The sequence below is a fragment of the Mastigoproctus giganteus genome, chromosome 4, assembly GCF_048544385.1.
Source record: "Mastigoproctus giganteus isolate SK-2022 chromosome 4, ASM4854438v1, whole genome shotgun sequence".
Classification (NCBI taxonomy): domain Eukaryota; kingdom Metazoa; phylum Arthropoda; class Arachnida; order Uropygi; family Thelyphonidae; genus Mastigoproctus; species Mastigoproctus giganteus.
This window is the reverse complement of record NC_143578.1, coordinates 190,095,453-190,198,706: the sequence shown is the minus strand read 5'-3', so window position 1 is coordinate 190,198,706 and position 103,254 is coordinate 190,095,453. Positions and strand designations below refer to the sequence as shown.

The 103,254-nt window shown below is 36.5% G+C and overlaps 2 protein-coding genes across 6 annotated transcripts; both read right to left on the bottom strand.

Moving 5' to 3' along the window:
* Positions 1-5,973: 5,973 nt before the first annotated feature.
* On the bottom strand, positions 5,974-60,210 carry LOC150087278 (uncharacterized). Of its 2 annotated transcripts, XM_090371107.1 has the most exons (4): positions 59,899-60,210; positions 57,644-57,823; positions 22,185-22,380; positions 5,974-8,185 (listed from the first exon to the last, which is right to left on the bottom strand). In XM_090371107.1, exons 1-4 carry the CDS (start codon positions 59,968-59,970, stop codon positions 6,795-6,797), a joined length of 1,839 nt encoding a protein of 612 aa, XP_090227233.1. In that variant the 5' UTR covers positions 59,971-60,210; the 3' UTR covers positions 5,974-6,794. The 2 variants fall into 2 exon arrangements, with proteins under 2 accessions (XP_090227233.1, XP_090227234.1); XM_090371108.1 differs by lacking the exon at positions 59,899-60,210 and having other exon boundaries at positions 22,185-22,345; positions 57,644-57,742.
* A 20,644-nt stretch (positions 60,211-80,854) lies between these two features.
* On the bottom strand, positions 80,855-83,649 carry Sec3 (exocyst complex component Sec3). Of its 4 annotated transcripts, none has more exons than XM_090371938.1 (2): positions 82,118-83,649; positions 80,855-82,045 (listed from the first exon to the last, which is right to left on the bottom strand). In XM_090371938.1, exons 1-2 carry the CDS (start codon positions 83,507-83,509, stop codon positions 80,855-80,857), a joined length of 2,583 nt encoding a protein of 860 aa, XP_090228064.1. In that variant the 5' UTR covers positions 83,510-83,649. The 4 variants fall into 4 exon arrangements, with proteins under 4 accessions (XP_090228064.1, XP_090228063.1, XP_090228065.1 ...); XM_090371937.1 differs by having other exon boundaries at positions 80,855-82,072; positions 82,130-83,649; XM_090371939.1 differs by having other exon boundaries at positions 80,855-82,062; positions 82,162-83,649.
* Between the last annotated feature and the right edge of the window lie 19,605 nt (positions 83,650-103,254).

Below are 103,254 nucleotides of genomic sequence, written 5' to 3'. Positions count from 1 at the left end.
AGGTCGGTTAAAATATTCACTGCTGGTTGATGCATATAAGCATCAGAGTTTTTCATTGAACTGGATGATATCAGTACATTGACCACATACAAAGCTACATGACCTTGGGTTCAGTAGCCTAATATCATGATCAATGATGCAAAACAATATTTGGAGTGGTGTTATTCCTGATGTTTGTGGACCCTAATAGTGGAGGAAGTGCTATGGAATGACAAATTTCTCTCTTCACATCAATGTTTTATTCCAACATACATGTCTGGGTGTGGAAATTGCCACATTCAGACGTGTATGTTGGAGAGCACTTTCTGCCAGTGTATTGTGTTGTGAAGTTTGGTTTAGGTGATCTGGGGCTGTTTCCATTGGTGAGATGTCTGCACTATGGCAGTGCTATTGAAACAGGCCTGTCAGCATCAGCACAAAATGTTATACAGGATGGGTCAATGCAGGACTGCTTTGCAGACAGTGAAGTTGAAAAACTGGACTGGCCAGTTTAGAGCCTGGACTTCAATCCCACTGAACATCTGTGGGGAAACTAGCATTCTGAATTAATAATTGCAACAGTTGTTTACGAGTGGATTCAAAACAGCTTTTTACTAAACCAGTTTCTGCAGCTGCTTTGCAGGGGGAGGACAGGCAAATTCTGCCTGGTGCATATCAGAAATTGGTAGAAGGTATGCCTAGAAGGCTGTTCTACAGGCCAAATTTAGACTTCTGTGTATTAGGTATTTTGAATTAAAAGCCCTCTTTGCAACTATCTAAGTGAGTACTTTTGTAATATAGTGTAGTACAGCATACACTGTAAATAAAATATTGCAAAAATAATTGCAACAGTTGTTTTTATTAACACCAATACTGTTTTGTGCAGTAATTTTCTATGAATATTTTCTTTGCACCACTGGACCTCTCTGTGAACATAACGGCAGTAAATCAGCAACATAAGAAATCACAATATCAAAAACACAGATGCCATCCTCTAAGGCAGGAACGTTACAAAATTAAATGAATAAACGTGCAGCCTTCTCTGAAAGATTTATTAGTTTTTTTGTGCGACTAAGGTATCAGGCATCTGCCGACCCTTCCTTAAATTTACACAAGTTCTCCAATACTACACAATTAGTTTTTTAAAAAAAAAGAGCTTTTGGTGAAAGAAAATTTTCTTATATGCAGTGTTCAATTATCCCTCTCCTTGATTTTAATGCATATCTTCTCTAATTTTATCACTGGGAAAGAAAAAAAATTCAAATTCCCATTATTAGGTAGTCAAACCTTTCAAAACCTTAAATATCTTAATGTAGTCCTTACTCACAAAACTGAAGAGTCCCTCTCTCTGTCCTCTATGTCAATAATTGACCTTGTTGATTTTTATGTACAGTCAGTCCTTGTATAACGTGTTTATACTACACGAATTCGATCATACATGATTTATAAATAGGGGAACAATATCGTGTATAACACGAACCGAATTTGCTTATGCACGATTCACCTTTTTGTTTACAAGAAATGGCAGTCGAACGTGGAATCACCCCGACTTAATGCAACACGATAGCAATGAAGAGAAGATTCTGAAAAAGTATTTTGTTTTTTATATCAGTGAAGGGAAAACATTTCACCATAATAACATAAAAACCCACACAATTCCAGCTATTGGTATTATCGCAAATGCAATTAGATTGAGTTTACTACCAGTTTATAACAGAACCGCAACTGGAAATTGTTTTTATTGTTTTATGGTAGTGATCTCCAGAAATGTGCTTTAGTAAAATGTGAGCTAGTAAGGTGTTAATATGTCTCTGCCTTTATGGTGTTGTTTATTCAGTTGCACTGCTTTGTTTATGTGTATCAAGCATGCCTCCTCATTTTGTAATTGTGCTTTATTTCCTAAAAATGAGTAAAATACTTAAAAAGGTATGAAAAGGAAGTGTCCTGGTCAAGACACTACAGATTTAGAGAGAAAAAGAAAAGTAATATCAATAGACAGAGGCGGACTGGGTCAAAAATTCTTACCTGGGAAAATTTGTAGCGGCCTCATACTAGCGTTTATGGCCAAAATCACACTTCTGGCCTCCAGCCCACTGGGTTTTCTCCAGTAAGGCTTATGGCCAGTCCACCTCTGTTAGAGAAAAAATATGAAATTGTGTAACACTTTGAGCAAAATGAAAGAACATGTGATATTGCATGTGCTAGAGGCCTAAATGAGGCAACTCCCAGAATTAGAAAGAATGCAGAGAAAATAAAAACAACTTTCATAGCAGGAACGACTCGAAGTGTAATAAAATCCATTAGATAAAGACACAGAATTGGAAGAGATGGAACGGCTGCCATCTGTTTGGATAGAAAATCAAACAAAGAACAAGTTTGCTTACGATAGAAGCAAAAGCATTAGCAATATTTTATTACGTAATAGTCGTAATAAAATGCTTACGTATTTTATTACAATTATTTATTGTGTTTGGTAATGATTTGGTTACAAATGTGTGTTCAACCTTGGGTGGTTGGCACCTAACGCTATTTTTCCCACTGGGCCTGTTATTTATATTGCACGATTGTGCATTGCACAATATGAGGGCTGACTGTACTTTTTTTTTTTTTTAGATCTGTGTCCTGAAGTAAGGTCACCAAACATGTATACAGAACTCAATAAGCAGTGTTTTATGTAGTGTAACAGTGACCTTTTATCCCTACTAGCAAAATTCCTGCATATGCTCTATGCTCTACTGACAGCCTGTCTGCACTGTTGAGAAAAGTTCATATTGGATTATGCAAATACTGCCAAGTCTTTTTCATTATCAACTACCTTAACTTAAGTTTGTTGACTTCAAAGTATTAAGACAACACAGGTTTGCTGTTACTTGAGGTATAACTTTACATTAACTGGTATTGCACTTTAACTGCCATTTTTCAGACCAACTTAAATAATTTATCTGGGTCTTCATGAAGCCTTTGTATACTATTGCTAATCACCCTTCCAACCTTTGTATCATCAGTGAACTCTAATATCAAAAACAGTAAGGCACCCAGTCAGCGACATAGCTAGAACTTCATGTTTCTTGGGCAGATTTTTTTGGGCCCTACCATTAGTGAATGTGTCTGGAGGGTTCACGGGGGAAAAGTTACACAGATTATGAGTGGGTTAAAAAACAATGAAATATGGGATCAACTTACTTAAGAAAAATCCAGTATTTAAATTGATAAATAACAAATATAGCCCTTGTATTGTTTCAAGCAACATGTTTGAAACAATACAAGAATCAAATTATTTCTGCTTTTACTAATCAGAATACTCCCACCACACACATGCTAGTAGTTTCTCAAAGTACGCAATGATAACAAAAGCAGCAGGCAGTATTTTGCTTCTCTTCTATTCAAGTGTATTCCATCCTTACAAAAGCAGTCCCTTCTGGCAAATTACAATTGTACTGTGTCTACTTTCAGAGAAACCATTAAGTCACTTTAACAGAAACCAAGCATACAAGAAATTTCTGAAACCTTTCAAGAAAAAGTTCCTCATTTGTTCACACCTGCAAAAGTTTGCCCTATTCGGGTTTCTTCAGAGAGCAGTAGTTATAATTGTTCTCCCCCCCCATTAGTTCTGTCATAATATCTTGCGATCATGGCTGCACACACAAACAGTAATATAAGAAAACATTTGCAAAAACTGTTTACTCAATTGTTATTCCAGAGTACATTACTGGAGTGTGAGAAAATAACATGAATCTTCCCAATGGAATGGAACAAAAACTTTTTAGCAGTTGCTACTGCCATTATGAATATGATTTCAGAGTACTTATAGTATTGTTTCTCAGTAAAAAAATAAAATAAAATACTGAGAAACAGTTGCACCCAATGTTATAAAGAACTGAGGGTTTTAAGTTTTAATTAAAAAAATAATTACTGCTGATTCATATGGCAATTATATAAATAAGTTACCATATGGGTGATAATTCATTTTCATTGTGTGTTTACTGTAAGTGACCATAAATAACTAATTAAATAACTAATTGCAGCAAAGTTATATGCTTCTAAAAGGTTAAAAAAAAAAAAATTGAATATCATGCATGTATTTTTAGGTTATATGTAGCATTGCTGACTAGGAGAGAAATAATATCAATGAGAAATATTCATACAGGACTAAACATCTAAATTAACCTACATACTTTTGCATTATGTCAGGAAAATTCGTTTTTTTTTTTTTTCTTTACAACTGTCTCTAATGAACATAGGTGTTTCATAACATGTGCAAGGCAATTTCAGCTTCTAAAAACAAAATTCATTGGACATAGTCCAGCAAATTTCAAATCAATGATTCTTTGCTGCACAGCTACTAATGTAATATTGTCAAGGCCAATATCATGTATAGTAAACTGAGTATTCGTTTCCTGTCTTCCTCTGTCTATCTGAGATAAGCCAGCTACAATCCTTATTACAGAAACAAAATTTGTTTGATATGATTCGAAACCAAAACTGCTCCAAAGGAGAAAAGTCACTAACCCAGTATACTGTCACAGAAGACAACATTTGAACTATTTAACAAAAACAAGATAAATTTAAAGTTACTTTACTAAGAAAAGCAATGCTTCTTTGGGCTGAATCCATTGGTGTTTGTGCATATGATACAACTTTCAAAAAGTACCTAGCCGAGATGAAATTAATGTCATCTCGCAATTGAAATGAATATGTTATGCAACTATTATATCTTTATGCTTGAATTCATAATAAAGCTCTATGTATTCACAAAATAGAAACAAATAGTATGGATGTATCACATTGATTTATTTTCACAAATGCTCAAAAATAATACAATGTTTTTATTCTTATAAAATACTTTTCTGGTATCAAATATTTAGACTCCTTAGCACATAAAGTAATAAATATATGTAATAGGTAATGCCAAAAACTGTAAATGCACAGTTTTCTTAAATTTTCTATAACAACAAAACTTTAAATAAACGACTAGAGGCAACATCACTATAACTGCTAAGTACGTTAAAGAGGAACATTAGTGGAATATAAACAAAAGCAGTAGTATCATGTTGGTTTCATAAAGTTTGCTTTTTACACAATACAACAAAATAACGTAAAATACAAATAATTTGAAGCAGAGTACCATTACATGAATTCCATAAATGCAATATATTTATCAAAAGAACAAAACTTTTTTTGTTGCACTTTATTTTTATAACAAGTTTTCTTTAAAAAAAAGTTTTCTTATAAAGTACTAAGTAATTATAATTCTTTGGTTTAAATTACACATGTAAATTCTAAATATTTACCTGTATATTCCAAGTTTAAAATTGTAATAAGTCCTTGCAATTAACCACTCAAACAGCCATGCCCCACTTATTTAAAAATCATTCATCACATCACATGTTTAATATCACTGAGGTTTAATCTCCTTGATCTTTCTGCATTTTTCAGTTTATGGTTATTGCATTTTCAATTTAAAAATGTATTTGGGGTGGAGCACATTTTTAAGAACCTTATAAAAACAGTGCATTAAAAAATTACAAGCCTGAATCTCAAAAAAAAAAAAAAAAAAAAAGTGGATTATTTTTCAGTCAAGTAAAAGAGTTTTAAATAAAACAAAATGGCACTTTGTGCACCATTTTGTGACAAGGAATAACTGTTGTCCATGAATTTTATTAATAATTAAAAAAAATGCTTGATGGCTGGGCAGTCTGGATAGTTAAATACATACACTGGCCAAAATAAATACGAACCCTTGTAATAAGATTGTCACAGACAGAAGAAATGTAAATAAATTCAAGGCAAAGTGGGACACGTGGATAGGATGTATTGCCTCATTTGGGTACAAAGACAGGCTGTTTGACAGCTAAACCTGAAGCCAGAATGGGGGGGAAAAAATCTATCAGACTTTGAAAAAGGTCTTATTGTGGGTGAACATTTTAACAGGCGCCATGATTCAAGAAACGAAACAAACATAACTGGTTTCTCAAGCACATCCATCTCAAAGGTGTAAATGTGACAGAAAAATAACTTTAACAGCAAAGCCATCATATTCTAAAGAAGACTGTATAGAAAAATAGGATATCCAGTGTGCAGCAAGTAACATCTGAATTCAACTAAGCCCAGAACTACCCTATTTCAACCCATATTATGCACGGGGAATTGAAGAAACTGGGTATTTGTAGTCACTTGCCCATTAGGAGCCACTTGTTTCAGAGAAAACAGAAGAATTCACTTGCAGAGGGCAGAGAACATTATGATTGGACAGTGCAACAATGGAAGAAAGTCATGTGGTCAGACAAATCACTATACACTGTTTTGCACTGATAATAGGTAGAGAGTATGGCGAGAACCTCATGAAGCAATGGACCCTGCTTGCCTTGTTAAGACAACCCAAGTGTCTGGAGGTGGTATGGGAAATATTTTGTTGGCACAGACTGGGTACATTGATACTGGTGAAAGGTCAAATGTCATCCAGGAGATACCTGAATTTTGTATTAGATCGACTGCACCCTACAATGTTACACTTTTATCCCCAAGTGATGATCATGATCTCAATTCTATTGAGAATGTGGGATATTCTGGAGAGAGAGAGAGTGCTATTTGGCAACGATGTCCTCTTCCTTCAACTCTATCACAGCTATGCGATATTTTGCTGGAAGAATGGTTACAATTAGACCAAAACGCATAAAACACCTTATTGAACCTATGCCACACCCACACTTGCTGTTATTCGAGGCAAAGGTGGCCTGTTCGATACTGAATAAAGGTTTGTATTTTTTTTTGGCCAGGGTGTATATTATAATTAAAACATATCAAAATAAAAGTGCTTAATTCTTGGTCAATTTTTTAAACACTTGAGCATATTCTACATCATTATGCAAAAAATGATGCGGATTATTTTCACTTACAGTGCCTTCTTTACATGGTATAAAGATACCAGCAGCTACATTCACATTCATATAATCATTTGGCTTAAACTTTTCTTCTGTACTCCCTTCCATGGTAGACAGACTTTCTGTTTTTTTCAAATCCACAGAAGCACATTTTGCAACATTTGTATATGCTGGTTCAGAAACAGTTGTTGGTGGACATACTGTTTTGGAAACTTTGGTTGGCAACAATTTGCCATAAACATTTTGTGAATCTAAAGCTGGGCTAACAAAGTTTGATGCCTGGTATCTTAAATGATCACATCTATGTGATTCAGTAGGTGGCTGCTGAATACCTGTGTTTCCTGTTATGGGATGCTGTGGTAAAACAGACGCAGAAATCTCTTCAACATGAAGGCAAACATCACTTACTTTATCGGTTAGAAGGCAAACTGAGGCAATGTCTTGGATACTTGCAGTTTCTTCTAAAACTGCATAAAGGGGTTCACCTTTTGAAGCATTTTTTGGAATTTCTTCACCAATATCTCTGCCGAGAGTTTTCCAAGCTTCAATACGCTCTTCTGGCTCATCATACAGAACTTCGCTGCAGTCTTGAGGTTTGGAAGCTACTTTTTCAAGTTCACCAGGATCTTCGTAAAGATGATCCCCTATAAAAATATTGCTATATTTTGCCATGTGCAAAACATTTACTACTGATTCTTGAGGTACAGGGATCTTTTCATCTTGCTTTAATTTGGTTTTTCTTGGTGGCTTACTAACAGGAGGATTCTGTTTCCCTGCAACTTTCTCCTCCTCAGGTAGTTTTATATTTCTTCTATTTAAAGATTTTGCACATGCTGATTCTTCACAATTTTTATCCCCACTAAATGGAGGCTCTGACAATGTTTTTTTATCTTCCCTCAAAGAATCTTGCTTCATCAGTGGATCTTCAGATGAGAGAACTGACTGCCTTCCAAAAAAGGTGGAAGATGTTTTATCAATTCCTGGACTAGGACTTCCAGGAACTGCATCATTTTGGGAAGCTTTTAGAGAATTAACATTTGCATCAACTGTCTGAAATATTGTACTCCCATCTTTAGTTGAAAAAGTAAAGAGACCTTCACCAGAGGGACATTTCCTCCCAGCTTCAAATGAGAAACTATCTTTACTGCATCCATAGCGACGTATGTGTCGGTAGGGCCAAGTAAAAACTACTTTCCCAGTACGATTCTGAGACCATTCTTCAGCAAGAGAAATACTAATGGCAGTTATTACTAGATGATATTCTCCACTAAGAGCACAACGAATGGTAGCTTCTGTCTCCATTGCTTTCACAGGATAGACCTCAGCTAACATAAGAAAGACACATATTAATAAAAAAAGCATTGATTATAAAAAAAATTTTTTTCTGTTTTTATAAATTCCACTTAAATACTGAGAATAAAATATTTTTCAGGTTTTATGACAGCCAGCAATGATTGTCTGATAGAGATGATTATTATGGAGGAAGTTAAACATAAGAAGGGCAGATGGGATCTATCCAGTTATATTAAAGGTGGTGGCAAAGGAAGTAAGAAACCCCTTAGCCATAATTATGAGAGCATCCTTGGACTCAGGGTAAGTCCCCAAGGACCAGAGATGCACAAATGTATCCCCAATTCACAAAGGGGGACCTAAGGGTGACACGAGTAATTACAGATCTGTTCCGGGGAAAATAATAGAGTCAGTGGTTAAAGATGCACTGCAGGATCATCTAGACTAGACTGCAGTAATAATTCAGACAAAGCATGGGTTTGTTAAGGAAAAGTCTTGTCTGACAAATTTGATTGGAACTATGATGTGGTTACAAAGGAATAGGATGCAACAAATAATTTTGATATCATATCGGTGCTTCCCAAGAATAATCACCATCGCTAGTATTTCATCTTGTCCAAGACAGAAAGAAGTACAACATGGTGATCGCCAACCTCCAATAGGAGATGGCATCAAAAGAAGATATCATATACTTGGATTTTAGGAAAGCTTTTGACACTGTTGTGCATGGAAGACTACTGTACAAATTGTAGCAGTATGGTGTTAAGGGTAAGTTGCTACAATGGATAAAAGGGTGGTTGAGTGGGAGAAGGCAGAGTGGTAATCAATGGGCACTGCTCTTTGTGGACTAATGTTATTAATGGAGTTTCTCCCCCCCATGGTTCGGTGTTGGGCCCACTGTTGTTTTGTATATTTGTCAATGATATTGATGAAGGTATATCATGCTTAATGTCAAAGTTTGCAGATTATACAAAAGTTGGCAGGATTGTTAATGACAGTAATGGCAGTGTGCCAATGTAACAGGATCTAGAAAATTTGAGTAGATGGGCTGAGAAATGGCAACTGATGTTTAACATTGACAAATGCAAAGTACCACATATGGATAGAAGTAATCACACAGAAACAAACCAACTGAGTGGTACTACACTTAGGGTGGTAGAAAATGAAAAAGATCTGGGAGTAATTGTGCAGACAGGCTGTTAGAGCAGGTCATGGGGTATTGTCAATGATATACAGGAATTTTGCAAGTAGGGAAAAGGAAGTGATTATCCCTTTGCATAAGGCAATGGTCAGGCCACGCCTTGAATACTGCATACAGGTCTGGAGGCCTCATTTTAGATGATGTTGAGTTGCTTGAGTGTGTACAGAGAAGGGCAACAAGATTGGTGAGGAGAATGAAGAGGTTGTCTTACCAAGAAAGGCTTAAGTTCTGAAAATTGCAGTGGCTGGAGATTAGACACCTGTGAGGTGATCTGACTGAGGTGTATAAGGCCTTGAATGGTTTGAGCACACTAAATTGTGATGGGATTCTTCCGCTTGCTCAGATTAAGAACCCGAGGGGGCCATAAATTCAAATTGAGGAAAGACAGTTGTAGAATAGATGTGTGGAAGTTTGCCTTTAGCCAGCAGGTGGTTAATTGTTGGAACAAACTTCCATCTGTTGTTGTGGAAGTTGATAACTTAAATAAATTCAAGGACGAACTGGACAAACTTTTAGAGGGAATGGATATGTGAAATTGTTTTTTTTTTTTTTTTTTTCATACACTTGCTTTCTGGCAACACATGCCTCCATTACTACCACTACTACTACATTAGGTAGTAGTGTTAATAGAAGTACTAGGGACAAGAATATTCTGGAATTTGTCACTTGATTCTGATGATATTAGGGCCAACAGTACAGAAATCCTTTCTGGGGTATGATCATGGAATGCTAAAGTGGTTGATAACGAGTAAGGTGGCACTTGTTAAAATAAAAGGCAGGGATTTTAATTTCAGGTCTATAACAGATTAAGGTGCTACATGGCCTCTATCAACAGGGAAGACTGGGTAGGAAGAATGCAGGTATATATGTACAGAGTTTTAAGAAAATATAACACAAGGAGAATGCTGAGTTAGATGAATAAGGAACTGCCGAGTTTAACAGAGGAAAGAAAGATAGAACTGGTCAGCCATTAACTATGATTTAAAGGAAATTAAAAATGATTATTAAAGCGAATCACATCAATTTACACTTAATATTTTGGCAGCGTTTTGAGGCTCAACTGAACACTGTCTTCAGACCTACAGAGGAAGTTAAAACATGAAAGAAATCAAATTAGCAATTATAGGGATAGAACAGAATTGCATTATGAAGTTACATTAATGAATTTTAATACAATATTGGCATTAAGTTAAGATTAATTACTTTAAATTAAATTCTTTCTGAAATTACAAAGAATATTTTATGAGAAATTGTCCACGGGTAATATTGAGAAGATTTCAATTTAAATTTGGAAAACACGAGGGCCACCTGGCATTATAGAAAGGTGCACAATAAACATACAGAAAATTATGTTAATTTAACTCTGAAGTGGGGGATATGGAACTAAAATCTAAAGGAGGATTATTGAATAAGTAAGATTTTGGAAAGGCTTACCTGAATTCTGAAGTGTGTGTGCGTGCAGACTGCTAGATTGGGATAACTGAACTGGTGGGGCGTGACTGTTTTTATAGTACAAGAGAGGATGTAATCAATCAAAAAAAAAAATTTAGAATCAAACAGATTGTAAACTTTGCAAAGGTGAAGTGCTTTTTAATTTCAATTATTTTTATTGTACAGCATTATTACAATGAGATAATTTCAGAAAGAAAATTTATAATAAATAAATGCTGTATAAACTTGGGATCAGGCAACAAAGATTTTGGCAAATGAGCTTATCAACAGTTGTACCATACAACCAGAAGTGACCCCAGATCTATCAGCACCCTGTGCAAAATTTTTTGGTGCACCCTCTCAGACTTGAAATTTACAGCAAATCAGTGAATTTTCGGGGCATTTTGGCACCCTGTTCGAGGGAACCACTCGATCGTGCCTTAAGCCAGCCCTACATAAAACATGATACTGTACTGCACGATACATGTTGTATGAAATATAAAATAAAGTACAATTGTATGCATTAAATAAATAATGCATCAATTATATTACAAAAAAGATATACAAAAAGGAAAGGGGGGGGAAAAGCCATATCCATTCATATCATTATGTGTATGGAAAAACTGCTCCTAACTTTGATTTATATACCATTTGAAGGGTGCAGTGCAAATTGGGAGATTATTGTAATAGGCTAAAAGACAAAAGTTTGTTCATTTCTCATATTCAGCAATCATGAATTATGGTATCACCCCATTATCTAATATGGTAATGCAATATGATTTTGTCACATGTTTACTGTTCCACTGCATATACTGTATAAGCATATATGCTACTGCTTTAGTCCTTTCCCGGCATCTCCGTAGCCAGGTGGGAAGGAGCAGCAGTGCGTAGCACACGCTTCTTGATTAGACCGGGGTTCGAGCCCGTCACCAACAAATATGGAGGATGCAGAAAGGTCAGGGAATGACCACCACATATTCCTGGAGCAATATGGCCTTAGTTGCTAATGCTCCTAAAAACTAAAATAACTAACTAGTCCTTTCCCTTATGGCTGTGATAATGGAATAGTGTGCAAAATTTGTTGGTGTAAATTTTTTTTTTTTTTTTTTAACTCTTTCAATTAATGAGTTTTCTGAATGTGGGCTCGTGGTAATGAATTTTCTCACTGTGGAATCCATAAATGAATATATATATTTTTTTATCCTTAAGTATGGATATTAGGGATATCCATACTTAAGGATATTACTTCAAGATCTGAATTCCACAGAATTAAAGCATTTTTAGACCAAAAGTGAACAACAGTAGCTGAGAGATGTGATCTCTTGTTTTGATTTTCGAAGCAGCTATTTCTCTGAAACTATCTACTATTGTTGGAAACACATAAGAGATGGCAGCACATAACAGAAGATTAAGGCTTTTTTTTATGTTAACTGACACTATTTGAAAATGCAAATACCTACGTTAGGTAACTCCCCCCACAGAGCCCACACCCTGAAAACATAAATTCATGTGCACACTATGAAAAAGGGTTAGTTTTCTGAAACACAGTATTTTCAGCATATGGAACAAGCTTTTCATGGATTTAGTCATTTTGGAAAAAATTTGTCATGTCGTACAGAATGACCACTTGTCTTCAATATACACTGAGTGGCCAGTTTATAAGGTAACCAACCTAATAAGAAAGCAGCACATCTCCATTGCCATTCTACATTCTGACTCATGCACACTTGACTATGCATGAGCCAGAATGTGGTATTCCAAAACTTTTTTTCATACATGCAATATGAAAATTAGCCCACAATACTTTTACATATGAGGTGTGGCAATAAAGTTCCCAGATTGGCACAGTCATATTCGATGAGTTTGAAAATAAATGGAACTGGTATGTTGTAGTTCAAAATTCCTCTAACAGATGGTGGTACAGAGATTGTCCAGTAAACTGACAGGTTTCAAGTAACAACCAGTTTCATTAATAGCTTTAACATGCTGTGTAACAATTTTTTAATGGAGCAACAAACAAATGTCAAATTTTACTTTAAACTGGGAAAATCTGTAACAGAAATGTATGAAATGTTAATCTCATCACCATAAATGGTTAAAAACTATGGTGATGAAATGTTAAGTCATACCAGTGTATCTAAATTAGTTCAAACTTGATTCAAGAAGTGGGTGTCCGTCAACTTCTCAAAATGAAGATAGAGTGCAAAGAGGTTTGGGATATTGTGAAAAGAGATTGTCATTTGACAATCTCTTTTCACAGGTCTGTGCAAAATTTGTGCTGCACAGTCTCATGTATGAGGAGAAGCAACGAAGAGATGTGAAGACTCCATTGTCTTGATAAATCTGCAAATTGCAGACTTATCAAGACAATCCTAATTTCCTCAATTGTATTATCACTGGAGATGAGCAATGGGTGTTTCAGTACGACCTAGGGACAAAGTGTCAGAGCATGCATTGGACTTCAAAATCATAACCAACAAGTTTCATTTACAGAAAGTCCAGGATCAAGGTGATGCTGATAATCTTTTTTGACAAACAGGGTGCGACTCTCAAGGATTTGTACCTGAAGGGGTGAGAGTCAATGGTGCTTCTAAGACAATCAAAGTGTATTTCTTGAGTGAGGCCACAATTTTGAGAGAAAGGAAAGACATAACCGCCAAACTGAACATCATCTCTTTGGATGCCTTTGCTGACTCTTTTCAGGAACTTTAGAATGGTGTAAAGAGTGCATTCAATATCAGGTGGTGATTATTTTGAATAAAACCATTTCTGAGTTCCTTCACTTTGTGTTCTTTTTATTTCACCAGTCCAGGAACTTTAATGCCACACTTCGTACATAACATATAAACAGCCCCCAATCTGTCTAGTCAGTGTGTGGATTTAAAATCAATATCCCGACCACACAGAATAGAACTGGTGGTCCCAGAGTGGGTCAAGAAAAGTGGGCTGACAAATTTGTACTGTATTCCCTATATTATTTGAGATTAATTAGTTTAACAAGTATTTCAACCATTATATCTGTATTTATTTTATTCCTGTATTTAATACAGGAATAATGTACATGATTTATGTATTACATAAAACACTATATTACATAATGCATTAAGTGAGTTCATCTAATTATATTCATGTTCTAATTCAAAAGGGCTTAATACAACAATGCAAAAAAAGTACACACATGAAAGAGAAAAAAATAAAACTGAGGTTTGTGAGAAAATTATGGGAATTAACAAGAAAAATTTGGTAATGGGTTTTTTTTTTTTTTTTTTTTTCAATTCCTGATTCTACAGTTCATATGATTATTTCAGTTTCCTACTCATTTCTTAAGACCATATTCTCTCTTCTGCTGGGCCAAACTTTAAAGGACTATGGCTTTCAAAACAAGCTCAAGAGTAGTTAGTTCCATATATGATGTCTTAATTTTTTTTTTTATTGTGTCAAGAATTACATTTCATTATAGCTAACTACAAACTGATGACAATATCAGAGATTCTGATTTTATTGTAAATTCATTTTACATATTGCATCTTTATTTTTAATAAATTTAGTACTTTCAGAGTTTTATTTTAAAACTTTATTAATCATTAATTTTTGCTGCGAAAACTACTATTACCTAAGGAGTTTTCTGCAAAAAAATTATTATCACTAAAGAGTTTTACCATTAAAACTATTATAATTAACTCTGTAAAGTCCAGCACATTTAAAAAAAAAAAAATTCATGCTAAACATGCTGCTAGAACAGCTCATGAGGCTCTATCATTGGCAAACAAACTTTGCAGGCAGGAACAAAGAGGTGTTCACCTCATATGCAGCAATGGTTAGACTACATATAGGGTTTAAAACCTCATTTTAGGAAGGCCATAGATTAGTTGGAAAGTGTGCAGCAAAGGGCAACAAGATTAGTTGGGGGTACAAGAGGATATATTCTTACCAAGAAAGACTGGGGTTCTGTAAATTGCAGTCTTTAGAAATTAGGAATCTGCAAAGTACCCTAATCGAAGTGTAAAAGAAACTAAATGCTGATGAGTAATCAGCTCTTGGAATGAACTTCCACCTTATTAATGAATTATTGGACAAATTACACTAGTTTACAAATTTAAGTTTGTTCACTGGGGTTTGAATTTCAATAGATCCTACTGCCGAAATATGTTGCTGCGATTTTAAATATGACTTAGATTTTTTTCTATCACATCCAGATACATCACAATTTAAGAAATAAAAAAGTATTCCTTTTTTTACGAAAGTATATAACTTTATTGTATTTAGTAATGACAAATTGATATGATTATTTCATATATCAAAAAATACATAAATACTAACAAGTATTAATCAAAATTCTGAAACTTTCATTATACCTTCGTCTCTTTGTTTGAAAAGAATGTTTAATCGTTTTACTTTTATGTACAGTGGTGTTTTACTTTTATGTACAACAACTGAGAGCAAAGTGGAGGAGAAATTGTTAAAATTAAACATAAAAAAAGGCACCTGGGGTGCACGGGATCTATCCAGTTATATTAACGGAGGCAGCAAAGGAAGTAAGCAAACCCTTAGCCGTAATTATGAGAGCTTCCTTGGACTCATGGAAGGTCCACAGGGACTGGAGGTGTGAAAATATATCACCAATTCACAAAGGGGGTTCACAAAACGTGGTTCACTATAGAACTGTTAGTTTAACTTGTGTTCCAGGGAAAATAATGTAATCACTGGTTAAAGAAGCATTGCAGGATCATTTAGACAAGACTACAGTAATAGTTAAAACACAGCATTGGTTTGTTAAAGGAAGGCCTTGTCTGACCAATATGATTGGATACTGATGTGGTCACAAAGGAACTGAATGCCAAAAATAATTTTGATATCACATACTTGGATTTCTTGATGAGAATCAACCGAAAGAGCAAGCTTGCTTTAGGACAGGATTCTCAAATATGGATCACCTTCACGTAATATCACAGCTAATGGAGAAAGCAAATGAATATAAAACACCATTATGCCTGGCATTTGACTCTATACAGCATAAGGCAATGTGTTTCAGGCACTGGAAAGACAAAGTGTGATCAGTGTTGCCAACTCTTAATAATATTTCCCGCTAGCCGCATACTCAAAATCCGCTATTTTTAGCACTTGACCCGCCAAATTTTTTAAATTTTCTTTGTTTGTACTTTGTAGTGAATAAAAACAAACAAATAGTATATATAAATAGTTATTTATATAACTATAACTGTTTGTAATATAAAAATATATAATATATAACTGTTTGTAATATAAAATCAATATTTAAAAATCTAAATTAATTTCGAAATTCAATACCTCCTCATCATATGCTTCTTGTGTACCTATTTTGCGAAGCACTTCTTCAGGTAAAACATAATTTTTACAACACTTTTCAACTCTTTTGAGCCGTATCGTACTGATAAGATTGCATTAACCGTGCCAACACTCATTCTGTTGCGTGTTTTGTTTTTTACTAGATTTAAGTTGCTGAATATTCTTTCCACATCTGCATTGGATAATGGCAAAATTAAAATTCCCAATGCAAATTCGATAATTTCTTTAAATGGATTTTTATCGCTTGCATCTCGATATTTCGAAACTTCTGACCAAAACTTCATTGTATTGTTGATGTTTTCCCATTTAACGAGAGTAATGTTTATATACTGTTGCCTGTTGTTGTTGTGATAAGTTTATTCATTATTAATTCATTTATTTTTCTTTCAAATTGGTAACCTAAATATGGCTTAGGGTATAAATAATTATTAATGTCCTCTTCTATCCTTTCAATATGTGTATTTGGTAAAAACATTTTATTGGCAATCATCGAAAATAGCATGTTTAAATCATGTAGTAATAATGTAGGATCGGCAGTATTTGATTCAAAAGATTTGTTTACTCTTTGTACTTCAGATAAGATAGGTTTTAAAATAAAAGATATGCTAAATTACTTTCATCTTTGAACATTGAATAAAGAAGTTCTGCAGTATAACATTTGTCAGGCAAACGAGTTATTTCAAAATGGGCTTTTAATTCAATATACTGTTCTAAAATTCTTGTTATAGGAACTTCAATGGATAACCACCTTGTTTGACACGAATGAACTATCTTTTTCGGATCTGCACCATCGTTTATGGCACTGTACACTGTATAAATATTTGAATTGATTTTGTCGGCTGGTGGATTTACTAAAGGCACGATTTTGCATTGCACGAGGGTTTCTAGGAATACAACTATCGTGCAATACAAGGACTGACTATACTAAGATATTATTACACTGTAGTTATTAGAAATAATTATTACTTATTACTCTTATTACTTATTGCTCTGTGGTTATTAGAAACGTTGAAAGAGATGTCGGTAATTCGGATCGCATTTCTTGGAAGCCAAACAAATACGACGAAGAAAAATTATCCAATGCCATTCCTTCGCTGTTTCAAAAAAAGGCGTCATTAGAATTTTTTCCACATTTTTAGATTTGATTCAACAATTTAAAGCTATGACCCAATGATCAGGTCGTTTGACCGCGAGCGTAACTACGTCAAATTGTTGGGGTTCTCCTCAGGGAAATCCAGAATAATATAAAACGGATTCTTCGCTTTATAAAAAAACAAACTATGAAATATGATATCCCTACTATTTCAATTATGAATTATTTTTATTGTTAATTAAATAATTAATTGAACAATTAATTTAATATTTCTTAATATAAATGTTACATTGCCAAAATACATAAAATGCTAAACATTTATACTCTTCCCGCTAAAAAATCCGCTATCCGCTATTTCATACTTTTATCCGCTAAACCTGAAGCAATTCCGCTAAAACTAGCGGGAAAACCGCTAAAATGGCAACACTGAGTGTGATACCCCATATATTATGATTTTGAAGAAAATATATGAGAATGCTACCTCCTTTATTAGACTAGACAAAGACAGTAGTAAATTTAAAATTGAGAAAGGAGTTCGACAAGGAGACAATTTCTCCGAAGTTGTTTACTGCTGCCCTTGAAGAAGCTTTCAGAAGATTAGACTGGTCGCAGAAAGGAGTCAATGTAAATGGAGAGTACCTAAACCACTTAGGATTTGCGGATGACATTGTGGTCATAAGCCACAATGTCATCCGCAAAGACCCCAAAGAATTAGAGGAAAATCTTAATCAGTTATGCATCTTTAGTCCAATCTGTTTTGGACTAAAGATGAATATGGCTAAAACAAAAGTAATGATGAACAAGTATGCCACAGAAAGGGATATAATGATTGAAGGAGCAGTAATTGAAAAGGTAGAGTCATATACTTATCTGGAACAAGTCATTAGCTGTAATAATGATAAATGGCTGGAAGTCAGGAGAAGAATAAATTTTGGATAGATAGCATTCAGGAAATATAGTCACATACTGAGGAGCAATATCCCAATTTGTCTGAAACGTAAAATAATCAACCAATGTATTCTCCCCACCATGGCTTATGGAAGTGAAACTTGGGCACTCACCAAAAGAATGGAAGAGAAGCTGAGAACTACACAGCGAAGAATGGAACAAATTATATTGGGAATCAGACTGTTAGATAAGAAGAGAAACACATGGATTAGGCAGCAAACTCAAGTGAAGGACATTCTTATCAAAACTAAAGAACTAAAATGGTCTTGGGCAGGACAGATAGCTCGAAGACATGATGACAGATGGACAAAGAAAATAACAGAATGGTACCCAAGAGGAGCTAGAAGAAAACCTGGAAGACAACAACGGAGATGGATAGATGAAATTCACAAGTTTGTGGGTAGTAAATGGATGGCCTCTGCACAAAACAGAAGGAACTGGAAAGTTGCTGGAGAGGCCTTCATCCTGCAGTGGATTGAAAATGGCTGATGATAATGATAGATGAAAACCATGAAACTCTTGCCCGAGACCAGCTAAATTAACCAAGTATGGGGGGGAAAAAAAGAAAAAAAAAGCCTATAAAAATATTTAGATGGGACTCCGAATCTTTACCCATTTTTACCATGCAGAAGAATGACTGTTTTGATCATATGCTAGCTTATGAGGTATGATATTTAGAATGTACAATATATGAAATTAATGTGATGTTATTCCTCCAAAATTTTAATTAACTTTGTTCTATCTTTTTGTATGTCCACATATTTTGCATGGTAGGGTACAAATATTTCTATGGAAAACTGAGCACAAAATTTGGTTCACTGCATACATGGTATTCCTTTACAGTTCTCAATACAAGCATGCTTTCTCCTTTTCTGTGTAACCAAATGAATCTGCCCATTTGCCTTATCCATTTGTCTTTTGTATGTTCAACACTGTGGATATTCATCACAGAGCTAAGTAAATATTGTTAACTACATGACATCACTCGTGTTTAATGCAAAAAAAAAAAAATCAAAGCTGTCCCTACACTGAAGTAACCTGAAAATATAATCCTAGTTGATACAACTTAAAAAATACAGTAAAAAAATTAATTAAAATTTTCTCTTTATACTCCAGGACAACTACATGGTCAGAGGAGTTCACAAATAGACAGAATACAAGAAATAGCACTGCATTTTACTAGTAATCAGGCAGGCTCGAATCACAGCCACTCAAAGCACGTGTGCTTATGTACCCTTGTGCTTAACTACTTGGCTATGGCAGCCTTGAAATCCATTATAATGATTCTGCTTATAGCACTCTCCCACTTTCAATGCTCTTTTCTTCTGGCCATGGGGTGAGAAGAAAAAGAGTGCCCCATGAGATGATGTGCATTTAATGACTAATTCTAGGAATTGTTTCTAGTGCAATTTGTTACTTCATAGAAATTGTTTCTAGTGCACATATTGATTTATTTCATATTTAACTTGAAGCTCTGAAGTAGAAAGGCTGTCTTTAAAACTCAGTGCACAGTCATTTATCACTGTACTTACAAGCAGCAAATCAGTATGTTTTGTGGCTATAATAGCATAGCTTAATTTAATTTATTATGGTACTCACCTTTTTATAATCTGCATTGATGTTAGAATAAAATGGATGATAATTTTAAATTTAAATTAGTGTGAATAAGTTAGGATTTAAAAACAGGATTAAAATATGTGCAAGGAAGTAGAAGTGCACGTCCTCGTTGTCAATGTTGAAATTGGAACAACTGAAGATATATGGTTGAAAACAGAAGGCCAATAGCCATAACAAGTGGCTTTCGTTTTACATGTCTTCAGTTGGCAATGGTAGAATGAGAGTGAACGCATGTATTTAAGAAGACTAAGTTCCCGTGATGCTCCTGGATACACGTGGGAATCTCAGGTGCATGAGATTCCAGACCGGTGCTATGTTATAGGGGGTAGTTTGGAATTTAATACTTGGAGAGTGGAATGGCGGCAAAACTATTCTATAACTAGGGCTTTGTATTGGAAAATTTTAAAACTGGATTTTAATTTGATAATAGGAATGGCTGAATCTACTAAGGGCTGGACTGTCCCGTCCTAAAGCTATTGTAGCGGTAGTACGCACGTGTGTTTGATGTTTTGGTAGAACCGTATTTTGTGGTGGTGCTACCAATGTAGCAAGCATTACAGTTATGTTGACGTTTTATTAAGTAGACAATATTATTCATGTCACTAATGTGGTAATTTTGTGTGTCTTTATATGAGTTGAATAACGAACCTAGTTTATTATAAGATGAGAATGTAAGGGTAATATCGGTACCTTTGAATAAATGGCGGAATTGATTGGCAAAATTACTATGGTAAGGGAGGATAATACGTGAATTATTATTGGAAATGTGTTTGGGTGGGTTGCTAATATTATTTTGGACTGTGATAATAGTTTGTTTGATTAATTGAATAGGATATTTCCTAGATATGAATTTACTTGTAAGATATTGAAGTTCATTATTAAGGTCGTGATGTGTGGAACTGTATTCCGTCATTTATTCAAAGGTACCGATATCACCCTTACATTCTCATCTTATAATAAACTAGGTTCATTATTCAACTCATATAAAGACACACAAAATTACCACATAAGTGACATGAATAATATTGCCTATTTAATAAAATGTCAACATAACTGTAATGCTTGCTACATTCGTAGCACCACCACATGCTAATATTATTTTGGACTGTGATAATAGTTTGTTTGATTAATTGAATAGGATATTTCCTAGATATGAATTTACTTGTAAGATATTGAAGTTCATTATTAAGGTCGTGATGTGTGGAACTGTATTCCGTCATTTATTCAAAGGTACCGATATCACCCTTACATTCTCATCTTATAATAAACTAGGTTCATTATTCAACTCATATAAAGACACAAAATTACCACATTAGTGACATGAATAATATTGCCTATTTAATAAAATGTCAACATAACTGTAATGCTTGCTACATTCGTAGCACCACCACAAAATACGGTTCTATCAAACATCAAACATGTGTGTACTACCACTACAATAGCTTTAGGACGGGACAGTCCAATACCGAATTAGCAACACATGTTCAATCCCACAACCACACCTCCTTAGTAGGTTCAGCCATTCCTATTATCAAATTAAAATCCAGTTTTAAAATTTTCCAATACAAAGCCCTAGTTATAGAATAGTTTTGCCGCCATTCCACTCTCCAAGTATTAAATTCCAAACTACCCTATAACATAGCACTGGTCTGGAATCTCATGCACCTGAGATTCCCACGTGTATCCAGGAGCATCACGGGAACTTGGTCTTCTTAAATACATGCGTTCACTCTCATTCTACCATTGCCAACTGAAGACATGTAAAACGAAAGCCATTTGTTATGGCTATTGGCCTTCTGTTTTCAACCATATAACTTCAACTGTTCCAATTTCAACATTGACAACCAAGGACGAAGATGTGCACTTCTACTTCCTTGCACATATTTTAATCCTGTTTTTAAATCCTAACTTACTCACGCTAACTTAAATTTAAAATTATCATCCATTTTATTCTAACATCAATGCAGATTATAAAAAGATGAGTACCATAATAAATCAAATTAAGCTACGCTATTATATTGTGTCAGTTATAAATGGTACTTTAAGAGATCTACAATTTTCGAATTGTCAATGAACTCCATTAATGACAGCATTATTATTATATTAATACTACATTTATCATGTTTATAATACTCAAAATGTTTAGTTCAATTTAATAAAATCTGAAAAATTTTCACTCTTTTTAACATAATTAAATAAAAGTGACAAAAAAAAAAGCAAGTTAATACATCAAATTTTACATTAATTTTACAAATATTGATAAAATATGAAAAATAGCCCCCCCCCCCAAAAGAGGAGTCCTGTTATAGTGCTTTTGAGGGGTCCTAGTTATCTCTGGGACTAGTTCCCCTCAAAGCACTACAACGAGAGTTTATTTACAACACATTATCAGAGAATAACAAATAATAATAATACTTACGAACGTCTATTGAGCTATAGAGTAAATTTTCCTCATTAATTTCTTGTTTTTCTATACCTGTATCTTGAAAACCTAATGAAAGGCCAGAGAGAGGTCTGGAGCCACCAAAAGCAACAGTTTGGAAGGCACTCAACCATTCAGTCATCTCATGAAAGCTATCACTTGAGAAAAGATAGGTATGGGTTTTTGTACGCACCTGAAAACACTAGTACTGTATGAGTTAATCAGCTGTTATCAATATAAGCCTGTTTATTTAGGAATTAGACAGTGTAGTGTAAAAGAAATTGAAAATACACTTTCATCCTAAGCTCTCACTTTTTTTTATATATATAACGAGTATTATTCACTGACTAGTAACTATGTTATTTTTTAAGTAAGTTATATATCTTTTTTGTGCAATACTATAATAAAAATGATATCTGCTTAATGCATAACACTGTAATACAAGTTTCATTTCTCCTTTGTTATTCAAGCAAGTTCTCTCTTTATTTCTTTTATAAGATAAATGGTTACTTCACAAATTATAAGTTTTGTTAAGTAACCATTCGTCATTTGATACCTATGTTTCTTCTTCTTTTTATTGCACATCGAGCCACCCTATTCGCCTACGATTTTTTCGAAAGTAATTTTTACCACCGTCTTTCTATATTAAAAATTTAAGAAATCTCTGTTCTGTTGAATAAGGTCAAAATGGCCCTCAGAATGCAATATTTCATATATGATTTCATATGACTTCCAGGTCAGGATATTACTGCATTAGAATTTCTTTCAGTGTTATGTTCTCCATGTCAAAACACTGTAGCAAACAACTTGCAGCAAAACTTTTAAGTTGCAGTTTCATTATGCAAGCACACAATTATTTCAGATTCATTCATCATAGCCCCTTGTTTATGTATGAATAACATTACTGCAGATGTCTACATATTGCAATAACTTTTTTTTACAATAACAATAATAACAACAATTGTTATTGTTGTTATTGTAAAAATGTTTGCACGTGGGTGCAAACATTTTACCTTTTTATTTACAAAGTTAATACAGAACAGAATTTAATTGCATAAAGGCAAATTTCCTCAATAATAAATAGTGATGCTATTTACACATGTACTGAACTCGAATTCATAAAATAAAGGAGAGTTGCAGGGATTACTTGTTATGGGGATGCTTTTTTGAGACTACAGCAAACATGTGCAGAACTTTGGATATATAATATTAACTTTATATGGCTAGTGAATTATCAAACCACAACTATTACTACAAATTTTAATTTAAGAATTAAAATGGAGAACTTAATTTTATTTCTGTACAGGCACTCCCCAGCTTACATAATACTTGACTTAAGGAAATTCGATTTTACGTAAATTTTTGCTGGCCAGTGCAAACTTAAAAAAATCATGGAAATGTATTTTGCATCCCGTAAGAATAAATGGAGATATTGTGAAAACATCATAAAGTTAACCCAATAACACATCGCTTTTTTTTTCGTAATTCGTTCCAAGACCTGAGAAGTTGAAATTTTTGCTATATAACTAAGCTATTTATCTCTCTAAAATGTCATTTCTATAATGGAAATGCGTTACACCTTCATCGTTATCATATATTCCATTATAAGAATCAATTTTGAACACCTTTGTGATATTTTTCTAAAACCCATTTCTGAAGATCACTACCATAAAACAAAAACAATTTGCACTTTCCGGTTTATTGGGCTTTTCTATTAGTGCAATCTATTATAAACGGATAGTAAACTATCTTATTGCATTTGCGATAAAACTGATAACTGGAATTCTGTGAGTTTTTACGTTATGATATTATGGTGAAATGAGTTCCCCTGCACTGAAATCTTCAACCATATAAAAACATAAATAAATTTTCAGAATCTTCTCTTCATGCCTATTTACTTATTACAATGGTGAAGGAAAAGGGACCAAAAGAAAGTACAAGTGCTGGCAGTGATAGGAAATGAAACAAAATTGATTCAGAAACAAAGATGAAAATGATTAAGAAGTATGAAGCAGGACCAAGTTTGTTATCTATTCACGGGAATTAGGTCTCGCTGCTTCAACAGTGAATACTAATTTAAAGGACAGTGCACGTATAAAAGAACATGTTAAAGGATCAAGGCATTTAGCATTAGCATGGGCACATGATGCAAGAAAGCAAGCTTATATAGCATCAGCCAAAAAAAAAAAAAAAAACCCCTTATTTCACCCATCCCCTCCCTCCAAATGTTTGTCAAGTTCTGCCTTGAATCTATTTAAGCTATCAGCTTCTACAACAACAGATGGAAGTTTGTTCCAGCAATCAACCACCCACTGGCTAAAGGCAAACTTCCGCACATCTATCCTACAACCACCTTTCCTCAATTTGAATTTATGCCCTCTCAGGTGATTATTCTGAGCAAGACGAAAAATCCCATCAGCATTGAGCATGCTCAAACCATTCAAGGCTTTATACACCTCAATCAGATCACCTCGCAGGTGCCTAGTCTCCAGACACTGTAATTTGCAAAACTTAAGCCTTTCTTCGTAAGAGCAACCCTTTGTTCTGTTCACTAATCTTGTTGCCCTTCTCTGTACTCGCTCCAACATTTCTACATCCTTCTTACAATGAGGCCTCCAGACCTGAATACAGTACTCAAGGTGTGGCCTGACCATTGCCTTATACAAGGGAATAATCACCTCCTTATCCCTGCTAGAAAAATTCCTGTATATCATTGACAAGACACACCATCAACAACTCACATATGGTCTGCATTGCTCAGAAAACTTCATATCTGTCTGCACAATTACCCCCAGGTCCTTTTCATTCTCTGCCACTGTCAGTGTGGTACCACAGAGTTGATATGTTACTCTAGGATTACTGCTTCCCATATGTAGTACTTTATATTTGTCAATGTTAAACTTCATTTGACACCTCGAGCCCATCTCCTCAACTTTACTAGATCCTGTTGTAGCAGCATACTGTCATTAGTGTCATTAACAACCCTGCCAACCTTCGGATTGTCTCAAACTTGCCTATTATTAAACACCTGATATACGATCATCAATATCATTTATAAATACAGGAAACAACAATGGACCCAACATTGAACCACGAGAGATTCCACTAATAATATTAGTCCACGAAGAGCAGTGTCCATTGATTACCAATCTCTATCTCTTCCCACTCAACCATCCCTTTATCCTTAGCAGCAATTTGCCTCCAGTGCTGCACTGCTCCAATCTGTGCAGAGTCTTCCATGTGCAACAGTATCAAAAGCCTTTCTAAGATCCAAATATATGATATAAAAGTTATTCCCTACATCCAGTTGCTTTGGGACCACATCATAGTATCCAATCAAATTGGACAGACAAGACTTCCCTTAACAAACCCATGCTGTGTCCGAAGTATAACTGAAGTCTTGTCTAGATGATCCTGCAGTGCTTCTTTAACCAGTGCCTCCATTAATTTCCCTGGAACAGAAGTTAAACTAACAGATCTATAATTACTTGTGTCGCCCTTTGATCCTCCTTTGTGAATTGGGGTCACATTTACACTTCTCCAGTCCATGGGTACCTCGCCTGAGTCCAGTGAAACTCTCATAATTATGGTTAAGGGTTTGCTTACTTTCTTTGCCGCCTCCTTTAATATAACTGGAAAGATTCCATCTGCCCCAGGTGCCATTTAAGATCAACACTAATCACAAAATAGCATTCAGGTGCTATATTGAAGCCAGAAAAGCTATTAATAATATGGATGGAAAATGAGATTCAGAAGGGAGTGTCCCCGAGTCTAACGGGCATTCAAGTAAAAGCAACAAATATTTATGAAGATATTAAGGATAAGTAGATGAACCCCAAGTCAAGTTTGTGGAAAGCAACGGGCAGTTTAATAGGTTCAAGCATAGCGCTGGTTTCCACAGTATTAAAGTATGCAGTGAAGTTGCCAGTGCTGATTCTGCAGCAGCAGAGAAATTTTGTGATGTGTTGGGGAAAACCCCCTTCTAAATTTCCACAACCCTCAACCTCTGCAGCGGCGTACTTATTAGCTGGAGACATTGAGTCTGGCAACGATGCTCGAAAGGTAAAACTTGCTGATGTTATGCCTGTCTCCTCCCCTTTTTTGTAATTTTATAATTTTGAAATTTTTGTAATTGTACACTTTTGTAATTTTTCCTATTATTATTATTATTATGGTGCAAGGTAGCCTAAGGCTTTTGCTACACTGGCCAAAAAGTAAAAAAATAAATAAATTTCTGAGTTACCCTGTGAGAGAGAGAGAGAACAAAAGTCAGAAGTAGAAGGAAATCACCAAGGAAGAGAAGAATGATGATATCCAGCTCAGGACCCTGGGTGTGCCAAGCCCATACTCACCAGATGTGAGCCCCTGAGGTTATGCACGAGATAAAAAAAAATTTGAATAAATAATTCTATTTACATGTTTGTCGAACATTTCTTTTTTGCTTCAATCGAATTCAGTACATGTAGTTGCTGCATAAGCATTTAGGGAAATTCTGACTTACGTAAAATTCGACTTACGTACAGTTCTGCGGAACGCAACATAGTGGCTGTACTATCAATTTTGTAAGAATGCTTGGCACCACTGATTGTGACACTGTAAGCTTACTGCTTCAGAGAAAATGACAACTTTGTTGCCCAATTCAACTGCTATGAGTTTTTGTATCCTCAAAGTATGAACTTATACTTCAAATTTTTAACTACACTCGACATTTTACCCACCAAAGACCACTATGCATCAATTCTTTTTCCTCCAGCAATGCTTGATGTTATTTCCCTGATATTACAGAGGGAAAATATTAGAACGAACATGCTTGAAATGCACTTGACAAGTGTTCAACTTTCTTTTTTATTTCTGGAAAAAGTTTGTTTTTATAACAAAACTTGAAGTATAACAAGGGTTAAAAGATACATACCATGGTTTACAGATCTAAAAAAATTAATAGATCACAAAATATATATATATTTAAGAGAAAACAAAATACAACTTGGGAGGAATACAAAGTGGTAAGAAATATTGTTAATAAAAAAAACAAAAAAACCTCACAATCTGTAAAAATTATTTTTAGATCTTCATTAAAGATCTAGAAAATATTTCCTATGGGATGCTGGCAATTCATAAGGAATCAAAGTAAAGAAGCACAATATGTCTAGCTATTTAAGGTTAAAAATAAAGAATTAGAATGATATTTCATAAAATTGTATGAAGAGCAAAACAAAGAACAAGAAATATTAAATATTCAAAACACAAGAATTCCAAGATTTCTTGATTGACTTGGAAGAAGAATTCTAAGTCAATCAAGAAATTATGAAAATATTGACTGCTTAATTAAGATGGAATGATAATTATCAAAAAACTTAGAAAAATAATAAACAAGCAGAAATGCCAACAGCCTGGAAAATAAGTATTTTAGCTGTTTAAAAATGGAGTAAAAGAGAGCTGGAAAATTATAGAGAATAAACTTGTTAAATACCCGTTTAAAATCTTAAACTGAATAAATATAAAACTTTCGGAAGACTAACAAGCATCCAGAAAAGGAAAACAAAGTACTGATGATGATGATGGTTAAAAGAAAATACATTAGAATTCAACGGCAAATCTGCAAAAGCACACTGCATGTGCTTTTGTAGATTTAGAGGAAGTATTTGAGAAGTTACCTATTAACAATATTTTGAAAATAACACAGATTTTCAGATTGTCTATCTGAAAAAAATTATTCAATTAGTACAAAAAATATATGAAAATAATAAATACATGGTAGTGTATTTATTATTATTAGTATGTAAGGGTCAGGCTCCTCGTAGCCCCTCTCCTGTTTGTAAATGAGAATTCATTTAAGTTGAGATTGCAATGCAGAGAAAACTGCTGTATTATGGTAAAATTAAGTGAATTCCTATCAACTTTGTGTAAATTGAGCGTACATAAATCTTAAGGTACAATTAGGATAAGTCCTTCCTCATTAAGGGTGTGCCATTACGGGAAGCCATGTATAGGCTAAAGACACATTATGTCCTTATTAAGCCATAAATTATCACCTAGTTAGAGTATAACATTCTTGTCTAAAGAAAAGCTGACTCTGATCTATTGACATCAACCTCCTTTCTATTCCTTCCCTTTCCCTCTCATGCATCACCATCTACCATTATAAAAACAGACAAGCTTTAACTATGAATCACAAACATCAATATGAATTAGGGAGGGGTGAGAGTCAGTGGCATATGATCAAGGTGATATTCATAGTTTGCATATACTTTGAGACCCTGCTGTACTGTTAAAGGTAAATAATTACAGAATATTCAAAATGAAACAAGACATAAGAGGATTTATTATATCCAACTGTTTCACAGGTTAATGAAAGAAATGGAAAAAACCACCTACATAATAACAGGGTGAAAGTCAGAATATTAAATTAATATGCTAAGCAGATGATGTAATATTATTACCTGAATCACAAGATAATTTACATATAATTTACTGAACAAACTTATACTTTTAAGATATTATTACCAAACACAAATGTATGACAGTTGCAAACTACCTTATTTATCAGATGTAAAATGGGATTAAGGAAGAAATGATTGAACAAATAAGAAGTTTAAAATACCTGGAAATATAATTAAACTGTGAAGAAAGGCTATAAAGGAAAGTAATAGGAAAAGTAATACAAGCCAGGCAAAAAAAAATTAGAAAAAAGAAAATTAGAAGTGGTACAAAAGCCAATATGTTCGGGGAAAATAATAGTCAGGGGTTAAAGATGTGATACAGGACCAGCAAGACAGGAGTGCAGTTGTACTTCAGTCATGGTGTGGGTTCGTTAAGGAGAGATTTTGTCTGATTAATTTGACTGGATACTACGACGTAGTGACACAATAGATGCAAAAAATAATTTTGATATCATATACTTGGAATTCAGGAAAGATTTTGATACTGTTGCACATAAACTCAGGCCCACTGCAGCGCCAAGTGAGCCACTTGCCACAGGCACTACACCGTTAATCAAATGTTTTATATTTAATATTCAATATCAAATTTCTACTTTCTCTCTACCCATTTTACAACTCAAAATTTTGAAAATACCTCTAAATTTAGGAATTATTAATAAATTATTCTGTCAAGTGCTTTCTTTTAAACCCTGGTCTAGTCCTGTCGTTTCAGGACTCTTTTTTTAAGCCTTTTTTGAAAATTGCTACCCTGAAATTAACTAATTATTTCTATAATTTCTACTCTATCTACAAAACTGAAACTCTCGATATACATAAATAGAAGTGTCTTCTTTGATTTTCCAACTTTAAATTTCATAAAAAAACTTAATTAATGCAAAAATAACAAAAATGCATGATCAAGTATACATTTTGCTAATTATTCCTGAGAAAAACAAGGTGTTGATCTTGATTATAGAATGCATCACTGCATCCATTTAAATTTCCCGTGTGTGCATACCACCACTGGCTACGGCAAATTAACTTACATGGAGCAGTGAGTGATGTAGAAGGTGCCATCACTCACTGTCACCAAGGTGATACAGGGAGAAAAAATTTAAAAAAATTAAAAATTGTACGCAACTGTTTCTTAGCATAAGTAACATAACCACATAACTGAAAGAATTGCAACAAATTGTTTTTGAAAAGCAAAAAGATCGTACTTCCTTTCTTAATGTGTTCTGCATTTACTAACACAAAATCAAGGAAATTCATCTGTTGGAAGCCACACTCGAAACAGAAAAAACTGGTGTAAAACTGATAACACTACAATGCACATTTTATAACTTTTAACAATTTAACAATTACAATATAGCTTTATTGTAATTGTTTTAGGGAACAATATTAGTAAACGGCATGTTTTCTGGATATATTTTATCTTCTAATGAAATTTTCAGAAAATATTTCTATTGATAGCTGCGTTATAAACTGATTTGTTATAAAATATTTCATTATTGTGTGCATAGTGGAGAATATTTTCTGCTTCTAACATGTACTTGTCAATAATCCCTCTGGAAATATTGGCAAGTGAGCTGCATTATAAATTTCAAACATCATTATATAGCTTATCCTTGAATGCAAATGACTACAGTTACTTTCGACAAACTAGATGTTTTCGCCTTGCACAGATGTCTTGTTGTGGAAAGTTCCTTGCGGTAAAATCAATCAGTAGTAGTCCTTTATTGTAGCTGAAGTAATTTGTTATGGTGTGGGTATGGAAATGGTTTTTGCTCCTAATTGATGTAAGCACCTTCCAATTTGGAAAAATTATTTTTCCACAATCTAACTTCTAAGTTAGATTGTGTTCAGTAGATCATCTAACACAATCCAACTTAGAAGACAATAAGAGTTGATAATTGCTGGAAGATGCCATCTGGACAGCATTCAAACAAACAAAGTTTCCTGTTTATACTCTTGGGATGACCACACTGTCATAAGGATTCACAAGATAGAGAGAGAATACAAGAAACAGCACTGCATTTAACAGTTATGGGCTTGATTGAAATAACCTTCCCACAGTAAAACAAAAGAAGAGATAGGGAGTAAATCTATTTTTCAATAGAGATTATCTTTTTATTGTGGCACAGAACAGGAAATGCAGATTTCGAACAGCATAAGACACTGGATGACATATTTTTTCAGCTTGTGTGCTAAAAAAGAATTTCTCCCTTTGTGATAATATCAAATGCACAGAAAGGAAATGTTTAAATATTTTGTAACATATTTATATACAGGGTGGGTGGGAAGTCACTCCCTATTTTAAAAATGTTATATTTCCTAAAATATACAAAATGGCACTGCACATTTTTTTCCGATTTGTAGCTTATTGTTTGCCATTAGTTCCCTGAAAGTTAGAACTCAATGGAAACCACAGCATTTTCCACCCATTTTTTTTAAATGGGCAGGTACATTTTTTGCGGCCTTCCTTAAGAATTGGACAAGAACACCGGAGATGACCTGACGGATCTTGTTTTCAAGTTCATCAATATTCTTAGGTTTACTCTTTTACACTTCTTCCTTGGCCCATCCCCAAAAAAATAATCACATGAGATTAGGTCTGGACTTCGTGCAGGCCATTCTGTGGGTCCCCGACAGCCTATCTAGCATCCTGGAAAATGCTCATTGAGCCACTCCCTAACAGTCGAGGCAAAATACGGAGAGCACCGTCTTGCATAAACATCAAGTCTTGAGCATTTCCTCACGCAGAAATTGTAGGCCACACAAAATTTTGCAACATTTCTAAGTATCGTTCACCAATATAGGGAGTGACTTCCCGCCCAACCCAATGGAGTATTACGCCCACTCTGTACATGTAACATATTTATATAACATGCAAATAATAATATTTTGTGATCTGTTAAATCTGCTAGTCGTAGAATTCTTTGTATTGTTACAAAATATTGCAATTTTTGTAACAATACACATTTCAAAAAATAATCCATTATTCATGGTGGATGATTTTTTTCCTTCTTTGGCACACCAGTTTTCGAAGTTTATAACGCAGCTATCAATAGAAATATTTTCTTGAAGTTTCGTTAGAAGACCAAATATACATCCAGAAAACATGCAATACTGATATTGTTCCCTAAAAACAATTACAATAAAGCACACTTTTTTTTTTTTCTTTTCTTTTTTTTTTTTTTTATCAAATGCACATTCTAGTGTTATCAGTTTTACCCCCCCCCCCCCATTTCCAGTGTGGCTTTCAACAGATGAATTTCCTTGATTTTGTGTTAGTAGATGTAATACACATTGTAGAAAGAAAGTACGGTCTTTTTCCTTTTTCAAAAACAATTATTGCAATATTCTTTCATTATTGTTTTTTATGCCAAAAAGCAGTTGTGTGCATTTTTTTTTTTTTTTTTTTTGCCTTCTCAATAAAGCTTTACAAAGAACTGAAATGCAATGCCGAAGCGATCACAGCCCATCATAAACATAACTCCCTTTTGTAAATAGAGGAAGAGCACATGTGCTGGAAAAACAACCCAATGGAGTATTACGTTTCACGAGCACTAGGCTAGTTCAGGCGGGGGAAGCAAAAATAACTGAAAAAGGGTTAAAACAAAATGTACACTTGATTGTACATTTTTGTTGTTTTTTTTATGAGAACCCCAAACACGAGAGGTATTATAACCTATAGTACTTAGTACCGTGCTTGGGTTGGAGGCTGAGAAGACGAAAGAAGATATTTGTTGATATTGGACTTGAACTTCTGTAGATTGTAATTTTCAGGAAATACGTATGAAGGAAGGTTGTTCCAGAAAACGGCAGTTGAATGAATAAATGAGGAAGATGAAAAGTTGGTTCTGTGGGTTTGAAGTTGGACAGTAAATGGATGTTGGCTGGTGGCGGCACGTGTTCGGACTGTTTTGAAAGAGAGAGCGGGAATTATAGAAGCCAATTCAGAAGAACAGTGCCCATGGAAGTATCTGTAGAAGAGGCATGCAGCAGAAACAGTGCGTCTATGAGAAAGCGAGTGGAGAGACTCTGTTAGAGATGAATCATTAATTAACCTAACTGCCCTCTTCTGAATGGAATCAAGAAGCCTGAGAGAGGTTTTGGGGGCACCACCCCAGATGTGGGAACAATATTCCATGGCAGGGCGGATTTGCGATTTATACAGAGTGAGCAGCTGTTTGGGAGAAAAGTAACGCCGAGAGCGAAAGAGAAAACCAAGTTTTTTAGATGCAGAGGAAGCAATATTTGTAATGTGCTTGTGCAAAGAGAGATTAGAAGTCAGGGTAATCCCCAAAAGAGATATATCATTTTGCCTAGAAATCGGAGTGTCACTAAAGATAAGCATAGGAGCAGAAGAATCCTTTTTGCGAGATATAAGACAAGATTGAGTTTTAGAAGGGTGGAAATCAACTAAGTTGTCTTTGCCCCACTGGAGAATTACCTGAAGATCGGCATTTAAGGAATTGGCAGCAGATTTTCGAGAACTTGAAGCTGATTGAGCTGGACAAGGTTTCTCAAAATGGAAAGTTGAATGCAATGTGCTATCATCGGCAAAACTATGGATAGGATTTCCAGTCAATGGAAGAAGGTCATTGATATACAAGAGGAAAAGAGTGGGGGAAAGAACTGAACCTTGGGGGACACCGGCATTAGTGGAGAAGTTAGAAGACAGAGAGCCATCTACCATCACCCTCAGTGAGCGATCAGAGAGAAAACTGGATAACCAATTACTAAAAACAGTTGGCAAACCATAAGATGGAAGCTTGTTTAGAAGACCTTTATGCCAAACACGATTAAAAGCCTTTGAGATGTCAAGAGCAATTACTTGTGTTTCACCGAACCTTTCCATTGAATTAGTCCATAAATGGGTAACATAAGCCAGAATATCACCAGTGGATCGACACTGACGGAATCCATACTGGCGATCGTTGATCAGACGGAAGGTTTCTAGGTAGTTTAAGAGTTGGCGGTTAATTGATTTCTCCATTACTTTAGAAAGAGTAGAAGTAATTGCAATGGGACGATAATTGGATGGGAGGGATTTGTCACCCTTTTTAGGAACTGGCTGGATATGAGCAAATTTCCAAGCAGAAGGAAAAACACCTTTGGAATAAGAAAGTGAAAAAAGGCGGCAAAGAATAGGAGTAAGTTCAGGAGCACAGGTTTTGAGAACAAGTGGAGAAATACCATCAGGACCTGGAGCTTTCTTAGCATCAAGATTCATCAAAATCCTTCTGATATCCTTTTGACGGAAGACCACAGGAGGCATTGAATGGAGCGTGTTAGGAATGGTGGGAGGTGTCTTACCAAGATCATTAATACACGAGCTCAAAGAAAAATGGGATGCTAGCAGGTCAGCTTTATCCTTGGCTGAAGTGACAACAGAACCATCTGGTTTGGACAGAGGTGGGAGCAGAGATGGGCAAATGTTGCGGCCAATAGCTTTGGCAAGAGACCAGAATGCTCGGCTACCATTAGGGCAAGAAGCAAGTTTTCTACTCTTAGCCTGTTCAAACTCTAGTTTGGACTGATTAATAACTGCTTTACAATTGTTGCGAGCTTTGGTGTAGGCAGAAAATGAAACTGAAGAATTAGAAACAAGCCAATTACGATATGCAACGTTCTTCTGTTGGACAGCCTTAGCACATTTATTGGAAAACCAAGGTTTAGATAAAGGACGAGATTTTAAAGTGGAGTGTGGGATAAAGGATTCCATTCCTGCAAGAATAATTTCACTGACACGATCTGAGCAAACGTTGACATCAGAAGTTTTGAAACAGTAATCAGACCAAGGAAAAGAAGAAAAGAAGTCTCGCAGGTCATCCCATTTTGCATTCTTGTAATGCCAAACAATACGAGGTTGGGAATAGCCATGAGATAAAGGTTCCATTGGAGAAGAGACAATCACCAAGTTGTGATCTGAAGTGCCTAAAGGACCTCTCACTTCAACCTTGTACTTAGAAGGGTTGTTTGTGAGAAAAAGATCAAGCGTATTGGCTGTATGATTAGGATTGTCCGGTATTCTTGTAGGTAAATGAACAATCTGTGCTAGGTCATTAGTAATTGCAAAAGCCTCAGCATCTCGACCTGCTGGGTCGGTGTGACTAGAAAACGGAAGCCAGCTGGAGTTGTGAACGTTAAAATCACCGAGGAAAATTACCTCACTGTTAGGAAAGTTGGACTGGAGAAAGTCAAGTTGCAAAGAGAGGAAGTCAAAGAGCTCCAAGTGATTAGTGGAGTTGGGAGAACGGTAGAGACAACAGATGAATTTTACACATGTTTTCATCAACAGATGAATTTTACACATGTTTGAGTGATAATAGAGATTTCTGAAATTTGAAGGGGGAAAATCATACAAAACAGTTCTCGCTCCAGCTATAGCAAGTTTCAGCTCTGTGGATAGAGTAAAAATTATAAAATTTATAATTTTTACACAAATTTATCCGCACCCCCCCAGATGCTTTTCTGGGGGGGGGTGCGGATAAATTTGTGAGAGCTTTTTTAAGTTATAGTAATTTTATACAGGTTAACCCCACAATACCGATATGCTAGATGCGTTGCTGCATATTATTATTATTATTAGCAATATGGCGCAAGGAAGCCTGAGGCTTATGCTGCACCAGCCAAAAAAATTAAAATTTTTTTTGAATGACCACAAGAGAGAGAAGTAGAAGGGAATCACCAAGAAAGAGAAGAATGATGATATCCAGCTCAGGACCCTGAGCGTGCCAAGCCCATACTCACCAGATGTGAGCTCTTTGTATATATATATATATGCATGTCAAGATATGATATAAATTAGGCAACGTTTGAAAGTTTTGCCTCAGGTGCCACAAACACTAATGCCGATCCAGAGACTGTTGTACAAATTGGAGCAATGTGGCATTAAGGGCAAGTTACAAATATATATTTGGATAAAGGATAAAGGGATGGTTGAATGGGAGAAGATAGAGTGGTTATCAATGGACAATGATATTCATGGAGTAATGTTATCAGTGGAGCTCCACAGGGTTTGGTACTGGAGCCATTGTTTTTCTTTATTTATTAATGATATTAATGAAGGTAGAGCAGGCTTAATATCTAAGTTTTCAAATGATACAAAGGATGGCAGGCTAGTTAATGACAGTAATAAAGGTATGCTGTGGTAACAAGATTTAGAAAAATTAGGCAGCTGGGCTGAGAATGGAAACTGAAGTAAGTTTAACATTAACATATGCTATTGTTGTTGTTTGGTTTTTTAGGAGCATTAGCAACTAAGGCCATACTGCTCCGGTATATGCGGTGGTCATTCCCTGACCTTTCCGCATCCTCCATATTTGGTGGTGACGGGCTCGAACCCCAGTCTAATCAAGAAGCGTGTGCTACGCACTGTTGCTCCTTCCCACCTGGCTACGGAGGCGCAAATTAACATATGCAAAGTACTACATGTGAGTAGCATTAACCCCAGAGTAACATACCACTGTGTGCTACTACACTTAGGGTGGTGGAAAATAAAAAAGACCTGGGGTTAATTGTGCAATCAAATATGAAGTTCTCTGAGCAGTGCAGACAGGCTGCCAGGACAGCTTGTGGGGTTTTGTCAATGACACAGGAATTTTGCTAGCAGGGATACGGAGGTGATTATCCCATTGTATAAGGTAGTGCATACGGGTCTGGATGCCTCATTTTGGGAAGGATGTAGGGCTGCTAGAATGAGTATAGAGAAGGGAAACGAGATTGATAAGAGGAACAAAGGGGTGCTCTTAACCAAGAAAGGTTTCAGTTCTACAAATTGTAGCATCTAGAGACGGCACCTGCAAGGTGATCTGATTGAGGTGTTTAATGCTTCGAATAGCTTGAGCAAACTCAATGCTGATGGGATTCTTCCTCTTGCTCAACTTGCACAAGGGGACAAAGTTTGCCTTCAGCCAGTTGATTGCTCGAATAAGCTTCCATCCATTGTTGTGGAAATGGATAGTTTAAATAAATTCAGGGTGGATTAGACAAAATATTGGAAGGAATGGATAGGTGAAAAGTAAATTTTTTTTTTTTTTTTTTTGGCTGATGCTGTATAAGCTTACTTTCTTGCATTGTTTGCTACTACTAATATTAAGCCTTGGGATGTTTCAAGCATGTGGAGGAACAAAGAGGAGAAACTAATGAAGCTAGACATGATGAAAACGTGAAATGAATATCTTAAAACTAGAACTGCCACAAAAGTCAATTTGACATATCTGCCTACCTTAAACTGTTGCAGTCTTGCAGCTCTTTTAACTACAGAAGTGTGAGTCCATGGCATTTCCTAACTTTCCATTAACTTACAGCATGCACAATTGAAAAAAAATTTTGCAGAAAAATTTTTCTTTGAAATTTTAGTTCTACACCTAAAACTGCCAAAGCAGTCAATTTGACTGTTCATAAAATTTTGATAAAATTAGCTAATTTTTATACAGTTAATTAAGTTTTTGCATTTATTTACCTTGTGACAAACATTTGTGATTCGAATCATCTTATGGTTTTTGCAAGTAACTTGCACAAACCATATGGTGGTGGGTATGGCTGCATGTCTATGCATGCCAATTCAGGTCTGCGTGTGTGTGGGAGTCATTACTATATATTTTTGTGCCATTGTGCCATTTTAATTTAGTCTGGGTGAAACTTTAAATGTGGAAATGTATTTCAACTATTTTTGCAGTACTAGTTTGATTGGATTACTACTGGTGACATTGTGGTCTTACCCAAGAGCAAATTCAAAAATTAAAATGTTTAGAGGAATTAGAAAAGCTATCTGAAAATGAGTCTGGATAGAAGAGTTAAGGTAAACATAAAGAAGAAGAAAGTGACAAATGAATTGCCAAATTCATTTGTCAATGACAAATTGCAGAATACTGAACTACAGAAATTACAGACAAATTACAGAAATGACAAATTGCAGAATACTTATCACTGCATTTGCTTAGTATAGTATTGTGTAGTCAAGTATAGCCAAGAAATTAGGTGCCAACTCAGCTTTCTGATGGGCATCTATGAGAGTTTGAAGAGTAGTAGTTGCCCTGGAAGAAATTAAAATGGGGATGCCCACCAAACTCTCAGCTGCCCAAATCAATGCCAGAGCTCACTCTTGTGCATCAGGCAATACAATGGCAACTTTCGCGGCAGAATGTGCTGGTCCCACAGGAGCTAGTTATTGTTGGTGACTCTACTGCCAAGGAGACCCGAAATATACTGTGCAAAAAGGATAGGTGGAACAGGACCAGGGTATGTCTGCCAGGGGCAAAAGTTGATGATGCTGTAAAGCAGATATCATCATTTAAGGGCACAAAGGGTGATTTTGTTGAGCACTAGTGACATTAACAGTAGGAGATCTGCAGACTTACTTAACAAATACAGGTCAATGTTGAAAAAATGAGTAAAAATTTGAGGGAACAAGTGCGTGCTCATATTGCTAGTGGCGTGTCCTTTTCTTTACAACTGGATGAATCAACAGATGTCGCTGTATCACCGACATCTACAGATGTCGGTGATACAGCTCGATTGCTCATTTTTATTCGTATGTTTTTCGATGATTCTACCACTAGACAAGAACTGCTGGGTATGGTTTCATTAAAAGAAAGAACTAGAGGTCTTGATATATTTAATGCATTCAAAAATTTTATTGAAAAATTTAAATTACCACTATTTAATTTTAGGATTAAAATTCCTAGTTAGGATTAAAATTGAAAGTGTCTGCAATTCTGCCCAGATGCAACAGAAGGGAGTATATGACAAGAGCCTTGACAATCAATTTGGCCCTTAAGAGATTGTGCAAGGCTTGTGGGGTAGAATTTTTCTCAGTGTGGTCTGTCCTTGTTAACAGGAGAAATTGTTTCTACACAGATGGGATACACTTAAATAGAAATGGTGCAAGAATATTTGCTGATGCTATCGAGGCAGTGTTAGGTGGGTCGGAAAACTGCTTGCTTGGGTGAGGGATTCACGAACTAATAGATTAACAGTAGCTGCTGTCAGAAGTGAAAGTGATTCTTGCACTGCTCCTATTGGAATGAGCAGCAACAGCCTGAAAAGCAAGGTACTGGGAATTTCAAGGAATGTTGGGAGCATCATGGAACAAGTAAATACATGTGTTGTGTTAGGGTAACTAAGAGTAAGAATAGGTGCATATATACTTGAATGTACACCAATGTTAGGATTGATTTTGATTTTTGATTTGGTAGTTGTTGGCGCATCGGCTTCTGTGGCCATATTGCACCTTCCAAGGTTTTTTGCAGTACTTTGATCCAAGCCCGAGGCGGGAATCGAACCCGCGACCTTTAGGTTGCCGGGCAGGTACTTTACCCACTCGGCTAGCCCGGTCGGCACACCAATGTTAGGAGTATAGTAAATAAATTTTGATGAATTTGAGGTGCTCGTGAAGACATCAAAGGCAGATATTGTTGGGATATCTGAGACGTGGTGTCACGCAGAGATAAAGAATGCAGATTTGGAATTTGGGGAGTACAATGTGTACAGAAATGATGGACAGGATAGAAAGGTTTTAGTTAAGAAACACAAAATCTAAAGAAGTGCATTCAGTTGACATAGGTGGACAGTGCAGTGCTGAATCAGTTTTGTGTGATATAAGCACACTGGAAAGGAAAAAGTAAAAGTAGAAGTGTGTTATAGGCCTAATGACTCTGATGATTACAATGAACAACTGTACAGAGAAATAGAGTGGGCCAGTAAATTAGATTGTCTTATAGTGGGAGATTTTACCTTCCCAGATATAAACTGGAACTTGTGAGTTGCTCACTCACACACACTAGCAAGAGTTTTGTGGATTGACCGGATGATTGTTTTCTACAGCAGCATGTTCGAAAGGCAACCAGATGGAGTAATACTCTTGATCAGATTACCAGCAGTGCTTCTTCATGCATTAAGAATCTGCAGATAAAGGAACTACTAGATGGCAGTGATCAGTGTACTCGTGTGGGATTTACTCAAAGATGTAACTACCATGAGAGATAAAGGGAAGGGTTTTGCTTTCGTAAAGGTTATTACTGTGGTCTCAGACAGTTTTTAAATTCTATACAGAGGGATTAACTGATGATGTTACCAACAGCAAATTCTATGGGGTGAAACATTCAAGGAAGTAATCATGAAAGTTACTAGGCTTTTTGTTTCAACTAAAAAATATTGTTTAAGGTTTAGACCTAAATAGACATCAGATGAACTAATAAGAATTGTAGCAGAGAAGAAAAATGCATGGGATGCATATAAATTATCAGGAGACAGAGATGCCTATGGTAGATAAAAGATAGTCCGTAATCAAGTGAAAAAGGAGGTTAGGCAGGCAAACGCAGATTATGAGAAATATTTGGCAAAGAATGCAAAGAAAAACAGGAAAGACTTCTTTACTTATGTAAACTCTAGAAGGAAACGGATGAATCAGATTGGTCCACTTGATATCGATCGTTCGATTGTTGATGATTCTGCTCAGGTAGCTGACAAACTGAATGGGTATTTTGCATCTACATTCACACGTGAGGAATACTGTTGGGAAGTGGAGGTCAGAAGCTTATCAAACTCTCAGGAAGTTAATTGTAATAATTTTGTAATTATTGAGGTAAAGTGGTGGAGAAATCGCTGAAGTTAAAAATAAGGAAGGCACCTGGAGTGGATGGAATTTTTCAAGTTATATTAAAGGAGGCAGCAATGGAAGTAAGCAGACCCTTAGCTATGATTATGAGGGCATCCTTGGCTCAAGGGAGGTCCCCATGGACTGGAGATGTGCAATGTATCCCCAATTCACAAAGGGGAATCGAAAGGTGACATCAGTAATTATAGACCTGTTAGTTTAACATCTGTTCCGGGGAAAATAATGGAGTCACTGGTTAAAGGAGCACAGCAGGATCATCTACACAAGAGTGCAGTTATAGTTCAGACACAGCACGGGTTTGTTAAGGGAGAGTCTTGTCTGACCAATTTGTCTGGATATTATGATGTGGTCACAAAGGAAATGGATGCAAAAAATTATTTTGATATCACATACAGCAGGCCCCAGTTATAACGCGGTTCGCTTTACGCTGATTCGCCATAACGCTGTTCTTATATTATAATCCGTATCTGACTATAACGCTGTCACAGATCACTATAGCGCTCTTTTACAGATTGCATTCTTGGCATATTTAACAAAATCGTTTCATTTGATGGAGTCGATAGCTTGAAAATAAATAGCAAAACAGCGTTAAAACGTTTCCCACGCTGATTTGTGAAATTTTCCCACGCTCGGTGAAATTTTCTCACACGCTAATTTAATTGCAGTACAGTGACTTGTTACATAGTTCCGAGATGTCAAAAGTTTAAAAAAATGATCAAGTATATTGCTTGTAATATTTGCGTTATATGCATTTATCCGAAGTCTAGTCATCACTCAGTACACTTGAACATTGTATCATAATTAATGCAACCAACGCAGTTACATTTTCGAAGAGCTAATAAATGACCGATAGGAATGAAAAAGCAACGTCTGGGCGCAGTACGAAAACTATAAATGTAAGAAAAAGACTGAATTTGAAAATTAAATTAGACGTTTTGAAGCGAATCGATTCCGGTCAACGACAAGCGGATGTGTGCCATAATTTAGGACAGCAACTTTAACAATTATAAAAAAATAAAGAATTAATTTTAGCAGTGGAAAAAATAGCTGTTCCGCTGCAAGCAACTAGGACTAGGCCGGCTATTAGGATTGAAATGGAAAGACTAACTTTAAAGAAGATAATATTCCAATCCAGAATACAGTTAAGTTAAATATTAAAAAAAAAAAAAAAAGAGAGAGAGAGAGAAAGAGATTAGCCAATATGATGATCTGAAGAAAACTCGCCTTAAAAAAAAAAAAAAAAAAAAAGAAAAAAAAGTGGAACCATTTAAAACTAGTAAGGGCTAGTTGAATAGATTTAAAATCCAGGGAGAAGCCTAAGTGCAGATCAAGGAGCCAAACCTTTCAAAAAAGAACTTGTTAAAATTATTGAAGACAGGTATTATGTGTTATACTTCTCAACAAGTTTTTAACATAGATGAAGCAGGACTTTTGTGGAAACGAATGCCTAAAAGAAGTTTCATATTGAAAGAAGCAAAAAAACATGCCAGGTTTCAAAGCGGCAAAGGATTGGGTGACTTTATTGTTGGGTGGTAACGCTGCAGGGGATTTAAAATTAATACCCTTTTATTTTATTTGGAAGAGGGCCAACGTTCAACCCAAAATCCACACATTTTTCATGATTAAATTCATCAATTAAATTAAATCAATTAAAATCAATTAAATTCATTATTTTAATTGGAATTTTAAGTTTACTTTTGATACGTAAGTAGTTACCACATAATTATATACGTATGTAATGCAGAATATTTTATATGTACAAATATTTGAATATTAAATATTTTGACCGATATTTGTACATCTTTTCACTACCGTTTATTATTGATTAGGAAATATCCTATGGCACCGACCACTACTCACAAATACATATGTTACCTTATGGGAATGCGGCGCTCGCTTAGCGCTCTGGTTTTCTGGAACGAATTATCAGCTTTAAGGTCACCTGTACTTGGATTTTAGGAAAGCTTTTGATACTGATGCACATGGAAGACTATTGTATAAGTTGGAGCAGTATTGCATTAAGGGCAAGTTGATATAATGGATAAAAGGATGGTTGCATGGGAGGGCAGAGAGTAGCAACCAATGGACACTGCTTTTCATGGACTAATGTTATTAGTGGAGTTCCCTAGGGGTCTGTGATGAGCCCATTGTTGTTTTCTGTATTTATAAATGATACTGATGAAGGTATAATAGGCTTAATGTCCAAGTTATGATGAAGGCTTAATGTCCAAGTTTGCAGATGATATGAAGGTTGGTAGGGTTGTTAATGACCGTAAAGATGGTACGTACTGCAACAGGATCTAGAAAAGTTGAGCAGATGGGCTGGGAGATGGCAACTGAAGTTTAACTTTGACAAATGCAAAGTACTGCACATGGACAGCAATAACCCCAGAGTAAAATACCAATTATCAGTGGCGGATTTAGCACTTGAGAGGCCCCAGGTGCAATTCAGTTTTGAGGCCCCCCCCCTCTAAATATTTTCGGTACCACTACAGTGTGCATTCTACACGCACGTTTTTACTATAGCACGTGCTCTAGATTTGGTGTTGCGGTTTTAATCATTTTGGTTGCGCAATTCTTTCATACATATTTTAACTATTGTTTAAATGAAAAAATGACACAACTACCATCCCTCCCAAATCTAACATTAATACATAAAATTAATACATAAAATCTAGCATTAATGATAATATCTATTCTACTTCAGATTCACTTAGTTCACATAGATATTTCATATAATATGTGGGGATATTCGCATAACAGTTTAGTAACTTCTCATATTAAATTATAGTTTTATTCAGTAACGGTAATAAAGATGAGTGTAAAAATTTAAAATGAAACAATTTTATTTTTTTTTGAGACCTGAGATTTGAGGTCCCTCAATTTAAAAGGCCCCAGGCGCGCGCGCCTCGTGTGCCTGTGCAGAAATCCGCCACTGCCAATTATGCAGTACTACACTCAGGGTAGTGGAGAATGAAAAAGACCTGGGGGTAATTGTTCAGTCAGATATGAAGTTTTCTGGCAGTGCAGACAGGCTGCAAGAGTAACTCATGGTATCTTGCAAATTATATACAGGAATTTTTCTAGCAAGGATAAGGAGGTGATTATTCCCTTGTACAAGACAATGGTCAGGCCACACCTTGAGTACTGCTTACAGATCTGGAGCCCTTCTTTTAGGAAAGATGTTTAGCTATTAGAATGAGCAAAGAGAAGGACAACGAGATTAGTGAGTGGAACAAAAAGTTGCTGTTACCAAAATAGACTTAAGTTTTGCAAATTGCAGCGTCTGGAGGCTAGGCACCTGCAAGGTGATCTACCTTCTTTTTTTTTTATGGATGTTTAAACTTTTTACAAGAACAATTCACAGTTCCCACTATAGTAGTATTTTTAGGAATAATTTCTTTGCTAATTCAAAACTGATAGAGAATCAGTTTTGAATTAGCTTTGAGTTTTGAATCAGAATCAGTTTTGAGTTCTGATAGAGGTGGTTGCATTTCTACCTCAGTTCAAAAATGATTCCATTAGGACGATATATTCAGGAAGTGGTTGACTAGCTGGATGCATATCATCTTTCCCCAAATAAGGAAAACCATTCAGTAGATATTTTGAAGTTGCGTCAGCTGCCAATCAAAACTTTATACTAAATTTGTCTGGTTTTTTGGCCATGTACTGGGTGAATCGGCATTTAGCTTTAGTCGGAAATAGCTGCTCATCTGTTGTAATGTTTGTTCCAGATGTATAGCAAGCTTCACAATTTGAAATAAATTTGCACCATATTTCTGAAGCTAAAGCAGTTTATCATTTCCTAGATGCTCCTTCCTTGAAGAATGTATGTTGAATCTTATTAGCATTAGAGGAGGCATATGATGCAAGAAAGCATACTTATATAGCATCAGCCCAAAAAAAAAAAAAAAACACCTTCCTATTTCACCCATCCATTCATTCCAAATGCCTTGAATTTATTTAAGCTGTCAACTTCCATGACAGATGTATGTTTGTTCCAGCAATCAACCACCCACTGGCTAAAGGCAAATTTCTTCACTCTATTCTACAACTGTCATTCTTCAATTTGAATTTATGACCCCCTCACGTGTGGAATCTGAGCAAGAGGAAGAATTCAATCAGTACTGAACTTGCTCAAACCATTCAAGGACTTATATACCTTAATGTATAATTATATTCTACTTCAGTTTCCTGAATTGGTTGATCAAATTCCAATTCTGTTTTCTGATAATTCTTCAAATTCAGTTTCCTGATAATTTGTCAAACTGCAATTATATGATTAAAATTTGACAAATTATCAGGAAAAAGCAAATAAAAAAATATCAATTTTGAGTACACTTCATTAGCATTAGTTGAGGCATATAATGCAAGAAAGCAAGCTTATACAACATCAGCCAAACAAAAAAAAAAAGAAAAAAAGAAATGAAGTATGGAGTTGATGTTTTAGATCAAATGACTAAAAAATATTCAACAAAAGCAGGTTTGTGTAAATGGCTGGTTCACATCTTTTTTTATATTATATTAGAATGTGCAGTGATCAACGCTTGGATTATTTATAAAGAGTTAGTTTGTTATTTGGTTTTTAGGAGCATTAGCAACTAAGGCCATATTGCTCCAGGAATATGCGGCGGTCATTCCCTGACCTTTCCGCATCCTCCGTATTTGATGGTGACGGGCTGAAACCCCGGTCTAATCAAGAAGCATGTGCTACGCACTGCTGCTCCTTCCCACCTGGCTATGGAGGCACCGGTTATAAAGAGTTAGTAGTAGTGGCATGTGATGCAAGAAAGCAAGTGTATGAGCATCAGCCAAAAAAAAAAATTTACAAAACAATTCCCTCTAAATGTTTCTCCAGTTCCTCCTTAAATTTCTTTAACCTATCAACTTCCACAACGACAGATGGAAGTTTGTTCCAGCAATTAACTACCCGCTGGCTAAAGGCAAATTTCCGCACATCTATATATATCTGTCTTTTCTTAATTTGAATTTATGCCCCTTTAGGTTCATAATCTGAACAAATGGAAGAATCCCATCAGAATTCAGCATGCTCAACCCATTCAAGGCCTTATACAACTCAATCAGATCACCTCACAGGTGCCTATTCTCCAGCCACAGCAATTTGCAGAACTTAAGCCTCTCTCTTGGTAAGAGGATCCCTTCATTCCCCTCACCAATCTTGTTGCCCTTCCCTATACACGCTCAAGCAAATCTACATCCTTCCTAAAATGAGGCCTCCAGACCTGTACGCAGTACTCAAGGCGTGGCCTGACCATTGCCTTATACAGAGGGGACAATCACCTCCTTTTTCCTGCTAGCAAAATTCCTGTATATCATTGACAAAACCCCATGACCTGACCTGGCAGCCTGTCTGCATTGCTCAGAAAACTTCATATCTGACTGCACAATTACTCTCAGGTTTTTTCCATTTTCTACCACCTTAAGTGTAGTACCACAGAGTTGGTACATTTCTCTGGGGTTACTTCTACCCATATGCAGTACTTTGCATTTGTCAATGTTAAACTTCAGTTGCCACTTCTCAGCCCATTTGCTCAAATTTTCTAGATCCTGTTGCAGTAGCACACTGCCATTATTGTCATTAACAACCCTGCCAACCTTTATCATCTGCAAACTTTGACACAGCCTGATATACCTTCATCAATATCATTGATAAATATACAAAACAACAGTGGACCCAGCACCGAACCCTGTGGGACTGAACTAATAACATTAGTCCACAAAGAGCAGCACCCCTTGATTACCACCCTCTGTCTTCTCCCACTCAACCATCCTTTTATCCATTGTAGCAACTTAACCTTAATACCATTCTGCTTCAATTTGTACAGTAGTCTTCCATGCGTAACAGTGTCAAAAGCTTTCCTGAAATCCAAGTATATGATATCAAAATTATTTTTTGCATCCAGTTCCTTTATAACCGCACAAGTGACAGGGAAAGTAATGAAGAGAAGAAATTTTATATAGAATCTAGCTAAGATCTTAGCAAAGAATATATAGATTCAGAGAAATCAGCAGCTCAAACCAGTAATGATAACACCCATGTCAAACCTCTGAAAATGCATCAATGCCAAATTAAGCGATGCATGGCAAACAAGTTACAGAAATTTGCACTGTTTGTAAAAAGTATATATGAAGACAGTGTACAGGAACTGTTGGAAAGAACTGTCATTTATTTAAATTGTGCAAATTAATTTTTATACTTCAGTTTTATTTCCTAGACAAAAATGTTTTGTGTTCAAATTTTTGCCATCAGAAATATTACTTTTGTGTTCCATCCTTTCAGCCAAGAAGCTGAAAGTTCAGCATGATTTTTAGATAAGTTCAGATCATGAATAAGATCATTTAGTTCTCATTGGGATATTAAGTACTGCTCCAAGGATAAAAATGTCAACTTTGCCAGTGAGACAACTTTTCACCTGCCTGCTGTCGAATATGCATCCATTCTTTAGCACAATGGAGTTGGAACCTTGATTCATCAGACCAGGTGACTCTTTACCGGTCATCCAATTTCCAGGAATGGTGCTCCCATGTCCACTGCAGGCAAAGTGTCAATGATGATTGGTCAACATGGGCACATGAATAGATCACCTACTCCATAGGCTTATCTGCAAGTACACCCTCTGGATGGCATGCTCAGAAACATTTCTCTGTGAGCTCTGATTGCAGTTTGCCATTAATTGAGTTATTGTGAGTCATCTGTTGTCTCGGCCAGCATGTGCCAACCACCATTCACCTTGCCCGTCAACCAGTGGTGAGCTATAGTGGGCTCGCATGTGCTGGTGAGAGCCCATTATTTTTTTTTTTTGAAAATTGCAAGCCCATTGTTGAAATGATCGTTTATTTTATAAATGAAATCCTGAATTCAATTATTGAATATCCAGAGCCGGAACTGCTGTGGAGGTGAGTGAGGCCCCATCCCCAGCATTTTAATGGCACAATCGACCAGCTATGTATTTTAAAATTGCTTCATTTTTGAGTTAATTACAGTAGGACCTCTGTTTAACAAACTTCTTTATAGTGAATTTTTTTGAAATCCCATTGGTAATTAGATTTAAAATAGTTTCCGTAGAACAAACAGATTACGAAAGACAACTTTGTATGTATTGTTCTCACCACTGGCCTTTAGACAATTAGAAAGCGCAAATTAAAGGTGAAAGGGATTACCATTCCACGTTAGTGGTGTCCGTAAAACCTATGAAGCCACATTCCGAGAAGTTTGCTAGTTAATATGCTTTACATATCCAGTCAGAGGATTAAGAAGATTCCCGACACAGATAATAGCCTCTGGTCAGCCTGTGTTGTGGTTCCCCTTTACTCCGACAAACAGTCATCTGTTTTTCGGAGAAGTGAGTGATCCACGCATTCCAATAAATTTCTCCTGTCTATGTTTACATGGTCACGGTAGCTGAATATCCGTGTGATTCCGACAATTTGCACAGTATTCAAAGAACTAGTGACAGTAGCGACGTTGAAGGTTGGGAGGATGAGGCAACTAAGATATTAAGTAAACTTTCCAAAGATGAAATGTTGGCAGTTTTGGAAACTGCATCAAGGCTTTCACCGTGGAGAAAATGTTCCAAAATATAATGGCATACAGGCAATAATTAAAAAAAACTGTACGCATTATATCAAAATCTCCAAAAAACTATAAAGATCAGTCATGCATTCGGGCAGCTTGTAGTTTGCGGACAGCAATTGAGGGTTGGAGGAATTATCGCGCTTTGTGCAAACATTTTGAATAAGAAAGTTAAATATTTTGGATTATTAAATTAACTTTTCAATCTGGAATTTCTTAAAAATTTAGCACTTATGATTGACATCCTGCAGGAACTCTCTTACCTTTCATCATTATAGTAAAAGCAGATAAATTAATTATTCTAACTATCAACTATGAAAGAACTTTCTTATTCTTCTAACTATGAAAGAACTTTCGTCTCTGTGGTAAGACAGTGAAAAACAAATAAGAAATTTAAGTTTTCTGATAAAATATGAAAAAAAATTAATGATTTTAGAGAGTTTGTCGAAGACAATTTATCTTTAAAATCGAGTGGAATTCCCTTTTCAATTAAGAAAGCCAGAAATATCTTTGAAATCATTGCGGTTATCAGTGCTGAAGCTGAGTGAGCTTTCAGCATAATGAATAATATTGTGACAATTAAATACGTTGCAGAATATGATAACCATAAATCTAAATGGAAAACCATTGCTTCAATTTGATCCAGATCGTTACGTCAAATCATTCCTCTGTAATCATCACTATTGAGCAAAGCAGAAGGTTGACAACAAATATTAATAAAGAAGTAAATTGTATATGGCAATTTTTAGAATAAATTTTTCTTGAATATTTGTATAATAGTTTTTTTCATGTAATCTGTGATTTTTGTGTACCTTTTCTAGAAGAGTTTGTTTTTTTATGTAATATCTGTTTTTATATTGTAGAATGTTTTGTGATAGTTTCTGTTATTTGTGATATGGGAAATATTTTGTTATTTTTTATTCGAAATATAAAAATTTTATCGTGAAAAATAAATGTATCTGTTATATTTTCCTAGTTGTTAAAAAAACAAAAAGAAAGAAAGATGAATAAAAAAGTGGCGCATGTGCCGAGCACGCATGGTAGATGGTTTTATATGAATCCTTCGCATTTCTTTTAGGTATTTTAATTACGAAATAAGAGTTTGTATTGTAAATATTTTATTGAACATTCGCAAATTCATAATTTCTGGAAGACAAGATACAATGGATTTACGATAACTAAAGTATGAGATGTATACTTGTGATTGCTATGTATCTAAATGTCTCTAAAAACAACATCGACTGACGTTCCAATCTTGTAGTTGAAATGACATATGCAGCTGTAAGGGGCACCTAACAATGGAATATTACGAAAATGGGAGACAAAAAAAGAAATAAAAAAATAATAATAATTTGTATTGTTGCAAGCATACTTACTTCGGGAAGTATGATTGTGACGTAATACTATTCAAAAATTCGAAAAAGTTAGAACTCGAGAAACTATCACATCCAGGTATCATTATAAAGGGGAGGGGGGTATGATGACCAGGCTGACTCGAGATATCATACCGGTCACGAAAAATGCATTGCGCACTCTAATCACACTACTAGTGAGTCCTTGGCGCAGACTAGTAGTGTGAACATGAGAAGTGCTGCAGATGACATCACTTCCTTGACTGATCAGATTTACTCGGCAGGAATTTCCAAGGATGTTTCACATCAAAAAGTTGGCAAAACTGCAACCCCACTGTTAAAATATTCACAGCTCACCATTTCTGTCAGCCAATTGTGGCTTCCCCATCCCAGCACATTGGTTGGTTGGTTGGTTGTTGTTATTTGGTTTTTAGGAGCATTAGCAACTAAGGCCATATTGCTCCGGGATATGCGGTGGTCATTCCCTGACCTTTCCGCATCCTCCGTATTTGGTGGTGACGGGCTCGAACCCCGGTCTAATCAAGAAGCGTGTGCTACGCACTGCTGCTCCTTCCCACCTGGCTACGGCAGCCCCAGTTGGTTGGTTGTGTGTCCCCCTTCAGACCATTCCTGCTACACCTTCACTATGGCAGTTCTCAAACAACTGACAATACCTGTGGCTGCTGGGATGCTGGTCTCGCATCTTCCTAGTGCTGCAAATCATTCCCATTCAAAATCCACTCGATCAGGTCCTTTCATTTCCCTATACTGATGAGCTGAAGGGACTATATAGTAATAGTAACTGTGGCATGTGATGCAAGGAAGCAAGCATATGAGCTTATGTAGCATCAGCCAAAAAAAAAAAAAAAAAAATTTTCACACAACTATTCCCTCTAAATGTTTGTCCAGTTCCTCCTTAAATTTATTTAACCTATCAACTTCCACAACGACAGATGGAAGTTTGTTCCACCAATTAACCACCTGCTGGCTAAATCTAAATTTCTGCACATCTATTCTACAGCTGTCTTTCCTCAATTTGAATTTATGCCCCCTTAGGTTCATAATCTGAACAAGTGGAAGAATCCCATCAGAATTCAGCGTGCTCAACCCATTCAAGGCTTATACACCTCAATCAGATCACCTCGCAGGTGCCTCGTCTCCAGCAGCTGCAATTTGCAGAACTTAAGCCTCTCTTGGTAAGAGTTTGTTTGTTTGTTTGTTTCGGGATTTATTGGGCGCATCGGCAACTATGACCACAGTGCGCCATACATATGATAATTATGCATGCCATTTCTTCTCAATTACAGAAAATGGAAAAAAGAAACCAGAAAGTAATTTTTTTTTTTTTTTTTTTTACTAACTAAAGGAGGTGATATACTTTAATCATCTTGAGAAAGTTATAAATGCTTGAGACATTTGTTTCATTATTTAAAAGTGAGGTATGTGTAGGATCTTTTGTTGTGGCTGAAGTGAAAAGAATCTGGCGTTCTCTTGTATATTTTGGGCATTCAACCAGAATGTGTTTCACTGAGAGCATTGTATTACAGTAATGACACTGAGGGGGTATTTCTCCTCTTAAAAGATAACCATGAGTGATATTTGTGTGACCTATTCGCAGACGAGCCAATATTACCTCTTGATGTCGGATTGAACTGAAGCTGGAAGGCCACTGCTCAAGGTTTGGCTTGATACTTCAAAGTTTATTGTTTGGTTGATTTTCCCATAATAACTGCCATTGGCACGTGCATTTTTCCTGGATTATTGGTCGATAGTCTTGATGAGGCACTTTCCACTTTTTCTCGGGTGGTAGGTGAGCTGATTTGGCAGCATTGTCCGCTAGTTCATTTCCAGGAATTCCCCTATGTCCTGGGACCCAGCAGAAATGTATGTTTTTTCCAAGTTCTGATAAGCTATGTAAAGAGCTGACTATTCTTTTCACGACTGGGTGGGTGATGTTCATGGAGTTTTTTAGTGCTTGAAGTGCACTTAAAGAATCTGTGAAAATTATACTGTTGTTAATATCGGAGGACTCAATATGATTCAGTGCAACCTGAATTGCTATTAGTTCGGCGGAAAATATACTGAAATCACATGATAACTGATAAGTTAATGTGATGTTTGGAAAAACTGCGGCGATTCCAACGTGGACATCATTCTTTGATCCATCAGTATGTACTATGGAAAAGCTGGGAAACTGGTCCACTACTGCATGGTATAGTTGTAAGAAGTTTTCTCTATGCAAAGTAGATTTATTCCATTCATGCAGATGTAAGTCACATGAGGGTGGAATGATATTCCAAGGAGCAAGAGAGGATGGGAGGCTATGTGCCACATTGTCTAAGGTTAAATTTAGTTCTTCTAAGAGGTGTTTTATTCTCATACCCAAAGGACGATTAGCATTAGAACGGTTTTGGTATAACCTACTGTGCTGTGATGTGAAAAGTATGGGCCAATTTGGGTGTTCTGGCATAGATCTAATTTTATAGGCATAACGTAGTATCAGTTGTTGTCGCCTGATTGAGAGAGGGGATTCGTGTGCTTCAGCATATAAGCTATGTGTTGGAGACGTGCGATATGCCCCTAAAGCAACGCGTATTCCACTATGATGGATAGGGTCAAGCCAGCGAAGGGCACTAGGTCTTGCTGAACTATAGACTGGTGCTCCGTAGTCAAGTTTCGATCTTATTAATGCTCTATATAACCGTAATAAAGTAAGGCGATCAGTTCCCCAATTGGTTGCAGAGAGAACCCGGATGATATTTAGTTTTTGTTGACATGATGTTCTTAGTCTTTTGATATGCTCAACGAAAGTGAGTTTATGGTCTAAAGTGATTCCTAAGAACCGTATGCTGGGATGAACTGTTATTGGTTGGCGATTCAGTTGTAGCTCCGGATTGGGATGGAGTTTGCGTTGGCGGCAAAAATGGATGCAAAATGTTTTTTCCGGACAAAGTTGAAATCCATTAGTCTGAGCCCATGAACAGATCTTATTTATTGCCACTTGCAACTGTCTCTCAATAGTATTCATATTTTTAGCATGACACCAAATACTAAGATCGTCTACAAACAGTGCTTTATCAATAGTGTTTGGAATTTGTCCGGCAATGGTGTTTATTGCAATTATAAAAAGTGAAGCACTGAGTACAGAGCCTTGAGGAACTCCTTCTTCTTGTGAAAATACTTGGGACAGTGAGGTTTTGAATCGAACCTGGAATGTACGTTTGCATAGGAAATTCTGTATGAAAATCGGGAGGTGACCCCGAAGTCCATGGAGATGTAATTCATGGAGTATTCCATACTTCCATGTGGAATCATAGGCTTTAGTGATATCAAAGCAGACTAACACATGGTGTTCCGATCTGAGGAATGCAATCCGAATGGAATTCTCTAGTCTGACTAATATATCTAGTGTAGATCTGTTCTGTCGGACACCGTATTGTGCAGAATGCAGCAGATTGAGATTTTCAAGGTACCAGATCAGTCGGCGGTTCACCACTTTTTCGAGAATTTTGCAAATGCAACTGGTCAAGGCGATTGGTCTATAATGAGTGGGATTTGTAGGGTCTTTACCTGGTTTAGGGAAGGCAAGGACCGTAGCATGATGCCATTGATTAGGGAATTTATCTTCCAGGAAGAGTCTATTGAATAGATGAAGAAGTAACTGTAATGATTCGGTACTTAGTTTCTGAATCATGGAATAGTGAATGTTATCTGGTCCTACAGGACTGCATCTAGATGTTGACAAAGCTCTATTTAATTCGTGAATGGTAAAAGGTAGGTTGTATTGTTCATCTCCTTTTAAAGAGAAGTTTAACTTTTGTTTTTCTAAACTTGTTTTTAATCTTCTGAAGGTCGGTGTATAACTTTCTATTGCTGATGTTTTTGCAAAGGTTTCACCTAGTATTGGCAATTCCAGCAGGATCATTTACATTCTGCCCTCTCCATTCCATAATGGGTAGGGGTATCGTTTTATATTTGCCACTCATTTTTCTGATTGCTTTCCAAATTTTATGTGTAGGCGTTCCTTGATTAATAGTCGAAGTGAAGCGGATCCAAGCAGTCTTTTTATTGCAGCGTCTAACATATCTGGCTCTTGCTCTAGCACGCTTATATTGAATGAGATTGGTTGTAGTTGGACTCCGGCGAAAAGAATTCCAAGCTTTGCTTTGCACTTTTTTAGCCACAAGGCATTCATTACTCCACCAGGTTTTTGGATGAATCGGTAATTTTGATGAGGATTTCGGTACGGTTTGTTCTGCTGCATGTAATATCGTTTTGGTGACATAATCAACTGCTTCGTCAGTTGTGGAATTTTGGATTATTTCGGGATCAAGCTTGGTTAATTTTTTATAGGACTGCCAATCTGCTTTATCAGTAAGCCAATGCGGAATTTTAGTAGGATGATGAGGGGGCTTATTAAGTAATTCAATTATTATGGGGAAATGATCGCTATGTAGCGGATCGTTGTTTATCGAACACTTTAGAATAGGATATAAGGTTGCTGAACAGATAGACAAGTCTATTGCAGTGCTTGTTCCTGAAGGAAGGTGAACGTATGTAGGTGAACCGTCATTTAGAAGAAGGAGGTTGTTATTGTCTAGACACTGTTCAATTAGTTTTCCTCTTTGGTCGATATTGCTGTTACCCCATAGAGTGTGATGACCATTTAAGTCTCCCAGAATGAGGAAAGGTGTTGGGAGTTGAGCTATAAGATTGTTGAGATCATTTTGTTGGAAGGTATAGCTTGGTGGGATGTATAAGGAGCAGATTGTCATATGGATGTCAGTAGCTACACGGACTGCTATTGCCTCGAGGGGAGAGTTCAGTGAGACCTGTTTGGTAGCAATATGTGGGTTTGTTAAAACAGCTACACCACCATGTGCGACATTCTGATTGGTTCTGTCTTTTCTAATAATGTTATAACGAGACAGTTTTGGTGTATTTTGGGGTTTTAAATAAGTTTCTTGCAGGCAGATACATATTGGTGAGTATTTACAGGAAAGATCGTATAGGTCATCGATATTGGCACAGAATCCACGACAATTCCACTGTATTATTCTGTTCATTGTTTATCTCTTATTAGACTTTCTGAGCATTTTCGGGTTGCTGAGGTTTTCTGTTTTTCACTTTTGTTTTTATCTTTTTTTGGGAAGGAAGGCCTTTCGGTGTCCATGTTTTCTTCAACAAAAATTTGAAGAACAGGGTCATCTGCTGATTTTTCTTTAGTGTCCATTTGTTGTTGGTGACTAGAAGTTAGGATATGTTTTTCTTTAAGTCCTTCATCTGGAGTGTGTATGTTTTCTTGTGGTATGGTAATTGGTGTATTGACTGATTGAGTTTGAGTTGCACTGTACAAAGATTGTACGTAATTCGAAAAAGACTCTTTTGGGGGTACTGTTAGTTCAGTTTGCGATCCAGTTGATTAGAATTTTCTGGTGGCTTGGGCATACGTAGGTCTGTTTGCATGAGTTGGTGGTGAGATGATTCTTTTTGCTTCTTGGTAAGAAACATTATGCTCAGTTTTATATTTCTGAATAAGTTTCTCACTTTTCCAATGCTCACATATTCTAGCATAAGCGGGATGTTCTTTTTTGCAATTTGGACATACTGATTGAGGAGCATTACAGTTTTCGCAATCATGTTCGATTGAACCACACTTTGCGCAAGTAGGGGTTCCCTGGCAAGCTGCTGGCATCGGAAACACCGTAGCGGGTTTGGGACATAGGGTCTGACATTACATAGCAGATATCCAGCCTTAATGGATGATGGACGATTCGGTGTATTAAGGGTCAAGATCAGGTTGCGAGTAGGGATCAGATTGCCATCTTTTCTGGTGGAGATTCTCTTGACATGAATAACTCCTTGTTCTTTCAGTTCTTCTAGCATTTCTTCTTCAGATACATCTAGTAAGTCCCAGTCTGAGATCACTCCTTTAGAGGTGTTTAGTGATCTGTGGGGCGTTACAGTTACTGGGAGTCCTGCGAAGAAATTAGTTTTCAGAAGTCGCTCAGAATGTTTGGCATTAGATGTCTCAATGAGAATATCTCCTGATCTGAGTCTTTTTACTGATTTCGGAGATCCTGCTCTACTTTCCAATTCCTTTTGAACTCTAAATGGAGAAAGTTCGACAACTGCATTCTCACCAGTTGAGTGGATGATCAGATAGGTTGGAAATAGATAGGTCTTTGGCTCAGTTTTTTGGCGATTTGCAGTTCCTGCTGTGGAACTGTCTTTCTTTTTTGGTATTTGGGTTGCGTCTGGCAGCCCAGATAAGTCTGAGTTTGATTTACTCATTATATGCTCTTTTTGGCCCCGGGAGATTGTCTTTTTCTCCCAGGTTACCAGCCCCGCCACGTGGAGGCAAGAGCGGTGCCACCTAGTGACCCAAGCGAAAAGGGTTAGTATTAACTACGAATAAAAGAGGGGGGGGGGGTTAAAGAAAGGTGGCTTTCTTTCTAGGTTATAGTATTTGAATATATCTATTTAATTATAATATTCAGGAGTTATCGGACTTTCGAAACTCAGGAGAAACGTATTTACAGTTAAGCGTACTAGATAATCACTCTGGAAAGGTGCTGTGGTCACTAATATCGCTTGGCACCCGGGGCCTTTTTGGTAAGAGGATCCCTTCATTCCCCTCACCAATCTTGTTGCCCTTCTCTGTACATGCTCAAGCGAATCTACATCCTTCCTAAAATGAGGCCTCCAGACCTGTACGCAGTACTCAAGGCGTGGCCTAACCATTGCCTTATACAGAGGGACAGTCACCTCCGTTTCCCTGCTAGCAAAATTCCTGTATATCATTGACAAAACCCCATGACCTGCCCTGGCAGCCTGTCTGCATTGCTCAGAAAACTTCATATCTGACTGCACAATTACTCCCAGGTCTTTTCCATTTTCTACCACCTTATGTGTAGTACCACAGAGTTGGTACATTTCTCTGGGGTTACTTCTACCCATATGCAGTACTTTGCATTCGTCAATGTTAAACTTCAGTTGCCACTTCTCAGCCCATTTGCCCAAATTTTCTAGATACTGCTGCAGTAGCACACTGCCATTATTGTCATTAACAACCCTGCCAACCTCTATCATCTACAAACTTTGACACAGCCTGATATACCTTCATCAATATCATTGATAAATATACAAAACAATAGTGGACCCAACACCGAATCCTGTGGGACTCCACTAATAACATTAGTCCACGAAGAGCACTAATATAAGCTGCACCAGTCAATGATGACACTCCTAGGTGTTGTGTGATGTGTCCACTTATGGAGAAAGGGGTGGCCATAATATTTTGGCTCATGGGTGTATCTGATTGCACAATTACTCCCAAGTCTTTTCCATTTTCTACCACCGTAAGTATAGTGCCACAGAGTTGGTACGTTTCTCTAGGGTTACTTCTACCCATATGCAGTACTTGCTTGTAGCACTGCAGGTATTGGATTTACTCAGTGCACATGCCCTTCACATTTTGGCTACTGGCTATTTTGTTTTTTTAGATGTGTAGATTCTATTGTCCTCTTGTTTTCTTCTGTGCTAATAGCTTCCCACTGGTATAGTTTTTGAAAGCTTTAAATTAAATTTTGCTTAACTTTAATATAATCAAATTGAAGAATTCATCATCCAACTGCATTATTAAAAAAAAAAGCCTATACACAAGAATCTTAAAAATGTTTGCATTTTGGGCAGCCAGATTTCAGATATTCTACCTGTTGCAAGAGTGGTTTAATTCAGACATCATTAGTTAACTATACCACATTTATTTCAATCTTTTCAGTTAAATTTCATACAGACAGTACACAGTGTAGTATGCACAATTATTTAAGTTGTGTCATAATGTGCAAATTTAATTTCATAAGAACTGTAGAAAAGACACAGGTGGCATAAATTAACTCATAAATATTAAATACAAAAAAGACATTCAAGAGTCTGTAAATTAGAGAAAAATGGCAAGTTGAGGTTTAATCAAATGATTACATAAATTTACATTAATAATAACATAAATAAATAACAGTTTATAAGAAGATGCCAACTACTCAAACTTTCTATCTCAGTTATAGCATTTTCAAGATTGAGTTGTTACTCTGGTTTCCCAAAGCTATTTCTTTTGTGTTATTTTTCTTAATTCATATCTCTGCTCACTTTGGAGTTTGGTGGGAAAGAGTGCCATTCTGTGCTTTCCCAGGTGCATACAGGCTCTTATTTATTTCATTTCTTTTTTTATGCTGTAGTTTTATATATTAGCATTATTAGTTGATCACATCAATGTTTATCTTTTGAAAAACTTATTTAACTGAAAAACAGTATAACACTTGCGAGACAGTAACTCTGCAATAAAAAATCATGTCAGAGCAGTTATGAAATAACAGAAAGATGGATGTGTGTGTGTGCATATATATATATATATAGAAATATATTGAAATTTATATATATTGAAATTGATTATGTCTTCTTACCTCAAAAACATTAGGCTGCTGTTTTTGAGGTGCTACAGTCACCTTTACACAATCTGTAAGAGTAATGATTTTAGTAGGGGACTGACGTAAAAAGCTATCTTCTGTATCAAATACTTCTAGTCTTTGAATTCCATTATTACTGGCTTTGTATAATGCAGAAAACTTTTTATTCCATGTTTTCTAAAACAAAAACATATTATAGTACACAAAAACTCTGCTTTATTATTCAATTAGAGCATTACACTCAAAGACTATAAAATGCCAGATAAATAATCAAAGTATAATATTACATACATGTTTAGGGCATATACATCACTAAACTTTTGTACACAGGTGAAACAAACCAAAGTTTGTATAAAGGGCATCATTATAGAGCATATCATATTGTCACACCCTTCACAACAGGTTGCTCATTTCTTATGCTTTGAATAAGTAATGCTTTCACCTAGAGTATTTACCCATCCACCAACTAAGGGTCAACCAGTTCCATTTGGAACTGGTTGACCCTTAGTTGGTGGATGGGCAAATACTCAAGGTATAAGAGCTGACAAGGAGGGGCTATACTCAAACTTTTCAATTTCTATGGCTGTAGAGAATCAAGAAATTCAACTGGGGGATGTGTGTGTGTGTGTGTTTAATTTCAAAATAGAACAATAAAATCATGTCTGATTGATATGAGATCGATAGGGGGCAAATACTCAAGGTATAAGAGCTGACAAGGAGGGGCTATACTCAAACTTTTCAATTTCTATGGCTGTAGAGAATCAAGAAATTCAACTGGGGGATGTGTGTGTGTGTGTTTAATTTCAAAATAGAACAATAAAATCATGTCTGATTGATATGAGATTGATAGGGGGAGCATTCACTCCCCCCCCCGCTGGCTACGCCACTGTTCGGAGCCCCTGAGTTCTGAACAGTGGCGTGTGACTGAATATTAGGGTGCAACTCGGCAAATTCCATTGGTTCACTTATGAAAGTGATAGTTTTATGTGTTTATATGGAATGCTTAGTTTCAAGATTTTTTTTTCTTTTAAATAAATATTTCTTGTTTGTGCTTTTACTAAAAAATATTTCATGTTTATACTTTTAGTAAAAATTCTTCTGGCACTACCATTTGGAACTGAAGAGGATCCTGGAAATCCTGAATTCCGACTTTTGTAGATATCCTATTTTATTGTGGTTTTAGTTTGTTTATAAATAAGCAACTTTTAATTGTTGACAAGTAGTAACCATGTACTTTCAAACAGTTGGAACTCTGTGAAGAAGTGCCGCTTTTTATTTAAGTTTTGCCATTGACAACTATTATTATTAGCCATATGGTGCAAGGAAGCCTGAGGCTTATGCTGCACCAGCCAAAAAAAAAATTCCCCGAGTTACCCTGAGAGAGCGGGAGAAGTATAAAGGAATTACCAAGAAAGAGAAGAATGATGATATCCAGCTCAGGACCCTGGGTAGTGGTAGTGCACATATTTGAGATCAAGTTGCCTTGATCACAACAAAACTATTGATAAAAGAAGTAACTTCCTAAGATGCTAGACATTCACTATAATAAAAACAATTAAGATGAGCTATAGGGAAGTAAACAATAAATTCATAGTGAGCACAACTGTTGCATTCCTTTTACTGTTCCAAACCTGAAATTAAAATGTTTAATTTTAACGAAACTTTTCATATCTTTTCATTTTTTGCTAAATGGAAAATAAAGACACACACACAAGCATCCAATTCCTACTTTCATCTGAAGCTAGGTTTCCATACAGTAATGATCCCAATGCTGAATTACTGAAGAGTGTGCATAATTCAGACAATATTTGCATTATTAGTCTACTACTATGATTACTTTTAAAAGGAACTGAACAACTTTAATTGATCTTTTTTTTTTTTCTTGAAAATGTTTTAACTTTCTCATTTGTCTATTTACTAATTTTTACACTACATACGATACTACTTTAGTTTATTCTTGATCTCGTTTATTCTAAAAATACACTTCAATACGTCTATGTTTTATATATTTTTATCTTTTTTTTTTTTTTTTTTTTCCAGTTTGCATATCCACTGCGCAATTACAGTTGATTCAATATCTTTATATTGCTAAATTAATTGATCCGTTTTGGATTTTTAATATAAATTAATTGGTACATAATTAAAATTGACTGACTTGCCTTTTAATAATACAAATAACACCTTGAATATTAGCCGACTGTTCCCAATTACAAAATAGGATCGGTAAACATTACCCCTAATCTAATACATACCCGTAAAAATCCTTGGGGAGGAACATGTAGATATCCAGTTTTAAACGGGGTTTCCATGGTACCAACTGTCATGTTAACCTTAATTTTCGAATTAATGGCATATCTTCCTATCTACATACACGTACTCCAAATATGTACGTCTCAGATATCGGCAGTAACGACACAGATACGTTTGATAAAAGTGAGGAAGTAACATACAGGCATAATGACGTCCGTTTTGCATCACTGCACTAGCAGGATGCAGTTTACATCACAACTTCTAAACTAAACATTACTTGAAATCAAAGATGTAATACCTTGATGACTTAAGCAAATTGGTTTTTTTTTTTTTTTATTTAAGATATTCTATAAGAGAGTCATAATTAAATAAAAGATAGGTGCACTATAGGCATAAACTTTAAGAGTAACATAAAACCAGAAAAATTTCATCAGGTGTCTAATCACGCCCACATGCTATCATTAAATATACTCTTTATACCAGTTCAACTCAGATTCACCAACTCGTCCCACTGCAGCGCTCTCGACCGACAAAATATATAAATTCAGAAAAATTAAAACCAAAGGCATCAAACATTTCGGTTGTGATATTAATGCTGAGTTGAGTAATTTAAAAGCAACATGAGAAAACCAAAGTTATATGCATGAGTACACTATGTTGTCAAAATAATATGGACACGTCCGTGAAAAGTGGAATGCTGGTGGACTACTTCTCAGGAATAGGTATAAAAGCAATTGCTAGACGTAAACAGATCAACGAAATACGATACATCGCGCAAAGCGTGCAGCTCAGCGATTTTTTAACGAGGGTGAAAAGTGTAACGTGTTTAGGGTCTTGGGTTTCCCCCATCTCAGCGTTGTGTACTCTGTTTTTGTATCACAGAACTCTGTTAAGACCGGAGATTTTTTCAAAAAGTGTAGGGGTATCGTTCTGTTGTCTAACGAGGGTAAAGTGTTCGAAGTCTAACGGCCCCAGAGGTTTCGCCCACTCCGCGCTGTGTACTCTGTTTGTGTATCACAGAACTCTGTGAAGGCCAGAAGTTTAAAAAGTGTAATGTGTGTGTGATAGCGTTGTGTAGTGTCGGATTATATTGTTCTTCTGACCATTTAAACGTTGGGCCCCTAGTGGGGACCCTCCCTTTGCCCACATTTAGCCCCGAGGAGGCAGGTCAGGCAGTAGAGGGATCGCTTAAGTACTCTAGCAAGCCCTGCCACCTAATTTCCGAAGATTTCGGTGGCAAGGACCTTAACAAAACAATAAAAATTTAAAAAAATAAAAATATATATATATATAAAATAAAATAAAACATACAAAAAAATTTAAAAATTTTAAAAAAATCATAAAATATAAATAAATAAAAAAATAAATTTAAAAAATGTGACAAGTTAGAGTAGAGATAGAATCTGAAGGAGGGGGGACAGGTAGAAACATGGGGATGATAGGGCAGACAACCCCAAACTGGTCAGTGGGGACAAGCTCCACCAGAAGAAAAGACGGGAACAGGGAGAGGAAAGGGACAGAAAACCTTCCCCTCTCCCTGATCAAGGGTGGGGATTAAAGTGAACTGGGCTAAAGCACCCCGTTCAGGTCGCCAATGTCAACAGTCACTGTCAGTGACCCATTATCCCAGACAAGAAATACATTCATTTAGTGTTATTTTGCCTCCTCCAGGTGTTTCTTGGGTCTTCCTTGCCTTATCAATGACCACTGTCTCGAGAGGTCAGGTCCAGTTTAATTGCCTCTAATAGGACTAAGTCACAGTTAGGAGTTGATAGTCTAAGTTTCCATTTCTCAAGGACAACCATGGTGCATCTCCAGTGGCAGTGAATATAGGATACCATATTAGCAATCAATTTGTAAGTGCTAATGCAGCAAAACTGCAACACCCTGAATTTGCATAACGCGAGTTCGATTAACGTGAATTCAGTTAACACTATTTGAAAAATTATATCACTTTTCAGTTTACACGATACAAATTTCCAGTTAACGCGATCTTTTTTTTTTTTTTATGCGATAGTTGAAAAAGATTTGAATCACGCGTTAAACTTACCTCGAGTAGTACGGTCAATAAACAAACGTTTGACTGCTGCCCGCCTCGGTGTGTTTCATCGGAAGAAAACGTGTTACTTATTTGTCTCCTGCAAATAAAGTCAATGCACACTTGCATAAAAATTCAAATTTTTAAATGACAGCCAGATGAAAATGTTACCGCGAAGGAGATAACGGTAAAAGAATTAGATGAAATCTTTCGTATCGCATAGAACCTCAAACAAAAGGTTTGAAGTTCTCGGCGATATTTATTTCGCCAGGGCCCAGAGAAGATTGTTGTCGGCTATCAGAAATTGATTGATGAAAAGAGAAAGTCAACACTGTTCAAATATTTCTGCAACAGTAATTTCTTCATTGTGCATTTTATGTCAGAGGTTCCCAAACTTTCTCGGTTCATGGCGCTCTTAGTGTCTCAGTAATTTTTTCAAGGCGCACTCAGACCAAAAGAAATACCTAACAGTTCCGCTTAGTAGTTAGGTCCAAAAAAACTTAATAAGAAATGTTGAAACTGTGAACTATCTCGAGCTAGTAGTTCGCGCGGTGTCCGACAGATGTCGAGTATCGCTGTGTTTCCCTCGAAAATTTAAAATATTCCGGGGCGCGCAGTTTGGGAACCGCTGTTTTATGCAATAAACATTTAATTCCATAATTATTTTCATTATCTTTTACATTGTATACAGTTAAAAAGTTATTTAAAAGGTATTTTTAAAATTCTTTATAGACATTCCAGAAAGTCAAGGACCAATTATAATTTTTCCTATTGGTTATTATATTCGATTTACGCGTTTCCGTTTTGCGCGATGTGCTCGCTGGACGAATTAATCGCGTTAATCGAGGCCCTCCTGTACAATATATATGAAGCTGCATAGCACTACTTTTTACGATAAATCTGCAGTGCACAAAACAAACATCACACCACGCAACGCACGGCCTCAACTTGCCCTGGTACATAACCAATCGTAATTGATCATTGAGTCGCTGGAAATCTGTGTTATAGCGTCACGATTTAAAATATACAATATCCGATCTGAATTCTATATTTGGATCTGGTGTATGGCCAGAAAACGTTATTTACCAGTGGATCGTCCCGACTGCAAATTTTGGCAGTGGTACGATCTCCATCGAGTGGATCCTAGAAAGTTTCTTGTGGTTTAAGCATGGAAGTTAGTTGTCGTTCCTGGAACAATTAGTGCCATGGGGTGCATTGATATTCTAGGAAATTATGCTCTTTCTACACTTTGGCAGAAGCTTTTCCGTTTTCAGTATGACAACGCACCATATCACGCTGCACTACCTGAAGTGACTTGATTTGATTGTGTTAGATGTTTGCTAAGTGCAGGAAGGGCATTAGCATTTGTGGCGCCTGAGGGAAAACCTCGTAACGGTGCCAAATTCATATTGCATCTTAACACACATATATGCAGCAGCGCATCTAGCATTTCGGTTTGCGGGATTAACCTCTAGATAATTACTAACGACTTAAAAAAGCCTCGCAAATTTACCCGAACTCCCCCATAAAAGTGTCCGCACTCTGCAGAAAAGAAAAAGAAAGCACTTGAGAAAATAGTTTATTAATAGTTCCTAAGTTTAGAGATATTTTTAAATTTTGGAGTTATAAAACGAGTAGAGAAAAAGTAGATATTTGATTTGAATATTTAATGTAAAATAGATGTATTTATGGTCGCCGGTGGCGCCTAGACTTTTGTCGAAATTGACATGATGTCACTGTTCTTTATTATTCATTCTGTGTGGCTGAGGAGCACCAACACTTGCAACCACTACCCAGCGCCCGGCCCCAAGCGCGGTTTCACTAATCTGTGTGTGTGCTAGCCGCACAAAATCCCTCACCATCTGGCAGAACTGCTAGACCAGAGTGTGCCAGCAAATATGCTCCCAAGTTGCCCAAGCCTGGAAGCCAGAAAAAAAAAAAAAAAGCAACAAAAAAAATAATAAAAAAATAAAATAATAACAATAATAATAAACACACCCCAGCACACCAGGTAGTGGAAAACAAAGTAACCAATACCCAAATGGAGAGGGGAAAAAACTATCAATCAAGCCAGAAAGTGTGTTCAACGCACAGTGCCCTATTTTGCTGTGCCTGCAAAAAAATATTAATAATAATAATATTATAAAAAAAAAACAAAACAAAAAAAACATTTGCGAGTTTGAAGTTGAGAGGGAAAAAAACTATTATCCATGTGGCAAGTTTTAACCTTTTATGGAAAACAAGCCTGGGAAAATCTTGCATTGCTACATAACAATTATAAGTATTTAGACAAAGAGTTTCATTACCATGAAGTAAATCAGGTATCACATCAATCAATTGTTGCCTATAAGTCGAATATATAAAAGACAATTACATAAAATGTAACTCCAAGTTTCCTCAGATCTACACAAACAGAGCGGATCCGACTGTAAGCCAAAATAGTATAATTTATTTCTTAACGAGCCATGCCCAGTTAGTAGATAAGATAATTCCATACACGGATAGAACCATCTATACTTATTATAATTAAGGTTGGCAGGGTTGTTAATGACACTAATAGCAGTCCTGTTGCTGCTGCAACAGGATCTATAATAGTTGAGCAGATAGGCTGAGAGGTGACAACTGAAGTTTAACATTGACAAATGTGAAGTACTGCATATGGGAAGCAGTAACCCCAGAGTAACGTATCAAGTGTGTGGTACTAGTAGTAGTAGTAGTAGTAGTAGTAGTGGCACATGATGCAAGAAAGCAAGTGTAGGAACTTATGCAGCATCAGCCAAAAAAAAAAAAAAAAAAAAAATCACACCATTCCCTCCAAATGCCTGTCCAGTTCCTCCTTAAATTTATTTAACCTATCAACTTCCACAACGACAGATGGAAGTTTGTTCCAGCAATTAACCACCCGCTGGCTAAAGGCAAATTTCCGCACATCTATTCTACATCTGTCCTTTCTTAATTTGAACTTATGTCCCCGTAGGTTGGTAATCTGAACAAGTGGAAGGATCCCATCAGAATTCAGCGTGCTCAACCCATTCAAGGCCTTATAGACCTCAATCAGATCACCGCGCAGGTGCCTAGTCTCCAGCCACTGCAATTTCCAGAACTTAAGCCTCTCTGGATAAGAGGATCCCTTCATTCCCCTCACCAATCTTGTTGCCCTTCTCTGTACACGCTCAAGTAAATCTACATCCTTCCTAAAATGAGGCCTCCAGACCTGTACGCAGTACTCAAGGCGTGGCCTGACCATTGCCTTATACAGAGGGATAATCACCTCCTTTTCCCTGCTAGCAAAATTCCTATATATCATTGACAAAACCCGATGACCTGCCCTGGCAGCCTGTCTGCATTGCTCAGAAAACTTCATATCTGACTGCACAATTACTCCCAGGTCTTTTTCATTTTCTACCACCTTAAGTGTAGTACCACACAGTTGGTACGTTTCTCTGGGGTTACTTCTACCCATATGCAGTACTTTGCATTTGTCAAGGTTGAACTTCAGTTGCCACTTCTTAGCCCATCTGCCCAAATTATCTAGATCCTGTTGCAGTAGCACACTGCCATTACTGTCATTAACAACCCTGCCAACCTTTGTGTCATCTGCAAACTTCGACATTAAGCCTCATATACCTTCATCAATATCATTGATAAATACACGAAACAACAGTGGACTCAACACCGAACCCTGTGGGACTCCACTAATAACATTAGACCTTTCTTATATTTAACTTCAACAATTTCTCCTCCACTTTGCTCTCAGTTATTACAAAATCATTACTAAACTGACAGTTGTAGAGAAGAAAAGAACATGGGAGTAATTGTGCAGGCAAATATGAAGTTTTCTGATCAGTGCAGACGGCCTGCAAGAGTAGTTCATGATATCTTGTCAATGATATACAGGAATTTTTCTAGCAGGTAATCTATCCAGTTATATTAAAGGAGGCGGCAAAGCAACTAAGCAAACCCTTAGCCATAATTATGAGAGCATCCTTGGACTCAGGGGAGTTTCCCACGGACTGGAGATGTGCAAATGTATCCTCAATTCACAAATTGGGATCGAAGGGTGACACGAGTAATTACAGACCAGTTGGTTTAACTTCTGTTCCGGGTAAAATTATGGAATCACTGGTTAAAGATGCATCGCAGGATCATCTAGACAAGACTGCAGCAATAATTTAGACACAGCATGGGTTTGTTAAGAGAAAGTCTTGTCTGACAAAGTTTATAGGATATTATGATGTAGTTACAAAGGAACTTGATGACAAAAATAATTTTGATATCATATATTTGGATTTCAGGAAAAATTTTGACACTGTTGCGCATGCAAGACTATTGTACAAATTGGAGCAGAATGGTATTAAGGGTAAGTTGCTACAATGGATAAAAGGATGGTTACGTGGGAGAATACAGAGGGTGGTAATCAATGGGTGCTGCTATTCATGGACTAATGTTATTAGTGGAGTCCCACAGGGTTCGATGTTGGGTCCACTGTTGTATTGTATATTTATCAATGATATTGATGAAGGTATATCAGGCTATGTCAAAGTTTGCGGTCAAAGATGATAAAGGTCGGCAGGGTTGTTAATGACAATAATGGCAGTGTGCTACTGCAACAGGATCTAGAAAATTTGGGCAAATGGGCTGAGAAGTGGCAACTGAAGTTTAACATTGACAAATGCAAAGTACTGCATATGGGTAGAAGTAACCCCAGAGAAACGTACCAACTCTGTGGTACTATACTTAAGGTGGTAGAAAATGGAAAAGACCTGGGAGTAATTGTGCAGTCAGATATTAAGTTTTCTGAGCAATGCAGACAGGCTGCCAGGCAGGTCATGGGGTTTTGTCAATGATATACAGGAATTCTGCTAGCAGGGAAAAGGAGGTGATTATCCCTCTGTATAAGGCAATGGTCAGGCCACGCCTTGAGTACTGCGTACAGGTCTGGGTTCCTCGTTTTAGGAAGGATGTAGATCTGCTTGAGCGTGTACAGAAATGGGCAACAAGATTGGTCAGGGGAACGAAAGGATACTCTTACCAAGAAAGAGAGGCTTAAGTTCTGCAAATTGCAGTGGCTGGAGACTAGGCACCTGCGCGGTGATGTGATTGAGGTGTATAAGGCCTTGAATGGGTTGAGCACGCTGAATTCTGATGGGATCCTTCCACTTGTTCAGATTACGAAACAAAGGGGACATAAATTGAAATTCAGGAAAGACAGATGTAGAATAGATGTGCGGAAATTTGCCTTTAGTCAGCGGGTGGTTAATTGCTGAAACAAACTTCCATCTGTGGTTGTGGAAGTTGATAGGTTGAATAAATTTAAGGAGGAACTGGACAGGCATTTGGAGGGAATGGTGTGATTTTTTTTTTTTTTTTGGCTGATATTGCATACACTTGCTTTCTTGCATCACATGCCATTACTACTACTGCTACCAGATGCGAGCCTCTGGGGTTTATGAAAGAGCGGAACAGTAAATAGAACTGATAGTACTGTAGTTGGAATAATTGTTGTGGTTTTAGGCGCATCGGCGACTATGACCATATTACTCCCTGTATACTGAATGTAAATTGCTATATTTTCTGTTTGCTGGACGAAAAATCCGAGTTTCCAAAAAAGACACAATGCTGCAAGACCGATTAAGTCAGCCACGTTGTGAGAAAGGCTCATAAAAATTTCCTCCGTCATCAATGGAACTCGAACTCAGTTTTTTTTCACCTGTTGTGGAGAGGACAATGATCCTACTAACAGTGCTATTCACGAGGTCACCAGAGCTGATAAACATATTTAAAAACCAAATCTAATAGTAAGATAAAGTAGTCAAGAGGTTCCAAACAGTACAATTAATTGCACCTAAGAATCATTGATTCTTAGGTGCAATTTTGCTTAGGTGCAAATTTGCTTACCAATATAAAGAAAATATAATAAAAATGGATAAATAAACAATCACGTTATTATTAGCCATGTGGTGCCAGCAAGCCTGAGGCTTAGGCTAGGCTGGTGCCTAAGACTCAGGTGCCAAAAGAAATTTCTGAACTACCTAGAGATAGATAGAGAGAGAGAAATAAAAGGGAAGCACCAAGGAAGAAAAGAATGATGATATCCAGCTCAGGACGCTGGGTGTGCCAAGCCCATACTCACCTGATGTAGTAGTAGTAGTAGGAGTAGTAGTGGCATGTGATGCAAGAAAGCATGAGCTTATGCAGCATTAAAAAAAAAAGATCACACCATTCCCTCCAAATGCCTGTCCAGTTCCTCCTTAAATTTATTTAACCTGTCAACTTCCGCAACGACAGATGGAAGTTTGTTCCAGCAATTAACCACCCGCTGGCTAAAGACAAATTTCTGCACATCTATTCTACATCTGTCTTTTCTTAATTTGAATTTATGCCCCCTTAGGTTTGTAATCTGAACAAGTGGAAGGATCCCATCAGAATTCAGCGTGCTCAACCCATTCAAGGCCTTATAGACCTCAATCAGATCACCGCGCAGGTGCCTAGTCTCCAGCCACTGCAATTTGCAGAACTTAAGCCTCTTTTGGTAAGAGAATTCCTTCATTCCCCTCACCAATCGTGTTGCTCTTCTCTGTACACGCTCAAGCAAATCTACATCCTTCCTAAAATGAGGCCTCCAGACCTGTATGCAGTACTCTGCATTGCTCAGAAAACTTCATATCTGACTGCACAATTACTCCCAGGTCTTTTTCATTTTCTACCACCTTAAGTGTAGTAGCACACAGTTGGTACGTTTCTCTTGGGTTACTTCTACCCGTATCCAGTACTTTGCATTTGTCAAGGTTGCCACTTCTTAGCCCCTCAGCCCAAATTTTCTAGATCCTGTTGCAGTAGCACACTGCCATTACTGTCATTAACAACCCTGCCAACCTTTGTATGTGAGCCCCGGGGTTTAGTGAGATCACTTCTGAATCAAAGAGTGGTGGCTTACTTATTGAAGTACATCAGAGATTGAAAGTTGTTAATTAGAGAGTCAGTCGCTGATCTGGTGTTTATGTTCAGCGTGAACTGTATTCACAGAGAAGCGGAAAAACAGAATTAGATTCCTGAATTGACTAGAAAAACAAGGAAGTTGGTTTTGCTTAGGATTTCAATTACTTCGATAGTTCTAGTGATTACTTTGGTAAGTAGGGTGAGGTCAGCATTAATTATTCTGGTGCTTAGAGTGTTAGATGAAAGTATTCCCAAATTGTTTCAAAGTGACATTAAGCTAATGACATTAAGAGCAGGAGATCTGCAGACTTACTTATTAAAGTACAGGGCAAAATTGAAAAAAGGTACAAGTAATTACAGACCAGTTAATTTAACTTCTGTTCCAAGGAAAATAATGGAATCACTGGTAAAAGAAGTAATGCAAGATCATCTACACAAGACTGCAATTATACTTTAAACACATCATGGGTTTGTTAAGGGGAAATCTTGTTTGGCCAATTTGATTAATTGCTACGATGTGGTCAAAAAGGAAAAAAATATATATTTTGCAAAAAATTATTTTGATATTATATACTTGGTTTTCGGGAAAACTGTTGATAAAAGACTACTGTACAAATCTGAGCACTGTGGTATTAAGGGCAAGTTTCTACTATGGATAAAGTTCCTTTGTTGGATGGTTCAGTGGGAGGAGAGAGAGTGGATATCAATGTACGTTACTATTCGTGGACTAATCTTATTATTGGAGTTCTCCAGGTTTCGGTGTTGGGTCCATTATTTAAATTATGCTGAAGACATATCAGGCTTAATGTCCTAGTTTGCAGATGATAGAAAGATTGGCAAGGTGGTTAATTACAGTATGCTACTGCAACAGGTTCTAGTCAGGCAGATAGGCTGAGTAATGGCAATTGAAGTTTAAAATTGTTAATTGCAAAGTTCTGCACGTGGGTAGCAGTAACCCCAGAGTAATGTACCAACCATGTGGTGCAACACTCGGGCTAGTGGAAATGAAAAAGATCTGGTAGTAACTGTGCAGTCAGATATGTTCTCTAGCAATGCAGACAGGTGCCAGTGCAGCTCATGGGGTTTTGTCAATGGTAAACAGTTATTTTGCTGGTACAGATAAGGGGGTGATTGTCCTATTGTAAAATGCAATGGTCAGGCCACATTTTTGAGTACAAATAAATGCATTGAGATTAGTGAGGGGAACAAAGGGTTGCTCTTACCAGGAAAGGCTTGTTCTGCAAATTGCGCATCTAGAGACTAGCTACCTGAGCGGTGATCGGATTGAGGTGCTAAAGAGTTTTAATGGATTCAGCAAGCTCAATGCTGCTGGGATTGTTCCTCTTGCTCAGACACCACACTTGAAAGGGCACAAATTCAAATTGAGGAAAGATAGTTGCAGAATAGATATGTGGAAGTTTGCCTTTAGCCAGCAGGTGGTTGATTGCTGGAACAAGATTCCATATGTTGTAAAAATTGATAACTTAAATAAATTCAAGGAAGAACTACGCAAACTACTGTTCTTGGCCTGAGATCCTAGAATATCAAAATGAATTCGAGGCTTCATAAAAAATAACAGAATATTTTTGAACAGGCTGTTTTCAGGAGAGATTTTGTAAAACCATTTCCCAGTAGTAAAAGATATGTCTAATTCTTCAAGAAATCTATTGGCCATAAAGGAATATTTTCAGTACAATATAAATTTTAATTAATATTTTTTATATACTTTTACTTTTTGAATAAACCGGTTCTGAATGTGGTTTGAATAACACCAATTCTTCTGTTGCTGCCATTGGTTAAACCAAATGGCTTTTGTTCCTGTGCTTAACCTTGAACCATAATCCATTTCCAAACAGAAATTTGAACTGTGTACTCTCCAGACTTAGTAAAAACTGCAATTAATTCCCTACCTCTTTAAAAGCACTGCTGACACAGATAAAAATATCTAGTGCTTTTTCAATGCTTCTCCACCACCTAATTTTTTCTCCTCCTGAATGAGCTGCATATTTTCTTCCCAAAATGCAAAACACATTTGTTAAAGGGCGATCTTGCCTGGCCAATTCGATTGGATATGATGCAGTAACAAAGGAAATGGATGCAAAAAACCACGTGTACCCTGTATGCACGGAAGACATTTTATGTGAAAAGCATCTTTGACGAAAATCAGAACCTTTTAAAATCGGACTGGTTATGAACAATGTAAAATTTTATACTCACTTTCACTATTTACTCTACCACATTGTTAGTGACCGAGCATCATTTAGGAAGAGACGTAATTTCATTTTCACATTTTAGCCAACAGGCTGAACACTGACTGCCGGACCAAAATTTAGTAGGTGCTGCCAAATCAGCGTCATTTGGGAAGTGACGGAATTTGCATCATTTCCATGTCAAATTTTCATGACCAATTGTTCACGAAATTGTGCCAATCAGAACACCCATGGTCTTTTAAAGCTTTGAACAGATTGAGCAAACTCATTGCTGATGGCATTCTCCTGCTCAGGCTACAGATGAGGCGGCATAAATTCTGAGGAATGACCGTTGCAGATGTGCAAAAGTTTGCATTCAGCCAACAGTTAGTTGATTGTTGGAATTAATTTCCATCTATTTGGAAGTGGATAGTTTGAATAAAATCAAGTAAAGAATGCCAAGATTGGACGGGATGGATGTGATTGGACATATGCACATGCACGCTCAAATTTGCATTTACTTAAAAGCCACGAACTGCATGCTCAGAAGTCAATTTTTTATGGTCTCAAACAAGCACAAGTTCAATAACACAGAAACCAATATGGGGATTTCCCAATTTTTTTTTGCATAACAACTAGCAAGTCAACAGAGATTCACAAAAAAGAATGGACATAACAGCAGGGTTCCCTCCCCACACACAAGATCTTAAAAAATAGAACGTTATGCAAGGTTTTCTGCAATTCTCTAACCATGTTAGAGTGAAACCGTGTTGTGCGAGGATTGGCATAATTTATCGCATTAGAGCGAAACTGTGTTGTTGAAGTACGTGTCATATGGAACTTGTCTGTACTTTAGTAATTAGCTCTCACAAAATTTAATTTAATGCTTTTCTGTTCACAGTCTTGTCATTTCATGGCTGTAACAGGGATCAGCAGTCTTTTAAAGTTCATGCAACTTTTATACTACTGGCAGGATTTCTGTTTATACATGTAGGTAAAATTTCTCCTACTCAACCTGTTTAAGTAACTTTGCTGTAGTCTATTAGCTTAAACACTATATTCATTTGATGCAATGGACAGCTACTGATTGATTTTTTTTTTCCCCTTGCCTTTTTCCCATTATGTAGGGTCAGCGTTTTTGTTTTGGCATGCAATTTTTACGGCTGGATGCCCTTCATGATGCCAACCCTCATCCTTTATTCGGGCTGGGAATATGCGGTGGTCATTCCCTGACCTGCCGCATCCTCCGTATTTGGTGGGTATGGGCTCGAACCTCGGTCTAATCAAGAAGTGTGTGCTATGCACTACTTGCTCCTGCCCACCTGGCTACGGAGGCGTCACAGCTACTGATTAACTGACTAAATTACGGTAAACGCATTCTCTATTACTAACACTGGTTCCTTCTTATTTTTGTTCAATATTTTGTAATTGAAATTTTTTAAAATCAATTAAAACAAATAAGTATTATATAGACACCCCACAAGCACCAAGCATATTTGTTCCATTTAGAGCACAAGTGATGGAGTATTAAGAAGTATTGTCAAAGTTAATGTTTCCGAATCAACTGCTAAATGCATGAATAAACTAAACCTCTCATTTGATGCTCTCTTAATTGACCGAAGCAGATGGCACTTTCTCATCTACTAATTTATTCATAACAAATTAGTATATAAGAAATATTTGTGATTCAACAAAACTGCATGCGTTGTTGAGTGACCACTATTTGGAACTATGACTCAATAATTAGGAATTAAAATTACTAACCTTTTATTCTAACTTACACCATTTGTATATTTATGTAGGTGTAGATTTCTCATTTCAATTTTTTTTTCATAGTTTCTGAGTATTAAAAAAGTTTTTTTTTAATACTCTGATTTTAATGCCCTAGAATGACTAGAGCTGAGAGATTCATTGTAACCACATTTGACAGCCAACATAGCCCCGTTTCTAGCATTGCAGCTATCAGTGGGATTTCTGTGAGAATATAGGTTGTCTTGCAATGTGTGTACTTGCATCCACGTACATTACCAGATGACCATAACCATCCTTCCACATGCTGGCAGTATACAAACTACATCTAAAAATCGTATATTTTAGTTGCATTCACTTAATAAATGTTAGTTTTGATCTACAGTTTTACTTATTTCAGTAGCTTAATGATGTACAAAAAAATTTTGAACAAATTCCAGGATTACTTGAATTTTAATTTCAGTGTACTGGGATCAAGAAAAAAAACTGAAATAAGCTCCAGATGAAACATGATGCAAGATATACCACACATCACATTTGCATAACTTCTGTGTCTTCTTATTCACTTCCATGATATTATTCTAGCATGTGCTTTGGCAGCAGCATGCTATTAATTATCCTGGTATATTGTGTGCATTTCAAAATGTAACCAATTTCTAATACTACATAAAAATGAATATTTCAAGTTACATTAAAATAGATAATTTAATCTTGCAGTGGTAGTGACAGGCTTGCAAAATATTTATTATGCATTAATTTGTCAGTTCAAGGTTAGTGGGTGTAACTCTGTCTACATTGCTAATTATACCATAGACCAGTAGTTTTTGGAAGTGAAAAGAATTGTGGGTGAAAAGAATCTGAGAGATCACAAGCAACTCTTTGTTGCCATTATATTTGTCTAAATATAATGACAAAAAAAGAGTTCTTGTTGAATGGATGATTTAGATAATGTTTATTTGTTTTTATTATTATACAAATTGATTTATTAGTATTATTATTATTATTTATTTTACAAAACATATATTACAGATGACATATCCGATCATGCAGTGTATGAGTACATAATGGTGAACAGCAAGAAATAATAAAGTAAATGAGGTAATATAAGAAGTCAGATATAAAATATAAGTAACAAAAGATATACATCAAGTACATATATGCATGTGCAGAAATCAGTAGCTTATGTCAATTAAAACTTTACAAAAAAAAAAAAGAATGACTTACTATCATATTTATGTTGTGTATATGTTTGTATGTTTATATATACATTGTTTATATACACACTAATATATATTCTAAGCAGAAATATGTTTACATGTATAATGATAGGACATACACACCTAACACCTATGTTTCTACTCATGGGGGACAACCCAACTCGATGCATGCATTGTACATTACCACTTACAGTTAAGCATATACTTTTAGATTATTCTCATTTCAGAAAAAGTACTTTCCACCCACACTCACAACTGCAAGAACTATTATCGCTTACCCACATGATTGGAAATAGTGCTAAACTAGCTGAACTTTATACCTTTCTGAAACAAATACATATTGAATTCCTTTGATACCAAAAAGGAACAAATTATTATATATTATTATCCTATAATAAAACAGTGTTTTATTATAGGATAATAATATAGGACCTAGCACATTTTGGCCTCAGCTGACTGACCTTGTGCCCTTAAACACCAATACCAATATATGTATAATGCTGAATTTTTATATACTTAATTTTATACATTTGAATTAAGGAATTAATAAAATTTTCATTCCACTGAAAATAAGAGATGGAAAAAAAAAAAAAAACACATTTTAAATTTTCCATTTAAAAAAATTAAAACTTACATTTAATAAGTATTGTAATCCATTAATAAAAGGTCAAGCATTGGTATACACCAAGCAGAATAAAACTTGTTTTCAGAAATAAAAAAAGAAAATTTGGAGTCTGTCAGACCTCATGCCACCATTATTGTCACAACTGGTGGTGCCACTGCTGCCAGATTAAATTACTCATTATTAAAACTTTGTTGGTTTGGCAATGCCTGGAGGATTCACCACTGAGTACTGCTCCACTTCAATTGCCAAGTGTGCATGCTATTTGATTGCCAATCAAGTAGCATGCACACCTGGCAATTCACAAATATTACTGAAACACCAATTTAAAAAAATGAAATGTGACATCTTGAATCCCAGTGTAATTTAACAATACAAATCCACATTTGGTGTCAAAATACAATTTTAAACTATAGAACACAGAAATCGGAAGGGGGCTATAAAAGTTCACGCTATAATGTTACATTATATAACTGCATCATTCATTTAAATTCTCACATGGTCAAAAAAAGTAACTGATCAGCTTTCCTCTTCCTGCAGAATGCAATGTAGCCATTTGGAAGATTTGGAATCCTGAATGCACAACAGGCATGTGTTTTGTCAGATCTGATGTGATTTTTAAGAAGCCCACCTCAATTAATCTTACTTGCTTATCAACAGGTGGATAAAGTACTCTGAACTTTTGACACTCAAAGACAGTAAATAAAAAATTTTGTACAAAAAATATTTTCATAAGACCCCAAAAAAACTTCAAGGCCTGTTTCAGTTGCATTAGCACATGCATAATGCCAGCTATGAATGGATGGTCAGTGGAAGGTTGGTTACAAGCTGAAGTTTTCTAATCATTATGATTCAGATTTCTAAAAACTGACAGGATATGAAACATGGTACTTTCTTTATGACCCACCATCAATCCTCTAAATGGCAGTTTTTCAGGAATAAAAATATTTGGATTGATAGGTCTAGAGGTAAAGTCATACTAGAATCATTTTTGACTATACATGCATAAATGATTATGAATTTGCACCAAGAGGTCATACTATTAATAAGAACATTTACTCAGAAACCATTTTAAGTTCTTGAGAGAATGATTTAAGTGCTTGAGAAAGATCAGCTCCCATTTCTTGAGAAAAGGGACCTGATCTTTTGGGGCATGGAAAAATTGTTAATTACTTGGCATTGCTCCTGCTTATATGATAACTTCTAAATAAATTTTGAAACTGCTCTGACACTTACAACATTCTCCTTATTTACCTAACTTTTCCCCCATGGAATTTTTTCCCTGCTCACTCTCAACCCCACCTAAAAAAAACTCATTAAATAGACAATTATTTTCTGGTGAAACAAAACTAAAGACAAATGTAATTGTGGCACTTTCAAAAAAGAACTTCAAATAAACTTTTTTGGAACTATATAAGGTTATTATGCGAAAATTTCAATATCTGTAGGTATTATATTTGCTAATACAGTATAAAAATTCAATCCTTGACTTTTTTTGTCTCTGCCTTGTATCTCTCACGTGGTTAAAATAAATGAAACATTTCAAAGTCAGAGAGAATTAAGATCCTTCTAAATTACTAAACTTTTGGACCAGGATTTTCTACTAGTACCCCATTAAGCACAAACCATATATGGGCAAGAGCATCTTTGAGAAGGTCAAGTAGTATTGTACGCAGGAAGAACATTTGGCCATCATCTGTACAGAAAGTAAGCAGTACACAGACTAATCAAATTACAAACCAGAAACAATCCGATAGATTAAGAGAACTGCTGCCAGTATCATGTAAGCATTTCTTCTGCAAAGATAGTGAGATAACATAAGTTCAGAATTCTCTGTGAAATATGTCTCTGTGAAAACTAAAATTATGGGTGCAAAAAAAGGATCCACTAGCAATGCCTGTACTTTTTCCACATGATATTCATCACACTAACACAGGTGAGATTGGGAACCTCAATATGTGCTGCTACTTGGCATTGTGTTGGTGTTTTTATGTGGTTTGAGATATTCTACTGCTGTCTACATTTGAGATGCATAACAGCTGGAAGTGCAGTCACTTATAACTGAAAATCATTGCTAAAAAATGCACAGGTTTAGTACATGTCAACTTAAACACCTATGTATATAAAGGTATTCAAGTTTACTGAACTACTATGACAGTGTCCAAGGATCAATTTCACATCTGCAGCAATGGAATTAAGGAATGTTCTTCAAAATATTCTCAGGAATTATCATCATTATACAGCACATGCTCTTCCAACATATACCAAGTGACCTAACACACCTTATTTGATATCATGTTAGTTTTAACTTAGATTTGTCCTCTAAAATCCACCCTGAGGAATACAATTATAAATCGTCTTGTATATGACCAGAAATATAACATATTTTGTTGTTTGAGCTATGCGATCAGCATATTCTCTCCTCTTCCTTAGTTTCTATCAAAATTTTGCAAGTTTATTAGGAAATTAACTTCTTGAATACATTAATCTTTAAATTGCCCAGTGTAATAAACATTGTGAAAAGAAAGCTTGGTGATGTTATGAATGAAAGGCATATGAGACAACTAAATTCAATTAAACACATTTACCTAGGCATTTTGAAAGCAACAATAAGCTTACTGACCCTGCAAACTTGAGAAGCCATCTCTGCTAATATTAATCAAATGCATGCTCTCACATGATAAATGACAGCTGCTATCAATCAAATAAAATGTCAAATATTTGTGGGATAAAAATACATAAACTTTGTTTTTCATTTATATGATTTCTGAATGTATTTTAATAACGATGGGAACTGCAAATTAGAAATAAAAATTGCACTTTATTTCAGTTTAATACGTTAGTCAACTTCTCTAATCTAAACGGCTCTGTTATGGAGAGTAGGTAAACTACATAATCAGAATAAAATATACTCAAATTAAGAAATTTCCCTTTCCTTTTGAAAATTTCCTAACCTAATGAACCAGTTGAACACAGTTCAGTTAGAAAAATTTAATACAGCATTACCAGTCCAAAGTGATTAAAAGTGACGAGTTTTTTATTTTCAATGTGCAATTAAAGCATGCACACTCATTTATGTAACAGTGTTTGAGTGATAGTAGCTCTCAGTTGCAATTGGTATCAACCAATGAGACTTAATATAGTGCAATTGTCAAACTACTGATCACTCACACATGGGCAATCTCGAAAACAGAACTCTCTGATCACAAAGGAGGTGATTACTGTCAGCAGCTCTATTGTTGGGAAAAATGTTGTGCAAGGATAGGTGAAATAGGACCAGGGTATGTCTGCCAGGGGCAAAAGTAGATGACACTGTAGAGCAGATATCATCTTTTAAGTGGACAAAAGGTGATACTGATATTGATGTACACGTTGGCACTAATGATATTAAGAGTAGGAGATCTAGGGAACTTATTTAACAAGTACAGAGACATGATGGGAAAAAGTCACAAGCTAGGATTCAATTTGAAAGTGTCTGCAGACACGATAGGTGGGAATACATGTTGAGAGGCTTGTCAATCAATTCAGCCCTGCAGAAAACGTGAAAAGTTCATGGGGTTGAATTTTTCTCAGTGTGGTCTGTGCTTGTTAACAGGAGAGACTGTTTTTACAGGGATGGGATACACTTAAACAGAAGGGTTGCAACAATATTTGCTGATATACTGTCAAGGGTAAAGGAAAAGGCTTTTGTTTTCGTTCTCAGACAGTTTTTTGACTATGAAGTGGGACCAACTGATGTTACCAACAGTGAATTCTAAATGAGAAGCATTCAGGGAAGTAATCAAAGAAGCTACTAGGCTCTTTATACCAGGGATGAAATACTGTTCAAGGCATAGATAGACCTAAATGGATGTGAGATGAACTATTGAGACACTTGCAAAAAAGAAAAGTGCATGGGATGCATATAAATTTTCAGGTGATACAGAAGTCTCTCCTAGATATAAATTCTTAAGTTAGGCAAGCTAAGGTAGATTATGAAAAGTCTCTGATGAAGAATACGAAGAAAAGCAGATAAGACTTTTATGCTTATATTAACAATAGAAGGAAGGGGTTGAATCATGTTGGTCTACTTGATGTCAGTGGGATAACTGTTGACACTTCTCAGGTTGCTGACAAACTGAAAATATTTTGCATCTACATTCACATATGAGGAATTCTTTACGGGAGAGGATGTCTGAAGTTTATCAAACTAAAACGAGGAGCTAAATGTTTTTGTGATAACTGAAAGGAAAGTGGGAAAAAAATTGTTGAAGCTGAACACAAAAAAGGCACCTGGGGTGAATGGGATCTATCCCATATTAAGGAAGGCAGCAAACCCTTAGTGATAATTATGAGAGCAACATAGGATTCAGGGGAGGTCCCTACATTTGCACACTGGAGATGTGCAAATATATTCCCAAATCATAAAGGGGGATCAAAAGGTGACATGAGTAATTATACACCTGTCAGATTAACATCTGTTCCAGGGAAAATAACAGTAACTAGTTAAAGAAGTAATGCAGGACCATCTGGGCAGGAATGCAATTACTCTGCAGTCAGCATGAATTTCTTAAGGGGGGGGGAGTCCTGCTAACCACTGATAGGTTACTATGATGCAATGAATAAGGAATTCATGCAAAAAATAATTCGATATCATATACTTGGATTCTAGGAATGCTTTTGATACCGTTGTACATATAAGACTGTATAAACTGGAGCAATGTGGCATTAGGGACAATTTACTGCATTGGATAAAGGGAAGAAGACAGAGTGGTAATCAATGGGCACTTGCTCACCATGGACTACTGTTATCAGTGGAATTCCTCAGGATTCAGTGCTGGACCCATTGTTGTTTTCATTATTTATTAATGACACAGGCAAAGGCATATCAGACTCAAGGTCAAAATTTTCAGATACAAAGGTTGGCAGGATGGTTAAAGACAGTAATGTCAGTATGCTACTGCAACAAAATTTAGAAAAATTAGGTCAGTGGGCTGAGAAATGGCAGTTGAAGTTTAATATTGACAAATGCAAAGCACTGCATATGGGTAGCAGTAACCTCCACTCAGGGTAGAAGAAAATGAAAAATAACTGGGATAAATGTGCAGTCAGATAAGAAATTCTCTGAGCAGTGCAGATGTGCTGCCAGGCCAGCTCATGGTATTTTTGCCCATGATATACAGAAACATTGCTAGTAGGGATAAGGAGGTGAAGTATACATCTAAAGTATTGCATACAGCTCTGGAGGCCTTACTTTAGGATGTAGATTTGCTGGAATGGTGCATGGAAGGGCAACCAGATTGGTGAAGGAAACAAAAGGCTGCACTTACCTAGGAAGGCTTGAATTCTTCAAATTGCAAAGTTTGGAGAGCAGGCACCTGCAGGGTAACCTGACTGAAGTGTTTCTAGCCTTAAATGTATTGAGTAATTTGAATGTGAACAGCATTCTTCTTGTATTTGAGCCTACACATGAGGGAGCATAAATTTAAGAAAAGGATGGTTGGAAGATAGACATGCAGAAGTTTGCTTTCAGCCAGCTAGTGCTTGCTTGTTGGAATAGGCTTCCATCCATTGTTGTGGAAGTGCATGGTTTGAATAAATTCAAGGAAGATCTCGACAAATTTTTAAAGCTTAAGGATGGGTGAAGATTGCTTTTTTTTTTTTTTTTTTTTGGGGCTGATGCTATATAAGCTTGCTTTCTTACATCATTTGCCACTACTACATGAAAGGTAATGGGGGGGGGGGGAGTTTCAGTGAATACTACTGATATATCCATAGATCAACTTTATTAGGACTTCACTATACTATCCTGTACTCTGTAACTGTCTGTATACTTATTTACAGATGTTTCTGAAGTAACTTTGAAAGTCAGTTATAAACTAAATTGGTAAAAGAATCCCAAAATGTGTTCATGTCATTTGTAAATAAGTAATAGTTTAGAATACTGACTACGCTAGATGTAGGTCAGTAAACCAAATGCTGCATTCAAAACATGAAATTAGGTATTATCTATTAAATTAAATTTAATTTTAATTGAGAAAGCTTACATTTAATAGCTTTCCTTATTATTCAAAAGCTCAATAAATTTAGCAATTCAAAATTCATTCAGTGCCATATATCCCCCAAATATTATAAACATTTATATTTGATATACAATAAAAAAAAAAAAAATACTCTCAAAGAGAACACAATGAGTATATAAAACAATATATTATTTAGGAGTGTTCAGTGGGACTGAGCAATATCTGAAAAGAAATCAAGTATATTTTCTATTGTAAACTCCAACTTAATCATAGCCCCTGGATAGCATCTGTCAATAAGACCCTCAATATGTTTATATTGTCTGATAAATTCATCCTGCATTGAGTGCCATACCACTTGTAACAGATTTTCTTCTTCACATAAATGCTTTTCTACCTTTCTATATAAACTCTCTAATCCTTTTTTTACCTCTTTTCCTGGATATTCTTTAATTACTTTACGTAACTCCTGCTTACTAAATGCTAACTGATAGCCTACTTCATTTTCTTTCACACCTTGATCAACTTTGCTTTTAACACCATCAAAAAATAAATTCAGTTTCTCAAGAGGTCTTCCAAAATAATGAATCACATATGCTTGCAGTGCTTCATTATATTTTTGCTTAGCTTCTTTACGTTCTCTTTCCAGGCATGAAATTTTCAGCTGATATAACAACTTATATAAATGATGGAAATTTTCCATTAAAATAATTTCCTGGGGAGTTTTTTGATGATCGACAGCAATACATATAATAGCTTCAAACATGGCATGTACTAACTTAACATACCATCTTTCTAAATCAGTCCGTCGATCAGATCCCTTAAATGTAGCTTCTGCTTGCCTTACAAAGTCTTCAAAATTTGTTATAAAAGGCAAAATGCCACATTTAGATTTTTTTGACACTTTTGCTTCTTCAATTGACTTAATTTGAGACTGCATAAATTTATCAAAGTCTCGTTTGGCCTGGACAAGAACATTAGCAAATGTTTTACTCAGAAAAGAACCTGTATCTTGAGCAGACATGACATGCTGACTAAGTCGTACCAATACATACATTGAATAAAATCCATCAATTTTATCATAATAAGAAATGAAATTGAGCAATTCTGATTCCAAAACAGCAAAAAGTTCCCCCATCATTCGCCTGACTTCCTCATTGATCTGTTTTTCTGTCTTTTGTGTTGTATTTAATATTTCCTCACTACTTGTTCTGCTGAGGCTAACACTGCTTGGAGTAGGACTTAAAAGATCTCCTTTATAAATAATCTGATGATTATTTCCTGATGGATGATCCGACACTAACCCAAAGAACTGGATACAAAACTCTTGTTCTGCTAGACATACTGGTTCAAGGGTACTTAGAAGTCTCTCAAATATCTTATCAAATACCTCCCACTCAGCCAAATCTAAATCTGATCCATACTGTTCTGGATCCATGCCAAGTAATGAAAATGTTCTAGGCTTTACTAATGATTTTACTCCTAAATCTTGATTAGATCCAGATACTTTACCTTTTTTATCTCTTTCAAGACCTCCTTTATTGGATATTTTTTCTTTAGCAAGTTCAAACAATCCTTTAATTTCTTTTTCATACAGCTTACTTAATGAAGAAATGTAAACTTTGGCTAGTTTTGAGTAGCTTGTGCTATCAGCTGCTTTTAGCCATTTCATAAGGTCCATATATGGCATTAATTCTTGGTGGCATAATGTGTGCTTTGGTAGAGTTAAATCGTTTGCCAAAAAACTTAGGTTTTCTCCTCCATATTCATTACCTATCTGAATAAATACATTATTAAGATGATGGGATAGTCTCATAGTAAATTTATTTCTTAATTTATCAAAGAGCTTTTTTTGGTCCTGATATGCTGTCATTTTCGTAAGGCTAGGATGAATCTGGGCATTCATCTTTTCTTGGAGGGCTCTTGCTGCAGAAACACAAGCATTTATTCCTTCTGGAGTTTTTAAATCACCATCTAATAATGCAACTTGATGATTATGATCTAAATTCAACTGTGAAATAAAACTATATAATTCTTGGTAAAGCTTTTCATTATTCATACTCTGAATGTGTATAAGTGAATCCTTTTCTTCCATTCGCAGTACTGAGTCTTTAACATTTTTTAGCAAGTCATCATACAAGTTTAAACGATCTTCTAATCTCATAACTTCATCAATTGCTGTCTGAAGAATGCTCATAAGGTGCTGTACATGTTGTTCTGATGCCATAATAGTATGAACATTTGTTGCATCAAGGGCAGCAAGCTCCTTAGCAAGCTGTTCTGTAAACGCTTCTGCATTGCAAATCACAAAATCATACTGATTCATTAAACGTTCTAGGTCTGCTTCTTCATGAGCAGAGAGAGCCTGATAATCTTCAGTCTCCATAATCGCACCCTCTCCCAGTTGCTGCGTAGTAGCACCCAACTGATTAGATGGCGTAACATCCTCAAGCCACTGTTTTGGAATATTGTTGAAAGTTGGTTTTTGTCTCGGAAGATGAAGACAACACAGTTTCCAAAGGCAGCCAATAAACGCATACTTCTCGGACACACTACTGGCAACCCACTTATAAACCCGATCAAAGTGAAGATCGAATTCAGCTGTGTCTTTAAATTCATCTTTTCCGTCTACTACAGTCAAATCGCGAAGTTGCCATGTTGTTTTCTTTTTGTAAATATCCTTATCCGATTTCTTAACCTGGCAAATACTTACACTGACTGGTTTCTCCGTTGTCACAACTGCACATAAAAAAGCCGTTTTTTTCTTTTTACTGGCTTTCGCGACATTCGCAACACCAACAAGTCTTTCATCATTTGGTAAAAATACTTCTTTCTGAAGAGAATGTCTAATAGCAGCCATTGGCTACGCTACAGGAAAACATAAGACTTCTTACAAACTATCTTCAACTATAGTACAATGATGATATTAGGAATCCACTTACTGTATAACATATTACAGCAAATTTCATCCAATAGTACAAAATCATATAACTGACAGAACACCATAATATTCTAACACACCTCTTACACCAAAAGATACAGCAGACTACAACTCCGTATGGTGTCACATAAAAGAACAGATACGCCTTCCAATCTCAGCTGTAATATGAGAAGCCCAAATAGCCAAAAGAGGACTAGCCATGACTGACGTTTAGTGAAATATTAAGTCAAATTGCTTGAGTTAAAATTAGATCAAATTAATATCAGTAATAGGGATGACCAAGCTTAACAAACTTTTCCAAGACTGTCTTCGAACAGTTGAGAGCCGTAACATTTTGAAGTAGGCAGGAGAATTTTATTTAATAATATTTAGGTGAGCAATTGCTTTGCATGTAGCACAGTTGGTATAATCACCGTCTTCTCTACACCGGGTGAAGAAAACCTCAATTCGACTCACATCATTGACAAAAGATATTTTATGGGCTTTTGCACAACATGGCTGAGTTAGTCGATCTCAGGCGAGGGTAGAATGGTTTTTTTCCTCTCGCAACGCGGGTTTTTCATGCAAAAAACACGTAAATCGACCAACGACAACATATACAGTATGTGTATACATACGGCGAAGTATGGTCTAAGGAGGGGTTAGAGCATTAGTATTAGTAGAGGCATATGATGCAAGAAAGCAAGCTTATGCAACATCAGCCAAAAAAAAAAAAAAAAAAACCTCTTCCACTTCACCCCTCCGTTCGTTCGAATTACCTGTCCAGCTGAGCCTTAAATTTATTTAGGCTATCAACTTCCATTACAAGGCATGAAAGTCTGTTCCACCAACCAACTATCCGCTGGCTAAAGGCAAATTTCCGCACATCTATCCTACATCTGTCTTTCCTCAATTTGAATTTATGCCCTCTCAGGGGATTATTCTGAGCAAGAGGAAGAATCCCATCAGCATTGAGCATGGTCAAACCATTCAAGGCTTTATACACCTCTCTATCAGATCACCTCACCGGTGCCTAGTCTCCAGACACTGTAATTTGCAAAACTTAGTCTCCAGACACTGTAATTTGCAAAACTTAAGCCTTTCTTCGTAAGAGCAACCCTTTGTTCCATTCACTAATCTTGTTGCCCTTCTCTGTACTCGTTCCAGCAGCTCTACATCCTTCTTGAAATGAGGCCTCCAGACATGTATACAGTACTCAAGGTGTGGCCTGACCATTGCCTTATACAAGGAAAAAATCACCTCCTTATCACCCTAGAAAAATTCCTGTATATCATTGACAAGACACCATGAGCTACCCTTGGAGCCCGTCTGCACTGCTCAGAAAAATTCATATCTGCCTGCACAATTATCCCCAGTTACTTTTCATTCTCTACCACTGTCGGTGTAGTACCACAGAGTTGATACGTTGCTCTGGGGTTACTGTTTCCCGTTGTACTCCCCAAATTCCAGTTCTGCATTCCTTATATCTGTGTGACACCACATCTCTGATATACCAACAATATCCGCCTTTGATGCTTTGAGCAATACCTCAAATTCATCAAATTTATTTACCAAACTCCTAGCATTGGTGTACACGCAAGGACACATGCAGCTGTACCTAGTCTTAGCTACCCTAACACAGCCCATGTGTTTACTTGTACCGCAATGAGTCCCAGCAGAGTCTGAAATATAATGCATTTTGTTTTCCAGACTTCTGCTCATTCCAATAGAAGCAGTGCAAGAATCACTTTCACCTCTGCCAGTAGCTACTGTTAATCTATTAGTCCTTGTATCCCCCCGCAAGCTAGCAGGTTCTCGTCCCACCTAACACTGCTTCGATAGCATCAGCAAATATTCTTGACCACACTTTGAGAAACCCTCAAAGTGTGGTCCGCGGCTCTGTAGCGGTCAGCGAAAAGAAAATACAGGTCCTCGAAAGAAAATACCGATCTGCGAAAAACTTATTTGAAATATACATACATAAAACTATAAGAAAATTTTCCTTTCCTAAATATGCCAATTTTATGTAAACTTTTGAAAATAAACAAAGAAATGAATCACCTGTCTTTTATTTTATATTTACTGATGTTAATGAATACCTAATTGCAAAAGTTAAATGTTCTAATGGTAGTGTCATTATTTTATGAATCTACAAGAATAATCGGTCAAAAAATACATTAATTTAGAGTTATAGGTGGGCCGTGGAAAAAAAAAAAATCTGCAAAGACCAGTCCGCGCTTGAAAAAGTCTGGAAAACGCTAATCTAAGGCGCTGATGGGCCTAAAACCCCATAACAATGTACGGAATAAAAAAGGAAAGATAGAAACATTTCAAAATCTTTATTAATAGCTTTATTTTAACTATATTTAATATGCTCATTAATAAGTAAAGTAACATATGAAAATATTAAATTCATCATCATCAGCCATTTTCAATCCACTGAACGATGAAGGCCTCTCCAGCAACTTTCCAGTTCCTTCTGTTTTCTGCAATATCCATCCATTTACTACCCACAAACTCATGAATTTCATCTATCCATGTCCTCCGCTGTCTTCCAGGTTTTCTTCTAGCTCCTCTTGGATACTATTCTGTTATTTTTTTAGTACATCTGTCATCATGTCTTTGAGCTATGTGTCCTGCCCAAGACCATTTCATTTCTTTAGTTTTGATAAGAAAGTCCTTTACTTAAGTTTGCTGACTAATCCATGTGTTTCTCTTCTTATCTAACAGACTGATTCCCAATATAATTCGTTGCATTCTACCCTGTGGCGTTCTCAGCTTTTCTTCCATTCTTTTGGTGAGTGCCCAAGTTTCACTTCCATAAGACATGATGGGGGAGTATACTTTGGTTCATTATTTTACGTTTCAGACAAACTGGGATATTGTTCCTCAGTATGTGACTATATTTCCTGAATGCTATTCATCCAAAATTTATTCTTCTCTTGACTTCCAGTCATTTATCATTCTTATAGCTAATGACTTGTCCCAGATATGTATATGACTCCACCTTTTCAATTACTGCTCCTTCAATCATTATGTCCCTTTCTGTGGCATACTTGTTCATCATTACTTTTGTTTTACTGTCACGGTGGAATTTTGTGCTTCTCATTTAATTAGATCTATCCAAATTCATTACCAATTTAATACAACCTGGTTAATCAAGGGATAACCCACTGTTTTGGTTTTTAATTCCCATTTATTTAAACAAGGTATGCGTAGGAGCTTAGGTATTGAAAAATCCCACTGTAACAGAGCTAATATAAACAGTTGTATCTGCAATAAGGCCTCTGAGGTTGGGATTATTCATACCACCAATTTTAAACACACACACACCAAACGTTTATGACTGATTGAATAATGAAATAAAATAAAATAAAATGATAGAAAAGACTGTAAAATAATATTTACAAAAAACTTTTAATTATTTACAAAAAACTAAACTATAACAAAAGTAAAATAAGTAAATAAGTAAAAATGCATTAAAATATAAATATAAAAGCGATAAAAAGACGATAAAAAACACTACTAGAGCTTTTGGAGGTGTCTTCCTCAGTAATAGTGAGACTTAAACGACACATCCTTAAATATCAGGTTCACGGCACACGTGGATGACAAAGCGCATACTCAGCATTCCTTTCACTTGTACCAGAACCGGAAGTGGTCTAGACACGTGGAAAATTAAAACGTTTGTCTCTTGTCAAAACCACCGCCTCAAAAAGGGGGTGAAGCCTAACTCCCCGTCTCTGTTTATACTATTGTTACCAGAGGATCCAATCCACAAACTTTCCAGCCACTTGCGGTCCCAGAATCTATACGCCCGGTAAAGGATGACAGCGTTGTCGGGGGAGATCTGGTGTTGTTTTTCCCAATAGTGCTCGGCAATGGCGGATTTATTGAGCTCTGCGGTCCGTATCGCTCGTGAATGTTCCCCCAGACGGTCCTTGAGACGCCGTCCTGTCTCCCCCTCGTAACATTCCCCACAATCCGGGCATGTGATCTCATATATGACCCCACTACTAGAACCTCTAGTAATGGGGTCTTTGATCTGTGACACTACTGTGTGCAACCTCCGGCCCGGAAGCTGCACACAGCGTGTCTGAAAGTCGCGAAGCATCCTCGCAATGCGATCTGACAGGCCCGGATAGTAGGGAACATGTGGACATGTGTTTTTGTAATGGGCGGCACCTAGAACGTCAGTTCATCTCCGCCTCGTATCTCTGTGAAGAACAGTACCACTGTAGAAGGACCAGAAATAAGTAGTGTATGTTTGTGTGTATTATGTGTGTGTTCTGTTGTTGTGTCTGACCGCTTGGCTACCCAGAATCATCAGTCACCTGGACAGATGATTCTGGGTACTCGTCCACACCACGGGAAGGTGGAACAGTCTCAATGGAGCTCGCACTGTCTCAATTCGAGACTCTGACCCACCTGATGTTGGCAAAAGATGGGCCAGATTCCTCTGGGGGCCCACTCCAGAGGAGAAAAAAAAATAAAAATAATAAATAAAAAAAAATAATAATAAAAAAAAAAAAAAAAAAAAGGATTTCCCGTGGTGTTAAAAAAAAAAATAATAAATAAATAAATAAAATAAAATAAAATAAAATAAAATAAATAATAATAAACAAATAAATAAAAAGTAAATAAATAAATAAAAAAAATAAATGAATAAAAAAATAATAATAATAAATAAATAAAATAAAATTAAATTAAATTAAAATAAAATAAAAAAAATTGGGAATGTTGCTCCCTATTGAGTAGCTTCACCAGACAAAGGAGTAGAATTATTCGTAGACGTATAACTAATTCTTCTTCTTGTGAAAACATCGGATGCAAACTGCTGAAGAGCAACATAAGAATTCTTGTCTCCCACCAGCAAAATTTCATGCCCATGAGAGAGTGCAGAAACTGACGAACGAAGAACATCTCTAAAGTCATTATACAGCGGATATTCAAATAAAATGTGGCTCAAATTTTCATTTTCCCCGCATTGACAAGCTTCCGTCCTAGAAAGACCAAAACGACATAGTTTTTCCTTAAGAGATCCATGTCCCGTTAAGAGGAAGGATGTATATAAGTCCAAAGAGAACCAGACAGGTTTCTGCTTTACACAAAAGGTCACCTCAGGGAAAAAAGTCCTAGTAACAGATCCGACAGATGACGTATCCCAGCGTGTCTGCCATAGATTTATCATTTCATTCCACAAACGATTACGTTCTTGCTTAATATCTGAATTAATATTCAGAACCAAACCCATAAATTCAGTTGATAGTTGGTTTTTTAACCTATAACAAAGACCTCTGTAAGCTACGTGAAGGTCCAATGGCAATACACCTGCAAGAACCTGCAGTGCAGAAGTTGAAACAGTACGACAAGCTCTTAACATACATAATAATATTGTGCGTTGCATAGTAGCCAACTTCAATCGAAATTTCACAGTTCTAAGCCTGTGAAACCATACACTTGCCGCATAAGTAGCCATAGGAAGGAATACGGCATTATAATAAATTCTCATGGTACGTCTAGAAAGTCCCCAGTCTGAACGAGAAATTTTTACAATAGCACCAGTGAATCTTCTGATCTTTGTTGTTACATTATTTAAATGAGAGACAAAATTAAGCTTTGAGTCGATTGTAATCCCAAGTAATTTAGTTTCAGAGACAAGTGGAATCCTGTTATTATTAATCTTCACTAAAGGGGGTCGTTGAGGATTTAAATGTGATCCAAAGATCATCATTTTAGTCTTGGACGAACTTATTGTCAATTTATTAGCCACTGTCCATTGGAATAAATTTTGTAAAACATCATTGGCATTACTTTCGATAGCAGATCTAGATGAACCATGAATTAAGATAATGAGATCGTCGGCATAAGCGATGATTTTAGTGCTACTGAAACAACGGGAAATCCAATCCTGTAATACCATATTCCATATAAGAGGCCCTAAGATAGATCCCTGGGGACATCCTCGTGAGACTGCTCTAGACACCTCCTGAAATTTAGATTTCACTAAAATGTGACGATTACTGAAATAGCTTTCGAACAGGTGGTACAGTTGCTGAGAGCATCCAGCTGATCGTAACCGTTCGAGAGCACTCTGCCACCATAGAGAATCAAATGCGCCCTCGAAATCAACAAAGGTAGCTAACGTGTACTTTGATGTTGAATTCTCAATGCTCCGAGCAAATTCAACAAGTGCATCTTCACAAGACTTCCCTACACAGAACCCGTATTGATTAGAGGACACCATATTTTTCGACTGAAGAAGATCAGTAACACGCAGAGTCATTAGACGGTCTAGCAACTTCCCAAGATTTGGCAAAAGTGCAATAGGCCTATAAGATCTAGGATTTAATGCTGGTTTATCTGGTTTTTTAATCAGTTTTAAAAGCGCAATTTTCCACATATCAGGAAAGAGACCTTCTTGGAGACATTTATTAAAAAGTAAAAGCAGTACTTGTGGACGCAATTTGAAAAATCGCAAAATAAATGTATTTTCAACCAGATCTATCCCTGGACATTTCTTAATATTAATCTCTTTAGCAACAGAGGTTAACTCATCAATGGTAAATTCTTCTGTCTGAATATTGGTGGTATAAAGCGAATTTGCAACTCGAATATTTGAATGTACAACAGAATCAGTAGTTAGATAATCCACCGGAAATAGTCTGTCAAGAATAACATTAACTGTATTTATCCAATCAGTAGTCTCCAGGAAATCTTCTTTCACAGTGCCGTATACATCTAAAGAGTGAATCTCATTACGAGCTATCTTATAAATAAGACCCCAAGGATTATCATTACCAGCACTGTGGATAGCAGGGAACATACACTGTGGTAAGCGGTACAGGCGGACAATGTGTCTCATTGTCGAACTCCTTTCTCAATTTTAAATCTACATAATCCAAAAATGCCAGGCATAATCGTGTTTTATATTCATTAGCTTTCTCCATTAGCTGTGATATTATGTGAAGGTGATCCATAGTTGAGAATCCTCTCCTAAAGCCAGCTTGCTCTTTCGATTGAAGAAACTTCGGAGAAACTGTTGAAGATAAACACAAGAAAGGCACCCGGGGTGGATGGGATCTATCCAGTTATATTAAAGGAGGCAGCAAAGGAAGTAAGCAAACCCTTAGTCATAATTATGAGAGCTTCCTTGGACTCAGGGGAGGTACCCATAGACTGGAAATGTGCAAATGTGACCCCAATTCACAAAGGAGGATCAAAGGCTGACACAAGTAATTATAGACCTGTGAGCTTAACTTCTGTTCCAGGAAAATTAATGGAGGCACTGGTTAAAGAAGCACTGCAGGATCATTTAGACAAGACTTCAGTTATAGCTCGGACACAGCATGGTTTTGTTAAGGGGAAGTCTTGCCTGACCAATTTGATTGGATACTATGATGCAGTCACAAAAGAACTGGATGCAGGGAATAGCTTTGATATTATATACTTGGAGCTTAGAAAGGCTTTTGATACTGTTGCACATGGAAGACTGCTACACAAATTGGAGCAGTGTGACATTGGAGGCAAATTGCTGCTATGGATAAAGGGGTGATTGAGGGGGAGAAGACAGAGAGTGGTAATCAATGGACACTGCTCATCGTGGACTAATGTTATTATTGGAGTCCCTCAGGGCTCAGTGTTCGGTCCATTATCGTTTTCTGTATTTATAAATGATATTGATGATGGTATATCAAGCTTAATGTCCAAGTTTGCAGACGATACAAAGGTTGGCAGGGTTGTCAAGGACACTACTGACACTATGCTGCTGCAACAGGATCTGGAAAGGTTGAGCAGATGGGCTGAGAGGTGGCAAATTAAGTTTAACATTGATAAATGTAAAGTACTACATATGGGAAACAGCAACCCCAGAGCAACGTATCAACTCTGTGGTACTACACTGACAGTGGTAGAGAATGAAAGGGTCTTGGGGGTGGTTGTGCAGGGAGATATGAAGTTCTCTGAGCAGTGCAGACGGGCTGCAAGAGTAGCTCATGGAGTATTGTCAATGATATACAGGAATTTTTCCAGCAGGGATAAGGAGGTGATTATTCCCTTGTATAAGGCAATGGTCAGGCCAGACCTAGAGTACTGTATACAGGTCTGGAGGCCTCATTTCAAGAAGGATGTAGAGCTGCTGGAACGAGTACAGAGAAGGGCAACAAGATTAGTGAATGGAACAAAGGGGTGCTCTTACGAAGAAAGGCTTAAGTTTTGCATACAGTGTCTGGAGACAAGGCACCTGCGAGGTGATCTGATAGAGGTATATAAAGCCTTGTATGGTTTAAGCATGCTCAATGCTGATGGGATTCTTCCTCTAGCTCAGAATAATCACCTGAGACGGCATAAATTCAAATTGAGGAAAGACAGATGTAGGATAGACGTGCGGAAATTTGCCTTTAGCCAGCGGGTGGTTGGTTGGTGGAACAGACTTCCATCCCTTGTAGTGGAGGTTGATAGCCTAAATAAGTTTAAGGCTCAGCTGGACAGGTATTTTGAACGAACAGAGGGGTGAAGTGGAAGTGGTTTTTTTTTTTTTTTTTTTTTTTTGGCTGATGCTGCATAAGCTTGCTTTCTTCCATCAAATGCCTCTACTAATGCTAATGCTAATGATTGATTCTCATCAGGTATTCTTTATAATCTGTTTGTAATGACCCTTGTGAACAACTTGTAGATATGGGATAACACGCTAATTGATTTATAATTTCTAATTTATCTCGTTTTCTAAGCAGCAAAACTGCTTGCATTATTCCATTCCTTAGGCGTCACACCTTTTCTAATTAATTTTGTGAAGAGTCTTGCCAGTTAGCATTACTATTACTAGAGGCATATGATGCAAGAGAGCAAGCATATGCAGCATCAGCCAAAAGAAAAAAAAAAAAAAAAAAACACACTCCCATTTCACCCCTCCATTCGTTCCAACTACCTGTCCAGCTCAGCTTTAAATGTATTTAGGCTATCAACTTCCACAACAAAGGATGGAAGTCTATTCCACCAACCAATTACCAGCTGGCTAAAGGCAAATTTCCGCACATCTATCCTACATCTGTCTTTCCTTAATTTGAATTTATGTCGTCTAAAATGATTATTTTCAGCAAGAGAAAGAATTTCATCAGCATCTAGCATGCTAAAACCATACAAGACTTTATACACCTCAATCAGATCACCTCACAGGTGCCTAGTCTCCAGGTGCTGCAATTTGCAGACCTTCAGACGTTCTTAGTAAGAGCAACCTTTTGTTCCTCTCATCTTGCTGACCTTCTTTGTGCTCAATCTAGCAACTCTACATCCTTCCTGAAATGAGGCCTCCACACCTGTATATAGTACTCAAGGTATAGACTGACCATTGCTTTATACAAAGGAATAATCACCTCCTTATCCCCCTAGAAAAATTCCTATATATCATTGACAAGACACCATGAGCTACACTTGCAGACCGTCTGCACTGGTCAGAAAACTTCATATCTGCCTGCACAATTATCCCCAGTTACTTTTCATTCTCTACCACTGTCAGTTTGGCACAACAGAGTTGATAGGTTGCTCTGTGGTTAATGTTTCCCATATGTAGTACTTTAGATTTGTCAATGTTAAACTTCATTTGCCACCTCTCAGCCCATCTGCTCAACCTTTCCAGATCCTGTGGCACAAGTATAGCTTCAGTAGTGTCCTTAAAAACCCTGCCAACTTTTGTATCGTCTACAAACTTGGACATTAAGCTTGATATACCACAATCAATATCATTTATAAATACAGAAAACAATAATGGACCCAGCATTGAACCATGGCAGACTCCACTAATAACATTAGTCAACGAAGAGCCCTTTGATTACCACTCTCTATCTTTTCTTACTCAACCATCCCTTTATACATAGCAGCAATTTCCCTCCAATGCCACACTGCTCCAATTTATGCAGCAGTCTTCCATGTGCAACAGTATCAAAAGCATTTCTAAGTTCCAAATATATGATATCAAAGTTGTTCCCTGAATCCAGTTGCTTTGGAACCACATCATAGTATCCAATCAAATTGGACAGACAAGACTTCCCTTAACAAAGCCATGCTGTGTCCGAAGTATAACTGCAGTCTTGTCTAGATGATCCTGCAGTGCTTCTTTAACCAGTGCCTCCATTAATATCCCTGGAACAAAAGTTAAACTAACAGATCTATAATTACTTGTGTCGCCCTTTGATCCTCCTTTGTGAATTGGGGTCACATTTTCACTTTTCCAGTCCATGTGTACCTCGCCTGAGTCCAAAGTAGCTCTCATAGTTTGCTTACTTCCTTTGTTGCCTCCTTTAATATAACTGGATAGATGCCATCCACCCCAGTTGCCTTTTTTATGTTTATTCTCAACAATTTCTCATACCCTTTCCTCTCAGTTATTAGAAAGTCATCTAGCTCACTGCCAGAGTTTACTTCACCTCTGGCATTCCCTTTCATGAATAACTCCTCATGTGTGAATGTAGATGCAAAATACTCGTTTAATTTGTTAGCCATCTGAGCAGGATCCTCAACTGTTGAATCATCAATATCCAATGGATCAATCTGATTCACCCCTTTCCTTCTAGAGTTTACATAGGTAAAGGACTCTTTTCTGTTTTTCTTTGCATCCTTTGGCAAGAATTTCTCATAATCTGCCTTTGACTGCCTAATCTCCTTTGTGACTTGATTACAGACCAGCTTATAGCTATCATAGGCTTCCATGTAACCCATTAATTTACATGTATCCCATGCATTTTCTTCTCTGCCATATGTCTCATTAGTTCATCTGACATCTAGGCCTAAACCTTGAACAATATTTCTTAGTTGGTATGTAAAGCCTAGTAGCTTCCAAGAAGTTCTTTGAATGCTTTCCATTTTGAATTTGCTGTTGGTAACATCATTAGTTGGTCCCACTGTATAGAATTTAAATACTGTCTCAGACCATCGTAGTCGCCTTTACGAAAGCAAAAACTTACCTTTACCCCCTGATGGTAGTTACCTCTTTGAGTAAATCCCACTTCAGCACACTGTGGTCACTGCCACATAGTGGTTCCTTTATCTGCAGATTTTAATGCATGAAGAATCAGTACTGTTAATCAGATCAAGAGTATTACTCCCTCTAGTTGCCTCCTGAACATGCTCATTTAGAAAACAATCATCCAATAAATCCACAAAAGAAGTGACCAAGCCACAAATTCCAGTCACTATCTGGGAAATTAAAATCGCCCATTATAAGACTCTCTGATTTACTGGCCCATTCTATTTCCCTGTACAGTTTCTTATTATACTCATCAGAGGCATTAGTCCTATAGCACACTCCTACTCTCAATTTTGATCTTCCAATACTTATGTCACACCAAACCGACTCGACACTGCACTGTCCAGCGAAGTCGACTGCCTTCACTTCCTTGAATTTTATGTGTTTCTTAACTAATAGCATAACCCCTCCTCCATTCCTGTATACATTGTACTCCCCAAATTCCAGTTGTGCATTCCTTATATCTGTGTGACACCACGTCTCTGATATCCCAACAATATCTGCCTTTGATATTTTGAGCAATGCCTTTCATCAAATTTATTTACAAAACTCCTAGCCTTGGTGTGTACGCAAGTATACATGCACCTGCTCCTATTCTTAGCTACCCTAACACAACCCATGTGTTTACTTGTACCGCAATGACAAATATGTATAAATTATAAATGGATAATTATATTGACGTATTAATTATATTAACTTATATTAACTTATATTTGTATATATGAATGTGCACCCCCTGGTTAATACCCGTGAGCGGGTGTGTCTTAGGAGAAAATAAAGATGATAATAATAATATAGAAAAACATTTGGAGTGAAATGGGAAGGTTTTCATTTGGAATGGATGAGTGAACTGGGAAAGTTTTCATTTGGAATGGATGAGTGAAATGGGAAGGTTTTCATTTTCTCTTCTTTTTTAGTATGGGGTGCGTGGTTTGAATAAATTCAAAGAAGAACTAAACAAATTGTTAGAAAGAATGGACAGCTAATAGGTAGTTTTTTTGTTGTTGTCTGATGCTGTGTTAGCTCTTTTTTTTTTTTTTTTGCATTGTTTGCCAATACTGATAGTAACTTATAAAAAACCAGTATAGCATTTTCCGTTGAATTGATGAGCACCCCATAACCTTTAGAACAATAATAAAACAAATCATAAATCATGTTGTTAAAAAATGAATTTGTGCAGTCCCACCATTAGTTATGTATATGAATTTTTAAAGTATCTGGAATTTACAGTAGTTGACATTTTTTATTTTTGTATGGTCTGATTGCAAAATCTACTGATTTTACTAGGTTTTGTTCAAAGAGAAACAGTAGCTGCAAAGAATACGTGTTGAACTGCAGTAGAAAATGTAGAATTCTGTTTTGCAAAAGTTGAACTCTAAGGGCCATTGTGACATTGTCAAAGGCAGAAACAAAAAAGAATGGTAAATACGCTTTCTTTGTTTAGAAGGTAGATGAAGTATATAGCATGCATTTGAACAATCAGTTGTTGTTCCGGTAGAGTGTTCTTGTAACATCTTCTCAGGACTTATGGGAAACTATTCATATCAGTCAAAAATAACACTTGGCTTGAAGCCCTTGCCGAACTCACACTCGCTGCTGTTATCCAGCAAACTTTCTGGCAGGCTAATAAAACCAGTATACAACTTTTTAAATATATTGGTCTTATGCCGATGTGGAAGAGTGATTATAATCACTGTATTAGCTGCGGCGGTGCATATACTATATTTTAACATTTGGCGAAAATTCCACAGCTTTCTTAAAATTAACCCATAAGTAATAGCAGCCAGTCTCATTGTGACACGTTCCCGAAAAGATGGCGCTGTTGTCGCTATTTGTATGTCCTTGTTTGTGAGCTCCTCAATAATTGGATTATATTCATGATCTAGACCACCCCGCCCGTGAACGAATTATTGCATAACTTCCATAAATTCTTGGTGAGTGATAGGAGATAAGTTTGGGGTTGTTTTGTGAAGGGGTTACTAAGATATGAGTGATTTAAAATTTCAACGTTAATATTTTATGCTACAAGGTATTCTCCCATAGACTTAATAGAGACTGGAAATAAGTGGAATATTAGGCTTAGCGGTAGTGCTACTGGTTTCACCATTGGCTTCTATGGTGCAAGACAAGATGGCGGCATAACAACAACTTTTGGAGGGAAAATACTTTCCGTGGGAGTCACCATTATTGTTACCAGTGGCACCTATAAAAATCGAATATGTATATATAAAGATTATTCATAGAGGGCGATTCAAGCCTCCCATGACATTGTGTTTGTGTATTCTGAAAGCACATGGTATACCTAAGAATAACGTGGCTGACTACCTGTAGTGTAACATAGGAAAAGCATTTGGCAGCCATTGTTTAATAGAATAAGCCAATAGGAAGTCCTTATTGATGTTTTTGGAGGGAAAACTTTCTTGGTAGTGGCCATCTTGTCTGTAGCGCTATCTACATAGAATAATTCCATATAATATAACTGAAATAGAAAAAATAAGACCCTCAAAGTGCTATAGTGTATGAATGGACAGTATTCTCATAACACTACATAGAAATATAAATTAGATATAGGATCTTTTGGGCTATTTTTGAAAACTCGTTACTTTGCAATTTCAAAATATTCATGCAATTTTTCATCCAGTTGGTTAGAGAGACCATAGTTTTCCAGTATATAAAAACTTTATATATTGTTATTCTTTGAAAGGTTATTGGTAAGTAACTTGGAATACAAGGATCCAGACTAGAAGAATAACTTGAAAGAAGATAAATTCAAATTGAAGTGATACAAAATATTTTAATTTCGGGGAAGACTGGAATATTATTTTGAATTATATATTTTGTGTGTACTGTTTCATTTATCAACACAACACTATGGATTCTAGTGTATCACCTCTGCTTGATTCTGATAGGGACTTGTCTTCGTCGATTGCAGATAAGCCTACTAAATCAGCTGGGGAAAAATATCCCATAATATTAAAAATAACAAGAAGTGATCAGGATAATTCGGCAGATGATAAATCTATTTCATCTGCTTCTGATCCTAGTAGTTCTGACCTGGATAAAAATCCAAATGAAAGCAGAGACACAGTTGCCAACGCTTTGGCTAATGTACAAGTATTCGTGCAAAATACATCATTCACTGAAGGCTTGGACCTTGGGGAGTCTTTAGATACTTCGGTGGTACTTTCAACAATGACCAAGATTAAACACGCACTCGGAGAATTTTTATCTGCAGATAGCAGCAAAGTCACGAAGGAAGCCTCAAACTATATACATCGTTTGTGGTCAGACCTGGAGTCACTTACGAATGCATTATTGATCGACAATGAACGATTGAAAGTAAAAACCTCAGAATTACAAATACGCACTGAGATTTTTCACCATCTAATCAAGGACCAACCCAAACAGCATACCTTTGTTGAAGCAGTTAGAGGATCAACTGCTGCTGCAGCAGGCATTCAACGTACTGAAAATATTGAACATAAACCTAGAGGAAAAGATGAACAATTACAACATAATTTTTCTCAACTTCCTTTGGACGAAGGTGTTATTCCCCCATCAAAAAATAAATTTAATGACCCTAAAAACATCATTATATTGAGACCGAATGCCGATTCTGAAATTTCATCCAGTCAGGATATTAGAATTAAAGTGACAGAGGTGTTCAAAAAAGAACATCGAGATATTAAAATCAAAAATATGAGGTTGCTTAGAAACAAAGGTCTCTTAATCGAAACTACTAATCCCATGGATGCAAATAAAATTAGCAAAATGACGCAGCTGACAAATGCAGGTTTGTCTATGGACAAACCACGATTACTAGACCCCACGGTTTTAATTTACGGTGTGCCGAAAGAATATACAAAGGAAGATATATTAGAAGATTTGTTTATAAAGAACCTAAAAGATCATGGGTTTGAACAAGAGGAAGTTAAAAATGGTACAACGTTCAGATTTAGTTCAGGCTCTGGAAATAAAATAACAAACTGGGTAATAGGATTCACCCCCCAAATTTTTAAACGCTTAATACAGAATGATCGTATCTTTCTTGGCTTCACTTCACATAAATTCCGTCGTTTCACAGTGGTTACTAAATGTTTCCGCTGTCTGGCCTATGGCCATTCAGCTTTAAATTGCACACATAAGACCGTGTCTTGTGGCCACTGTGGAGGCGGTGGACATGTGTTTGCTGAATGCATACACAGGGAAGAACCCCCTCGGTGTGTCAATTGTAAAAGGCGCAACAGAGATTGTCAGCATTCAGTCCGAGACAATAACTGTCCGGAGTATAAAAGAGCTGTTGAACTAGTAAACCAAAAAACTCATAATGAATAATACGGCCACTACAAATTTTTCTAACGTTGTGGGTGTGAATTTTGAGGGTATAAAAATACTGCAAATAAACTGCCAGCGTTCACGAGTGGTCATGGATGAAGTAAGAGTGGCGATGATTGAAAATAATTATGATCTTATATGTGTTCAAGAACCTTATTATTCGACTCAAGTAGGAGGCTTGATTCACAGGGTTATGGGATTCCCGTTATCCCTCAGAATTGTTCATTCTATAGAAACCCGTCCTAAAACTGCAATAGCAATATGCAATCATGAATTAGTAGTGACAACCATCTCGGGAGAGTGTACAGACACTGTAACTTGTCTTTTGATCTCGTCTCCAATTATTACTTTTCATCTAGTTTCTCTGTATTGCCCTCCGTCAGCAGATATTCAAACGTCCTTACATCAGCTGGATCGTATATGCACAAAATTTGCTTCAGGGAATTTAATTATATGCGCTGATTTAAATGCCAAATCATCTTTTTGGCACAGCAGAATTTCAGACAACAGAGGTTCTGCTGTGGAAGATTTAATATTGTCTTACAATTTAGTAGTTCAAAATTTGCCAAACAGACCTTACACATTTTCGTCCTTAAATGGAACATCAAACATTGATGCAACTATTACCTCTGTTAAACTGGACGGGCAGATAACTAATTGGAATGTTCTACCATCACTTATTAACAGTGATCATAACGCTATAGTATTCAGTATCAAACCCACAGTTAGAAATGCGGATCTACAGCTGGTGGACTTGAGAAGATATTCCATGGAAAAAATTAAATGGGACAAGTTTAAGAATTTTCTAAATTTGTTCTTTCGTCCTGAGGTGGCTTCTACTTTAAATTCCTTATCTGCCATAGAATATTCAAACTATGTTCAGTCACACTTGTTCCTTGCTATGAGCTACTCTGCTAAACGTAAACAATCCAGACGCCCATCTGTCCCCTGGTGGACTTCGGAACTTACTACATTAAGAACCCAAACCATGAATGCTAGGAAAACGTACCAACGAAACAGGCACCTGGCAGACACTGATGTCCAGAGACTGAAACAACAATACAGTGATCTCAGGAAAAGGCTACATAAAGCCGTCGCAGATGCAAAAATTGAATGTTGGCAAAACTTTGTTCGTAACACGGGAAACACCGAACCATGGGGTCTAGTGTACAAGATTTCCAGGAACAAGTTAATCTGCGGAGACATATATAACACTGTTATAGTGGACGGACAAGAAACTACCGACTGGTACTCTACTGTTGGTACTATTGTAAATAAGCTTTTTCCTCAAGACAATTCAGAGGATGATTCTCCCGAACAAGCAGAAATTAGGAGAGACAATCAACAATATATTGGAACATGTGACATCAATCCTTTCACTCTTGTTGAACTAGGAACAGCTGTCTCCAAACTAAACAGTAAAAAATGTCCAGGGATGGATCTGATAGAAAACCAGATAATAGTCAAATTTTATGACCTATTTCCCAATATCCTCCTCAATCTCATGAACAAGTGTTATATCGAGGGAGTCTTTCCAAGACCGTGGAAGATTGCCCTACTTAAAGTTTTACATAAGCCTGGGAAGTCGACATCTAATCCCAGGGCTTACAGACCAATCTCCCTATTGGCAAACTTGGGGAAACTTTTTGAAAGGCTGCTCTCTCCAAGAATACAAAAAACGTTACAGGATAACCATCTATGTTCAATTAATCAGTTCGGGTTTAAAAAAGGCTCTTCAACAGAAGTTGCCATTGCCACCCTCAAGAACTATGTAGAAAACTCCCAAGCTAAGTACGTGTTGGCAGTGTTTATTGACTTTGAGGGGGCTTTTGACACGGTATGGTGGGAGAGTGTCCTTGTGTCACTGCGCTTGGGAAGATGTGACAACTATACTTATAGAATCATCAGGTCCTACTTCCAAGACAGATCCATCAGAATTTGTGCAAAACACCTAGTGTATTCAGCTACTGTTTCCAGAGGATGCCCTCAGGGGTCGGTACTGGGGCCTCTCCTCTGGAACGCAGTCTTAGATCAGTGGATGACAAAATACCACGAGGAGGCTATGAAAATCGCTTATGCCGACGACTTAGTAATTGCTGTAGAGGGCTGTTCGAGGAGGATACTCGAGGAAAAGATGCAAAATATATTAAATGATCTATTTGTATGGACCAAACTTAACAAACTAAAAATATCACCAACAAAGACCAAATTTATGACCTTCAAAGCTCATTTTAACTATAATCGACCTCCTAAGATCTTGATAGACAACTCTCAAATCCCATATGTATCCCAAAACAAATATTTAGGCATCCTAATCGATGATAAATTAAGCTTTCTGCCACATGTATGTCAACTTAGAGATAAAATAAGGAATTTTACTGCCTCAATCATAAGAATATCAAGGAAAGAATGGGGACTTAGTAAAAGAATCTTGTTTTTATATTATAAAACAATATTTCTGCCAATAGTCTCATATGCTACAACCATTTGGTATCACAGAGTCATAACGGTTACAATGAAAATGAAACTTATTTCTCTTCAAAGATCCATGTTATTATCTGTTTTAAATTCTCCCAGAACTGTATCAAACAACGCATTACAAGTCTTAGCAGGAACCATTCCCCTGGATCTGTATATCGTATTCAAGGGGATGACAGGTCGGCTTAGGAAAGGTTTGGCTTCGGAACTAATGGGAATAACATCTGATCCAGTGAACGAGGTCAAACAAGAAAAGAAAAGATTGTGGGAACATCTGACATCTGTGTGGCAGGATCGGTGGAATGCCAGCGAACATGGAACAGTTACGAGGCAATTTATAACCAAAGTGGATTTTACTGCCGCCAAGGAAATAAATCCTTGGTTTGCTCCTTCGATGAATACAACATACTTATTAACGGGACATGGATCCCTTAGAGCCAAGTTACATGAACGTGGACTTGAGCCAGACCCTTACTGCACTTGTGGGGGTGTGGAAACTTGGTCTCATGTTTTATTTCACTGCCCACAGTATCTTCAGGCACGTTTAGTGTTGTTTAGCAGTGTATCGGATCTGACAGAAGATAACGTAAGTCCCTTGGTAGAAAGCTGTAGGAATTTTAATGCTTTACAGACATTTTCAGCGACTGTTTTTAAAAGTAGACTAGAAATAAGATCCCTTCACCCTCGAGGAAATTAGATGTAGGATGTACAGATTAATTAATAAAGTCCAGGTGGTCTTCTCCGTTCTGTGCCACCATCTCTTAAAACTCTTCTTTAGGTAGTTCTCTTCTAGTTGCTGAAGACTTCTAATTATTCTTTTTCCCGAGAGTCCTAACTTGTGTATGATTTGGAATTCCAGTGACAGTCCATGGGTAAGAGAATGTAGTTCATATCTATATGGTCACAGATCTAGATGTAACTTAAGACCACACAAGGTATAACTCCAAAAGTTTCAGAGGAGGTTGTGCTTGTAAACTATGTTTCCATCTAGTTCCTTAGTTTTTGATTTCAGGTGTAACGCCCCAGAATCAATCAACATTCTTATGAGAATCCTGTTAACACCCGAGGGTCCCTGTATATCCTCCCATTAGAGTTCTATCGAGGCATCCAATCTGAGACTTCCAACCAGCTGAAATCCGGGGAAGACTACTGGAACTGACTTCTTTTTCTTGAATGAAATCAAACTGGACAGTTCAACTTGTGACTTCATTTGAAATAAGAAAATGTACTGACAATAAATGAACTGTGGTGAAAAAGACTAAGACTAGGAAATCATGTATATATGTTAATATAATTGTTACAATTGTTTTGCTAGAACATCATGTATATAACTACTAGTTTTTTTTTTTTTTTTTTTTTTTTAAGCTGGCTCTCCGGTAAGGGCAACCTGGGAGAGGGATTGCAGGCACTCGCCAGTATTGCACTCCCTCTGGCGGGTGCGAGATTTTCGGTGGTAATAACACCGGTATAGAAGGACTGTTAACCCAGGCCCGGTGCTAGGGATGGGCACCAGGCAGCAGCTGCCCATACGTTGGCTGCACCCTGGTGGCATAATAGCCTGTCACAAACAAAGCAACATACATACACTGACACTTTTCAGGCCCATTATGCAGAGTTTCTGCACCATAACAGAGTACAAAGGTGGAGATGGGCTAAGGCCTAGGAGCCACCCTGATATAAGAACACACATGCAAACACACACAGTACCTTGATACCATTATATAGAATGGATATATATATATATATGATAATGTCTATAAAACTGTATATAATCTTGTATATAAATTGTTTATATCATGAGAATGTACATAAAATTGTGTGTGTAAATAAATGGAAAAAAATGGAAATGTAG

What these genes read in the sequence shown, in the direction of transcription:
- LOC150087278 (XM_090371107.1), bottom strand. Translation starts at nt 59,970, where the DNA reads ATGACAGTTGGTACCATGGAAACCCCGTTTAAAACTGGATATCTACAT. An exon ending in AGCAGCCTAATGTTTTTGAG is followed by an intron (nt 22,381 to 57,643) that starts GTAAGAAGACAT and finishes TAGTGTTTTCAG; the next exon opens with GTGCGTACAAAAACCCATAC. An exon ending in CTATAGCTCAATAGACGTTC is followed by an intron (nt 8,186 to 22,184) that starts GTAAGTATTATT and finishes TTCTTATGTTAG; the next exon opens with CTGAGGTCTATCCTGTGAAA.
- Sec3 (XM_090371936.1), bottom strand. Translation starts at nt 83,509, where the DNA reads ATGGCTGCTATTAGACATTCTCTTCAGAAAGAAGTATTTTTACCAAAT.